This window comes from Mercenaria mercenaria, chromosome 16 (assembly GCF_021730395.1).
Source record: "Mercenaria mercenaria strain notata chromosome 16, MADL_Memer_1, whole genome shotgun sequence".
Lineage (NCBI taxonomy): Eukaryota > Metazoa > Mollusca > Bivalvia > Venerida > Veneridae > Mercenaria > Mercenaria mercenaria.
Window position 1 is genome coordinate 65,055,750 of NC_069376.1, and position 144,179 is coordinate 65,199,928.

The window sequence follows — 144,179 nt, forward strand, 5'->3', positions numbered from 1 at the left end:
TATTACAGTCGCTTAGTTAACATAGTGACTCGAGTCAAAGTTGTTGCGTCGTTCAAAACTAAATACGGTATTGCACTTGACGGATTGTATGGAATAAACTTTTAATAACGACGTGTATATTAATGTTAATAAGACCGTTTATGTCAGGCAAACGAGACAGCATTTCATCTAAATCCGGTGCCGAAGCAATACGACAGACCATGCATCTATTACAGGGGCATTACAAATACACATGTTTAATAAACCTCTCTTCGTGTAAAAGTTACTGTAAACTGATATCAATAAAACAGTAACAAAGCTCATACATTCATTTTTCTATACCAAAATATAACAAATAACAACTTCTGTTCATGTTACAGGAAAACGTGGTAATTCAGCAAATGAATATAAATACTCGTAGTATTGGATATGAATGAACCAATTACAGGGTGGCCCACCCACGTGACATTTCGGTATCATACACACGGAGAAATCGCTCGATTCAGGTAGTATTATTGCTTACAAATTCCAAACTAATTGACTAATTTTGATTTCATTAAAAAGACACCGAAAACAGGGAAACGAGTGCTTTCCACGTATTGATATTCTCAATACCGTTCTCAAACACTTTGCGCAAATTTGTTTTTTTCATGGACGAAATGCATGGGTAATTTACATACTGAAATCTTTGAGAAAAGTATTGAGAATGTGTGACAGACGCTTTTTGCAGAGGAAAGTACTCATTGTCTTTAACGGTTTTTATCTTATTAAAATTCGTCGAGTGATAATAATGATATAAGAAAAAATGTTACCTAAATCAAGTTATTTTTCCCGTGTGTGTGTGATACGGAAAAATCACGTGCGTTTGACACCCTGACTGGCGTTTACGGTGATTTTACCCATGCCGGCAAAACTCTTCTGATGGCTCTACTGATGTTAATGACAACTTATGACTCGTGCACTTTTATATATTGGTTATATAAAATACGATAAAAATCAAATACATTGATAGTTGCTGTCCGTTCCATATTGTAAATTTCTCGATTCAAAATAAGTTAGTTTAAGGAAAAATCATAACGTTACGCTACAAATGACAAAGCTGAACCGGAACTTTGTTGTTGTGCGTCGCTGAAACGTCTTGACGTCACATTTGTTTACGGACATTCATTTCTCATGCTTTGTTTAAATACGCTACTGTATGAAAAAGTGCTATGTACAAAGAAAGTATCTCGTTTTTTATTCTATAATTCGTTGAATAAGGTATGCAAGGAAAATAATCTGTCACTAATTGTAAATGCAGATGGGAATATCCTCCTCTCGGGTACCTATTTTGGCGGTAACTCGACAGAGCCTCGTTACCGCCAAAACTGTTACCCTCGAATCGGATATCCGTATCTTCATCTACAATCAGTGACAGATTATTATAATTTAGAACAAATAAGCATTCTATTGAATGACAGATTATTATAGGAAAGATAAATGTGTTCATCCCTATCAATGTTAAGTAATTAACGTGTTTAATATTTATCTACTCAGCTGCCGCGTTTTCTTCAATGACTAGCTGCTGTAAGATGCAATAATATTTGGTGTATTTACAGGAGAACAAAGTTGTTAAAGCTGCTATGTAAAGTAAGAGATAACCCTAAGAAATGTGATCATTTACTGACTGACGAAAAGTATGGAAAGAGTGATCGCAATCATAGACAGAAAGGAAAAAGCAACAAAAGTGATGGCCGGCAAAAACAATTAAAAGGTAATGCTGTGTATTACAGGCAAAATGATACAATTTTTTACGATTTTCACGAATGAGCAGTTGCGCGTTTTAATTATTTACATTTAACTATCTGGCTAATTATATATATACGTTGACGTCAATCGATCGGAAGTGGCGCCTCACGTAATGATAACGTCACAGCATATGACCACTGTGTGAAATTTCAGTATCAGCATAATTACCTTTGATGCTTACTACTTTCTTTGGAAACTCAAAGTAAGAAAGTTTCCTACCTTTGCTTTAGCCCTGGTTGGCCCTTACTTATATAGTCTACATAGCTTGTATCAACATGATGACGTAGCATGTATGACGCCACCTATATGTGAACCAATACATGTAAAATCGATCCTACAAAAATGGTCGTTTACCATGCATATTAGGACACGAAGACTTTGATGTTACCCCTACAGAATGCGAAAATATGCCCTGAGGGAATAATCACCTGAAGGTATACGGTCTACAGACGAGTGTTCACTCTTCGATTGCCTGGAAGCATCACAGTGTTAATCCTTTATTTATATCATGAATTTCGTCTTTTAATTTGTCTGGTAAAAACATACGCATCTGAGTGTCATTAAAAGGGATAAAGTACTAGGGCTGGGACGATTTCAAAATTTTGAAACCGGTTGTAATCAGTTGCATGAAATCGAATCGAACCGGCCGCCATATTTGAAAATGCTGTGTTCTTTCCTGACGACCGTATCAAGGTACTTCCAGCAGCTGACTTCATCAGGAACTTACGAACTTTATCGTTTGCAAGCAGTGTGGTAATTTATAAGTCATATTTTGGTGTGTTTTATTTTAGATATATAACGACAGGCAAATCCGAGACTATTGATTATGTTCAAGTTGATGTGTTTAAGCGGAAATATACTGCGGGTCTATTATATAGTATGTGCCGGTCAAAGAAATGTATAAAGATAAAGTACAATTCGTGATGCTTACTGTTTGAGAGCGATTAGCGGTTTTGCAAAATTGAAACCGGTTTCACTTAGTCATCGAATCGGATCCGATTAACCGAGTAATCGTCCCAGTCCTATAAAGTACCTTATCCGTATGGAAAGATTAACTTGAGTTGCATCGTAAGCTCATATAAACGTACATGCGGTTTTTAACGTTAAGCTTTTATCTCTGTGTACATGTACATGCAGAGGGCGTCATCTGTTATACCATATATTTCCTGGTTGGTAATATGGCGTCTTTTTTTGTGGCAACGCCGTAGTTTTCGCGAACACGCCAACTCCACACATTCAACGCCTATGCAAAAATCAGCGATCATATACAATATCCTTTCCGCAGCCTTAACGTAATAAAACGTATTAGCGTCTGATGGCCCTTTCACGCTTCCATAGAATCAACATCTATTACATGAAATTTACTTTGAAAATATTTCTGAAATGTCTAGGTCTGCAGCTCTTAAATACGGTTATATCTTACATCCGAGGCATATACTGACACTCTCAGACAACATCAAACACGACCTTTTGAGCGATTTGATGAAGTTCCAAAATTATCAATGTAGTCTACCCTTGGTCCGTTACGGACTCCTGTGGGATTTGTGTTTATCCCGAACTCAAATATATTTTCATAGATGAAAAGCTGACATGCCATACTAAAGCCCAGGTAATTTCAATTCGTTAGAAAGTGCTGAAAATTTACTCCCCAATAGCAAAAAACAAAAAAAAAGTCCACGCGCATACATTTAGACGGGGTGACCCATGCGCATGACCCCTGACTATCTACGAATCAAAATACGGCTTTCGTTTTCAAGTTTAGCATTTCTACTTTCATTTTCTTTACTTCCGGAAATAGCTGAAGGTCGAGTGACGTCATTTTCTGTGTTATCAGAAACATATAATTATATGCCTGGCGAGATTGCATAAATATGTGCTGGCCGTCCTAAGGATATATAGCATAATCATACTGTATATATTTACAGATGATGAAAACATGCGTGGAATAGAAGACCGAGATATAGCCAGAAGAGAACATATTGCGGATCATTTTGATGATGACGTCCTCAACGGCATGATATAAAACGACAAATGGACAACACAAACGATAGAAGGCATAATAAATTATATAGATATTTCCGTTGTCTTGAAAACTATATAGAAACATTTTAGAATTAGTATGACAACTGAATGTGAACCTATATTATAGTATTGTAGGCTATATTATATAATGAGCACATTTTTCAGTTTCTAGTGTTTGTGCTATATATATATTATATATATATAATTATAATTATAATTATAATTATAATTGTTTTAGATTTAGGTATGACTGAATCATTTCACATAAAAACAAGGACAGATATCAAATAAGTTACGTTTTAACTGTACGGCAGTACTGTATCAATGTCGACATGAATTTTAGAGCTACTCGCCCACATTTTAGGTTGAAGTTTTCAACATTCATTTTCACCAAGTTTGGCATAGAGTGTATATGTGACACTGAAAAATGATAAAGTGGGTAAAAATAAAAGTTAGATATTGGTAAAAATGCAAGGAGAATATAAATTTTTCGCATTATTTCAAAAGCGTGGCAACGGTTTACTACCTTCTTCACAATATTTTTGTTTATTTTTATAGGAATAACTTGCAAAAATCTTATCTCAATAAAAGTTTGTACCACTAGTCACTTTCAGAGTACTCACTTTTAAGGATTCTTGGGAGAAATTATTTTTCGCTTAAAATGCGTGGGTTAGTACTTTTATGTACAAAATAACACATCCACAGTGTAACACAAATAGACTACGAGAACAACGCACACAAGTAATCCAACAACCTTGGTACACTCTGTAACAGAAGTCTAAAACTAAGCTTATGCAAATATAACGTTGTATTTGAACATAATGACAATTTAAAGAACGCAGAGGCCTCAAAACTGAAACCCTGCAGTCGTGAATTTACTGGTGTGTACATACCAGATATGTAAACAAAACTCAAAAGATAAAATAAAAAGAATCGGGCAAACGAAGAAACAAAACAAACAACATAAGTGGGCACCGTGTTTAAGGCGGTTTATTGTGTATAAAGACTTAAGTACCTTAAATACACCACCATGGACCTGAACATGACCGATATGTACACAAAATGCACACCTGAACTTAAAATATTAGAAGAAATAACCCATAATGATTTTACTGGACATTTTAAATATGATTTATATGCGATGAGTGATTCTCTTGTTTGCGTAATGGTAATCTAAGATCACTGCATGTGTAAAAAGAAAACCAAAACAACCGTATACATGTACATGTGTTTGTGAGTATATATGACTTGGACAACAGGAATGTATAAATGTTGATAAGGTATTTAAACAAAAATAGGTCAAATTGTATTCCCTTATCTTGTTCTCCAGGGTTTCATTATAAAGAGACAAACATGGTGGTGTCCGTGTTGTTCGGTATCCTCACTTTCACAGCGATCCATACAACGAAAGGTATCTTATACATTTGATTTGCATACAGTATTTAAAAGTCATATCACATTTGCAACAATTGGCATCGGGAGCGAGCAAATTTGATGGACAAAATCTCGAAGAATGTCGACGAAAAATATTTTAAAACCATTCTGTAAGGGAGCTATAACATTTTATTCCATAACGGTGTACATTGTCTCATTTATTTGAATAATACGTTTGTTTTGTCATGCATCATACATTTTTATACGTGTTTTAGCGTCATCAACATGTTGCCCTGATAGCTGGTTACCATTTAAAGGTTCTTGCTACCAATTTTACGATGAGGATAAAGTCGACTGGGCTGAGGCAGTGGTAGGTGCTCAGTTTTTCTGTCTGTAAACTTATTCCCAGTGTTAGGATTCAACGTGACCTTTTCGAAAACAATATTATGATTCTGTTACATTAATTCAATAGCGAGATTTTTTTGTGTTTTAAGTGTATCATTTCTGGAAAACATCAGCCCGCAAGTAAAAGAGCAGATACAGTAATATCAGACTGCAAAACAAGGGATTCCCCACACCCACCTCCATTTCAAAATGCTAACGTTCGAATTAGAATATCGTGTTTGGTTGCTTCACAAATGCGCGCTAAAGAATCAGGGAAGCTTCTGGAATGGGAAGGGTTCCTGTATCATGCACTATTATCCAACAATCTTCTGGAGTAGTAGCTCGTTTGTTTTATAATCGGAGGCGATTTATAATAAGCTTAGACATACGCACGCATGCGCGTACATACCTATCATATGGGTAAATATATCAGTAATTTTAGTTTGAGAAAATTGCAAAGTACAGAAGACGCAGACATCCCAGACGCTTCTCTGGGTTTAACGTACCAGATGTAAAGCACCCATACACGGGGAACTCTTTTACTCAATGGAAGTTTTTAGTTGAATGAGCGGGGGCTTAAACTCACGACTGCAGATTTCGTAGTCAAGCGTTGTACCATTGGACCACTGTGTCTACATTGTAACAACATCCACTAAGCACACTGTCTGAATTTCCATTAATTTTCGCTTTGTTATGAATATGCTGGGAATCCAACTGCAAATTTAGGAAAATAAAGTCTTTTTTGTCAACATATGTATTTGTCTTTAGAGTGAATGATGTTGAACTAATTCAGACAACAAATATTTGGTTATATGCAAAGTGTATCGATGTATAAATAAGATGCCGTTATTGGTAGCGGTAACATAACTAATACACCAGTTCAACGTTATCATACTTTAAAATATTGATTTGTTTTCAATAAAATTTATTGTATATTTTCCTCAGTTGTTATTTTTTTGCAAGACTCATTTCTCAGTGTACTTTGCAGTCAATTTGCAGACTCAAGAACAGCGACCTGGTTACTGTTGAAACGGAGTATGAGAGCAAATTCTTGAAATTCTTCGCCAGGAAACTTTTCAAACGCGGTACTTTACATTTGATAATCCTTGGCTGTATTTTAAGAACATTAGGAGGACGATTTGTTTTTAATGCAATTGATGTCACTAAATATAACAACCTTTACTGTTACTCGATTATCTGCTCAAAATGTACACATTTCTACAAACCTTCGTCACAATAGGTAAAACAATTCAATTTATAATAGAATTGAACGGATATATCCGAAACAAATATCTAATAGGAAGGGAATCTCTCTCCTCCACCCCGCTCTCTTGACAGTGAAACCTTATAGCAGTGTGCATACGGATGTGTACACTATGAAAATATGCACACAATATTTAGGCAAATAAAACAGTAAAACAACAAAGCCAAAATAAAAACAAAACCAAAACACAGTGTGACGACAAACGATAACATGTTTGATAATTATGATTTTCTTCATTAAAGCGTTTCAATACAGAAAATACTTTTGTAAAACATTAAAGTATGCATTTAACTTCTATAATTAACAACCTTTTTGAGTTCAACGATGCATGACAACCATAGCAATCAAACAATAATATAAACATGCTGTTGTTTAACTTATCGTGCGGGGGTAGTATTGAAACAATTAGAAGCAAAACATCACGGTGGAGTTTAAACATATTAATAATGCATCTACAGCCACTTTAATTCCTGCCGTGTTCTTAAATTACAAGTCAATTTAAATAAAAGTTTTCCCCACCAGGTGAATTACCTACACGCGTTACAGTAACGGAAGGTACACAAATACTAGTATGAAATATGAAACGAACCATTTTCGCATGTACTCAAAGCCTTCGCAGAAGACACGGCATCAAGGCATGAAGAATTTGATATGCCAGAAGACAAGTATCAAAGGCAGACCAGTCCCGTTGGGCTTTAAGAACGCCTATACTGGAGTATTCCATCTGTTCTGTCCAAATGTAAACGGATTGAACACCAAACACGCGGTCTGTCACAAACAGGCGTGTCATAATATAATAATATATTTGAATAACATGTTTTTAACTTAAACAAACACATAACTGGAACATTTTCATGACTAAATATCTTACGTAGATTGTTAACAACGTCTCTGTAAAAATCTGGTCTTGATAGGCCGTGTCGCTGATATCTTAGATTCTAAGAACAAATTTGAATTACGATAGTAAAATGCGGCAACATTTTTATTTATTTTATGATAACGATGTCTCATCTAAATGACTTTATTAGTTACGTTCACTGAAATCCTCTATGACTAAACCAGATTGAGTTAGAAATTATATCCCGTATGATAAAGCACAGGGTACGCTTCTAAAAGATGGATTTTTAAAATTTTAAAATTTCAAAATTGAAATAATCTCTGATCACAAATTGTATGTGAACAATATTTTTGTATACAAGGGCTGTTCTAAATAAAGTAGACTTTTTTTTACAAGCTTTTATACTTTAATGAAAGAAACAAGAAATAACAATCATGATGCGCAGTCTTTCCTCTTACTTCACTGCAAATGTGACTGTCAAAAATTATGCCTTCCCGAAATCAGCCACTAGCATTAAGCCAATACATGATGATCACATTCAAAGAACGTAACCGGCGTCGTGACTTCAGTAGGATAATTTCATTAACTTGCATTAATTAATATTTTTCATTTACTTTTAGAAATTAGATAAACTATGCATGAGTTATAATTAATTGTTCATTTTGAATTATGCAAATAGTATTACAAATACCCGACATCTTAAACAGGAACTCGCAAGTAGTCTGTTTGTATCCGTGGCGTCATGGATTGACGTTAGCGTACACTATCACTCGACCCGATTTGTTTTCCTATTAACAAAGAAGAAAATTGGTGTTATTATACAACAGTTCACTACTTGATGTACGTTACAGTTATCATTACGTCATTGCGACAAATGTCAAATAGCGGTGTGCCGAAAAAGAAACCCATACAAAACAGGCAAATATTTGCTGAATGTCTTCAAGGGCGTCATGATAATAAATATTGATAACGTGTTAGAATCGAAATAATATATCTCAAACAGTGATTTGCTCTTGAATAAAAACATTGTCGTTTAGATGCGTATTATTATATCACGTGCCCTCTTGATATATAATCCTTCGTATCTGATCTCCAAACCATAATTTTATTTTTGATTCTTTTTTTTTTTTTTTTTTTTTTTTTTTTGGTGGGGGGTGTAGGATATAGTTGATACTTTGCTATTTGTTTGCAATTCATAGTCATCTGCAAATAGTTTGTGTCACTTCGGCGTAATTTCTAATAAACCAATAACATTAGGATGCATAGGATTTGACTGCGGAAGTCTACATTATTTTTTAACAAACCCTGGTATAAGGAGATGAAACTCAAAAACATCAAAGAGGCAGTGGTCTACAAATGTATGATTTATTGAACTGAAGCTCACTTTAAAACAGCCTAAGGTTTATACTATATATATGTAAAATAAAAATGTTGTGTGAATTTTACCTCTAATACATTCCTCAGTCTTACAGAAGTATGCGAAAAACGCTATGTACTTAAATTTTGAGGCGAATTTGTATATTATATATACATTGCTGTGTCATCATTTGTGATACTTTAATAAGTAAACTAGATCTATTAATTCATGCAATTGATTTTCTGACAGATTCTGGGAGCAGAAACGTAACCGCGTTTTGGTTAGGGGCCAGTGATACTGACATAGACGGAATCTGGAAATGGGTATCAACGGACGAGGAGCTTACTTATACAGAATGGGATGTTAGGTTTGGTATAAATAATAAATGGGGTGTTAGATTTGGTATGAATAATGAATGGAATATTAAGCTTTTTGTGAAATATAATGAGATATTTATTTTTGCGTAAATAATGAATGGGATTGGTTTGGTATAGTGAATTGGTTTTTAGCTTTGTTATCAATAATAAATGTGATTTTAGATTTGGTTTATTATAATAAGTAATGAATGAGATATAAGGTTTGTTATAAATAATACTGGGATATTAGTTTGTTGCAAATAATGTTGGAATAATAAATGGGATTTTAGGTTTGGTGTAAATAATACTGGGATATTAGTTTGTTGCAAATAATGTTGGAATAATAAATGGGATTTTAGGTTTGGTGTAAATAATACTGGGATATTAGTTTGTTGCAAATAATGTTGGAATAATAAATGAGATTTTAGGTTTGGTATAAATAATACTGGGATATTAGTTTGTTGCAAATAATGTTGGAATAATAAATGAGGTTTTAGGTTTGGTGTAAATAATACTGGGATATTAGTTTGTTGCAAATAATGTTGGAATAATAAATGGGATTTTAGGTTTGGTGTAAATAATACTGGGATATTAGTTTGTTGCAAATAATGTTGGAATAATAAATGGGATTTTAGGTTTGGTGTAAATAATACTGGGATATTAGTTTGTTGCAAATAATGTTGGAATAATTAATGGGATTTTAGGTTTGGTATAAATAATACTGGGATATTAGTTTGTTGCAAATAATGTTGGAATAATAAATGGGATTTTAGGTTTGGTGTAAATGATGAACTAGATATTAGTATGGTAGATCTATAAATAACAAGTCAGTTTTTAGGATTTCTATAAATAAAGGTTTGATACAAATTATGAATAGGTATTCGGGTTCTTGGATATTACATTTACTGTAAATAGTGAACAGTGATTACTACAGCAAGATGGACCTTATAAACGCATCACGGCTCAAAAAAAATATTATTTCCATTGCAGCCAACCCAATAATAAGCCGGACAACAAAGAAGATTGTATGGCGTTGAATGGTGCTTACGATTTCAACTGGCACGACGGAGTATGCAAGCAAAGAGTTGGCTACCCTTTATGTGAGAAAAAGTAAGTAATGCCAGGTTACCAAACAAATAAGAGTCATTGCCACCAAGGTATATGGTGGCTAATTTGTGCCATTTCGTTATTTCGTTCTGTCACAGCGACATTCGGCGGCGCGACATTTGGAGGGCGACGTTTGTCGGTGCGACATTTGGCGGGCGACGTTTCTCGAGCGCCATAACAACAGAACGAAATAACGAAATGGCATAAATAAACCACCATATACCATGATTTCAATTCCTCTTATTTGATAAAGATAAAAGTAACCAATTGCAACCATTTATTTGAGGGAAAGTTGGTAAATAAGTAAGGATTATAAGGATTATCATAACGTAAAATAGTGAAAGCAGAATCAGGCTACCAATTATTCAATCGAAGGTCAAGTCGTCATCTTGTAATATCACGAATCGCCTAACCAATACATCACAATCATGGACGTTTATTACCTTTAGCCTGCTGGTGGCAAGTGATTCTGCCTTTGCGGCCAGTGCAGACCAAAATCTGCCTGCACGTCTGTGCAGACAGATCATGGTCTGCACTGTTCGCTGTTCAGTTAGTAATTTTTCAGGTCATTCCCGGTTGGTGGTCCCAGGATGTGGAATGAACTCCCCTATTAATAAAATTCCATTTACATATTTTCTATACTTGTTGGTACAGGCTCCATGGGTACTGTACCCTCATGGGGTAGTGTATAATATTGTTTCCTTTTTTCTTTAACAAATTAGTGATGGCACCATTAACCAGGGGGTTTGAACTTCTTTATGCAGCCCGTCTGTGCGTACCATGTAAATCTTTAAGCACTAATATCCGTCAATAGGGGTAGGATAGCTTCAGTGGGGAGAGTACTGTTATGGCTGTTCGTTTCCTTATTTCCTGATTTGTGCATTCCATTTCTCGGACCACCACCATCCACAATATCATTCATAGGTGTAAACTATTCATTCTTCGCACTCATGGGTTCTCAGACATTGTAAGTATCACGAAAAATTACTGTTATATACATTTATAAAAAAATATATTCATTATTCTCTACACAGTTCTTGATTTTCCTAAGAATCAATTTGTTCATAATACATTATTTTAATTCATATCTTTCACTTCACTGTATATATTAGGATGATTAGGGTGTATTTGACATTTGAAGTGTATTGGGGAGAATATAAATCTTCTTTTGGACCTTATATCAAATAAGATAAAAGAAAAGACGGAAAGTAAGAAAATTAAGTGAGATATATCTCTTTTATTACAGGGGAACGAGCGACAATGGTGGCGTTGGCATGCAGGTTATTGGTTGATATTTGTTCATTTGATTAAAATGTATCTTGAAATGATTTAATGATTTTTTTTCGATATAAATATAAACTAGGGAGGAATCTTGTTATTTCTTTCATTAGTAGGTTGGACGTGTTTTAAGCGAGAAACATGTTTTCTGGTGCAAAATAGAGAAAATTTGTTAAACGGAAATACTTTTAGATTAATTAAACGTATTTTTCTTTATATCTAGAACGAATATGTTCATGTTGAGGCAAGATAAATTATCTATCGGTGTCAATGGGTAATAAGGTCACTGAAAGGACACTTGAGAAACATACTTACTACGAAGTTGACCTTTCAAAACTTGTATAGATATTGTAGTACGTTTATCAATAGTTGTTCATTTGAGTTGTTAACGCCGGTGACAACGCAAGGGTTTGAGTACAGGTCAATTTTGGTGTTTGACATGCGGCCTCAAGATAATTTTGTATTTACGCTGGTACATCTTGAAGTCCAATGGGTCAAAAATAAAGCAGGGTATACTAATAATACTAAAAGGTGGTAAATATGAAATAAGACTACTATTGTTCCTTGCCTGAGACAAGTGACAAAAGCAGTGAATTTCATATACTTAACTTTCGGAAGCTGATTCTACCTTCATGGGATTGTTGAACAAATATGTAGATAAAAACCATCTACAAGGATATTTCTTTGTATTTAGGCATAAAGAAGCTAGTATGTAACAAGCTGACATCTAGCAAGCTGATATCTGACAAGTTGACGTCTAAGAAGCTAGTACCTGATTAGCAGATATCTGACAAGTTGATATCCGACAAGTTGGTATCTTACTAGTGGATATCTAACAAGCTGGTATCTTACTAGTTGATATCTAACAAGTTGGTATCTGACCAACTGATATCTGAAAAGCTGATATCTACATAAAATTGACCATACAATCGAATCGAAGAATAACTTAAGATGGTAAATAGAATTTTTGACATTTGAATTTAAACTAAGAACTGTTTCCTATTGTTTGTTTTTATTATTTAAAACGTAGCAATGAGAGACTCGTTTATTCCAGTGCGCTGTCAGACTTATTATCCTAATGATGACAGATTTGTCAAAACATAATATTAGGTTTCTGAACCCAGTACTCGAACAAGCCTACTACTGACATCAAAATTGACGTGTAAGTTAACACACTGGCGATACGAGTTTTTGCACCAGTCTTTTTAGCAAATCAAACGAAGAGCAAATAATGCATTAGTCAGATACGTAATTGAGATCGATAACAAAAGCAAACAAAAGGTGAGTTTGAGTTTAGTCTTGGTGGTTTTGTTCCACCACCATCCATTAGCTAAGTTTTAACTTCGTTCATCACACTGGCACCAGACCAGAATAAAAATGCCTCTGTACATGTTATACACTACCCCTAGGTATACTACAAGAACCATGGTCATGAAGGGGGAAAATACTAACCCATTTCAATCGCGCATTTCATACCTAAAACACACATTTCGTTAAATGTGATATTATACATGTGGTAACTTATCTTCCATTGTGTACCGGTCACATTTCTTCAGTATCACTCCGGGAGAGGTACGTTCGGTGGCAGGGGAGTGCAGATTTGCGAATTCCACATTGACGTGTGGGTACCAGTGTTGAAATATCCATAGAAATCTTGGTTTTGCTTATTTCTCTTTGAAACTACTATGGACTATTGCAGATACTATAGACTACATAAAGACAACTCTCCGGTCCTATGCACCTGTCGCTTTCCGTGCCAGATGTAGTGCAAATTGGCCAAATCACCCAAATTTTATAGACCAAAATTAGCCTAACCGGGCCTCACTTTGAACTCTGCCATTCATCCATTTTGTATTTTTAAATCCAATTTCGTAGCATTTATGTATAGTGCGAACATAGATGCATACCCAGGTGGTGTGGAATGTGTCTCCCAACCACCACTTTATTTCCCTAATTTTCACTTTAAAAAAGTGGATGGATAACAGCCGAGCGTCTGGCCGACTTTTTGTTCTGATGTTTATGTTTTAGCCTCAACCGGAAGTACGGAGCTAGGAATTTTAAAACACCCGCCATGTAGAATCATTAACCGTTCCTCATTCCCCAGATATATTAAAGAATTAATAATGATAAATAACCAGTAAGATAGATATGCCTTTATATCTATCCTGTCCTGTTTATACAGAAAATCGACAGGGGCCAAACTGCGAAACCGCTCCCCTGCCACCTTTCCAACGTTCCAACGTAAGTCAAGTCTCAACTATGTCGTGTTGCAAACTATCACCTGCAATTTTATCATGTGACCTCACTCCACAGGAAAGTGTACTGAATTACGTGTTTCGTGAAGAAATGTATGTTTTACGGGAAATACAAATTTTATAATGCAATTTGCAGCAACTGTATGACTTGTAAGGGCTACATAGTGAAATATCTGCTCTATGTTTCCTACTAAAACTGAAACGAAAGTAAAATTTAGCTAGATATATTTATTTCCCATTGATGAGTAATTACATACATGTACCATCAGTTAAATGTTGTCATGTGCTTTGCTGGATCTACATTTGTATCTACAAAATCTTGTCATATTCACCCGTTTAGCATTTAAATGTACATATTTCATTTTGAGGCAAACTCTAAACGATTGTTGCAACGTTTCATCAAAAACTAAACCAATGTTACTGTTTCTCACCATGTTACTAAATATGGCTAAATAAAGGCTCGAACCCACATCGATGAGGGGCAAGTGATTTGAAGTCAGCAACCTTAACCACTCGGCCACGGAGGCCCATGGAGGTTTGAAAGTTCAACAACAGATTTACCCTGCAAAGATATGTTTGAGGGCATTTAAAAATACATAATTATGTGAAATAAGTGGACAACAGTTTTATGAAAAACTTATTTTTTAAGACACAAAAACAAACGCTTAGATTCAAGACCTTATGCGTGTAAAACATGTAGTAAAAGTAAAAGTAAAAACGCATATTGAAGCATTATACGGAGGATAAAAAACATTTAAGTGTGACAATTGCGAAACAAGGGGAGGCATTGTCAAAACACGTCGACATTCGATCGTAATTAAGCGAATATATGTCTAAAGTCTTTGTTCTGTCATAAGACATCATTGATAAAGTTTTACTGGGGAAGCTTGATTATTCGTATCAGCGTCTGTATTTAAAACCTTTAAATGCGCCCCCTCTGCTTAGTTCAGACTTTGCACGTTAGATGCTAAGTTTTGTAATAAATATTTGTTTGCATTAGCGTCATATATTTAAGCTTGCAATGTTTATATAACCTGACACTGCGCTGTCATCATCTATTTTTCTCCCCTTTGTCATTTTTACCTTGATTATTGTACTCAACCTTTCGTCGGCATCGGCATCGGGGTTCCCGTCTGTTCCGCCGTTGCACTAAAGTTTTATTGCACGCTTATCATTTTCACTATATCTTTTTAATCACTGTCCCTATCATCCTCAAACTTCACGTAAAGGTATAGGAAAGGGCTAGATATCTGGTTATTTAGGGTCAAATATCTTAGAGGTCAAGGTCATTGGGGCAAATATTTTAATAGTGTCGGCATAAGTGTTTTGGGAAGCTTCTCAATTTCACATAATATTTGGTCTTGTTATGGGGCATAGATTCGACAGTTTGGGTCAGGCACATCGCATGTTATGATCACTGTGGTCAAAAATTGTAACAGTGCTGGTTTAAGTTTAATAGCAAGCTTTTTAATTTAACTGTATCTACTACCCCTATAGTCATCATATCTCTCGAAGCGGTTGATTAATAGTTCAAAGTTTTATGGCGCACTGCTCAATTTAGCTTTTTTAATACAGGTATCGAACATATCCACAAGTCTAACACCTACCCCCGTTTCGAACGCTTACCAATCGTTCATCTACCTCGCGAAACCCCCTTTACATACCTCACATTCCCTAACACTTATTTATATTCTATATCTCATACATATATTTCAGTATCCTGCATCCGCCCCCCACCTCCATGTGCTACTCATCCCGCTACATGTACACTTTTCTGTTTATTTTTTTTACATTTCTCACATTTACTTATATCTTATCCGGATTGTAAGTATCTCTCATACTCCCTCAATCCCCGTCCCAACCACTCTCCTCCACACCCCTCCCCCACCCACATACACATATAAACACAACCTGCTATCCTTCTTCCCCTTCTTAATTTCTAACACTAACTTTTTACTGATTTTTTTTCTCATCCCATGCCTAAGTGGATTCCATCCCATTGTGGACTTGCAGGCAATGAAGAGGCAGACAAACTGGCTAAGCTAGGAGTTCAGTCAGAACAACCAATAAACTGCATGTGTACTTGCACGCAGACCAACAACATAATGTTTGTAATAACTTTCCAGGTCCCGACCTTACTTAGAAAATAATAATTAAGGAAGACAAATTTCCATAAATGCTTCATAACCTTAGGACGGCCAGCACATATTTATGCAATCTCGCCAGGCATATGTATGTTTTTGACAACACAGAAAATGACGTCACTCGACCTTCAGCTTTTTCCGGAAGTAAATAAAATGAAAGTAGAAAAGCTAAACTTGAAAACGAAAGCCGCATTTTGATTCGTAGATAGTCAGGGGTCACGCGCAGGGGTCACCCCGTCTAAATGTATGCGCGTGAACTTCTTTTATTTTTTTTTATTTTTCAGCACTTTATTACGAATTGAAATTACCTGGGCTTTAGTACAGCATGTCAGCTTTTAATCTGTGAAAAAATATTTGAGCTCTGGATAAACAGAAATCCCACAGGAGTCCGTAATGGACCAAGGGTACATTGATAATTTTGGAACTTCATCAAATCGCTCAAAATGTCATTTTTGATGTTGTCTGAGAGTGTCAGTATATGCCTCAGATGTAAGATATAACCGTATTTGAGAGCTGCAGACCTAGACATTTCAGAAATTTTTTCAAAATAAGTTTCGTGTAATAAATGTTGTTTCTACGGAAGCGTGAAAGGGCCATCAGACGCTAATACGTTTTAGTTCGTTAAGGCTGCGGAAAGGATATGAGCAAGTTAATCGGACATATTTTCACGCCTGCATAATCAAATTAAGCGTATTTTAGCTTAACAGCACAGAACATATTTTAAATGAGGCGAGTATGCACTACAAGGCATTTTAGTATTTATCATGTCTCTTTCCCATCTTAGGTAATCCTAATTCATTACATAAATTACATATGTTATGCAAATTTGCAAAAGAAAAATTATATCTTTCGTTTTGGTAGGGCCGAAATGAATGTTGTTTATATAAGCACTAATTCGTCCAACCTGTGTAAGGTTTTGTACTTTTGCATTTGTTTTGTGCTTTGTAATATAGCAATATGAAATACACGTGAAACAAATGACATTTCAATTTCCTAGCCTGTTCTTATATTATTAGTTGTTCATCGAACTGTGATGCGGTGTTGTCAACTTACGAATGCCCTGCACTTTTTATACATATATAGATAAACTGTTTCATTTTTTAATGTAGTTGCATATAATTGAACCTGAGAGTGTACAAGAAATAAAATGCAACCATTTTTATAAAGCTACCATTTTTGCTTAAGCAAGAGTCCCTTAAATATATGTTTTAAATTATACACTCTAATCCAAAACTAATCATGATAACATAGTACTTTTGCAAACGTATTTGTTTACGTACGGCACCGAATCCCTTTTCAATGGCAGTTCACACCATAATTTCATGGCAACGTTGGGGTTGCATCAACGGCACTTCCGTCCGTTCCTAGCATCATTAGTTCTGGCATAGAATTTTCAATCAAAGAAGTGAATGAAATTTTAAGGTATAGCAGAAAAATTTTGTACATGTATAAACTGAATTATTGGGTGTACTCGTTTACAGCGACAATGAAAACATCACTGATTATGCTAAGAATGGTTTTCGTTCACAGGGTTATCCATTGAGTTTTCTTATTTTTTTTTTTCTCGTTTTTTTTTCTTTCTTTTTTCCCTTGTACATTTAACATGTGTTAAGTTCTGCTCGACCCGGGGCTAGAGAGCGTGGACGGTAGCATGCGTTTCCACTACCGTCCATGAACAGGCCCTGCAACATTTTCGTTTTTGTTGTGTTTAGTTCCCTGTAGAGTTTCCACTTTTTCTATTTATTTTTTTTCTATTTCACTTATGATTTTGATGGTATACCACGTTAATATGAGGAATAAATAAGCGTTTTTAACAAAGTTGCTCGAGATGTTGGATGTAAAAATTCACTTCCCTTTTTATTGTTAAACATATGTTTGTATATCTCACGACATGTTCACTGCTATTAAGTAAAACTTTATATTGGCTATTGAGATTTATTCTTAGCTCTGACGTAGTTGGGGGTGTGAGGGGGAGGGGGGATGAGGGTGGGGAGGGTGCCTTATAGTCTAATGGTTTAAGTGCCGGCTGCTCAACCTGGGGTAGTCAGTAGTCAGTCCCACGTGTTACGACCACGCCTTCTTATATGGCACCAGTATTTGTTTTTCAAGGTAGCCGACCCGAAAGTGATTCAAATAAGCTTGAAACTTTATCCAAATCGAGCTAAAATAGAATTTCTATAAACTCGCCCTTACCATCTGTTTTAAAATGAGAATTATGCACTTGTATTTCAAAAGAATGATAAAAAGTTCAGTAAAATATCATATCTGAAACACGCGTTTTTATATATTTACATACTCCCAATTAGCAATTACTACTCAATTAATGCAACGTCGTGCTAATATTAGAAACGTCAACGTTCGAAAATATTACGGTTATATTTAGACGACGTCGTGAACGTCATTGGCAATTTTGAATTTATAGTGTGGCAGCGAAAGGGTTAATATACGCTGTCAAGGTCATAGGTTACATGTTACCTTAAAAATGGCATGTATTCATTATTATGGCATCTGATGCTGTGTCAAACAAAAAGACACATTTAAGATTTGAATTCTGTCAAGGTAACATAATGATAAATGTAATACTTTATTTATGAGTTTCGTTGCAGATCTGTATAAATACTCAAAACGATCGACGAGAGCTGGTAACATATGATTGTGCCATCGTTTAAAGTTTGCAACGTATTCTGTTAGACTTCGTAACATTATAAAGAATATCTAGGGCTTCATTTTAAACTACGTGTACAATAATGATTGTAGGATCACTACTGACCACAATCAAACATCTCATAATGTCTACACGTATAAATGTCGGAAAACATTGTGCCTTATGTTTAGTTTTAAAGAATATGTTCATTTCTTTAAATTGTGGTATAATTGATCTGACTGGATGAAATATAAACCAGCTGTTGATATACTATGAGATCAATGGGTGACAGGGAAAGTTATCTGACCATGTCAGTTGCTGATGTTCGTTTAAAATCAAGAAATTGATGTCATATTGTAGACGTATGAAGCGACACAGAAACATAATTGTTGAGACACCGTATAGTGTGTTGTTGATGTTTTGCAACACGTGTCGTTGAGACTTGACTTGCGTTGGAATGTACATCTCCCGGGTTGAATATTTCTTATCATAGAGAAATAAGGCGTAGTTTATAGTTTCATCAACGTTACAGAAAAAAAAAATTGCACGAACTTTCTTAATGAAGTTCCGATCTATGATTGGCTAATGAGAAAATTAAGTCGTCGTTTAACTATACTTATATGCTAAAATGTGTATAATATATATAATATAAATGTGCAATGTGAATTAAATAAAGAATAAAAATGTGTACCAACGTATGACTTCAAATTCAAAATCATTTCATAGATGAATTTCGTTCATCATATCTCAGTTGTCTGCTTCAGTTAGGCAGTCCTTGAAAGAAGGGACAAACGCTACGGCGCGGTGCCTAAATGTGATTACGATAACTCCATAAAACATCATTTTTTTGTGATTTTCAGTTATCTGATGTAAGATTAATTTTAGTTTATTCTCAATGGTAGACAGTCTACCGGGGTTCCCGAGGCGACGGCTTAAAGTGATTTTAGATACTTTAGTAGTATCTTTTTTAAAACTAATTTCGGGCCATAACGTATTTTTCCTATGTAAAATTCTGTCCCATAAACATTTAAAAAAAAAATTTTTATATTGAAATGCTGCTTTAATGCTTAGATATTCTGAAAGGTTTATAACATCGAAGAACTGTAATTTATAAAATGTTGGTGTCCGGCAACATAGCAGAAATGAAAAATATCATACTAATTAAGGTATTTTGAAATTAAGTCTTCTTGAAATAGTGTATAGAAATTGTTTCATCTTATATTTTAAGAAAAATCAAAGAAACACTCTTAGATTGTTACGGAATAGGTGGTCTTAACGGTAAACTTTCTACGCAAAGCTGAATCATTGACTGTCAACCAACTGTTTGGTAGAGAAATTGTAATAAGAGAGTTCATATTTGTATATGTATGCGTTCATGTAGACACTTTATTTGATTTGCTAAAAGTGGGTGTCAAATGACACCTCACAAAGGTTTTTTTTACATATATACTGGTATTTATAATATCGAACTATAAAGGCGGAATATTAACCATAATTGTTTTGATTTATGCTAACCTTGAAAAGCCGAAAGCACTCGGGTTTGTAATCAACTTTTGACACACCGAGTTTGACACACCGAGTTTGAACACACACACACACACACACACACACACACACACGCACACTCTCTCTCTCTCTCTCTCTCTCGCTCTCGCTCTCTCTTTCTCTCTCCTGACTGTATTATTAATTATTTTGTTGACAAAAATAGTTGGTATAGATATACCAAGAAGCATGCTTTTACAGCGTTGTAGGGCATATAAAACACTCCTTTTCTAAACATTTTTATTTATTATCTTACATGGCATATAGATAAAGGCTAAAAGCTACATTTGTAGATATATGCATAAAGCTAAACAATAGATGCATAAAGCTAAACAACAGAAAAAAAACACGACAGATATGTATATAATCAAGTACAAGGACTTTTCAAAGAAAAGAAATGTTTACTTTTTTATATAAAAATATATTTCCCACACATGTTCTTATACCTTCTAAGCTTAAAAGTAATAGACGTCTTTGAAAAATTCAAACATTTTACTCAGATTATATCTGTGAAGGAAACAGATTTAAGATTCTGTAAAATATCAAATATGTAAAATGCTATATATCCGAGATATGTGTAAACAAGAAAAGTATAAAAATGCAGAGAAAATTTATATCAAGTTCAGGAAATGATGACACGATGACGCATGTGACCAAAAGGGCACAGTATATTGATTCTTCGGTTTTCAAACATCGACTTGAAATCAATCATAATATAATTATGTATCTTCGTCTTTGAGCCAGTCTGTATTTAGTAATACCCTTTGTTTTGTATGCCGGTCATAGAATCAGTTGATGATTCTGGGGGAGATGTACTCAGTTTTACGGAAAGGAAGATAGCAGCAATGAGTACAGCTGTCAGCAGTGCCACCAATCCCTGAAATAAAATAGTGAAGAAATAATATACTCTCATATTAACATTTTAACAAGAAAATGGACATGTGTATAAATGGAACGTAAAGAGTGGGAATAAAGATCTCGCGTGATATAACTGTTCACTTCTGGTGTTGGCATTTTATCGGCATACTGATGTTTTGTTTTTTTTTTTCTTTCAACTTGTCCGTAATGCTATTTAGCTAAGTCATCGAACAATATGGAGATATGTAAGCAATTTCTGTTCATTATCAGTTTTAGAACAGTCTGCTGCATGTGTTACGTGCTTACATCACTCTTTTAATCAAAGGAAATATCACTTTACGCATGATCGTATCCAACTTTAAACATGGGAATATTTCACCTATGGTCGTGAGTGATACAAGTTTACACACAGAATTCTAGCTTTGGTCGTGAGTGTTACAGGTTTACGCATGAGAAATTCCTTCTACATTACACATGGAATATTCAGTATTTGGTCGTGAGTGATATAAGTTTACACATGGAATATTCCAGCTTTGGTCGTGAGTGATATAAGTATACACATGGAATATTCCAGCTTTAGTCTTGAATGATATAAGTTTACAAACAGAATATTCCTCCTTTGGTCATGAATAATATAAGTATGCCAACAGCGTGCTGAAGTAAACCAGTTATACTTACAGAGATATGCCAATAGTGTGTTCAAGAAAACCAGTTTAACCTACAGAGGTATGCAAATAAGGTCGCAATTACAGAGGTGTGGCTTATAACGGGCCTTATTTACAAAACAGAGACCAGCAAAGGTCGTACTTACAGATGTGAGGCCAATAAAAGTCTTCTTCTCGAAACAGCCGTCAAACTTATCTGTGCTGGTCCTGTTCGCTCCTAAAACAGTACAAATAGTACAAGTTAATGATCCTTGGTCAGGGAAGAGAAATTGGCGTCCTGTGTTGATTACTAACAGGCTTAAATATTTAATGGCTATAGGGCGTAGCCAGAGTGCTGGTTTTGGATTAAAGGTGCCAATACCGGCTGAAAACACGACGTTGCTGTTTTATATTTACAAAATTATTAAGGCAATCGAGGTTTTGTTATTCTGATTTATCACGGTTCAGCGTTCAGATACGTCAGTTGAACCATGAAAGCGTTGGCCTGGGTAGTTAAATATCCAGGTATCTGAACGATGATCGTGGTAAATTAGATGGTAAAACACAAGAAATCATTGATATTTTTCATTCTTACATATGCTCATTGAAACATTTTGATAAAGTATTGGGTTTCTTTCTTTTACCCGAATAGTAATGAACCGGACGTCATGCAGCAATTTGACTTCATAATTAACGTCATATTACTTTCTGTCAGTCCGTGCGCCATTCGTTGTTTGTCACAGAAAACACATAGCTTGACATTTTCTTTATCTAACTTGCAATCAAATCAAGCTATGTTAGAATGTATACCTAAACATACAGTTATACTAACATTCGGCGTGTTTGAATATTCATAGAAAAGGGTAGACTTACAAGCGATTTGTTTTTTTTTTCAAAAAGCACAGTTAAGAATTAATCGACGATAAATATGTGCGCTCTGTATGTCATCATGACGAGGTTAACATTTATTCTTATTTTATGAAAATCCTGCCAGTGGTGCATGGAAAGTTAAAGAAAAACATAATAGCTTTTTATATAAAAATTAAAGTTCTACATTTGGCAGAAGTGCGCTTGAAAGTTTCGATGCGCTTGATTGTGAAATAGGCATATCTGACGACACTATAACTATCACTGGATTGATAAATACTGGCTCTATGGATGATGATATAAACGTTTGATTCTAATCTTCTCAGTAATTTAAAAGCGGTACAGGGAACCTTCGTCAGAAATTAAATGGTAAAATTAGTCTGTTTAGAGGCTTTACGCAAACACAGATAAAGCCACACATCGCAAAGTAAGCCAACATTAAGAAGAAATTGTAGTGTAAAGATCTACAACAGTAGATGGATTGATTCAAATAGCCATTAAATATCCATCTACACGTACATTTTGATCGTTTAAATGGGAAGAGGGTGAAGGGGGATAAATACGAAATGGGGAAGGGGGGGGGGGGGGCATAAAGTGTGGGGAGGGGCATAAAAATGGGGATGATCATTAGAATGGGAGTTAAGACAAGACGATATAAACATACGAACAGAAACGAACAAAACAAAAACATACCTGGCATCATGACTTTCACGCGAACGGACACTTCTGAGGGTATCTCTGGACCAACTTTGATAGTTTCTCGCCTTTTTCTTCCTGAGGGTGGTGGGCAAGTCGGGTAGTTATTGCTTCCTCCAGCTTTATCAGCCTTTATATAGAAAAACAAACTGACTAAAGTATAGAGTAAAATAAATATTATCAATTCTTAGTCTCAAGAACAAAACTGGCAATTCTGGAGGTGATTGCGATTGAAGATTTATTCATTTACAACCGCTATGATTTTTGACATGTTCGAACATATGAATATACAATGTACTAGATGGTCGCTCAAAGAACATTATTTTAACATCGGACGAACAGTTAGGGGTGAGATGCCGTTGGAAGATTTTTTAAAAGTGATTAGAACAAATTTTGTAAAAGGTCACCAAAAGAAAATGTGTGTAAAATTATTGTAAAATCTGCCAGCATTTTATGACAAAAAGCTATTTACTATAAAAGAGAATGAACATGTGGTCTCCATGCTTTTTACGAATCAGAATAGTTCGGATAAACTTGGTAGAGTTTCGCCCAAGAAACTATTTTAAGATCTAACCAGCGTTTTAACAAAGATTTCTTTTAGTGACCATTTTGTTGTTTTCTTGTTTGCTTTTTTTTAAATTCTGAATAGTTAAAACACCCTTCGTATAGGGTCATTCAAAAAGACTTCTTTAAATTTGTCTTAAAATCTGGCAAGGTTTTTCTTTTTAATTTCTACAATATACACACAGGAAAAGTAACCACGCCCTCTGGTGACTATGCTTCTGACAAATAGAAATAGTCCGATCAGTCTTGATATATTTGCTTTTAGTATAAGGCAAGAACATACTGAAAGTTTATACTTATGTTATATTTTATATATATTATACACAGGGAAAAGTTACAATGCTCGAACAGCAATATTTTCAACAATTCTGGTAATGGGTCACTCTTAAACTAGCGGTTAAGGTGATGGCTATGTTCCAAGATGTTTATATTTTCTAATTTGATGGCCCCTATGTGCATAACTATCCAAAAACATCCAAGTTAAGTTTATCATCTCAAACTAACGGTTTCATGTCGTTGGAAGAAAATGTAAAAATCTTAGACGGACGAACTGAAGACGGTCTGTGAGTGATCATGAACATTGTGTGCTAAGATGAGCTTTAAATATATCGGCATCATACTGTTACTAATAATATTAAATATCGTTCTAGGTCTGAATGTCCAATTCCGTCCTCGTTTGAATGTCCAATTCGATTCCAGTTTGAATGTCTAATGTCGTTCTGGGTTTTAATGGCCACTGTAATTATCGATTTTAATGTCCAAAATCGTTCTCGATTCAGATGTCCAATGTCATTCTCGATTCGGAGATTTAATGTCGGACATCCAATTCGGACATTCAATTTTGTTCTCTATTCGCACATCCAATGTCACTTTCGATTCGGACATCCAATGTTTCTCGATTCGGACATCCAATGTCTTTCTCGATTCGGACATCATAGGTCGTTCTCTGTTCGACATCAAATGTCGCTCTCAATTCGGACATTTTGTTCTCGGTTCGGACACACAATGTCGTTCTCGATTAGAATGTCCAATGTAGTTCTCGGTTAGAATGCCCGATGCCGTTCTCGATTCGGACATCAAATGACGTTCTTTATTCGGACATCCAATGTCACTCTCGATTCGGACATCCAATGTTTCTCGATTCGGACATCACTGTCTTTCTCGATTAAAATGTCCGATGTCGCTTTCCTTTCGGGCGTCCAATGTCGTTCTCGATTCGGACATCAAATGGCGTTCTCTATTCGGACATCCAATGTCACCCACGATTCGGACATCCAATGTTTCTCGATTCGGACATCAATGTCTTTCTCGATTCGGACATCATATGTCGCTCTCTGTTCGGACATCAAATATCGCTCTCAATTCGGACATCCAATTTTATTCTCGATTCGGACATCCAATGTCGTTCACGATTAAAATGTCCGATGTCGTTTTCGATTAGAATGACCGATGTCGTTCTCGATTCGAACATCCAATGTCGTTCTCGATTAGAATGTCAGATGTCGCTTTCGATTCGGACGTCTTATAATGTCGCTCTCAATTCGGACATCCAATGTCGTTCTGGATTAGAATGTCCAATGTCGTTCTGGATTAGAATGTCCGATGTCGTTTTCGATTAGAATGACCGATGTCGTTCTCGATCCGGACATCCAATGTCGTTCTCGATTAGAATGCCCGATGTCGCTTTCCATTCGGACGTCTTATGTCGTTCTCGATTCGGATATCCAATGTTGTTCCTGATTCGGCAGTCAATGTCGATCTCTCATATTGGAATGTCCAATGTCGGTCTCAGTTTTTAATGTCAAAAATCTTTCTTATCGTTGAATGTTTATCTTTGCACTAACTTCATCTTTTGAAGACTTCAAGTACAACTACTTAGCTAATATAATAAATATAACATAGATAATATACTCACAAAACATTTATTGTCACCTCCTGATGTACAAGGGTCTAGTTTGCATGTGAAGATAGTATCTACAATATCCGCAGCTTTAAGTCTGGCATAGGACACTAGCGGAAATGTTATGGATCTGTAGATTCAGTGATAAAAATTATCAAGTCAAATTTTAAAAACAAAGTCGTCGAAATTGAACTCATTATACATAGTAAATTTGATACATATACAAAAAAAACACAATTGGAAGAGAAATAAAAAAAAACAGACACAAAAGGAAATGAAATTTTCAAAAAGTACCTTTTAAAGTATAAACTATATACAACACAAACAGAAATTCCTTAGGAAATTAAAATATACGGTAGTAAAACTAACACCTAATACAAATATCGAAACAGATATAAAATTAGAAATGAAACTACAATGTCTTCAAAGTCTAATTATTACTGGTTTAAGGTTTTGGAAGCATTGACTACTAGTTCTATTTCCAAAAGGGCAATTGCTGGCTTGATTTCCAGGATGCGATTAGAGCTGGGTTCGCTTCTTAGTTTCATTGATTACTGGCTTGATTTTCATGAATCAACAAATACCAGTTTAATTTCCAAGATGCAGTGATTATTTCATTGATTTCCAACATGCAATGTTGTCGGCTTGTCTCCTAGGAGATGGTAGATTTTGGTTTGTTTTATTTCTAGGACGCAGTGAGTATTGGTTTGATTTCCAGGACGCAGTAAGTACAGGTTTGATTTCGAAGATGCAGTGAGTGTTGGTTGAATTTGCAAAATGTAGTGCTTACTAGTTTGATTTCCAGTATGCAGTGAGTACTGCTTTAATTTAAAACATGCAGTGAGTACTAGTTAGATTTTGAAGACTCAGTATGTATTGGTTTGAATTCCAGGATGCAGTGAGTACAGATTTGATTTCCAGGATGCAGTTAGTATTGGTTTGATTTCAAGGATGCGGTTAGTATTGGTTTGATTTCGAGGATGCAGTTATTACTGGTTTGATTTCCAGGATGCAGTGAGTACGGTTTTGATTTCCAGGATGCAGTGAGTACGGTTTTGATTTCCAGAATACAGTGAGTAGTGGATTGATTTCCAGACGGCAGTGAGTACTGGTATGAATTCGAGAATGCAGTAAGTACTGGTTTGATTTCCAGGATGCCGTAAGTACTGGTTTTATTTCCAGGTTGAAGTAAGTACTGGTTTAATTTCCAGAATGAAGAGAGTACGGGTTTGATTTCAAGGAGTATTGGTTTGATTTCCATGATGCAGTAAGTACTGCTTGATTTTTAAGATGCTGTTATTCAGTCTTTAGTGACCACTGGTTTGTTTTCCAGATTGCAGTGAGTACTGGTCTGATTTCATGGATGGAGTAAGTACTGAATTGATTTTGAGGATGCAGTGAGTACTGATTTGATTTCTAGACTGCAGTGAGTACTTGTTTGATTTCCAGGATACAGTGAGAACTGGTTTGGTTTACAGAATGCAGTGAGTACTGGTTTGATTTCAAGAATGCAGTGGGTACTGGTTTGATTTCCAAAATTGCAGTGAGTACTGGTTTGATTTCCAGGATAGAGTGAGTACTGGTTTCATTTCCAGACTGCGTGAGTGCTGGTATGATTTCCAGGATGCATTGAGTACTAGTTTGATTTCCAGGATGCAGCGAGTACTGGTTTGATTTCAAGACTGCAGTGAGTACTGGTTTAATTTCCAGGATGCAGTTAATACTGGTTTGAGCTCAAGGATGCAGCGAGTACTGGTTTGGTTTCAAGAATGCTGCAAGTACTAGTGTTTTTGCAGGATACTGGTGTGATGTTTCAAGGATAGAGTAAGTACTGGTTTCATTTCCAGAATGCAGTGATACTAGTTTGATTTCTAGGACGCAGTAAACTCGAGATTGTAATCTAAGATGTATTGTGTACTGGTTTGATTTCCGGGGAGCAATGCAATTGGTTTGGTTTGTAGAGTGCACTGAGTATTGGATTGATTACTGTGATATTGTGTGTACAGATTTGATTTCCAGGATGCAGTGAGTACTGATTTTATATCCAGCATGTAGTGTGTAATTGACTGATTTTCAGGATATACTGTGCATTGGTCTAATTATTGAGATGCAGTGAGTACTGGTTTGATTTACAGGATGTAGTAAGTAATGGTTTGATTTACAGGATGGAGTGAGTACTAGTGAGATTTACAAGATGCAGTGAGTACTGGTTTGATCTATATGATGCAGTCAGTACTGGTGTGATTTACATGATGGAGCGAGTACTGGTTTAATTTACAGGATGCAGTGAATACTGGTGTGATTTACAGGATGTAATGAGAACTGGTGTGATAAACTGGATGCAGTGAGTACTGGTGTGATTTACATGATGCAGTTAGTACTGGTGTGATAAACATGATGCAGTGAGTACTGGTGTGATTTACAGGATGCAGTGAGTACTGATGTGATTTACATGTTGCTATGAGTACTGGCGTGATTTACATGATTCAGTGAGTGTTGGTGTGGTTTGAAGGATGCAGCGAGTACTGGTGTGTTTGCAGGATGCAGTGAGTACTGGTGTGTTTTACATGATGCAGTGAGACTGTGGTGATTTACAGGATGCAGTGAGTACTGGTGTGATTTACATGTTGCAGTGAGTACTGGCGTGATTTACAGGATGCAGTTAGTATTGGTGTGGTTTCCAGGATGCAGTAAGTATTGGTGTGATTTACAGGATGAAGTGAGGACTGGTGTGATTAACAGGATGCAGTCAGTACTGATGTGTCTTACATGAAGCAGTGAGTACTGGCGTGATTTACAGGATGCAGTTAGTATTGGTGTGGTTTCCAGGATGCAGTAAGTATTGATGTGATTTACAGGATGAAGTGAGGACTGGTGTGATTAACAGGATGCAGTCAGTACTGATGTGACTTACATGAAGCAGTGAGAACTGGCATGATTTACAAGACGCAGTGAGTACTGGTTTGATTTACAGGATGCAGTGAGTACTGGTGTGCTTTACAGGATGCCGTGAGTACTGATGTGATTTACATGATGCAGTGAGTACAGGCATGATTTCCATGATGCAGCGAGCACTGGTTTGATTAACAGGAGACAGTGAGTACTGGTGTGATTTGCATGATACAGTAAATATTGGTGTGATTTACAGGAAACAGTGAGTACTGGTGTGATTTGCAGGATGAAGTGAGTTCTGGTGTGATTTAAAGGATGCAATGAGTACTGGTGTGAATTGCAGGCTGCAGTAAGTACTGATGTGATTTACAGGAGACACTGAGTACTGGTGTGATTTACAGGATATATTAAGTACTGGTGTGATTAACAGGAAACAGTGAGTAGTGATTTTGTATCCAGCATATAGTGTGTAATTGACTGTGATTTTCAGGATATACATGTAGTGTGTATTGGTCTGGTTATTTAGATGCAGTGAGTACTGGTTTGATTTACAGGATACAGAAAGTACTTGTTTGATTTACAGGATGGAGTGAGCGCTGGTTTGATTTACACGATGCAGTGAGTACTGGTGTGATAAACAGGATGTAATAAGTACTGGTGCGATTTACATGATGCAGTGAGTATTGATGTGATTAATCAGTATGCAGTGAGTACTGATGTGATTTAAAGGATGCAGTGAGTACTGGTTTGATTTACAGGATGCAATGAGTCTTGGTGTGGTTTGCAGGATGCAGTGAGTACTGGTGTGGTTTGCAAGATGCAGTGAGTACTGATGTGATTTACATGATGCAGTGAATACTGGTGTGATTTACATGATGCAGTGAGTACTGGCGTGATTTACATGATGCAGTGAGTACTGGTTTTATTTCCAAGATGCAGTAAGTACTGGTGTGATAAACAGGATGCAAAAAGTACTGGTGTGATTTACATGATGCAGTGAGTACTGGTGTGTTTTGCAGGATGCAGTGAAAACTGATGTGATTTAAAGGATGGAGTGAGTACTGGCATGATTAACTTGATGCAGTGAGTACTGGCGTTATTTACATGATGCAGTGAGTACTTGTTTGATTTACAAGATGAAGTGAGTACTGGTCTGACTTGTAGGATACAGTAAATACTGGTGTGATTTACAGGAAACAGAGAGTATTGTTGTGATTTACAGGATGCAGTGAGTACTAGTGTGAATTGCAGAATGCAGTGAGTACTGGTGTGATTTACAAGAGACAGTGAGTGCTGGTGTGAATTACAGGATGCAGTAAGTACTGGTGTGATTTACAAGTGACAGTGAGTGCTGGTGTGAATTACAGGATACAGTGAGTACTGGTGTGATTTACAGGATGCAGTGAGTACTGTTGTGATTTCCAGGATCCAGTGAGTACTGGTGTAATTTGCAGGATGCAGTGAGATCTTGTGTGATTGACATGATGCAGTGAGTACTGGAGTGATATACAGGATACAGTGAGTACTGGTGTGATTTACAGGATGCAGTGAGTACTGGTGTGATTTCCAGGATGCAGAGAGTACTGATGTGATTTACAGGATGCAGTGAGTACTGGCATGATTTACATGATACAGTTGATTTAAAGGATGGATTGAGTACTGGTGTGAATTACAGGATGCAGTGAGCACTGGTGTGATTAACAAGAAACAGTGAGTACTGGTTTGATTTACAGGATACAGTGAGTACTGGTGTGATTTGCAGGATAAAGTGAGTACTGATTTTATATCCAGCATCTAGTGTGTAATTGACTGATTTTCAGGATATACTGTGTATTGGCCTGATTATTGAGAGTCAGTGAGTACTGGTAAGATCTACATGATGCAGTAAGTACTGGTTTGATTTACAGGATAGAGTGAGTACTGGTGTGATTAACAGGATGCAGTGAGTACTGGTTTGATTTATAAGATGCAGTGAGTACTGGTTTGATTTATAAGATGCAGTGAGTACTGGTGTGATTTACAGGATGCATTGAGTACTGGTGTGATTTACAGGATGCATTGAGGACTGGTGTGATAAACAGGATGCAATGAGTACTGGTGTGTTTTACATGATGCAGTGAGTACTGATGTGATAAAGAGGATGCAGTGTGTACTGATGTGATTTAAAGGATTGAGTGAGTACTGGTCTGGTTTACACGATGCAGTGAGTATTGGTGTGGTTTGCACCATGCAGTGAGTACTGGTGTGATCTGCATAATGCAGCGATTACTGATGTGATTTACATTATGCAGTGAGCACTGTTGTGATTAACAGGATGCAGTGAGTACTGGCGTGATTTACGTGATGCCGTGAGTACTGGTATGATTAACAGGATGCAGTGAGTACTGGTGTGATTAACAGGATGCAGTGAGTACTGGTTTGATTTACAGGATGCAGTAAGTACTGGAGTGATTTACAGGATGCAGTGAGTACTGGATTGATTTACAAGATGCACTGAGTACTGGTTTGATTTTCAGGATGCAGTGAGTACTGGAGTAATTTACATTATGCAGTGAGTACTGGTGTGATTAACAGGATGCAGTGAGTACTGGTTTGATTTACAGGATGCAGTGAGTACTGGTGTGATTTACAGGATGCAATGAGTACTGGTGTGAATTACAGGATGCAGTGAATACTGGTGTGATTTACAGGATGCAATGAGTACTGGTGTGAATTACAGGATGCAGTGAATACTGGTGTGATTTACAGCATACAGTGAGTACTGGAGTGATTTGCAGGATACAGTGAGTACTGGTTGATAAACAGGATATAGTGAGTACTTGTGTACTCTGCAGGAGACAGTGAGTACTCGTGTGATTTACAGGATACAGTGAGTACTTGTGTGACTTACAGGATTCAGTGAGTACTGGTGTGATTTGCAGGATGCAGTGAGTACTGGTGTGATTTACATGATGCAGTGAGTACTAGTGTGATTTACAGGATACCGTGAGAACTGGTCTGATTTGCAGAATGCAGAGAGTACTGGTGTGATTTGCAGGATGCAGTGAGTACTGGTTTGATTTACATGATGCATTGAGTACTGGTGTGATTTACAGGATACAGTGAGTACTGGTGTGATTTCAAGTATACAGTGAGTACTGTATAAAATAAGATCGTTTTTCTATAACTATGAGGGTGTTCTTTCACGATTCACATACTGGAAATGTACTAATCATGAACTTGTTTTCGAACAAGAACGGAGTTTAGTATTTCATCGCACTAGTACTCGCTGTATCCTATAAATCAAACCAGTACTCACTGTCTCCTGTAAATCAAACCAGTACTCGCTGCATCATGTAATTCATGCCAGTACTCACTGCATCATGTAAATCACAACACTACTCACTGCATCCTGTAAATCACATCAGTCCTCACTGCAACCTGTAAATCACACCAGTACTCACTGCATCCTGTAAATCAAACCAGTACTCACTCCATCCTGTAAAACACACTAGTACTCACTCCATCCTGTAAATCAAATCAATTCTTACTGCATCCTGTAAATCAAACCAGTACTCACTGCATCTCAATAATTAGACCAATACACAGTATATCCTGAAAATCAGTCAATTACATACTACATGCTGGATATAAAATCAGTACTCACTGCATCCTGGAAATCAAAGCTGTACACACAATATCATAGAAATCAATTAATTCTACAATTTTAAATTGTTGCAATATGTCGAATATGACTTGAACGGAGTAAAATGTGAAAATCTAGAGGAAAATGTGACAGGATTTCCAAATTCTTCCCAGAAAATCAGTTTTGGGAGAAGCGATATAATGATACGATTTCAACTGTATATAACAGGATTTAGATGTTTGTTTTCCCGTTCATTCTATTTATTTATCTTTCTATAATGTCAATAAGTTATATTTACGATCGGGATTTCTGGCACGTGGACGGATAGAAATCTTAACGCCCTGCTCCGCGGCTATTCAAATTGTGTGTATGCAACCCATGCTTACAAAACGTAACAGTTAACGGCCACGTGACACACTTTAGAACGCAAAACCACTGGTATTTCATATAGAATTTTATATAAAATAGACACTGTTTTGACAGGCGTCACGTACTGTTCATAGTCAGGATTTTCATGCTTTTTCAATAATTCAAGGTTAAAAGGTAGGACTGGAGCAGGTCGTTAACCACAGTATTTCTGAAACATAACTGTTTATACTATTAACTAATATTAACTTGTTTTAGGGTCCTCCGTGGTTGAGGGGCCTCCATGGCCGAGTGCTTAAGGTAATTGACTTTGAATCACACGTGATGAAACCATTTAGCTGACTACGTTGAGTCTGTTGTTCCACCCGGATACATGTTCTTACCTTATCTTCTTTTATCATCAAAATCTTGAAAGTCGCCGCATGACAAATCAAACAAACTTGCTATCTTACCTGACACAATTCGGAGACATAAGATGGCTGTTAGCAACAGCGGGTGTTGTTTCCGCATATTTGAATATGAACACATCTGAGGCAAAATACTCGGCTAGCCCTTTGTCTGCAGCAGCACCCGTCCCTGCAGCACCGCACCTGTAAACGTTTTAATACTTTTCTGATGTAATGAGAAATGTATTTTTACAAGATATGTTTTAAACAAACTAGTACATATTAACCGATTAAAATAAAATGCACTTTCTACAGAGCTCACACCGCTTGGAAGAATGTTTATTATACAGAGGTCGTTGCTGAGGAGAGGTTCATTAACTTAAGAGATTCACATTATTAAAAAGAAACCATCTGCCTTTCTATATAGGTATCCGTTCCTTACAAAGACTTGTCTGCCTGTATTACTTGTTTTTCATGCAACTAAACTTACATGTACACGAAGCCTTAAAATGAACAGCAGAAACGTCACCGGTACAGGGTGAAGTGAATACGCGATCAAACCGGCACTTGAACATGGGCACACGGCATACAACTTATTTGCTTTACTTGGTAAACTGCTTGTCCGCTCCTATATTGTGCATCAAGTTTCAAACCACGACACACTTGAAATTTAGTATGAGCAAACGAATGTGTTCAAAGCCCCGGAAAGTCTGACCTTGTTCCTGGACCTAGAGACCTGGTATGTACATTTTACCTGTCGTACTGATGAACACGTACTGTCTAACAACGAAACAAAGGGTCTTGAGTTAGAGCAACCGCTCCTCCGACTAAATATTACTAACATTTGGCTAAGAGTCCTGTGTATGGGTGATTTACACCTGGCATACTCAAGAACTAAAGAGGTTTTTTTGTAATTAGAGTTTTCTTCATTCGTATGGGCTATTGGTGGCGACTATAAACAAACTGACATACAAAAAAATTAAATGAATCGGCCAGAGCCAAAGCGGAACATGATCTAACATGTCTAATGTTCTGATTTACAAAGCTGTACATACGGACGAACAAATGAAAGGCCTTTGTCATTTAACATTTCTATAAACGACCGCTTAAACTGAGAGTCTGAAATATGTATGTAATAAGTAACAACGACTCTACTGAACAAAGCTTTTCACATGTTTTAAAATATGGGTCTTACTCTTTAGCGGAGTTCTATGAATTTTGTCGTACGATCCAAAATATGCAAGAGTGTGTTTAAATGCTACGTTTCACCTACATCCTTTTGTGCTTTGACTACGGGGTATTTTTCATGGATCCCCATTACTCAAAATTACCACATTCGTTAAAGATTCCCTAGGTGTGACTTCCACACGAAATTCAATATAACTGACATACCCAAATGCGTCATTTAGGTTAGCCCACACAGTCTTTGCTTCTATATTGGCTTGAAAGTCCTGGTTGGCAATATCAGCGGCCGCCGTGCAAGAGTGTGGCATAAAAGCCATCGGAGAAATTCCGTTCTCTGCAAAACATTATTCGACATTTGTCAGTCGTAACATAAAATCTTTCATCTAACAATACGACGTTTTCAAGAGAAACTCATTTATCAGGTAAATAAAGGTCAACTGACTTTTGCAGAACCTTAAAGTAATCATTCTTGCATAAAACTACTTTTTTCACTGGATCCGCCCATGTAGAAAATCAAGTGCAAACAAGGCAATTCACGTGGTGTTTATTCATGATTTTTATTTTTGAAATGCTTTCCCCGGGCTGTATATGTATTTCTGCGCAAATTGACATGTGGTATCTGCGTTTTGTTTTTTTCATATTGACCGCTTCTTGTAAGATAAAAGATGCAATCTAAACCACAGAATGTTTTGTTGCATCAGTTACCAACGCAACTGAATGCACCCCAACAACGTTCATGTTCTGTTCTCCCCTTATTCACTCCCCTTTAGAAGTCCATGTCGAGTCAGTTTTTGTAGATAACCGTGAATGTCTAAGAAGCGCGTGTAAAAATCTGTTTTTCGGAATCATATTAATGATTTTGGTAAGTATCAGCCGGTATGTTTTTATCTAATTTCTCCAATACTTTATAGCTTGTCACTACATTCGTAATCATTCTTACTCGAAATGTGTTCGTACTCAAAATAACTCCAATGTAAACTTATCATTCTTGAAAGTTTACTCCTGTTTACCAAATGTTTAAGTTATATGAAAAACTATAGGTAATGTCATGTTTGTAAATAATACAAAATCGTTTAGAAGCCTTCAGTAAGTGCTTTTGGTAAAATTGATTCCTGGGCCATGGTTATGGTTATTTAAAACATGTTTACCTTTTCCAAGAACAACAGAATGGTAATAAAGAATTGTAACTGAATCGTAAAGTCATCATATATGAAAACAATACATTTAGTCGTCGTGTAATGATTTTTATGCAAGAATAGCGGTCTCGGTCACAAACATTCCCGCGAGCTTCTGCAAACGTTAATACACAAAAAAAGTGTGTTGTCCCTAAATTGATACGCTTTTTGTACTTCTTTTTTCAAAAGTCTACAAACGATGTAAAACACTGCGGGACGTCACGGTGACCTTTCCTATTTCAGTGTAGGGATTACGCATGTTTTTTCGTGTTATAACATCTGCAGAATAACGGGCTCGGGCACCAACGTATCCCGAGGGATTCTGCAGATGTTATAACACGAAATAAACATAAGCTAATGCTATTCTAGCATAAAACGCATTAAAACTGATAATTGGATACAATGTTACTCAACGTCATTAAATTTTCACATGAACAGCGGTTTTATGCTAGAATGAAGGAATAACGCATGTTTTTTCGTGTTATAACAGCTGCAGAATCCCGAGGGATTGGTTGGTACCCGACCCCTTTAGGGCGAGGGTATCAACGACTCCCGAGGGATTCTGAAGATGTTATAACACGAAAAGAACATGCCCTAACGCTGTTCTAGCATAAAACACATAAAAACCAGATAAACGAATAAATTGTCGCTCAACGTCATGAAATTTCCACGTTGTTTTTTCACGTTGACATCATTTCCTTTTGTATTATCCGTTTTTGGGACGTAATACGTTTACGCTTTGCCACGAAACGCGCATATATAAATAGGTGTTATAACAGCACGTGAGCGCGAGAATCTCTGTTAACACACGTTTTCTCTCTTGTTAAAACACCCTCGAAAAGTGACAATAATAGCAGTTTTATGCTAGAAAAGACATTCTAGCATAAAAAACTACTTTTTTCACTTGATCCGCCCATGTATTTACGGGAGAAAATCGTGTGCAAACTAGGCAATTCACGTGCTGTTAATAGAGATTTTCAGCTTACCAGATGCGTACTGCGGACCACGGACTACGGACTTACTATAGTGGTTTTCTCAAACTGTATATGAGGAAGTTATGTATAAATGAACAGTTGCATATTTAGCATCCGGTTCTAATGCCGTAATACTGTTTTCATTTAAAATATCTGAGAAAAGACAGCTATAAGATTTATCAATATCCGTTTTATTGTATATGAATTACCAATATATTTTCTTAACAGTGTGGGGGCATTTTCAAAATTGTTCACCCTTTTACCTTTTATATCGCTTTTTGATTAATGTATATTCAAATCTTTCGACTACCGTATTTATGAACAAGAAGCTAGAGGATCTGTATCGCAAACTTCTTTTTTATTTGAAGTGCTGCAACTTATTTATATGCTTGCTGTCAATTTCGTGAGGTTCTAGCTAGTAATCGCTAGCAGTGAAAACGGCTGTTGATTCAACGATCAACATACCCTATAAACCAGAATTTGAACCAATGACCTTCTAGTGAGGAGAAAGACACTCTTCCTCTGCGCCGCAAGAGGTTCACCGGCCCTTACGGTAGGGGATCACAACAACATTTTTGGTATCAAATATGTATATAGTGTATATGGAGCATTGGCTCGTATTATAGCACGCGCGACGCTGAAATGCTATTGTACGACGCACAATTTTGAATATGCACAGTACGATACGTGACATTGTAATACATCGCGGTAAAATATGCCACGCGTGGTATTATTATATTCTTAACCATTTCAAACCCTACAAATTCAGCTTTATACGATACTGAATTCATTCAGTATTCCCGGTCACCCTACAATGATATACGTGATGGCTAATTTTTAAAACAATATAGACCTTGAGTTTTCATGAGTTTAAAACTTTGTTCAAGTTCCCTGAAGACAAGTATCTACACATACCCCTTTTTTGCATGTGTTCGACTAAAAAGGCTTTGTAAATAATGATAAAAGGCTAGCCTCGACTTCAAAGCTTGTTGTATTAAATGACCACACAGAATTGCTCAAATGTCGTCATAGGAGTTGACTAATTCAAAAATATAATCTCGTTGACAATTCTATGCATTTACTGGCCATGAAACATTTTTGGAATATGATCGGAATTTTGTCCTTGAACGCTTCTCAGGCCCTTTCTTTACAAAACAATTTTCGGTCTCAGTTGGGTTTTAGATTGAAAAGATGACAGCTAGTTTTGATGATACTTAAAGATTATATTCCAGTTGAGACTGACAATCCATACTGAATAGCCACTTAAAAATAGTCATGAATTTAAATCTTAAATTTTAACATGCAATATTGATATCAATGACAATGTTTCATTATCAAACTCAACTGAGACCCAAAATGTTTTGAAAACAGAAGCCTAGGAATTCAGTCTTGGCGTGATCTCAGTAATCAAGATCGAGCTTGTCTTGATCATTTTTCAAAATCTGATATCAGATTATGTTAATATGAAGTGGATATTCTTTCTTTTTAATTTTCAAACATGCTGATACATAACTAATTCAGGATGTTGCCGCTAAATTAAGGTAAAATATCGGATCTCGTTTCGACAGGGATAAAAGATGCATGTTTGAGAACTTCCCGTATGTTTTGACAAAGTGTTGAACTAAATCATTTAAGATATTTCATTAAACTTCTCATGGTTTTATGTAACATTCTACAGTTATCAAAATTAATGAAAAAACAATGACTTTTTCAGTACAGAAATTCTAAGAGAACACGGTATTTATACAACGTACTATGCAACAAAAATTAAACGGACATTTGTTTTATTCAAAATGTATCATTCTTTTTTACAATAATATTTTGTACTGCTTTTTTTTATGTTGTTGCTAGGAAATACAAGTCTAGGAAACGTATGGACGGACACAAATTAAACCCAAACTGGTGTTTTTTTTTTATAGGAATCGCCGTTATCTTCAAATCCACGTTTCAAGTTGACTTTTTTAATGCATGAACATATTAAGATGAAGTATTATCGTTGCACTGGGGGTTCGAAGTCGTTAGCGTCGCGCAGAAGAAATGTCTCAATATCAAAACAAAATGTTAAAGCATACGGATATTTGAAGAACATGCTAAAAGCAAGTAAAATGCGACAGAGTACCGGTATTAAGCTGAATTTAGAGGCATCCTACATGTAGACATGTATGTAGCCGACTCGTTTAAATGTGACATGTAATAGAGTATGACATCTAAAAATTGCGATTACGAGTGTTAAATGTAGCCTGTTTACTATCCATATATTTTCAAACGTATGTATTGTATTAGCAGATACTTATATCACAATACACTAATTGAGAAGGCAAAAGTAACTACACATATAGGTAAAAGAAACATATATACCATAGGTATCTAGGTTCTTGCGAACCTTTAAATATTTTGAGAAAACCCCTACTGTAAGTACGCAGTCCGCTGTCCGCAGTCCGCGTCGAAGTAAGTTGAAAATCTCTAATACCCGATTTTATTTTTGAAATGCTTTCCCAGGGACGTATATGTATTTCTGCGCAGATTGACATCTGGTATCTGCGTCTTGTTGCATTCATAAAAACCTCTTCTTGAAGAATAAAAAATGCAATCTAAACCATAGAATGTTTTGCTGTATCAGTAACTAACGCCAAATGCGCTGCCCCCAACAATGTTAGTACTCGTTTCTTCCCTTGTTTACTCCCCTTTTAGAACTCGGCGTCGATTCAGATTTTGTAGACAACCATGAATGTTAGAGTCGCGTGTAACCTGTGCGATCCTTTGTTTTTAGGAATCATATCTATGATTTTGGTAAGTATCAGTCGGTATGTTTTTATCTAATCTCTCGATGAATTTATATAAACAGGTTGGAAGCTTGACATATGTTCGTACTCGTCCGTACTCCAACTGTGTCCGTACTCAATATAACTCGAATGTAAAGTTATTTTTCTTGAAATTGTGCTCGAGTCCACCAAATTGTGAAGTGATATAAAAAATTATTCGTAATTTTACGTTTGTAATGACGAGAGATAAAAAATCGTTTATAACAGTTATAATCGTTTATATTCAGGATGTACTTTTGATAGTGTTGTTTATTTCTGGGCCCCGGGAACGGATATTTAAAACATGTTTACCGTTTCCAAGAACAACAGAATGGTAAATAAAAAATGTACCGGAATCGTTAAGTCATCACATATGAAAACAATACATAAAGTCGTCATGTAATGTTTTTTTATGCAAGAATAGCGACAATACACGTTTGTTTTGTGTATTAACGTCTGCAGAAGCCCTTGAGATATGTTTGTGACCTCGACCTTCGGTCTCGGTCACTAACAATCCGTGTATTATCCCTACAATAAAGGCAGATTAATGCCACTTAAAAAGTCTTGCGGACTTCTGAAAGTATTCCATCACTGGCTGTAAGGGGGATATGCAATTCACGAATGAACTGATTGTTGCTGTAAGGGAGACAACTCATCAATAAACACATTTTGAAAGGGAGACAACTTATTAAAAAAAAAGATTAAACAAAAAACTTACAATCTGATTTATAACTTAACGGAAAATTGGTTGATGAAGAAAAGATTATTACATGGGAAATAGCAAAGAACTGAATGTAAAGTAGTAAACAAAGAACTGGCTGTAAGAACCATGAAATATCTGTAAAAAAGAACTGGTTTTAGGACTCGTTGAAAGGAAAATGACAGTTGATGCTAAGAACAAAACTCTGACTGAAAAAGAAACAACAAAGAACCAGTTGTCAGAACAAAGAACTGATTGTAAGGAAAATAAGTAAGAAATGGTAAGGATATAACAAAGAACTTTCCTTAGGAAGAAAACAATGGGTATAGTAAATATTTTACTGTAATGGAGGTAAAAATATCTGATCTCAAGAGGTAAAATCAAATCACTGGTTTTAATAGAACAAAACCGAAGATCTGATATAAAAGTGGACAGAAGAATGCCTAAAAGGCAAGTAACTTTGCCAAGCAGACTGTTGAAGTAATCAACAGTTCTCCTTGCGGAACTTACAAGATCATTGGGAAAATAACTTACCAAAGAACTGGTTATTTATGTCGTTGGCAGTAGCTGTAGTAACTTGAGGGATCTTCGCGCAAACCTCCAAGTAGGTTGCCGTTCCTAGTGGCGTAGCAGCCGTTATTTCATTAGCGCTGGGACTTTCTGGGCCGTTGACTACAGTCCCGATATCAGTATGTTTGTACGCTTTCATTGTCACTTCTATATTATATTTCACGCTCACAGTATTTGGATCGCTGGAATTTGTAAAGTAATAAACGATGACAAAATAACTTGACCCAACACTTCAAGACTGGGTGTTTGAACATTAAAAATCGTCCATCAGAGTGAGACATTTTGTCCACATTTGGGTTGTTGGTGTAATGCTTGATTTCAGAGGATACATAATTACTGGAACAATAATCCAACCTCATTTTACTACATGTAAGAAAGCTTAGAATTACACTTTTGCTTGCTGATATTACTAGGAACTGATTTGAAAGCAGAATGAAAGATCCAGTACCTCAGGAAATAAAAGATCGCTAAGACACCCCGGCGATCCAACATTGCCTGAAACAAAACTAAAGTTCTCTAAGACACCTCGACGAGATCTTAAGATCCAGCATTTTCTAAAACAAAATAACTGAAAATCGGTTAGAACACCTGAAGAGAATTAAAGATTCAGTTATTTCTGAAAAAAAAAACAACTAAAGATCTCTAAGATACGCCGGCAAGAATAAAAGATCCAGCAATTGATTTCTGAAACATAGCTAAAGATCGCTAAGACACCCCAACAATAATTATAGGTCCGGCAATGTCTGAAACATAACTAGATATCCGCTAAAACACCCCGGCAAGAACTAAAGCTCAAGCAATTTCTGAAACATAGCTAAAGATTGCTAATACACCCCGACGAGAACTTAAGGTCCAGCAAGTTCTGAAACATAACTTATTATCGCTGAAACACACTGGCAAGAACTAAAAGGTCCAGCAATTTCTGAAACAAAGTAAAGATCACTTAAACACTCCGGCAAGAACTAAAGATTAGAACAATCAGTAGTTAACATCAAAATTTGTGTATTAAGAGATGTAACAAATACAATATAAAATCGTGTAAAAATCGCGGTAAAATTTTCTATTTATTACCCTATTATTATCATCTAAATCCACACACAAGTATGAAAATGCTAAAAATGTTTCACACATTTATGACTACATGGGCTTTTAACTTACGCAATTTTTGCTTTGTCCGGCGAAACTGATGTTGCCGTACAGCCATCTGTGCCATGTCTAGCAATAAAAACAATGTCGAAATCTTTATCATAGTCAACATCTCGTTTGCAGTAAACAGCAACCTCTATCTCATTGCCCTGAAAACAGAGAGAAAACATGAGGGGAACATGACCGACAGTTACCCCTGTCTCGTTATCCTAAAATAGAGGAAGAGATAATATGTCAGGAAAAGTGAATAACAACAATCTGCGTCTTATTGTCCAAAAATAGAAGTTGACATACCATGTGAGTAAAAGTGAACAAAAGCGGGAGATATAACATTTGATAGAGTGGACAAAAGCGGAGTGCGTATCATTGTCCTGAAATCAGAGGAAGAGATAACATTTGATAAAGAGTGAATGAAAGTGGCCTGAATCTCATTGTCCTAAATACAGAGGTAGAGATAACAAGTGATGAAGAGAGACTGAAAGCGGCCTGAACCGATGAAATGAAAAGTGAAAAACAGTGTTATTCTGTTTTATCTAAAACCTTCGAGAAAATAACGTAGAGTTAAGAGTGAACGACAGCAGCCTGTGTACATCGCTCTGGAAACAGAGTATGATACAGAATGCAACGAACAGTGAAAGGCAATGTCTCTATCTTGTTGCAATAAAAATGAAAGGAAGAACTTACGGGAGGATATATACTGAACAGCAAATGAAATTATCCTGATGTAATATAACTAGGGTATTTTTTTAATAAAAAACTTAAATTTGATGAATTAGACTTGTTTTCTTCATACCAAATTACACTTGAAGAACTTCACGTGTTGAATTTTAAAAATCGATCAACCTTGAAGTAAGCAGTCCCACAAAAGCACGAAATTCTAGCTATATCTTCTGCGCGTCAGTTACATTGTAACATCCCAATTGCGCTCTCGCGTTGGATTTGTTACATCCTTAAATAGTCATGTTTATATAACTGTTATAAATGTTTTCGTGAATATTCCAAAATTGATCATTTATTGTAACGATTTTAACATTTTTCATGACAGAAACTGTTGTTGTTGTTGTTGTGGTTGTTTTCGTTTACATTTACCAGTATCACAATGCTTTTAAACCATTTGAATATCGATAGTCAAATACTGTAGAATTTTTAAATGTCCTTTAAACTTACATATTACATTATAACATTATATGTAATCTTAGACTTATAACTTACTACTTTTCTTGCGCCACACTGGTATTGTACGGATTGTGCCGGATTTGGTACAGATAGTGTTGCCTTCTTCGTTCGCTTCTCATAATCAGTCGAACTACTTGTCGGTGTTTCCAACGGAGAGAAATCCACGCTGTTTCCGCAGTTTGCATGAGCATTCGCTGCCTTGACATTTTGCGTGGTATCAAAGAGCGCTGCGTCAATAAAATAACACTTCTCGTAGCTGCAAGACAAGAATCAGAGCAAATATTTCTTCAAAGGGTAAGACAAGTATCAGAACAAACATTTCTTCAAGGTATAAGATAAGTATCAGAACAAATATTTCTTCGAGATGTAAGACAAGTATCAGAACAAATATTTCTTCAAGGTGTAAGACAAGTATCGGAACAAATATTTCTTCAAGGTGTAAGACAAGTATCAGAACAAATATTTCTTCAAGGTGTAAGACAAGTATCAGAGCAAATATTTCTTCTCTTCGAGATGAAAGACAAGTATCGGAACAAATATTTCTTCAAGGTGTAAGACAAGTATCAGAACAAATATTTCTTTAGGGTGCAAGACAAGTATCAGAACAAATATTTCTTCAAGGTGTAAGACAAGTATCAGAACAAATATTTCTTCAAGGTGCAAGACAATTATCAGAACATCAGAACAAACATTTCTTCAATGTGCAAGACAAGTATCTAGAACAAATATTTCTTCAAGGTGGAAGACAAGTCTAAGAACAAATATTTCTACAAGGTGCTAGACAAGTATCATACTTCCGTACTTCCGAGAAATCTACTCTTACCTATTATCTTTTCTTATTTTACCTAGCCCTTACCCTAATCCTAAAATAATAGGTAAGGGTAGATTTCTGAGAAGTACGGAAGTACAGAGCACCACATGCACATTCTCGGAGCCACGCGTTTGAAAAGTAGACTCACAACAAAAAGAAACTGTAACGGAAAAATATTATCAACGGGTTGCTTCAGAAATCCAACAAGTACATTTTAATTTTATGCAAAATATAGAAAAAAGGGGTAGGGGGTAGAAGGGGGTTGTTGAAGGGGAAAGTGGAACAAGGATGAATATTCAGAAGGGAATGTTACGTTCCTTAATCACAGTTAAAGTACAACTTAAACCACAGCAGCGCAGACACTCACGAACAAAATATACATAAATATAATTGTATCTAACAGAAATAATACAACACAACTATGATAGATATATAAATAAAAACTTCTAATAGCCATTACATGCATGCAGACAATATGTTAGATGTAGCTTTACTGATTCTCATTACAGAACAACAATGTAGAGATGGTACCTACACAAATAAATCAAAGGGGGGCAACTCTGAATTGACCAATAAACTGAAGCCAACATTAAACAGTGATCAAATGTGAAAGAAAAATCAGATAGGTCCTTATTCAAACAACTTATCAGGCAGACAAAATATGACCTACATTTGTTTAAATCCCTTTGTATTCAATATACAATATGCATGCTTTTCTCATGACTTACACTGACAGTTATTTTGTAAGTTGTAGTGAGGCCCTGAAAGTTTAGTAATGCATGAAGATGATATAGAATAATGCATACATTCCTTTTAAGAAAATTAACGACATTAAGAAACGTTATTAAGTTTTGATCTTTTAGCCAAAGTTATTTATTTATTGTTCTCAATGGTGATACATTGGTTTACACAACATTTATGTATCAAAATGTAGAATGTATATATCTAACAATGAGAAATAACAAAAAAAGTTAAACTGGTAACGCAAAAATTAATTGTCATCAAATATTATCACAATGTTTTAAGGTAGTGGCTGTAATTACTACATGTTAAGGTAGCTAATAGGTAATGACTATATGTAATGTATTTTAAGCAATTCTCAATTTAAACATTCTCTGGAGGGAACTAGCACGATCATTTGCTTTCCTTGAAAAACGAATAAATGTTGAAAAATCATATGGAGATTACTCTATTTGATGATTTTCGTTACAGGTCAACTACCCTAAACAAACTATAAGGTGTCTTATTTATTGTTGAAAACAAGTAATCGGATAACTTCAGATATCAACATTAATTTGAAACCTAAACTGTTTACACAACTTGAAAAAAGGTTTTTGTCGGGGCCTCTCATTTACAAATATATCAACAATTATCACCTGAATTGAGTGCATTCATGAATGGAAAATATTGATAGTAAAATGGTGTAGGGGTTTGTTTACAATATAAAATCTTTAATAACTTCTTTAAGGTACATTTTTGGTATGTTTTTGGTAAGCTTATAATAAAGAGCATGTCATTCTCTTTCACTCAGAATTTTTTCAAGCGTTTTAGACTCTTGGCTAGTCTTGGAATTTGACTTTATTAAAAGACAAAAGGAAGTTCAGTATAGGCTCTTTCAAAATGTTGAAAGTAGAGTAAACTTTCATTATACCCTATTGAATTTATTTAGCTGTGGGAGCTTTTGATATAGACTATAATTGGGAAAGTCCTAAAATCCTTGAAAAACGGTCAATACAAGAGTTGTCCATTTTGCTTCAGATATTTTGAGAAAGTCATTTTATAGATATCAAATATTTCTATTTTTGACATGGAGAAGAGGAAAACCATAAATATATTTAGAAAATTGGTGCACTTAGCTATCATTTCACTCTGAAAAAAACCTGTAAAGATGAATTTGAATTTTTTAGGTACCATCTCTAAACAATGTACATTTGAAATGCATAAGGGAGGGAACTCGACATTAATCAGTTATATCGTCGAAAATTACAAGTTTATTTCCCTTGATAAATGGCCACGATAACTAACTTACGTCACAAGTTCGCTTTGTCTAACTGTGGTAGATGCCGGATTAAACTTAAAGGCGTCGTCACTTTGGTAAACATACATCTCGAACTTAACCTCTGTCGAATCTGTAGTGTCTTTGATACAGTTTAAGCCAACTGCGAAACAGACACACACAAAAAACAAACAATATATATAACCGTCATACTGGTAATTGCACATTGTAATTATAAATTATATATTGGCAAATACGCATTGTGCACATTTCCCAAACTGCGCGTTTTATGTTAGAAATATGCGTTTAAACGTTGGGTACATGGTTTTCATGGTATACTTAGGTATATGTTTAACATGTACAGTGGCATTTTCCTTCTGATTTTGAGAGGTCCAAACATACGTGCCATACAGTGAAATCAGAAAAAGTATCAATAGTAAAATTGTTTATCAATTGCTTAAAAAGTGTCAATGTAAATAGATGCACTATGTTTATCACAATCATGTCTAAATTACAATACGGTACTAAAAACAGATTAAGTGTTTAGTGATCACAGATGTTAACAAAGTTAAGAAGTGATTTACAGAGATGTATGTTAGACATATAGGTTAACCTTTACTTTTGCTCAGTTATCACATTTCTATATGACAACCGACTTGTACTTGAATTAATATATATCAAAATGACAATTCAAGTGTACCTTGATGATCATAATAATGTTGAAATAATCCATATAAAAGCGAAATAATTGTGCTGTAGAATGAATTTATACTTACGTATGATCTTCTCTGTCTGAAATAAAAAAGGTAAGATAAAGGATCATTCAGTGTTCTCACCGCGACTTGTAACCAGTTTTTATAAATGATAGCACTGTGTATGGTTTCGTTCGAATATAGCATTACATACTTCCATTAGAATCACAGGTGCCCGTCCACTCTTGGTGCCCATATGGGTGCTGCCCCCTCCAAAAAAATAAAAAAAAAAAAAAAAAAATAAAAACACCGTTTTAAGCGTAAAACGAATCCCCCCCCCCCCCCCCCCCCCCTATATAGTACTCTTACATGGAAGAGTATATAGGCCTATAGGGAAAAAAATCAAAAGAAAATAAATATTTTTTTTCGTTTTAGGATTAAAACAGTGGTGTTTAACTTTTTTTGATGGGGCGGAGGGGGGGGGGGGCAGCACCCATATGGGCACCACGACTGGACGGGCACCTGTGATTAGAATATAACATGAAATAGATCCATTCGAATAATTTCCACATGACTCCGTTCAAATAAAGCTCCATGTAGCACATAGCCCCAAGTAGCTCCATTCGAATATATGTCTACGTAGCTCCAGTAAATTATAGCCCCAAGTAGCTCCATTCGAATATTGCTGCACGTGAACCCTATTTATGCGATCATAATTCACGCAGGTTAGCTTTATATAACAGAACCGCGCAGCTCCATCCGAATATAGCTCTTCGTAGCTCCAGTTAATTACAACCCCACGTAGTTCCATTCGAATATAGCTCTACGTAGCTCCAGTTAATTATAGCCCCACGTAGCTCCATTCGACTATAGCTCTACGTAACTCCAGTAAATTATAGCCCCACGTAGCTCCATTCGAATATAGCTCTACGTAGCTTCAGTTAATTATAGCTCCACGTAGCTCCATTCGAATATAGCTCTACGTATCTCCATTTAATTATAGCTCCACGTAGCTCCATTCGAAATTAGCTATACGTAGCCTCAGTTAATTATAGCTCCACGTAGCTCCATTCGAATATTGCTGCACGTGAGCCCTATTTTTAGTATTTATGCGATCATAATTCACGCAGATTAGCTATATATAACAGAACGAATGTCAATCTGAATATGACAATCTTTTCAGAGATTAATTTTACCTTTTCCGCGTTACGTAGTATAGCGGAAAAGTTATGTCTGCAAGTTACGGTTCATTAAACCGCTTCAGTAAGAGGTATTGAAAGGGTAGCCAATGGTTCATTGTTTTGTCTAAAATTTGTCCAATAGAAATCATTTGTATCGGGTATGTGATATGTTGATGTAAAATTGGTCAGGTCTGTACTACACTAATGAAACACAAACAACACTATATGCATGATCAGACGTGAGTGTTATTTATTAAGGCAATGTAAGCAGCCGGATAATTACAATACATCACAAAATGAAACATTTTTTTTTTTGGTCACACAGATAATACCATACGTCTCTTGCCTTCAAAACTAGATGAAGAAACAAAACTAGTGCGTAAAAATCATAGCCCATATCTGATTTAATCCGAAGGCACGCTGTCGCGAACTGACTCGCCCAGGAAAAACACAGAGATCAAAACATTTTTTCTTTTTTTTTTTTTTTTTTTTTTTTTTTTTTTATGAAATTTCTCTGAGAAACCTGTGTCCTTTTGTCAAATGTCAGATCACTGAATGTTGGACCCCATTCATAATGCGTATGTAGACGTATGATATCATAATAATATTATAAATCAGTTAAAGTGAGATTTTACATCATTTGCTCAAATACTGAATTTATAGAATACTAGTAAAACAAAATAATAAATGTCAAGATGACTTCATGTATTAATATTTACTTCGTCATTAGATGACCTTGGAATAAGCAAACATGTCTTTGAAACGTATTTCATATTTGTAAAAATTTACACAATGCATTGAATATGAAAACTGAAACTAAATATAGATCAAAATGTTAAATATCAAGAAGACTTAATATACACATATTTTGACTTCGCCATTTAATAGATGACGTTGGAGTGTACAAAAATGTCTTTTGAAATGTACTTCGTATTTGAAAAGAAAGAAAAAATCACAATACATTGAATATGAAAACTGAAACTTAATATAGATCAAATCAAACAAAGTCATATTTTCTTTGCAAAGTACATAAGCCTTTATTCTACGGAAAATGATGTTTTAAAAAATATGCAAAAATTCTGCCGCCATGTATTTTAATAACTAACATTAGATCTTCCCCCTTAAATTTTTGAAACAAATTTAACTTGTTCGGAGTCGTCTGGTAGAATGACCAGTATCTGATTACACATCTATTTATATGTACATACATGTACGCTTCACTGAAAAACCCCGTGCAAAATCCATACTGACCAATATCAATTATCACCCTTTGTAAAGCGTTCCGCGTTCAGACAAATATTTCACGCTATACTTCGAAACGCGTGAAATAAAAAGTCTGTACTACACTAATAAAACACAAACAACACTATATGCATGACCAGACGTGAGTGTAGAATTCGAAAAGAGCGGGCTGATGTTGTTATAAAAATAACTGTTTAGAAACTGCGAGTCTACTCTCTAAAGAATCAGCGACATATCCGTCCTTACTGTTTTCGCTTTTCCACCTACCGTGTCTTTTCCAACAGCGTTCATTTACACCGGAATTTGCAGCTGCTGAAGCGCCACCTGCACGAAGTGAATGCAAACTTAAATTTAAATCTCCAGCAGCTTTGTTTTCTTTAAGTCTAGAAACTATAGTTTCCCTGGCCCTTGTATAACTCAGAGGTTTGTTTTTATATATGAGACGGCTTTTGCCATGCGACCTGAAACAAGGTCTAAACAAAAACTGTTCACTATCAGAAGTTTGACCAGACACATCTAAATAACGCTGAAGCATTGCAAACGGACATGCTGAGGTAGAACCTTTTGAAAGGACAACTTCGTTACCGAAACGATATTGGTCAGTTTTGCTTTTGCGAATAAATAAACTGAAATGATCTTCATGAAACTTTACATCATTACAATGAAGATTCCTGATTTCGTCGTACCTTAAAAAGGCTGAAAAACCTAAAAGAATCATGCACAAATCTCTGAGAACAAGAACATCTCTCGTATTTACATGTTTGCTACAAAGCTCTATCAACAACTGTGAAGAAACAGGATCCTTTTTATTTACAGTTCTGTGAGAAATACGTTTCGCAGAATCTAATAAATTCTTCACAAATAAATTGTCTGTTGGATCAGTAAGATTTCTCAATGAATGTGCCCACTTAATGCTATATACTGTCGATGAAATAACATTATCTGAAATTTTTTTATCCAAAAGATCTGTCAAATATAGACACACAATAATTGGAGAGGCAGGTATAGACTGACCTCCTTTTGAACTTGCGAAATGTTCCCATTTTTGAAAATAATGAAAGTACTTCTTAACTGTATTGTCACTCTTAGAGTTCACTAAAAATCCGGCCATTTTATGGGTAAGGTCATCAAAAGATCTGTCTGATAATCCAGTCTTCTCGACTTCACTGGCAATGCATTGCTGCAAGCTCAAACCTGAAGGATAAAAACAATTTCTGTTTCACAAGCTATTCAATTCTTACAGCAACAAAGCCAAACAATAATTGTCTGCCGTCAAAAATCCCGTTTCTACCTTTTCCTCTTTTTGTCAACTTTCCAGGCTGAAAATAAACACAGTCTTTAATAAATATAGCTTGACTTCCGCCCGGAAATAATTCTGGCCAGTATGGCGCAGACTTCCACTGAGGAACTACAATTGTACAGTGACATCTGTCGGCTAATATCTTACGAATACACTTCAAAATCAATCTAGGCGGAGGAACAATCCAGTTGTTCTCTTCAGACCAAATTTGCTTAAATGCATCAACGCCCGTTGTGCCAGGACACCAGTACCTAGAATTAAAATTACTGCATTTTGCGTTGTAATGACAAGCGAAACGATCTACAGAGTGTGGTCCCCATTTTTCGTCTAACGCCCTGAATATAGAATCTAAAATGGACCAGTCGTCACTGTCTGAACATCGACTAAGGTAATCTGCCTCAGAGTTATCTGCCCTTGGCAACCACCTAGGAAATAAAGAAATGTTATTTTCTGAACAGAATTCGTTCACTTTTAATGAAACATCTTGCAAATACGGCTTATTACTGCCGATTCGTAAAACTGAGGTTGCATTTTTGTTATCTGTATGTACAATTACTTTTTTATCCTGCAAATTTGTAACATGACTTTTCATCACGCGGTAAACAGACTCTAATTCTCTCCATGTGGAACTCAAAATACTTTCGGAACCTAACCAACTTCCGGTTACTTCGCTATTCTCGCTTTCTTCGATAAAACCACCAAATCCAGCTCCACTGGCGTCAACAAAGACGTTAGCATATTCTACATATCTAGCTTCACTGGCGTCAACAGTGACGTATGCCCGATTAACAGATTTTGTTTCTAAATCATTCATGTTCAGTTTTCTCAAATTATCTTTCCAAAACATTATTTCACATAAGGCGGTAGAACTAACCTGAACTGGGGCGTTCCAGCCTGATCTGGAAGCTACACAAGCATACAGTGACCTTGAACGTAACCTAACCGTATCACCGATAGCACTCTGCATAGAAATGAGCTGGCCTATCAAACAAGCTATTTTTCTCACGGGCACAAGAACTGAACCGTTACCAATTTGGTTAATCAAGTCATCAAGCAACTTTTCAGTACGACAGATTCTACCTTCGGTCACTTTTAGGATACCATCCGACATGTACCATTCATTGCCCAACCAAACCGCATATAAACACGGTAACCAGTGACATTTGTCTTTTGCTAATAAAAACCCGAAATTAAGTAAATCTTGGCTTATGAATTTTGCAGTAGTGAAGGCTGTTTCAAAAGTACTTGCTCCTCCCAAACCATCGTCTAGGAATAATACGATTTTGAACCCAATTTCCCTCCATTTTTTAACACAGATTCTTAAAATTTTTGTAAATATAAATCCGGCAGTAGAAATTCCAAATGGTAAAACTTGAAAAACGTAATAACGTTTCACACCGTTTTCCAGCCAAGCAAATCCGAGATACGTCGTATGCTCGGGGAAAATCATTATATGATGATAAGCCCCCTTTATGTCAAAACTGAATAAATAGTCTCCTTTTGAAAATATGTCTCTGGCTACCGAATGATTTTCAAAACAACATTTATACTTAAACAAATCTAAATTCAAGTGCCTACAGTCCAAAACGAGCCTTTTCTTGCCTGAACGATTGATTGCTACAGTAAGTGGATTTATCACCTTCGGCGGTGCTGATACTTCTCGAATACAGCCTTTTGATAATAAACTTTGAATTTCTTTTGAAACGAATGATGCATTATCACGGGCTGATTTATTATTGTTTAATTCTACAGAACTGGACACCTTCTGGAAAGGTAACTTGTAACCGTTCTGAATTATGTCTAAAATATACTCCCCTGCACCGGCATCTTGCCAGTGTCTGAAAGAAGACTTCAGTCTACCAACAGGAGATTCTGCATTTTTCGTCTGCGCTAACTCAGACTTACAATTTTTGTTTAATATTTTGGTATTTTCAGACAATTTTGAACTTAGCAGAAAATCATTTTCTCTCTCCCCGGAGTTCAAATCTTTACAGCTAAAAGAACTAACAAAAGTACTTATCTGTACATTCTTGTCCGACTGAGACTCAGTCTGCGCCACACGACAATCAACCCTCCAGTGGCCTGGCTTGCCGCACCGGAAACAAGAACCTGGTTTCCTGTTTGCCGACTGCGTCTGTGGTCTTGTTGATATGGACGCTGTACCGCTGGACTGGTTACCGGGGTTTGTGTAGGGAACGTAACGTCTGCTCCTCGTACGTCTCTCCCGCTGAACTTTACGTTCTGCCTGCATTTGGGCTCTGTATATCTTTTTCTCGTCATCGGAATCGTCTGCCAGTGGGTGAGCTTCGTATTCGTGTACTACTTTCCAACCGTGTTCCGATGAATCAGCGAGCTTAATACATTTTTGACGATGCTGAAGAATATCAATACCTTCGGTAATTTTGCTGATGGCATTATCTGCGGCCTCGTTTGAAGAATCTCTGCTCGCCTCTTTTACAAAACCCTCTGCTCTACGCAATTTGTCTATAACTTGCGAATTAACTTTGTACTGTTGTTCATGTCCCTTTTTCTTAAATACGTAATTATCATGAAGATTTTCTTGAATCACTGAAATCTGTGACTGTGATAATTCCTTCTGGTTATCACTAATCCTTTTCTCAAAAGCCTCAAATTTGCTGTTTATCATTGTCTCTAAGCGCGAAAGCATGGCATTTTCCTCCTCCATTTTATCCGGCTACCACGTGTTATCTAACAAATTTAACTTGTTCGGAGTCGTCTGGTAGAATGACCAGTATCTGATTACACATCTATTTATATGTACATACATGTACGCTTCACTGAAAAACCCCGTGCAAAATCCATACTGACCAATATCAATTATCACCCTTTGTAAAGCGTTCCGCGTTCAGACAAATATTTCACGCTATACTTCGAAACGCGTGAAATAAAAATTCTAGCGTGCACCTCAGTAGTACGTTTAATACGGACATTAAGTTTTCAAACGTTAGAAATTTTAAGATTAAAATTTCATCTGTGATTTACATACATGAAAAAAGCTTTAGATTTCAATATGCTCATGTTAGCAATTGTTTAAAAACTGTATAACATTTTTAAATACTGTTGTATTGTATTATTTAGTTGTCCTGTCGGGGCATGTTTCTGGCGTTCATGTTATTCTTATACAGGCATGAACAGAATTTGGTGGGGGCCGGGAGCAGTTTTTGACAGGTCAAATTAATTTTACAATATATGTGTGAAGTCCACACGCACCACTGAGGAAGGCACTGAACTTGTTGTTTTTTTGGACACAGGTTTTCGGAGCTAAATTCTCTGTTTTTTCCTGGACGTCGTGTTTTCCGGTGAGGTGGAAAATTGAGAGAGCCACAATGAGTTATAGTATCATTTGTATAACACTGTATATTTGTATAATGTGTATCGGAATAAACGGCCTCTCGTAGCCAGGGTGCATCGCTACAAGGCGAAATGTATATATTTGTTGAGTTTATTTGTAGTAAAGAGAAGACACAGTAATGGTGTGAAATAACTGTAGTTTACTGTTGAAAAGTGACATTTAACAGTGTACGGAAACCACGGGCTTCCATTAGCACGCTTACTACCTATATTATTCGCAAGTATTTGCAAGCAACATCGTTTTTTACTCTCGCACATAGGATTTCTGCAGATTTGAAATGAAATCGGAGAATATTTCCTAGAACCTCTCAAAAGGCTTTTTATTCATGGTCTACCAGGAGACAGACAATAATGTTTGATGTCATTAAAAATTTTACAACGGTTTATCAAACTAAAACAAGTGCTAAATAGGATGTTTAGAGTTGTGATGCAAGCAAGAGAAGCTAAAGACGCTAGTTTGGACTAAGGTGACTATACGCCACATAAAAAGACTCAAGTGCTGAGTTGACATGGAAACGGACTGGAGACCCAGTAATTAAGCGTTTTGTCTTCTTTACAATCGGGCTGAATAAAAGTTGAAAGACACCAATGTACAACCACTTATAATATTTTACATTAGTTTTTACTTCCAATAGATATATCTGATCATTTGCTATCTACTACACAACGTTTTGACTTTGAAAGAGTTTTAAGTGGGAGAGTAACCCATTTCACTGTCGGAATTTAGTTCATTGTAATAAGACAAAACATGTAGACCGGTATAAACAACTTACGTTAGGGCTTCCGGTGAGAAATTGATTACCATTAACACCGTCTGCACCTCCATCAACGTTATCCGGTACTTGACCTTTACACAGTTGTACACAAAGTAACATGAAGCTGGTAAGCCCCTTAGCAAAACCAAACCTTTTAGCAGCCATCTGAAATTTGATATATTAGACCTATTACAGAATATCGGGGGAAAACCTTCCCCACTTCTCCACAACGTTCCTCTTGCTCAAACCACAAAAAAAAGTATTTTCATTTTAGCTTAACATGTTTATTAACATTGCTCTATTAAACATTAAGATGAAGATTGTGCTGAACTAAAATCATTCATCCGAATAGTAATGAATCGAGCGTCTTGTGGCTCTTTCATGTCGTAACTGGCGTCATAATGTTCATTCACCGGTCCGTGCGGCAACTGTTTGTCGAAGAATAAGAATTGGTCGATTTATTTGGCAGTTAAACAAAGGTAAGCGTTGTATATTTAAAAAACAATAATGTATTTGATAGATAGACAATGTTTGACAACTGACACGAAACATCCATGTTAGAAAAGTCGTTTGATCACGAAGTTAGAAAGGATGTTTTAACACGATGTAAACTATCACAACAGCAGTGTCTTAGTGACATGTCCCCATACTTGACCTCAGTGTTGTTATATTTCCGGTCCTTTGAAATCTAGGAGTCGAATATGTTATTTTAATAAAATTTCGCTTCAACCTGTGCTAAGGAACAAAAGGGATGCACATTTTATACCCCTCTCATGAATAAATTCGGCCATACCGAGTCTGCTACTATTTTGCTCGGTTGTGTTCTTTGCTTCCATGAGATCGTATAGACTTTATGAACAAAGAGGTCATGTGCTTATAACACACCTTTTCATATATGTGCGTTCCATGGCAAGACGTAAATGCACAACGGACCTATAAATCACAAGCAAATTCGATGAATTGGTATTTAATTAAAGAGTGCATATAATAAATGTATGATACTTTGATCCTGACTAAAGAATTTATTTTGAATGGAATGTGCTTACTGTAACAAGCTTAGCTTTTAAAATTAAATGCAGTTAATTGAAATGTGAGCTTGAAGTTTGACTGGAACAAAATATTGTCTTTGAGTGGTTTGGCACCAGGTTTTGCTGTTTAACATGTACATTTGAACTTAAAAGAACAGATGTCCTTAAGAGAACACAATCAAGTAAGATATCTTGAAAATGGCTGGGGGCAAGGTTGGTGCAGATACAACATAACATGTTGAAGGTTTGTACATTTTTTTTTAAAAAAAGGAATGGAAATATGTATATATATAAATATATATTTTCTATATTTTGTTTTGAGGGGGCGGGCTGTGTGAACGGGTGAGGAAACTTCACATGTTGATTATAAATATTGATGGAACTGAAAAAAAAATAAAAAAAATAATGGGGGAAGGAGGGTGGAGGCAGAGGATGCATGATCGGTGGTGGGCATGACTGGGTGGAGGATTGAGGTGGGGGGAATGGTACAACTTGCATGTTGATAAATATTCATGGAAGGTTTGAAAATAATCTAAAATAAGAAAAATAAGAAATGAAAAATATATATCTTTTTTTTGGGGGGGGGGGGGGGGGGGGGGGACCAAGGCAAGGGGGTGACTAGGTGTGGGTACACAACTTCACATGTTTATAATAAATATTCATGGAAAAGAATGAAAGAAATTTAATGAAATTCTACCAAATGGTAAGTTTGTTATGTACAAATATGTGGATTTTTATACAATTAAAGGACAATAACTCTGAAGTTACCAAATAAATCCAAACGAAACTGTGTGTGCACAACCACATTATTGTGATCTAAATTCTGTTTAAGTTTCATAGCTCAAGGTCAACTATATATCAAAAGTTACAATGCAGAAATTGCCATATTTATAGTACCCTATATAGTTAAAACTAGAAACTTTTATGGGCCATAATTCTGGTGTTACTTGGTAAATCTGACTGAAACTTGACGGGTCCCATAACCTCATTGTGGTGGACATGTATATAAAGTTTGTTTGAAAAAGTCTAAAATAAGAAATATTTTTTTTTTATTATTTTATATATTTTTTTTTGGGGCGGGGGAGGGGGGGGATCGGGAGGGGAGGGGTGTGACCAAGGTAAGGGGGTGACCAGGTGTGGGTACACAACTTCACATGTTTATAATAAATGTTCATGGAAAAGAATGAAAGAAATTTAATGAAATTCTACCAAATGGTATGGTTGTTATGTACAAGTATGTGGATTTTTATACATAAAAGGGCAATAACTCTGAAGTTACAGAATAAATCCAAACGAAATTGCGTGTGCACAACCACATTATGGTGATCTAAATTCTGAATAAGTTTCATGGTTCTAGGTCAAATATATCAAAAGTTATGATGCAGAAATTGCCATTTTTATAGTACCCTATATAGTTAACACTAGAAACTTCTAAGGACCATAACTGGTGTTACTTGGGCAATCTGACTGAAACTTGACGGGCCGCATAAACTCATAGTGGTGAACATGTATATGAAGTTTTATTTAAATATTCCCAACCACTTCCTAGATATGGCTCCGGGCGGACGGATGGACGGAAAGACGGACGGAAGGACGGACGGACGGATGGACAACGCCAAAACTATATCCCTCCGACTTTCGTCGGGGGATAATAATTATAACAAAAAGGAATTGAACGCTTATCTGTTTTTAGGATTTTTTATACGTGTTATAGAATAACGTTAATCGCACATTTGTCCGTGGTATAACATCTTCAGAATCCCTCGGACTCCAACAAATCACTTAGGGTTCTGCTGATGTTATAGAATGAAACAGCATGCGTTATCGCAACAGGCGCAGATGTTCAAAAAGGTCCTAAAATGTAACCAGCATCTTTAAGCAAATTCTTAATAACGCAGAAATGACAGTTTTCTCATGTAAAAAGGTAAAATAACTTGTTTTCATCCATTCATAGATACTCCGTCAAGATAAAAATAATATGTCCAAATACTCAATCTGACTAAAGTACATATCCTATTACGCTACGCATAGGATCTGAAAACGACCTATTCATGGCCTCGTTCTGACGATCCTTCCGCTAGCCAATCAGAGCTTGGCTTACAACATTTTGCAAATCTACCTGTAGACTTGATTTTTGATATTTACAATTATTATGTCGTATTGTGTCAGATGGTCGGTTAGCTCAGTCGGTAGGCCACTTGCTTTGTAAGCGAGGGGTCCCGGGTTCGAGCCTTGAAATATCAGCATATTTTTCTTACTCTTTGGCATTCGAACAAGTCGTTTGATTGGTTAAAATAAAAATAGCGATACTGGAAATCCAAAATATACAGAAGACGTATGTGAATGGGTCGTTCTCAGATCTTCGTTTAGAAGATCAAGTAATTTAGTCAGATTGTCCAAATACTAAGCTCCAGTTTTTGTAACCATTGAACCAAGCTAAGCTCTGAATTCCATACTCATCGGTTTTGCAGAACAGCCAAACTTGCGATTTCACTAATCTGTACCTTATTGTAAAAAATCTCGAAATTAGATAAATTAATAACATTTGCAATATGAAACAAGAAAAAGATATATATTTACGTTTCTTGTTTTGTAAGATCCACTGCTTTATGGTAACTTCGTTCAGCTCTAAACCCTGTTTTTTATTTCATTAAGTTATTTAGATGTAATTGAAGCATTCAATCACTCGTAAAATGTCGTGCGTAAGGAAATCACCAGCCGTGTATTTTGTAATTGGATGCAGGGGCAGACTCAGCGTCATCGAACGCAGTAATTCGTGCCGTCAATAATTTTGCAGCTTGGGACCACTGCGTGTAAGTGGTCATGAATTACATCGTTCTCATTGCTGTGAGTTCCAGTTGGCTTTGAGTTTTCGAGAAAAGCTGTTCACAGGTCGTTGATTGGCAGATTTCATGCGTTCCTGCGGGAAAAAAAACTCAGGATTTCAAGCATACCATGATTTGCATCCGCGGACAAAATTTCTACTTTTGTCTACAAATGTACTTTAAAAAATGATTTCATGAAGTTCAACACAACGTACTGTGTTTGATGCCAGAAGTGATGGCCTTACAATCAAGACAAATCCATGACATTGTGTAACTAACACCTGAAAAAGGAGTGTGTCTTAAACAATTTAAAAAGATTTACCGAGAAAAAAAGCAAGAGTAAGATTTATGAAACAAGATGCGGAAAGAACGTATTTTCCAAGAGTTTTCCGCAAGCTGTACATTTTAACAAGCTACTCGTATTCTATGTTTTACAACATTTTGTGACAAAAAAAGCAAATCTAAATCTTTTGAATTATACAAAGGCTAGATATTACGATCCCTTTTCCATTCCTGTATAATCAAAGTCAGATTATAGAGTATCTTATGACTCAATTTCAGCGGCATGATATCATAATGTTTTTAATTTTCACTTTCTTGAGCAGCTGATTTATAGCCTTGAAACAACTTCGTTTCCGTAGAGCCGTTCAGTTTAAATATACGCGATCTCAAAATACCTCGCACCCTTCTACGTCCCTGCATACCAAGCAAGGTGTGTCGCTGCAGTTAAGTGAAGTGTGCAAAACTTGACATCGCCTCAGTAAGCATAATATGGGTGGAACTGGGTAGCCTATTTCACGTCTGGCTGCATTTTTGGCGTTAACTTGTTTCGTATATATTAAATAGCTGCGTTTCTCACCATTAGGCGTTAAAAATTTACTTACACGATAAAGTTTTTTTTTTCCTATCGTATGCAAATTTTATATATTTCTGTCATCTATGTGTAGCTGTGAGGGGGGATGCGGATTCGATTTTATATATGTTCGATATACACACAACGTTAGCAATAAAGCATTGAGTTCTTTGTCGATTCTTTTGAAATTTATTTTTAATATTTGATAATATAACATATTCCTGCCTTACATAAAACTCTATCGTGATTATCGGCTTTTTTGTTATGAATAACTCTGTTTCATTTATAATTGGTTTGCAGATGTAAATTTATACCAAAACGTATTCAGAATTTGTTTCCGACTGTCATCCGGAAATGTTAAAGAACTTCGTCAAAAGTGGAATAACATCAAACGACCGGAATTCAAAATAATTGAGCCGCACAATGAGAAAACCAACATAGTGCGTTTGCGACCAGCTTGGATCCAGACCAACCTACGCATCCGCGTAGTCTGGTCAGGATCCATGCTGTTCACTTTCAAAACCTATTGCAATTAGAGAAACTGTAAGCCAGCAACATGGATCCTGACCAGACTGCGCGGATGCGCAGGCTTGTCAAGATCCATGCTGGTCGCAAACGCACTGTGTTGGTTTTCTCATGGCGCGGCTCAAATGTTTTCCATTTAATGAGAAGCCTCAGGAGTGAAAATGATATTAACTTTGTATAATTCGAACAGGGATTGTATTTTTTAGATTGATAAAAGGATTAATGATAGCTGTAATATATTCTAATGATAATTTCTAGGAGTAATAGGCAGATATTTATATGAACAAACAGTACAAAAGTATTAAAACAGTCGATTTAGAAATGTTAATTATTTAATTGCTGTTTATTTAATGTTTTGCGTTTTAAAAGTGTATACCGCGATTATAAAAAGGTTTGGACTGACTCGGGCATTGTTTAATTATATGAGCTGCGGATGAATTTACAATAATTATTTTCATGACATGAAAACGCCCAAACAATTGAGCAATCATTTTATTTTGCAAAGCGATTGAAAATACCATTTAGGTAAGAAATGACTATGTCATATACCAAAATTGAGAGGTGTGTATTCAGATGTTAAGATGTGATTCTTTCTATACGATAACATATCATACATCAAAATATATAGCAGCTTTATACCGGCTAGTTTAGCTCAATTTCATTTTACAATTTTTCTTCAAACACATCTACCCTATTTGGCCTATAGAAGCAGAATGTCAGCTGACACCTGTTGTTTAAAAGTGACAATTAAAATGCATTCATTTAGCCAGACACTTGTAAAATAGTCCAATTCACAGAAAACATTATATTGTATGTGATTATGACATAAATTTTATGGTTGTAAACATTACCTTCTAACCCAGTCAGCTTATGTCTCATTGACTCTTGCTTAATATGTAGTTTATATTAATTTGTTTTAGCTCGATTGTGATGAAAGCTTTAAGCTTATTGGAACCACTCTCGAGTCCGCTCCCAGTACTGGTGTCATATGAGAAGTCATAGTCATGACCCCAATGAAGCTCGAACCCACGATCCCTGGATTGAGCGGCCGTCACCTTATCTGTCTCTTCAAACATGCAAACCTTTAAATACTTCTTTTCCAAATATAATGACAAACATACTTTAAACCTTGGCAGATTTTTAGATATTAGAATTTCTTAACGAGTTGTACGTCACCTTGAAGCTCTAGATTAACTTCTTTCATGCAATATTAAATATATAAGATTTTACGAAAAGCGAAATAAAACAGTATTTGTTAAAATATACGACATAAACGGTGTCTTGTAACCTACAACGGAATAACGAGGAATGTCTTTTCTTATTGCTTATTAGCCCGCAATATCATCTTGCAATAAAATTAGATACGAAATATTTATTTCACAAGTCATAGAGTTCACAACTTTTTGCTTGGCTAAGCATGCATTTTTGTTACATATTTTCGGGCTGCATGCACCAGTGAAGCAAAAATAGGGTACCTCCCTAAAGTGTAAATCTTTACATAGTATGTATAGATTACAGTTGTTTTCATTAAGTATATAAATTATTGGCAGTTTGAATATTGATATTATCGATAATTTTTAAGATCAAAGAGGCCTGAACACTGATGTAAAATTAAAAAGTAATAAAAGCGTTTTCTATCCCTAAACCCTTTAGAACTTCTTCTAAAAGTATTGGTCTGAATCCAATATTCATATAACATTTGCCTGTTATAATTACCAAACTTTGAACAAACAAAAAAAGTATGTTAGCTCTTCTCTGACAGGAAATAATGTCATTTCTGAAAAAAAAAACTTTGGGGAAGGTAAATAGATTCTTGTTGTGATGTCAAATATCTTAATTTTACATTGAACTCATACACAACGATGATAATGAAGATGGTGGTGGTGGTGACGATGGTAATGATGATGATGATGGCGATGATTACGAAGAAGATGATAACGATAATGATAGAAAGCTGCTGCTTGTGCTGCTTGTGCTGCTAGTGCTGCTGTAACTGCTGCTGGTGGTTCTGCTAGAACTGCTGCTCCTTGTGCTGTGCTGCTTCTGATGCTGCTGCTGCTGCTAATACTGCTGCTGGTACTACTGCTCCTGCTACTGCTGCTGCCAGTGCTGCTGCCAATGATGCTGGTGCTGCTGGTGCTGCTACTACTGTTTGTGCTGCTGATGCTGCTGATTGTGCTGCTAGTGATGCTGCTGCTTGTGCTTGACTAGTTTGTTCTTTCGCTACTAATATACGCATCTACATCCGTGATGAATAGTAGATGATGAAAAGGGATGCTTCTGACTAGTTGGTTCCCAAGTCACTCGCCGATCGGCCTTGTATGCATGTATGTACATACCAAAATAATAGACCAGGAAAGTGGGGAACTAGAAATTTCAATACCTCATGTATATAGTAAAGAGAGAAGAAACTGACTGGTTTGTCCTTCAACTCATAGTATCTACATACCTGAATACATGTTAAAAGAAAAAAAACAAAGCTGAATAGCAGAGGGAGAAAGAAAAAGAAGGTGACTAGTTGGCCCTTTTTCCTGTAATTTGTATGTGTATATATTATTGTTTAGTTCTTTACTCCTTAGTATGTATTGAAGCAGGAAGGACGTATCAGTTGTATCAGTTGTTCCAGATTGAAGGGAGAAATAGAAACACTGATATACATGTTTTAGTTTAGTTTAAACATATTTTATTGCCAATACATACATACATAAACAGATAACTACGATAACTGTACATAAGATAGGCAAAAGGGTCGACCCACAATTTCTCGCAACATTAGTAACGGGTCTTCCCTTATGCAAATATTTACATATTTAATTTATAGCAATGACAGCGAATCAAGTATATGTGTGGTAAATAATAAGTTTACAATGTCATAGCTACAAAAAAGGACAGAAAAAAAAAGTTGAAATATGTATAAGGTACAAGTACATGTGTACTTATATAAACAAACACATTTGTGACTAGTGGCAATGTATAGATAGATGTAAGAGTAAAAATGATGCAATTAATTTGCATTAACATGTACTACATTTGGGAAAAAATAACTTAAAAAAAGGAGAAACGAGTACATGTGTACTTATATAGACAAACATATGTGACTATAGTCAGTTTACAGTCAGATGTAAGAGTAAAAAAAGAAAAGATGCAATTAAATTGCATTAACATGTACTACATTTGGGAAATAGAACATAAAAAGAGAAACAACTGGGGTCTTGTCCATAATAAACTTATATATATATAAATAAATTTAATAATATTGCCTGCTAAATATGGTGAGTCCCAAAAGCGTTTGGTTGATTTTATGTTATGTTGGACTGAACAGAATATTTTGCAGTTGTCTTCATATGACAATTCGGAATTACCAACTAAAAGAAGTTGGGTATTTAAAGGATGAAATTGCCTTAGATCGCGGAAGAGTTTAATCCTTTGATTTGCATATTTCGTACAAATGAAAAGAAAATGTATAACGTCTTCAATATCTTCTCCACAAGAACAGCTTGAATCCTGAGACAGATGGTTGCAAAATAAATGAAAATTCAAATTACTACCCGCGTTTCTAAGCCCTTGCATGAATTATAGAAAATTTTCTCTCTCCTACAAGATACCATTCTGGAGTTTCTGTAGTTGGAAAAACGGTTGTTTTTAACAATCTTTTAATACTTGACAAGGTGTTTGTGGCTCTTATTTCAGGACTCATATTCTTCCATATATCAATAGCAGAAGACACAAAGGAATTAGAAAATATATGAGTTCTTCGACTGAGGATTATATAATTTTCAGCGTTTCTTAAGTTGTAATGTGTAAATTTTTTTCTAGTGTTTGTTTTTCGTAATGAGTACAGCCATCCCACACTACAGAAGCATATTCTAAAACAGGTCTTAAGAAAGATATATATATTTGATAAAGAGTCTGTCTATTAAGAGTGTACTTTAATTTTCTCATCATGCCTAACAATTTGGAAGCTGATGTAGTTATTTGGTCAATGTGATCATGCCATTTTCCATTTGAACTTAGTGTTAAACCTAAGTGTTTATGTCGTTCAACAAATTTAACAGGTACGTTATCAAATGTCAAATATGGTTTATTGGTATTTTGTTGTAAAGTAAAAAACATTGCTTCTGTTTTATTCGAATTAAAATCTACAAGCCATTTTTTAGACCAAACATTTATCATGGCAAGATCATGGTTAACAATTCTTTCAAGAGCAGTCAAAGAAGATGTAGTACATGCTTAAGAAGTGTCCGCAAAAAAGACGTGCAGTATATAAAAAATTCTCAATGATATCATTTGCATATACTAGAAAGAAAAGGGGCCAAAGGACTGAGCCTTGGGGCACCCCGGCATTGATGCTGAGAGGATCAGATAAAGAAGAGCCAACAAAAACTTTCTGGTGTGTGTTTGCAAGATAACTCTTAGTCCATTTTAACAAATTTCCTTTGATATCATTTAGTTGTAGCTTATAAAGGAGACCTTTGTGCCAAACTCTGTCAAAGGCCTCAGAGATGTCACAAAATACAATACAAGTATAAGTTTTGGTATCTAGATATTGAACAATGTGATGGTACATATCTAATAATTGATAAACTGTAGAATGTCCTTTCAAAAAGCCGGATTGTTTAGAGTAAATAAGTTGATTAGTTACCAAATGGTTATACATATGTTTGTGTAGAATGATTTCCATAAGTTTTCCTAAACAACTTAAAAGTGAAATAGGACGATAATTAGAAGTCAACTTATTATCTCCTTTCTTAAAAAGTGTCATTACAATTGCTGATTTCCAAATTTCTGGAAAAACACATTCTGGCAAAGACCTATAGAATAATGTACAAAGAGGTTTGGAAATTGTTTTGCAATATTTTTCAATACTTTATGACTAATTAGGTCTTCACCGGCCGCTTTGTTAATACCCTATCTAAGATTTTAATTATGTCCTGAATTTCTGATTCTTGTATTTCTATAGTAGATAAACTAGCATCTGTATAATCGGGCATATGCGATGGCGCTTCATCAATGTCGTCAAGGTGTGATATTGATGCAAAGTATTCATTTAGACAATTAGCTTTTTCAAAGTCAGAGAAGTGGTACGTTTCTGTGCCGTCAGAATTACAAGTTTTCAAAGGGGGGATAATTTCTGGAAAAAAAATAGTTTTAAGAAAACTACGCAGAAGCTTCCAATATTGTTTTTGATTGTTTGTATTCAAATCGACCAGGCTGTCCTCCAAATTAACATAAAACTTTTCTCTGGCATGTTTTTTTTTTTAATTGTTTACTTTGTTTCTTAATTTTTTTATAAATATTCCAATGATTTGTATTAGATTTTTTAATCAACATACCCGATAGGGAGGAAGTTGACTAGCTTGTTCTCAACCTCATATACCTAGTATGTATGTAAATACATACCTGAATGTACATACCTGATCAATAGTACGCGAAGAAGACTGTTTTCTAATCGCTTCTGTCATGACTCGGTATGTATTCCACCAAAGGTATTCGTATATATCTTCGTATCTTAATAATTATAGATAGACCGTGACGGGGAACGTTCCTTCTCTCCCCTTTCGTATACCTTCTGTCCTCCGAAGCGTGTAAAGTCTTATCAACAAAAAATTATATAAAATTTATATACAACTTTATATGAAGGTCAACCCCGATACTGTCCCCACTTTTAAGTTTAAAAATGAAAGCAAACATTCATATTAAAGTTTCACTTTACTAAACATAAGCTTGATATTCCCCTATTACGGGAAAGATTGAAGGTCAGCAATTCAAATCCTTCTTTGTTTCATATAAAGAAACGACAACTTCAGGTCGTATTTACGTATCTAAGATCACTTTTTTCCTACACCGATTTTTCATGAAAGTTCTGTCATAAATAAACGAAAAAGAAAATAGGGGTTGAATAGAGAAATTCCACTTAGTGGTGGTCTGCTGCCTTAAAAATTGCGACTTCTTTCGACTACACCACGGGAGCACAGTCTGTCTGTCTGCCCGTCCGCATGAAGTTTGTCGCTGGCCGGATTTCGACCGTTGGAAGTTTCACAGGAGTGATCAGGCACTTTCAGCTGCACATAATGGCCGCAAGAGCAAAAATATAGAAAAATCTTGTCCGCCTTTCACAGGTAAAACTGCAGGCCGGATTTCGACGAAACTGCACAAGACTGATCAGTACCAAGCCTAGTTGTGCATATAGCCGACATGTTCCGCTTCGCTGTACAAAATGGCCGCCAGAGCTAAAGATAGAAAATCTTGTCCGGCTATCACAGGTCAAACTGCAGGCTGCATTTCGACGAAACTTCACAGGAGTGATCAACACCAATCCTAGTTGTGCATATCGCTGGCACGTTCCACTTCGCTGCACAAAATGGCCACCAGAGCTAAATAAAAATTTTGTCCGGTTTTTACAGGTCAAACTGCCAGACAGATGGACAGATTTCGACGAAACTTCACAGGAGTGATCAGTACTTAGCCTTGTTGTGCGTATTACTGACACGTTCTGCTTCGCTGCACAAAATGACCGCAAAAGCATGAAAAAGTCGCTTTTAGCAACATACTGAAAATGCAAATTGAGTATAGATGGAACACATTAATTTTATATTCAAATAATGTTGATTACATGAATACAAGAAAATCAATTTCCAATTGGAAAAATATTGTTTGTCAGCACAAAGAACTCATGAAGTTTTCACTAACTTGTGTTTTGTTATCATTATTATTTTCAATATTATTACTGTATATTTTATCATACTATATGTAATATAAATTAAATAATAATAATAATAATAATTATTATTATTATTATTATTATTATTATTATTATTATTATTATTATTATTATTATTATCATTATTATAACATTAAAGTAATAGTTATTGTATCATACAATATCAAAATAATAACTTTTATTATTATCATTCCACATTCACTGAAGAAAAATTAATTTCTTTCAACTCCACTGCACACATCTTCATGGTCTAGTTAGGGTCCCTGCTGTGCTAATTGCCCTCAGTTACTGTTACATAATCGCTGATAAGCAGCAGATAAGATGGGAGTTGTATATTGGATTTGGGGGGTGGGGGGGGGGGGGGGGACACTTATATAGTAGTGAATCTAGGCCTTTAAGTAATACATAGGGGAGCCATATGATTTTGTGACCGTAACAAAATCACGTTCTAGTTGCTACTGTTTCTGGCAGTATCGGCTTAGACTGAATGCTGGCCACTGTTGATGGGTGATTTGTTTATAGCTGTATCAGCTTAGATTGAATGATGGGGGAGGTAAACATGACTCTGATGGCTCGGTTAGAAATACAGTAAACCTCGGTTATAAAGAACAGCTTGGGACCTCTAAAATTGTTCCTTATAACCGAGGTTCCTTATATCCGTATAGCGAACTAGTTCCCTGTAACCGAGGTTTGTATAACGAACACAATTTGTATAGCGAACACTATTTGACTGACGTTTGATAATGGCTATGTGTTCACACTCCGGGCCGACTTTGAATAGTTGAGTTTCTAGCACCAGTTCTTTTCTGGAGAAATGGTAAGGTGAACTTCTTGCATGTATATGACTGAAGTAGTGTTGAAACGCGACGTTAAACCTAAACCAAGCCAAAATGTTCGTCGGTAAGAATGACTGTAATTTGTGTATATTTTTATCGGTTATTTCTATCTTCTTTTTAGAGAGCGCTACATGATGACTATAAGATATGTTGCAGTTACTCCCTTTATCTTGCTTGGCTACATGTTAGCTAAATTGACATCAATACTAATATAAAACAAATGTTAATTTTTTTTTCTTACAAACGTGTTAAATTAGACTACCCATTAAAATTTAAAAGTGGGGTGTTTATGACATACAGTGTATTACGAATAGACAACGGCGCCATACATACGGATTAAAGTATAAATTATACCTATGCTTTTGCTATTGTCCATTTTAGCACCTGCTATAATTTTTACAATTTGAAATTTTGTAAACTGGACTGTTTGCCATTGTTAATCACGTGTAATTAGCACATTTATTTAGGATAGTATAACCGTGACTGATTTTCGTTCACTATTGTTAACATGAAATACCTAATACATGTAGCTCTCGAACATAATTTGGAGTAAATATAAGTTTACTATCGTCTAGTATTTGGTAATTTGATGAAATTATATGTTTTCTTTTTATCGAATAAATGAACAAACTTAAGATCAAAGAAATGAATTAATTTGCGTTTATTTATGTGCATGAAAGCGCTTGAAAGTGCCGACGTTACTCTGACGTCATCAGCGATTCTCCTGTTTATTTCCGGTTTTCAATAATTTTTATTCGTAATGTCTGTTCGCTATAACCGAGGAGTTTTCAATTAAATTTCGTACTTTGGGACTGGAAAAACTGTTCCTTATAACCGAGTGTTCCTTATAACCGAGTTCTCTATAACCGAGGATTTTTACATTGAATAAAGAAGGAATTAGATCGGGGAATTGAAAACTGTTCCTTATAACCGAGTGTTCCTTATATCCGAGTTCCTTATAAGTGAGGTTTACTGTAAGTTGTTCCATCAGTCTCATTTGGAGCAGGTATACACGTGTGCATCCATTTGACAGCAGCTAAACATTCACAAAAAGGCATACAACCTGATATTTCAGGAAAATAACGACTTCTCAGCTTTGACGGTAGGGTAGGAAGACACTAATTTCACCTCATGGCTTTATTCAGGCATGAACCTGCACCTGGTTAAAATTCCAATCTTCCGCAAGTAAACTGATTGATTTGCCAAGATGGTGATCCGGTCGGGCAGAGCTCGATCCTACGAAGGAGATGTGTGTGTGTGTGTGTGTGTGTGTGTGCGTGTGCGTGTGCGTGTGCGTGTGCGTGTGCGTGTGTGTGTGCGTGCGCGTGCGCGTGCGTGTGCGTGCGTGCGTGCGTGCGTGTGTGGCGGGCCGGGGGAGTCTGTGGCGTTATGATCCGAAATAAGATATCTTAAACTAGAAAACGTTTTCTTTAAACGAATCACTATCAAAACACAACAACTCGGCACTCCAGTGAGTGTACATATAATCTTACACAGCTGAAAATGTTATTCCGGATCTCAGATATATACACTTAAGAGTCCTATGCTCGATGCTGAAAGTCTAACCTATGCTCCACACCAAAACAATCCTGAGATTGTGTTGATCGGAGTAAAATTCTGACACAAGCCCACGTCAATGTAAGTAATTGCGGAGATCAAAGTAAAATTCAAACCAAGGCATCGTGCCAAAGCAATGAACGTGGATTAGTCGCGCCAATAACCACTTGCGGCATCCATGTTTATACTCAGTGAAATTAGCAAACACAATTGTAGTGAAAGTGGGTTCGCCTACGGATCACAAGATCCGGGTTCGATCCCCGGTCGGGACCTGGAAACATTTTCTGTCCCTGGTTTACTTAAATGGTGTCAGAAGTGTTTGAAGGACTCATATGCGTTGGGCATGGAGGGTGATTCTGGAGAGTTAGTTTGCTCTGAAAAGTAATGGGGTAGAAGTGTAGTGAAAGTAGGTTTATAGGCTACTTTCAACAGACTTGCTGATGGCCTAACCCTTTAGCAACGTATTTAAAAGAAATTGTCCCCATCGTCTCTCAATTATTCAGAAAGTCACTGCAGAGCTATAGCCCACAATTCCAGATATTTGGAAAATGGCAAATGTAGCTCCTGTTTTTAGAAAAGGCTCCAGGTCAGATCCAGCCAATTGCCGCACAATCTCTCTTACCTGTATCTTGTGTAAAACCCTGGAACACATTATCTCATCCAGTATAGCATAACATTTTACTCAATCAAATAATTATGTTCTATATGATTTGCAGCATGGTTTCCGTCCGAGAAAAGGGGTCATGTAAAACCCAGCTTCTACTTCTACTTATACGGGGTTACTCCCAACAAACATTTACTGATTATAACTGGGAGGTCGGGGACAATCTGTTAAAATAACCTATGTTACAGGATGAAAACACAAAATGTAAGACTACTACATACAATGTTAAAAATAAAAACGACATGATTGATTAGTACATGAAATTATTTAGACTGACAGTGTGGCTTGCTAGGCTTTCACTGGCCTTGATGTTGTAAGGCAAGTTGTTCCAGTAACGAATAGTCCTAGGAAAAAAAGAATTCATATGGTATTGTGTTCGTGAAAAAGGAATAAGGTAGCCTAGTTGTGATTTCTTGCCTGAGTAAGATGGTTATGGTCTACAAATACGAGATTATTACCGATTTTATAAAACATGATTAACGAAGCCTGTTTTCTTCTTTGTTCTAGTGTTTGCCATTTGAAAGTTTCAAGCATAGATGTGATAGTAATCATTTAAAACATATCTAGCTGCAGCCCTTTGCACCCGTTCAATTTCATATGTTAAGGTTCTTATGTTAGTAGATGATATCCTGCAGTCTGTGAACCAGAGGAGCTAAGTCGACCTCATATTACTTGACTTCTCCAAGGCGTTCAATACATGGTCAACCATGAAAAGCTACTCTATAGGTATAAGGTTTTCGTCATACGGTACGAAACGGTAGTCAGAATTTAAACAATTGGTTCAGACCTAATTACCTCCCTTATATGTAAAAGCACCATTTGCACGATGCAATTTGTAAGGGAAGGTTATAGGCTAATTTGTTGACTGTGTAGGTGGATATATCTTTATAATGATTATTTCATTAAGAATCTAGAGATATTGTTAGTATACTACGTCGGATTTCTAAAACAGCCATCTTCTTCTTTATAATCTTCCATCAAGTAATGGAGAACCGGTGTATGCTTGCACCTTATTTTAAATCCAGTTGAATTGAAAATATTACACAGCTCTTGACACTATTGAGTTGTAATAGGAGCGGAAAAATGTGGAGCCCGATACAGGACTCGAACCTGCGACCTTCTGCTTGCTAGTCAGTAGTCCAAATAACTGTACTCGAGAATTGAATATTGTTATATTTTTTTGACTTGTCGATATCCGCCTCCGAGTACAAACAAGAAAAGGTTAAAAATGTGTTGGCACTGTCCTCTTCTTTGCGTATATAACACCCAGTGGAATCCATTGGGCGGGAGTTATGTTATAATTATGCAACGGATAAAAAAAAGAAATACATACATAGAAAGCCTGTAATTTTTCCTTTTCAATGATGTATATATTACCGAGATTTCTTGAGAAAAATTCAAACTATGGCAGTTAAAAAATGCCAAAGTTTTACCACGAGTGTACAACATATTGGAAAATGGCCGATCACTGGTAAACACATTACTACACGAAGCGTTTTCATTGGTCACGCCTCCGACCGCCATTACATGAAGACGATTGAAATGTTAGAGGTTTAAATTTTTTACAACAGAAAGTCAACTTCAGCTTCAACTATCTACTGCCGAACAATCGTCTAGCGATTATGACTGGCAGGCGCTGTCAGGAAACAGTGTTTTAGTAAAAATGTTGTGTGCAAAATTAAAAAGATAAAAGACCCAAAGTATACAGTTTAAAATCAGCGGATTATAGTATTTAGAGAGACTGCGAGTCCAGCCTGCTGACAAATGTCTGCAAATTGGGACTGGACTGGATATATATTGGTTAACTGTTCCATAGTCTGATAGTCCTGGGGAAAAAGGAATTTGCATGGTACGACGTTTTGGACTGTGGAATTAAGTAATTTAAATTTCGTGTCTGTGTGAGATGATGATGGTCCACAGCCACTAATTCATTTCTTATCTTACAGAAAATAACCAGGGAGGAATGATTTCTTCTTTGTTCTAGGGTCTTCCAATTAAGTTCAGATAACATGAAGTCTTGATAAATATGTCCTGTTCTTATGTTTTTTATTTACTTTTTATGATTTAAAACAACAGGTAAGCTGTTAGGGCTAAAGAAAAGTCGTGACTACTGATAAATCTTGATTTCAATTGACCACAGTTTCCACCACAGTTTGCAGTTTGATTGTTTCTGGTTGAGACCTCTAGGTAGACAACGTAAAATATCAAAATGTAAAATCGGTCTACCCCAGGTCTCATTATTTAGACTAGCTAGTCAGATGCTCTACCAACTGAGCTAATCGAACAATCAATACCATAGACTAATTATATCCTCGAGTATCCATCATTCGTTACCGTAAGCATTTGCACATGCATAAAAAATAATTATCGAACTTCAAGGTAAACTAAGCACTTACCAGTAGTTAATAGCCTTTAATCCATAGACTTAGCAAGTTTTAACTGCAAACCATCGAAAATAAATTGTCCCCATGCCGTTTAAAAAAACAACACACTGCAAAAAATATCCGTCACATTTTGGTCCCAAGGTCGTTACCCCACTACTTCCTGCGACGTCACAACACGAGAGATGGAAATTTTCGGTCACATGGCCTTCATTCATATTGTAAACAAAAGCAGACGAACAGTCATATTTATTTTGAGGATAAAACTTCTATAAAAATTGGATTTAAATAGAAAAAGATGTTGGCAGACACACACATGCCATATCTCCTGCCGGGAGACTTTTTCTCCCGTATTTTCAGTATATCTCCCGGTCTCCCGCCGGGACATGAAAACCTCCTGTAAAAAAATAAATTCAGAAAAAAAGTCCTCTGTCGAAAAATCGTATCTCGGACCACATGTAGACCTTTAGAAAATACTTGAAATTCAATATGGAGTAGCCCGCAAATACTCTTCAAACATAATTCGCATAGTTGTCTATAATCCCTAGCTTGTTTATCGAGAGATACACGCCTGAGGCATTAATTATCTTACCACCTACTGTCACCATCTGCAAACAATTAACCATTTAATCTTACCCATAGGCAATTGTAAACATGGGCATGCTGATTCAATAACATCAAAGCCACAGATCCGTAGTTTTTCAAAACAATATGTAAACCAGTCCTAAAATTACGTCATTTTACCGCCACCTGCCAAAGTGTACTTTCGTTTTCGCTGACCTCAATATTTATCGGGAAACACTCTTTTTTCCATATTTATCGAGCCATCAGAGGATGAGACAGGTTAGTACTAACACCGAGTTTATGTTTCTCAATTTAAATACTTGCACAACATGCAAAAAATCAACAACGACTTAACAAAATTGGCGAGTTAATGTCAGACTACACAGAATTTCGGACAAACATGAATTCGGATAAGTGAATTTTATGAAATAAATTGCAATTCATACTGCCCGAATAATTGACTGCCATTCCTTTGTGATATTGTCATGTTGCAATAATTAACGGGAGAAGAATTCCCAGGTTAAATACATGTAGTTTTAATCTAAATATGGACAATCCAGCAAAAGAACGACTTTCATTTTTAGCTCGACTATTCAAAGAATAGTAGAGCTATTGGACTCACCCATGCGTCGGCATCTGCGTCCGCGTCGGCGTCCCGATTTGGTTAAGGTTTTGTATGTAAGCTGGTATCTCAGTAACCACTTGTGGGAATGGATTGAAACTTCACACACTTATTCGCTGTGATAAACTGACCTACAATGCACAGGTTTCATAACTCTGTTTTGCTTTTTTACAAAATTATGCCCCTTTTTCGACTTAGAAATTCTTGGTTTAGGTTTTGTATGTAAGCTGGTATCTCAGTAACCACTTGTGGGAATGGATTGAAACTTCACACACTTGTTCACTGTGATAAACTGACCTATATTGCACAGGTTCCATAACTCTGTTTTGCTTTTTGACAAAATTATGCCCCCTTTTCTACTTAGAAATTCTTGGTTAAGGTTTTGTATGTAAGCTGGTATCTCAGTACCCACTAACGGGAATGGATTGAAACTTCACACACTTGTTCACTGTGATAAACTGACCTACATTGCACAGGTTCCATAACTCTATTTTGCTTTTTTACAAAATTATGCCCCTTTTTCGACTTAGAAATTCTTGGTTAAGGTTTTGTATGTAAGCTGGTATCTCAGTACCCACTAATGGGAATGGATTGAAACTTCACACACTTCTTTACTGTCATGATCTGACATGCACTGTATAGGTACCATAACTCTACTTTGATTTTTTTCAAAATTATGCCCCTTTTTCGACTTAGCAGTTTTTGGTTAAGTTTTTGTATATATGCTGGTATTTCAGTATCCACTTATGGGAATGGATTGAAACTTCACACACTTGTTCACTTTATGAGCTGATAACCACTATGAAGGTTCCATAACCCTTTCTCCCATTTTTACAAAATTATGCCCCTTTTTCCACTTCTGTATTCATTCAATTGACAAGGCTGTTGAATAGTCGAGCGTTGCTGTCCTCCGACAGCTCTTGTTGTTTTAACAACTTCATTTACGAAAAGAAATGACTGCCCTTAAAAGACTGTTTTGACATGATATCTCCGCAATCTTTTGAGTATTGTATGCTTAAACATGTCAAAAAGATCACTCTCTCCAGATGCAGAAGCATCAACACATAAAGCAAAAACAAAGTTCCTGGTTCAGTCTTTCATGGAATTCTGAATTTCCTTGGATTAAGTTAAGTGCTATAAGTAATAATCATGCATTCTGTACACAACTGTTGGCTCCACTCATCAATTAACTTGATGATTTTTTCATGAAAACAGCTATTTAGCGCGTAAAAAATGAGCGAATAAAGTTCTCCCTTATTTTTACCCAAATCTCCCTTAAAAAAAGCCCTGCTGAGGCAAATCTCCCTTATTGACTGTCTGAAAATATGGCATGTATGCAGACAGGTAAAATAATACCTTTTTACATTTTCTTAGAAGGTAGAGAAAAATTACCTATTATTTGCGCATTATGATGCTGTTATTTAATTTTACATTTACTACTACGGTTGTAAAATATTTTCTCATGAATGGTCACGTGCACCTGTAAAATCTCGCGAGACTACATAAAAAACAATATGGTGTCGAATGAAGGCCAGTGATGAATGATGGACACTTGACGATATACATTATATGGAAGTGTCTAGGGGTACAGATCCGTACCTCTAGAATTTGATTCTAGAGGTATGGATCTAGACAAGCCTGTTAGGGGTTTTCAGGGGGTACAGACCTCCTTTTTCTAGAGCTTTAGGGTTATTTACATCCTTAATTTTGTTAGAAAGAAAATAAAAAAAAAGACTTAACCAGTGTTCAATTAAAACATGGATCTGAATTGTTAAAACACACCAGCATTCAACCGATTGTTTACCTGTGTCTAGGGGTACGGATCCATACCTCTAGACACGCCTGTTAGGGGTTTTCTTGGAGTACGGACCTCCTTTTTCTAGAGCTTTAGGGTTATTTACATCCTAAATTTTGTTGAAAAATAAATAAAAAATAAGACTTAACCAGTGTTCAATTAAAACTTGGATCTAAATTGTTAAAATACACCAGCATTCAACCGATTGTTTACCTTTTCTTTGAAAACCTAAATGACCGAGGAACTCCAAATGAATACACGGTTCCGTGCCAATTAGGTTATTGTAAAATACGCAGAATACGTTTGGACGTGATGGAGACAGTGACAGTCAAAAGTTATAACGCTGTCCCGACACATCCTAGTATATGGACTGGTAAACCAGTAGCTGGACAAGTATTTTGACAATGGTTTACTGTTATTTTGATAGTGAAATAAATAATATTAAACTATTTTTACACATCTCCAATAATGCATGTGTGTATGAAAGATAACCTGACTTTCAATAGCAGTTACGAAAGCAAAGAGAGGCTAACTCGCAAAAACACAAATTTCATCTTACACAAATTCTTGATAATTCAAATAGATAATAATTATAGAATAAAATTAGTGCAAAAATAGACAGCCCTGCATTTTATGTAAATATTAGCGTGTAATTTAAAGGAACACATGCTCTCAGCACAAAATCAATATGCAGTATAATTATTTCTTCCCCACTTGATACTCTGACAAGTTAAAACTTAGTCTACTGTGCATGTGCAATTGCTTTTTCATGCCCTGTTGAGGTGAAGTATCATTCATCATAACACCTAAGATTATACAGCCTTGTGAAACGGTGGTTAGTCTTAGACATAAAGAACAAACATCTAAATGATCCAGATTAACAATTGCTTGAATAATGCCTAAATTGTTTAAAGCTTTTTTTTTTACATGTGTCCGGAAACTGGTCCTGTCTGGGTACTGTATTATTTTTCACGTGACTTGTCATCATAAGAAAATCAGAGCTATCCGTTACTGACTAAATCAGTGTGTATATCAAAAACGTCAGTGAATGAAAGTATTTGATAGAAATTTAAAATGTTGATGGTTTTGAAAAGAGTACAGATTATTATTCTGAGTTAGAGTAAAAAAATCTTATGTAGTGTAAATATTTAGATGCATTTTAATAATTTTAAAATAACTGAAAAATGACCAAAGCTATCCTGTACACACTTAATCAGTGCATATATATGTAAATAATACCAAGGAGAGAAGGAACTCATAATTTTTTATTAAAAGCTGAATGTTTTGAAAATAATACATTTTCCTTCAGGAAAAATTATTAAATTTATTTTCTTTGAACTGGAATGCAGGAAAAGTTTGTAAGCTATCTGCTATTCCCTAAAGCACTGTATATTTTTATATGCCTGTATTTTAAAAAAGGGGATACAATTTAATGGAATTATATGTTGCCCACCCATCTGTCAGGATTTTCTGATTAGTCAAAAAGTATAATAGCTACAGATTTTAAACTATACAGGATGAAGATGATCTGTATTGTTTTTGGGGTCAGTAGGTCACAGTGACCTGGGTACTGAAAGTGGTTTCTAGATTCTAATTCGTAAAGTAAAGGCTTTAAAACATTACACAATGGCAAAGTACAACTACAGTTAGATCCCTGTCAAATTTGTGATCTGACAGTGGCAAACAGGTTAAGGTCACAGGGATAAGACCCCATCCCATCTTTTATTTACTTTCAGCTCAGTTTCTTGATATTGTATATTAGTATTCTTCATCCAGATCCTGTACCTTCCCGACCTGTTCCCCACATGCTTCACTCTCTGCCCATCATGTATTATTTTTAGCTCGACTATTCAAAGAATAGTCTAGCTATTCTACTCACCCTGGCGTCGGCGTCGGCGTCGGCGTCACACCTTGGTTAAGTTTTTGCATGCAAGTACATACAGCCATCAGTGAAAGGCATATAGCTTTGAAACTTATTTCTTCTTTTTCTAGGTCAATTACCAACCTCTCTGGGTCAAGTCCCATAACTCTGACATGTATTTTGAGCAAATTATGCCCCCTTTTGGACTTAGAAAATTTTGGTTAAAGTTTTACATGCAAGTTACTATCTCCAAAACTAATGCAGATATTGATTTGAAACTTCACATGTGTCTTCGGGGTTATAAAACTAGTTGATAGCAGCAAGTCCCATAACTCTGACTTTCATTTTGGCCAAATTATGCCCCCTTTTGGACTTAGAAAATTCTGGTTAAAGTTTTGCGTGCAAGTACATACAACTATTTCTAAAAGGCATATAGATTTAAAACTTATTTTTTCTTTTTCTAGATCAATTACCAACCTCACTGGGTCAAGTCCCATAACTCTGACATGTTATTTGAGCAAATTATGCCCCCTTTTAGACTTAGAAAATTTTGGTTAAAGTTTTACATGCAAGTTACTATCTCCAAAACTAATGCAGATATTGATTTGAAACTTCACATGTGTCTTCGGGGTTATAAAACTAGTTGATAGCAGCAAGTCCCATAACTCTGACTTTCATTTTGGCCAAATTATGCCCCCTTTTGGACTTAGAAAATTCTGGTTAAAGTTTTGCGTGCAAGTACATACAACTATTTCTAAAAGGCATATAGATTTAAAACTTATTTTTTCTTTTTCTAGATCAATTACCAACCTCACTGGGTCAAGTCCCATAACTCTGACATGTTTTTTGAGCAAATTATGCCCCCTTTTAGACTTAGAAAATTTTGGTTAAAGTTTTACATGCAAGTTATTATCTCCAAAAATAATGCAGATATTGATTTGAAACTTCACATGTGTCTTCGGGGTTATAAAACTAGTTGATAGGATCAAGTCCCATAACTCTGACTTTCATTTTGGCCAAATTATGCCCCTTTTGGACTTAGAAAATTCTGGTTGAAGTTTTGCGTGCAAGTACATACAGCTATTACTAAAAGGCATATAGATTTGAAACTTATTTTTTCTTTTTCTAGATCAATTACTAACCTCACTGGATCAAGTCCCAAAACTCTGGCATGTATTTTGGGCAAATTATGCCCCCTTTTGGACTTTGAAAATTCTGGTTAAAGTTTTACATGCAAGTTACTATCTCCAAAACTAATGCAGATATTGAATTGAAACTTCTCATGTGCCTTCGGGGTTATAAAACTAGTTGATAGCAGCAAGTCTCATAACTGATATGCATTTTGGTCAAATTATTCCCCCTTTTGAACTTAAAACTCTTTTGATATTTAACTTTTTTGGGTAATATTTTCCTGCTTCTGGGTCAATATTTCGAATAGTCGAGCTTGGCTGTCTTACGGACAGCTCTTGTTATTTTCAGATCTGTTTCTTGAAATTTATCTTTAGCATTCCACATCAACACCTCCCAATTCCCCACATACACATAGAATTTCTTCATAAAGATGAGCCGCTCATGAGCGCACTCTTGTTAGACTGCTAACTTTCTTTGTGTTGTATCGTAGTATCCCTGATCAAACCTCCCTTAACTTATCTCTGTTCTCCACCCCAACCATGTATTTTTTCTTAATTTAATTATCAGTTCAGTTTCTTTATACTGTGTCTTAGTAAACCTCATACATCTACATCCTGCACCACCACACTTTGCTGCTGTAATTCTTTATTATTTTCAGTTCAGTTTCTTATTGTATTGTAGTATCTCTCATGTTTAGTATGTCCACTTCCCTGAAAAAATCCTCAATCCTCTTGGACCCTGTATTTTTTTTTACTTTTTAGTCAGTTATTTGGTTATGATACTTGCTTTAAAATGTCCACGTCCCCCGACCCCACATTTCTTTACTCGCAGTTTCTTGTGTTTCTCAGTATTTTTCAGAGGCCCTGGCCCTCCTTCCTTTCCACCATGCAAAAATAATTGTTATTTTTTATGACAAATTGTTTACTGCCCTAAGCTCATTCTGCTTACAATTGAACTGGTATAATATGCCCCATTAGGCAGACCTCTTCTTGTTGACTTGTTATGTGTTTTACTTTTAATGAATGTATTACAAACATTAAAATGTTACACATTTCTTAGCTTAAGTCATTTTGCTAAAATGAGGTAACATTTATTCATTCATCCTTCCATTTTAATGAACCAGTTTGAGGAGACACATGCTTTTACCAGAATCAGATTGTAATGTCCACGAAAGAGCACTCTTCTGTGATTTATGGATCTTTGTCATTTATTTGTAAGAATGGCATGTGATCTTGACACGGGCAGAACACTACATCCTTTAATTAACTGTATTTCTTGAGATACTGTTCTAAAATTTAGTAAGTTATGATTCCTTAACAACAGGTTTGAAATCATTAGAACCCAGTAAAATGCTTTTGGGTTTGAACTCTCTTTTTGCTACAACAAAAAAAAGATTATGGCTTTTTATGACTGTTATAATACAAACAAGACTGACCTAATTACTTACATTCCATTGTATATTTGTAGGGCTAGGAATACAAAAAATGGATGATTTGAGAAAACGGTCAACAACCAGAATTAGGAAGCCCTCTGCGAAGTTAAAAGCTAGTCTGTCTGTCAGTTTCCGACCTTTTGTTTCACAACAGAAAAAGAATCAGGTAGACTCTGATCAGAATGCTTCCAATGAGACTTCAGCTCAGAATGCTACAGAAAAGCGAAAAGGGAGGACAAGGTCAAATAGGCAAGCTGATGCCAGAATAAAATCAAACTTTTATTGTTTAAAAACGAGTAAGGAGACTGTCAAGAAAACGAGAACAGAATCATCATCAATTGTATTGAAATCATCTAAATCAGATGATCATATTAACGAGGCGGATGTAAAAAAATCAGACAAAGTTGAGTCTAAGTCAGGGCGAAATGTTGGCTCAAGCCATGAAACTAAGTCTGGCATGGAAGTTAACTCAGAACAAGAAACTGTGGCTGGCAGTAGCACAGAAGATGTGCTGAAATCGGAGAAGAATCACACTGTTCAAGAAATTATGGTAGACAATATGACCACAGACGCTTTGAAACCAGTGAAGAAACGCACTGTCCAGGTTTGTGTTAGGTTAAAAGATATGATACTGATACCAGAGGAAAAGAAAGTAAATAAAAAAGTATTTGAACAATCAACACTAGGTCCTAAAAACATTAAGAATGAGTTAAAAAGTGATGATGACAAAAGGAAAAGGAGGAAACTTGATGATTGGGATAATTCAGCTAAACAAAGTTTAGATCATGAAAAGTGTGATGATTTAAGTTGTGATGGAAAGGACTTTTTGAAAGAAGGCTATGATTTTGGCAGTGTACAAACAAGTTCAGTTTTCAAGGAAGATGGGAGTTTTGCTGAAACGTATGATTCAAAGACAAACTGTAAAGAGATTGGTTATCTATCTGAAACAAGTTTCGAAAATAACAGAACTATTAAAATTGAGGAATGTAAGGGCATAATTGAAGAGATTGATACAGGTAAAAACGAAGGGGATAAATGTAGAGGTGGAATAATAACTAAGGATGTAAATTTACAGGCAGAGATTGACTTTGACGACTTGGATGCTTCAGATGAAGAGGTATCTGATGTTGATGAGGCTAGTACAGAAAAGTCACATCAGTGTCCAGTATGTTCGAAAGTTTTTGGCAGCAAATGTAACCTGAGAAAACATCAGGCACTTCATACAGGTTTGTAGTTGACTGTCAGTCTACTAAATATGCAGGTCATGTTGAAACGTCCATCTTACTTAATTTTAAATTGGCAATAATTTAATTGAATTCATATACATGTATTTGAACATATTTTTTTTTCAGAAAGATGGAAGTTTTTTGATTTCATGAAGAGTAGACACATTCCATATTTCATATTTACTCAATAAAAGACCTTTCTGCAAAAGTGTATTTTTTTAATGAGGGCTCTTACAAATTGTTGTTTGATCCAGTATACATTCATGTCATATCAGGTCCTTCCATTCATAATTTGTTAAATATGCATATACAATCAATATTTGCTGGCTTGGTACATTTCTGTGAAATGAAATATTTCATCCATGGAAGTTATCTTATGTTTCCAGATGACAAGCCTTTTCAGTGTGAGATCTGTGGAATGTCATTTGCTTTGAAAAGTTACCTTAGAGTTCATAGTGTTGTGCATTCTGGGTATCGTAAACATAAATGTGACATCTGTAATAAAGCTTTCCTGCGGCGGTGCAACCTCAACGCTCATAAGCGTTCGCATACAGGTGATATATTTTTTCTAAGCAGTTAGCTCATTCAAAGAAAACTACAGTAACTGTAACAACACTGTAATACTGTAGAAAAATGAGGTAATCATCAGCAAGAAAAGCTATAGATGTGATTATCTATCACTGGTTGTAGATGCAGATGGAAATATCACTACCAAAACCGTAACCCAAAACCCTCATATTCACATCTACATTGACAATTTCTGATGGATTCTTTTTCTTGCACATTATATTTTACAAATAACAGAATAAATAAAGCAGAATAAACAGTCAGGGGTGTAACTGTTTCAAGTTATCGCAGTTTATAACCCATTTGAGTTATTGCTTAAACTTTCATAACTTGTTTCAGTTATCATGAAATATTATAAAGCCCTCCTGTGCCAATGCCTCATTTTGAATGAGACTAATGCAATTATTTCCAGAATCCTTGACCTTTTATCTTTCCAGCTATGCAGTAAAAATTTTTATGCAAGGCTGATAAAGTTTTACACAAAAGTTTTATAGCTATAAAACTCTTAATATCCCATTAATATCCCATTATGCTTATCAGGTCATGCTCAGACTTAAAGAGAATTTGATTAACCACAGTTCCCTACTAATTTCACATTAAAGGTCACTTTGTGAAAACAGCAAAAAGACTTTTTTTGAATAACTTACCTGAGTTAACTATATTTTATAACTGATACAGGTTATAAAATGCTTGAAAAAGTAACTGAAATAGGTTACATAACTTAAAACAGTTACACCCCTGACTGATAAAATACTTTATTTTTTAAGCAATCTTTTTTGACAAAACCCATAATTATTGTTTCTAATCAGAAATGACATCATGTTTCAAAGACAAACAATGACAGGAGTTCTAGTTTAGTTCTCTCAATTGTAGTGCAACATTGTATTTTTTTTTTCTGTGAAATAACTTTATTTAATTGAGAAATCTATAATTATTATAAGGAACAAAGGCCAACTATCAAAGTACTTGATTTTATCAAATTTTACATAAGCAGTATAATTATAATAAATGCATAAACTGTAAATTTTCATAAACAGCAGCGTCTTCTGACATGGAGGCATCAGGTAGGTTTTGCCGGTATGGTTTAGATTACTAGAAACATGGTTCCCTTGTGCAAAACAATTTCTTTTTCAGATGTTAAAGCTTATTCCTGTGATACTTGTGGAAAGAAGTTCAAGTCAAAACTTGGAAGGGATGCACACTTGAAAGAACATGATCCTAAGTCTGGCTACCAGTGTCACAAGTGTGGCAAGTCATATAGTCAGAAGGCCTACCTCAGTAAACACATCAGCATTCATGCAGGTACCTATCTGTCTGTATTGATTGAAGAAACTAAAGGCAGTGGTTTTCAGATAAGCAAGTTTGATCCACACCTATAAGGACTGAATCTCCTTTAGTAGTAACTGAACTGTTCTAGGGATTCAAGTGTTGTAAATTTCAAAACCCTTTTCTTCACTAATGTGTTACATGCATAGTAAGTTGAAATATCTTTTTTATCCCCCCGCCAAAGGCGAAGGGGATATTAGAAATGCTCTCCGTCCGTCTGTGCGTGCGTGCGTCCGCAACGATCTTTGTCCGGAGCATAACTCCAAAAGTACTGGAGGGATTTTCTTCAAACTTCATACACTGATAGAACACATTGGGAGGAAGTGCAGTGTGCAAGAACAATAACTCCACCTTGCCTATTTTTTGAGTTATTCCCCTTTATCATATTTTCTTAAACAATTTTGTCCGGAGCATAACTCCAAAAGTACTGGAGGGATTTTCTTCAGACTTCATACACTGATAGAACACATTGGGAGGAAGTGCAGTGTGCAAGAACAATAACTCTACCTTGCCTATTTTTTGAGTTATTCCCCTTTATCATATTTTCTTAAAAAATTTTGTCCGGAGCATAACTCTAAAAGTACTGGAGGGATTTTTTTCAAACTTCGTACACTGATAGAACACATTGGGAGGAAGTGCAGTGTGCAAGAACAATAACTCTACCCTGCCTATTTTTTGAGTTATTCCCCTTTATCATATTTTCTTTAAAAATTTGTCCAAAGCATAACTCCAAAAGTACTGGAGGGATTTTCTTCAAACTTCATACACTGATAGAACACATTAGGAGGAAGTGCAGTGTGCAAGAACAATAACTCTACCTTGCCTACTTTTTGAGTTATTCCCCTTTATCATATTTTCTTTAAAAAAAATGTCTGCAGCATATCTTTTTCCTGCATGTAGGGATTTTGATATATCTTGGCACAAATGTTCACCACCACAAGATGGAGTGTCGTGCACAAGATCCAGGTCCCTAGGTCTAAGGTCAGGGTCACACTTAGAGGTCAAAGGATACAAGAATGAAAACCTTGTCCGGAGCACTTCTTCATGCATAGAGGGATTTTGATATAACTTGGCACAAATGTTCACCACCGCAAGACAGAGTGTCGTGCGCAAGATCCAGGTCCCTAGGTCTAAGGTCAAGGTCACACTTAGAGGCCAAAGGTCAGATACAAGAATGACTTTGTCCGAAGCATTTCTTCTTCATGCATGGAGGGATTTTGATGTAACTTGGCACAATTATACACCATCATGAGACGAAGTGTCATGCGCAGTTCCCTTCTTTAGAATTACTTACCTTTGTTCTTACTTTAAATAGCTTTTATTGTAACTTTTTCATTACTAGTCGTAGGGAAAAATCGAGACCACTTTTCAGTAGTACAACATGCATGCTACATCCAATTTTGAGGTGTATTTTGACCAATCTCTACCTAGTAAAGATTTTTGTGTGGACTTAAAATTTTTCTTTTTTTAAAGATTAACTTCCATTAGTTGTTACTATAAATAACTTACGTTGTAACATTTTTATAATTGACCACAGGGAAAAAACAAGACCACTTTTCTGTGGTACAACCTGGATGTTACTTTCCAATTTTAGGTGTATTTTAAGACATCTCTACCTGGTAAGGAGTTTTTTTGTGGACTTAGAAAAACAAAAGACTTACAATGATTACTAAACAACCACAAAATTAAAATTCCATTTGCAAATACAGCTGCTAGAGTAAAGAAATTTGCTGTGACGGGCATATATTGTGACATTCTGGCTCTCTTTTTCCCTGTTAGCTTTCCATTCCTTCTTTTTACAGTAGCCATATAGAAAAACATCATAGAGCTATACTGTTCATGAAAATTAATAAAATTTAGCAGTAAACCACTTCACCACTGAATAATTCTTTCCTCCACATCTTTAAAACCCGTGATGTGGACCACAACTAAACGGTTTTTCAAAGCTTCTCCCAAAAAGAAAATACTTTCAGACACAAACTTACCAGGAACTTTAGCCTTCAATTATAATATGCCCGGCGGGGGGATTTGCCATGTCTAACATGGCTCTTGTTGTAAAATGTTGGATCACACAGTCCACCTATATTAATTCAGTAGTGCCTTTCACTTTGTGTACAGTGAGGTGAAGGAGGCATTGCTGTATCCAAGTTACAGGAAGAAAATGTTAAAAATGAAAGGACCTACATACAGTTACATACGAAATCTGCCTGAGTTATGGATGTCTGTTAAATCTCTCACATTCATCAGAAATATATACTTTAAAGATGGATGACTTAGGAATGCAAGTCAGTAGGACAAACTTGTGGGAACATTCTGTTCATTTTTAGCTCACCTGAGCACAAAGTGCTCAAGTTGCTATAATTGTGATCACTCTGTGTCTGTCATACATCATCAACAGTTTGACTGTTAACACTCTAGATGTCACATTTTTGCCCAATCTTAATAAAACTTGGTCAGAATATTATCCTCAGTAAAACCTTGAATGAGTTCCATGCTCGGTCATCTGTGGTCAAAAACTAGGTCACTGAGTCAATTATTAGGTAAAACGCTTGAGGCCATATTTTGTACCCCATCTTTATGAAAATTTGTCAATTTTTTTTTGTCTCTGTGAAATCTAGGATAAGTTTAAAACTGGGTTACTTGAGGTTAAAAAGTAGGTCACTAGATTTTTGCCTCTACAAAATCTAGGTCAAGTTCTAAACTGGATAACATGAGTTCAAAAGCTAGGTCACCAGGTCAAATCATAGAGAAATCTTGTTAACACTCTAGAGGCCACATTTTCTGTTTGATCTTCTTACAATTTTGTCTCTATGAAGTCTAGATAAAGAATAAACTGGATATCATGAGGTAAGAAACTAGGTCAGTAGGTCAAACTATGGAAATACCTTGTTAACTCTCTGGAGGCTGTATCTTCTACCTGATCATTATAAATCTTTATCAGAATCTTTTCCTCCATAAAATATACTATTAGGTTACCCAAGCTTTAGTTAGGTCACTAGGTTCAATCTTTGAAAAAATATTGTTCACACTGTTTAGGCAACATTTACTTCTTGATCTTCGTAAGACTATTCCTGAATGTTTGTCTTTTTGAAATCTAAATCGGGTTTAAAACTGGGTTTCCTGGGGTCTTAGACTAGGTTACAATGTCACATCTTAGAAAGCCTTGGTAACACTCTATAGAGTTCACATTTTCTGTTCAATTTTCTTCCATAAAAATCTAGGTCAAGTTCGATACTGTATTATCTAGGTCAGAAACTAGGTCAAATCACAGATGATTGTGAACACTTTAGAGGCCACTTTTTCAACTTGATCATCAAAAATCTTTGTCAGAATGTTTCTCTGTATGAAATCTAGGTTATTAGGTTAAATCATGGAAAAACTTGGTTAATGATATACCAGATTTAGTTCCTAATTAATACATGTTACCTGCCTGCTTAGCTTAATAGGGGAAGCCCAGATCTACGTATCGCGGAATCACGAGTTTGATCCTCGGGGGAGGCATATTTTCTCCGTGAGGGTTTGATAAAAGACATGAATGTCTGAAATCATTCGGCTCCACCTCTGATTCATATTGTGAAGTTGGCAGTTTCTTGCAGAGAACAGGTTAGTACTGGTACAGAATCCAGAAACACTGGTTAGGTTAACTGCCTGCTGATATACTGTTGAAAAACAGCACTAAACCCAAAACAAACAAATGTCAGATTTTCACCAGAAATATTTTTTAAATTTGATTTCCTATCTGTGTTGCCCAAACAAGACAACATTATTTTAGCATAAGTACATATTCAACAAATACAATGTATATACCTTAGGAATGATATGGGTATAAGGACTTCATTATTAAATTTGTCAAAGATTTACTTTAACAAGTGTATATTTTTGCAGAAGTTCACTAGAAATGATCTGTTTTAAAATGATCAGTACATCCCTTTGCCTTTCTCCATTCTGCAGCCAAGATAGATCGCGAAGAGAAGAATCCTGAAGCTACATTCTGTGTTAAACCTTGATTTTGTTTCAGATAGCTGAATTGTCCCAAGATGTTTATGTCAAATACAAATGTAAAACTAGAACTAATCTTGAAATCAAAAGAGAAAAAAGTCCGCTATTTAAGTACTTTATTTATTAAAGGGAGATAATGACAAAAAATTCATAAAAGGTAATAAAACATACCAACCTAATAGGGGTCTAACTTTATCAAATGTTTTACACTGCAGGAGTGTAATAAAGCCATTTCATGAAAATGAGAATACACTAAGTGTAATAAAGCTTTGATGTCAATGTCATTTATAGTATATGAGACATTTGTCAAATTGACTTGTTTATTTGGTAAAAGAAAGTAGAATTTTTTATGTTTCGACAGGAAAATCTAACATGTGATAAAAAGAATATTACATTTGTGACTTTTCATATTGAATTTATTAAACATGTTGAATGAAATTGATAAAATGCTCGGCAGAGTCTTGCATTTTATTATTTTATTCAACTTGTTTAATAAATTCAATATGAAAAGACACTTTTATAATATCCTCTATATAAATAATTCAACTTTTTGTTTCATAAATAAATCTCTATCAGACTATGTAAAAACTTATAATTGTCAGAAACTATTGCCCAAAAGTGATTGAACACTTTCAATGTTTGTTATTATATATTACAGGAGTGAAACCATTTAAGTGTACTATTTGTGGGAAATCTTTTCCCTACAATCAAAGTCTGCAGGAACATATGAGAAGACATACTGGAGAGAATCCTGAAACTTGTGATATATGTGGAAAAAGGTATACAATGTCATATATTTTGATTGTTTGAAAGATCTTTTTTTGTTAGTTAACTTGCTCTTAAAGGCCTAGATTTTGGCAGTGGGCCAAGGGATTTCTGTCTTCACCAGCACAGTTGGGGGCTAATGACCATCACAGTATGGTTCCAATAAACAAGGGTCAATGTTTATTGGAGAGTCAGTCTACCTTACAAGTGTATCAATTAGTGAGAAGGGGAAACAATGTAATTTATTTTAAATTGATATATAACTGATAACTTTTAAAGTTATACTATTTTTTTTTTTGGCATTTCTATGTAAAGAAAAATATTTGTTGATCAAACACAATAATAAGATAATCAGAAACTTATTTTCACAATAATGAAATAATGACAAACTTACTTAAAGAAATATGCAAGTTTTTATTTTTTCAAAGTCTGTCTGGAGAATTATGATATTTCAGAAAAATGTGACTTTCACTCATCTAAAGCTGTAAATAACATTTGTCTAAAAATTGAAAACAGTATGTGCATTTCAAAGTTACAAAGCAAAGCATGTAAAAAGTCACTTTTGGCAATATTCTGAAAATGAAAATTCAGTATAGATGGAACACAATAATTTTAAGTTCAAATAATGTTGATTACATGAATACAAGAAACCCAGTTTCCAATTATAAAAACATTGTTTGTCAGCACAAAATACTCATGAAGTTTTCACTATACTTGTGTTTTATTATCATTATTATTTTCAATATTATTACTGTATCTTTAATCATCCTTTATGTGATATAATAATAATAATAATAATAATAATAATAATAATGATAATAATAATAATAATAACAATAACAATAATAATAATAATTATGATTATTTTTATTATTATTATTATTATAACATCAAAGTAATAGTTTTTATCATCTATATAATATCAAAATAATAATTAATATTATTATCATTCCACATTCACTGAAGAAAAATTAATTTCTTTCAACTCCACTGCACACATCTTCATGGTCTAGTTGGGGTCCCTGCTGTGCTAATTGCCCTCTAATCAGTTACTGTTACATAATCGTTGATAAGCAGCAGATAAGATGGGAGTTGTATATTGGATTTGAGGGGGGGGGGGGACACTTATATAGTAGTGAATCTAGGCCTTTAATCTGTCCATGTGTGGACATTTTTCTTTAAACAACTTCTGCTCTTGAACTAACCCAGCTCAGTTAATGTGCTGCATGATGCAAGGCAAGGTTCAACAGAAGACAGTACTTCTGAAATCAATCATTTATCAGCTTTGATAAGGGTAAGTTGTCATTTACTAAATATTTTGGAAAATGTGTTGGCTGTGGTACAGAACCTAGTGACACCTCGCACCCAAGTAGGTAAACAGACCCCTTTGCATAAACTTTTATTGAAAAATAGTGACACACAATTTATTATTAATACTAGACTTTGTAACATCCTTGCATAGGATTTTTATTTCTGAAAACTACCGGTACACAAAATTGCTCTGCTTTGTGGCACAAATTGTTTGAGTCACCTGTCAATAGAGGTAGGTTATAAGGATCGTACATGTCTGCCCATGTAAGACAGGGTTTGCCCTTTCTGAGGGTTAGGAAAAACAGCTGTCACTCAAATATAAAATTATCCCCTTGATCATAACAGATACAGTGAGTAGTTCTTAATAGAATGTAATAAGTGTTATTTATTAGCATCAGAACCTTTTCAAACCAGAGTTTTAGTGGGAGTATGAATCACATTTGAGCCGCACCATGAGAAAACCAAGATAGTGTGTTTGCGGCCAGCATGGATCAAGACCAGCCTGCGCATCCGCGCAGTCTGGTCAGGATCCATGCTGTTCACTAACAGTTTCTCTAATTGCAATAGGCTTTGAAAGCGAACAGCATGGATCCTGACCAGACTGCGCAGATGTGCAGTCTGGTCTGGATCCATGCTGGTTGCAAACGCACTGTGGTGGTTTTCTCGTGGCGCGGCTCAAATGTGATTCATACTCCCATAGCTCTTGTTTTATTTGGGTAATGTCAAATATCACTTTCCAATTTTACAGCATTCAGATAAACTCCTTTTTGCTTTTGGTTTTGATGCAAAACCTAACTTGTTTTCAACATCATAACTATTGTAATCTGTGAACATTTATATATTTATGCTGCGTCCTCATAGTTTCTATAACTTTTGTTTCAGTTTCAACAACAAACGGCAGCTTAGAAAACACATGCAGTATCACAACACAGTCTCTCAATTTGCTTGTGATGAGTGTAACATGTTTTATGACTCACAGCAGTCACTAAACAAACACTTCACTAAAACGCATAACAGAAGACATGAATGTGATTTCTGTATTCAGACTTTTGTTAACAAAAAGCACCTTAAATCTCACCAAGCTCATGAACATAAAGAACATCTAGCAGCAGTTCGTAAAATGCCTGCAGAGAAGCTTGCCAAGGCCAAGAAAGTTGCATGCTCACTATGTCATAGGGTATTTTTCAATCGTTATGTTTTAAGTAAACATTTGATGTCGAAGCATCAGTTGGGGGAACAAGATATGAAGACTTTGCTTAATATAAGAAAGAAAGCAATAAGCAAGAAACAGATGGATCAGCATCGGTCAGGTGATATGGTTGAAGACTTCGACAAGGTGCTTGAAAATGACAAGAGCTTTAGAGTGTATTATAAAGATGATGAGATGGCTGTTTATGTGAAAGGGACAGAAAACTTCGATTCTAGGTTAAAAGCAATGGCTAAGGGTACTCATACCGCATTAGATGACAATGTAAGTGATCAAGAGGTGAGATATATAGTGTTAGAGGATAATGAACTAGTTAATGCTAATGAATATGTTAAGATAGGTTATGCAGAGGATGCAAGTGAAACAATAAATCTGAAAGACAATGTGATTGAGAGAGTTTACACTGAATTAGATGAAAAAGGTACTGCTGCATCAAACATGGCAGAAACTCGAGTACAAAATGTAGATGCAAGTGATCAGAACTATTACATGGTTTTTACTGAGGCAAATGAAACTTCTGAGAAAATTGTAGAAGAAATAGAGTCTGACAGTAAATTTGTTAGTGAAGCTGAAATACAAACTTTAAGTGAAGATGGAGCGGAAAGAATAGTTTTAATTTTGAATGAAGGAGAAGATGGGAAAAGTTTCATGCTAGAAAATGGTGAACATTATGAAATATTAGCTGATGGTGCAGACTTTCTTCATGAAGGGAAACAGGCAGGTGAGTATGAAACTGGTGCAACAGGTCCAATGGAAATGACTGATGGTAGAGTTCAAAAGTCTTTTGAAACAAATGGAGGAAGTATTATTGGATCCAGTGATGATGCTGAAACAGTTATAAATCATACAAGTGTAGAAGTTAATGCCCATAATCTACCATTGTTGGAACAGCTCCAAACACATGAAAGAGTAAGTGAATTAAAAAGTGAAAGAAATAGTTCTGAAGACACAGACAACAGAGAAACAAAGGAAGAATGTCAGAATAAAATTTTACACCAGTTAATTAACAGTACTACTAGTACACAAAATAAGGAAAGTCCACGTATGCAGTATCAACGAATATCTAAATCTAGAAATATAAATATAGTAGAAGGAAAAAATATTTTAATACCAGATTTAGACAACATAAAAACGGAGTGTCCAGTGTCTTCTGATACAAACCAGGACACAGCTTCCAGTGAAAAAGAAGCAACTGACTTAGAAGAACTTCTGCCAAAGAATAGTTCTGCTCAAGAATTTGCTAATTTTGAAAATGCTTTGAAATCAAAATCAGAGGATTTTCAGAATGCTGAGGATTACAATGAGTTTTTAGACAAAATGATTCAGACTTTGCAGAAAGCGAAGCAAACACATCCAAAGTAATACAGTGCAAGAAGTATCGTAGTTTCAGTGATATTTACAGTGGTTTTATTTTTGATATTTATTTAACCTTTAGCCTGCTGATGGCAAGTGATTCTGTCTTTGCGACAGTGCAGACCAAGATCAGCCTGTACATCCATGCAGGCTGATCATGGTCTGCACTGTTCGCTATTCAGTCAGTAAATTTTCAATGAACACCCCTTTGAATTATAAATGATATTGCTTAAAATGAATGATGGACTAGCCCATTATAGAAATTTAGCAGGGAAAGGGTTAAAGAACATTCCAAATGTTATATGCCGACTTTAATTTTGAAATTTTCATGTTTTATGTGTGCACCAGTAGTAGAAAGTAAACAGTGAATCATACCATGTATTCAGCTTAACAAATGGAAGGTGGTCAAAGACATAGTACTGCTTTACAAGTTCTAATGCATTTTCTTGAAGGAAGCAAGTACATAACATTTAAACAATTGAAATTCTATTGAAACTCTTCTCATATAATGTTGATCAACTTTATCATTCGGCAGCTTCTAAAAATGCAGAGCTAGTTTTGTTCTACTGGCAGTGCAATCAGTAAGCTCACACTCTTTAACCCTTATCCTGCTAAATTTCTATAATGAACTTGTCCATCTTTCAAATTGGACAGAACCATTAACAGCTTAAAGGGGTACATACCAAAAAGATACTGACTGAATGGCGAACAGTGCAGATCATGCTCTGTCTGCACGAATATGCAAGCTGATCATAATCTGCACTGGTCGCAATGGCAGAATTAATTGTGTCCAGCATGATAAAAGTTAAGAAAATATAAGAGAAAATTTGGCAAATGAAAAGCTGGAGGTGAAATATATTTCACTAAGAGAGCACCGGATGAAATATATTTCATTAAGAGAGTACCGCATGAAATATTTTTCACTATGAGAGCACTGTATGAAATATCTCACTAAGAGAGCACCAGATGAAATATCTCATTAAGAGAGCACCGGATGAAATATCTTTCACTAAGAGAGCACCGCATGAAAATTTTTTCACTACGAGAGCACTGGATGAAATATTTTAACTAGTGTCATGGGGGAAATTGTCTTAAAGATACTTTATATGTAAAACAGTCAATTTTTCATTTTATTTCACGTTTTTCAGTGGTTTAAACCAAAGTTTGTACATATATATATGTTTGTCAATGAAATTATCATGTTTATTTATTATTTATTTCAAGAGTTCAGTGAAAAACATTAAATTTTAATAAAACAAAATTTTGCAAATAATCATGGTGAAAATTAAAGTGACAAATTGTCCTAAGAATTTATGTACTGCTCCACTATTGATGTATGCAATATATTTTGTGTATTTCTGTTTGCCTAAGAGATGTTATTTATTATTTATAATGTCATGTTGAAAAAGTTTGCAGATAATATAGTTATCATGTCATGAAGTTGTCTTTTTTAAGATATGTTTCTAATCCCAGTCCAGGCACTGGAAATTTCTGAGATGCTCTTGAGTGTCTCCCACCTAACTAAAAGGCCATTACTGGTTCTTCCCAGAAAAGACGGCTTTGTGTGTATCGGTACTATACACCTGGCACATTAAAGAACCAGGCTGTCTATTCGCAGAAAGCTAGACTGTTAGCCAGACAGGCCTTTATCTGAAGGGTTTCTCTTTACTAGGGGCTTTGTCTTGCTCTGCCCCTCTTGTCAGATTGCTCTGTGTCTGTACTAGTAGTTGATGAATTTGGCGTCTTGAATGGCTGCCTATAGGCTATGTAAAGCGCCTTTTGAACATGTTTATCATGAAAATTGCACTTTATAAATCTGGTATAATATAATAATGCATGCAAGCATATGAAAAATTACTTTGGATTATGTAGCCCACCTGCTTAGCTGAACAGGGAGAGCGCAGGTCAACGGATCGTGGGGTAGCAAGTTGGATCCCCGGGTGAGGCACATGTTCTCCGTGACAATTTGAATAAAGACATTGTGTCTGAAATCATTCTCCTCCACCTCTGATTCATGTGGGAAACTTGGCAGATACTTGTTGAGAACAGGATTGTACTAGTACTAAATCCAGGCAGCTCCCTGCCATAACATAACTGAAATACTGTTGAAAAATAGCGCTAAACCCCACACAAAAACAAACTTTGGACTATGTTTTTAGCTCACCTGAGCAATGCTCAGGTGAGTTTTTCTGATCGCTCGATGTCCGGCGTCCGTCGTCCGTCGTCTGGCGTCTGTCGTCCGTCGTCTGTCAACATTTAGCTTGTGTATGCGATAGAGGCTGTATTTTTCAATTAATCTTCATGAATTTTGGTCAGAATGATAACCTTGATGAAATCTAGGCCGAGTTCGAAAATGGGTCATCTGGGGTCAAAAACTAGGTCACTAGGTCAAATCAAAGAAAAACCTTGTGTATGCGATAGAGGCTGTATTTTTCATTTAATCTTCATGAATATTGGTCAGAATGATAACTTTGATGAAATCTAGGCCGAGTTCGAAAATGGGTCATCTCGGGTCAAAAACTAGGTCACTAGGTCAAATCAAAGAAAAACCTTGTGTATGCGATAGAGGTGGTTTTTTTCAATTAATCTTCATGAATATTGGTCAGAATGATAACCTTGATGAAATCTAGGCAGAGTTTGAAAATGGGTCATCTCGGGTCAAAAACTAGGTCACTAGGTCAAATCAAAGAAAAACCTTGTGTATGCGATAGAGGCTGTATTTTTCAATTGATCTTCATGAATTTTGGTCAGAATGATTGCCTTGATGAAATTTAGGCCGAGTTCGAAAATGGGTCATCTCGGGTCAAAAACTAGGTCACTAGGTCAAATCAAAGAAAAACCTTGTGTATGCGATAGAGGCAGTATTTTTCAATTGATCTTCATGAATTTTGGTCAGAATGATTACCTTGATGAAATCTAGGCCGAGTTCGAAAATGGGTCATCTCGGGTCAAAAACTAGGTCACTAGGTCATATCACGTAAAAACCTTGTGTATGCGATAGAGGCTGCATTTTTCAATTGATTTTCATGAATTTTGGTCAGAATGATTGCCTTGATGAAATTTAGACCAAGTTCGAAAATGGGTCATCTGGGGTCAAAAACTAGGTCACTAGGTCAAATCAAAGAAAAACCTTGTGTATGCAATAGAGGCTGTATTTTTCAACTGATCTTCATGAAATTTAGCCAGAATAATTACCTTGATAAAATCTAGGCTGATTTCGAAAATGGGTCATCTGGGGTCAAAAACTAGGTCACTAGGTCAAATCGAAGAAAAACATTTTGTATGCAATAGAGGATTTATCTTTCAATTGATCTTCATGAAATTTGGTCAGAGTGATTGCCTTGATGAAAACTAGGTCGGTTTTGAATATGGGTTATCTGAGTTTAAAAACTAGGTCACTAGGTCAAATTAAAGAAAAATCTTGTGTATGCGATAGAGACTGTTTTTTTCAGTTGATATTTATGAAATTTGGTCAGGTTGATTGCCTTAATGAAATCTAGGTCGAATTTGAATATGGGTCATCTGAGGTCAAAAACTAGGTCACTTGGTCAAATCAAAGAAAAAACTTCTGTATGTGATAGAGGCTGTATTTTTAAGTTGATCTTCATGAATTTTGGTCAGAATGATTGCCTTGATAAAATCTAGGTTGAGTTTGAATATGGGTCATCTAGGGTCAAAAACTAGGTCATATCTAAGAAAATGCTTGTTTTATTGCAAGAGACCAATTTTTTGGTCCAATCTTAATGAAAATTGGTCAGAATATTTGTTTCCATGAAATCACTTGGTCAAACATGTTTTACACTGTTATGGAGTGTTTCTTAGGTGAGCGACCTAGGGCCATCTTGGCCCTCTTGTTAATAGTATAGATGGATGATTTGGCATCCATTGCCTCTCATCAGTTCTTTAACTTTGTAAAGATGATAATTTTGGCCAAATCTTTATGAAATTAAACTTTATCCACATTTTGACTTTACGCAGCATCATTGAACAGAACAAGTTTTTCAAGTATTTTCATTAGGGTCACGGTTAAACAAGAACATTCCTTTCTTTAGAGTTTGAGCATCTTATTATCGCATTTATTTCTTTTAGAAACTTTTTAGACGATCTGATTAAAAGGTTCAAGGTGAGCTGTTTGTATGGTGTGTGATCTTGCACTTAACTTTCACCATCTGCAATTTTAATGTTAAAACTCTAAAGGCCACAATTCTGACAAATTGATAAAACTTTGTCAGAATATTAAATGTCTTGATAACATCTCAAGCATTGGACACTTGGTCATCTGAGGGTCAAAACCTACATAAAAATATTGATACTCTAGAGACCACATTTTTTGTTCGATATATATGACAGCTGGTCAGGATGTTTGCGTTTATGAATTATAGGTAAAATTTGAACTGAGTCATTTACGGTAAAAAAACAACAACAGGTAACTAGGCTGAATTGTGCAATAAATTCGTTAACTCTTTAAAAGCCACATTTCTACCAGATCTACATAAAACTGGTCAGAAGTTTTGCCTTTACATTATCTTGATGATGTAAACTGGGCCATTTGTGGTCAGAAATTGAATCGTTAACAATTGTGTTTAAACATTTCCTCCCAAACCACAGAATGGATTTTGATGGAACTTGGCCTGGATGTCCTTAAGGGTGGTCCTGTACCAAAAGAGCTAAAAATAGAAAAATCTTCAAACAACATCTCCTAAATCAATGGTCCAATTTTGAAATAATTTTACATAAATGGTCCTTATGTCACCCTTTTCCAAGATTGTTTAAATTATACCAATTCATCAAAAAATATGGCCGCCAGGGGGCTCGGTCACATTTCCATATATGTATAGAGTGGAAATTTCAAAAAATCTGGTATGAAACTACTGGCCCAATTTTAGAATAATTTCACATAAATGGTCCTTGTGTGACATCCTACCAAGAATGTTCAAATTATTTTGATTCATCAAAAAATATGGCTGTTAAGAGGGCATGGTCACTTTTCCCTATATAGTGAAAACTTTCAAAATCTTCTTGTGCTGAACTGTTGGCCTGATTTTAAAATAATTTCACATAAATGGTCCTTGTGTGACCAGGCGAGGCTCTACCAAGATTATTCAAATTATTTTGATTCGTCAAAAAATATGGCCGCCAGAGGGTGTGGTCACTTTTCCCTATATGGATATAGTGGAAAATTAAAAAATCTTTTTGTGCCAAACTGCTGGCCTGATTCTAAAATAATTTCATATAAATGGTCCTTGTGTGACCCTCTACCAAGAATGTTCAAATTATTTCGATTTGTCAAAAAAACATGGCTGCCAGGGGGCGTGGTCACTTTCTGAGTGGTGGGGGCATATAGATTTGCTCTTGTCCGTGCGTCCGTCTGAAGTTCGTGACACGCCTAGCTCAAAAAGTATTTGATATAAATTAATGAAACCTTGTATGAGTCTTTATCACGATCTGAACTTGCGCACCTATTTTTCGTCTGGCTCTGCCCCCTAATTTTAGAGTTATGGCCCCTGAAATAGTCAAAAATGCACATTTTCACATAATTTGTGACACGCCTAGCTCCAAAAGTATTTGATACAGATTCATGAAACCTTGTGTGAGTCTTAATCATGATATGAACTTGCGCACCTCCTATTTTTCATCTGGGTCCGCCCCCTATTTCTAGAGTTATGGCCCCTGAAATAGTCAAAAATGCACATTTTCACCTTGTGACACGCCTAGCTCCAAAAGTATTTGATATAAATTGATGAAACCTTGCATAAGTCTTTATCATGGTATGAACTTGCGCACCTCCTATTTTTCGTCTGGCTCCACCCCCTAGTTTTAGAGTTATGGCCCCTGAAATAGTCAAAAACGCACATTTTCACCTTGCGACATGCCTTAGTGAGCTCCAAAGGTATTTGATATAGATTCATGAAACCTTGCATGAGTCTTAATCATGATATGAACTTGCACACCTCCTATTTTTCATCTGGGTCCGCCCCCTATTTCTAGAGTTATGGCCCCTGAAATAATCAAAAATGCACATTTTCACCTTGTGACACGCCTAGCTCAAAAAGTATTTGATATAGATTGATGAAACCTTGCATGAATCTTTATCATGATATGAACTTGCGCACCTCCTATTTTTCATCTGGGTCCGCCCCCTATTTCTAGAGTTATGGCCCCTGAAATAGTCAAAAAATGCACATTTTCACCTAATTATGTGCCTCACTCAAAAAGTATTTAATGTAAATTCATGAAACTTTGCTGGAGTAATGTGACCTTGCACACTTGGCATTCTTCTTGAGAATTTTAGCATTTATTACAGAGTTATGGCCCTTGAAATAGCCAAAATAGTGGATTTTTTTGTTTGTGATGCTCATAGCTCAAAAAGTATATATGCAGAGCTATAAAAACAAGTGCATGAAGTATTGCCATGCAATACAAAGTCCCCTACTGGAAGGCACCTAATTTTCTCTACTGCAGTATAACATAATGAACTGATATCTGTCAATGATGTATAAACAATATTGTACTACATATACAATATGCGATAACAACACACCTGGATTAAAATGTGCATATATAAAAACCCACAGTTGTTTTCATATTGATTTTTTTTGGCTGATTATAAAAATGTTATCATGTAAGTTATTTATAGTAACAACAAAGGGAAATTAATCTTTAAAAAAAAAAAATCTATAAAATATTAGTCCACAAGAAACTCTTTACCAGGTAGAGATAGGTCAAAATACACCTAAAAATTGGATGTAACATGCATGCTGTACCACAGAAAAGTGGTCTCGATTTTTCTCTACCACCAGTAATAAAAAAGTTACAATAAAATCTATTTATAGTAACAACAAAGGGACGTAATTCTAAAAACAAGGGTGCCTCATGGTGATGAACATTTGGTCCAAGTTACATCAAAATCCCTCCATGCATGAAGAAGAAATGTTCCTTACAAAGTCATTCTTGAATTTGACCTTTGACCTCTAAATATGACCTTGACCTTAGACCTAGGGACCTGGTTCTTGTGCATGACATGTTGTCTCATCCAGGGGAATATTTGTGCCAACTGATATCTAAATCCTGCTTTGCATGACAAAGTTATAGACCAGACAGGAAAAAAATCCTCTTGACCTTTGATCTCAAAATGTGACCTTGACCTTAAAGCTAGGGTACTGGGTGTTGCGCATGACACGTCGTCTCACCATGGGAAACATTTATGCCAAGTAATATTGTAATCCCTTAAAGGATTGTTGAGTTATAGACTGGACAGGAAAAAATCCTATTGACCTTTGACTTCAAAGTGTGACCTTTGACCTCCAAGTATGACCTTGACCTTTAAGCTAGGATTCTAGGTGTTGCGCATGACATGTCTCATTATGGGGAACATTTATGTCAAGTAATATTAAAATCCCTTGATGGATGACAGAGTTCTAGACCGGACAGGGAAAAACTCTATTGACCTGTTAACTCAATCTGACTAAAGTACTTGATCTTCTAAACGAAGATCTGAGAACGACCCATTCACATTCGCCTTCTGTATATTTTGGATTTCCAATATTGCTTTTTTTATTTTCGCAAATCTATTTTTGTTTGAACCAATCAGACAACTTGTTCGAATGTCAAAGAGTAAGAAAATTTTGCAGTTAATCCAGGGCTCGAACCCGGGACCTCTCGTTTACAGAGCAAGTGCCCTACCGACTGAGCTAACCAGCTATCTGACATCTTTCGACATAAAAATTGTAGATATCAAAAACCAAGGCTTTTTAAAGCTTGCAGAATGTTGTAAGTTAGCTTTTGATTGGCTAGCGGAAGGGTCGTCAGAACGAGGCTATCAATAGCTCGTTGTCAGATCCTATGCGTAGCGTAATAGGAGATGTACTTTAGTCAGATTGCCTGTTAACTATAATTGTGACCTTGACCTTTGAGCTAGTGGTCCAGGTTTTGCGCATGACACGTTGTCTCATCATTGGGAACATTTGTGCTAAGTAATATTGTAATCCCTTGATGGTTGACAGAGTTCTGGATCGGACAGGGAAAACACCTTATTAACCTTTGATCTCCAATTGTGACCTTGACCTTTGAGCTAAGGGTCTGCACATTGCGCATGACATGTTGTCTCATCATGGGGAACATTTGTGCCAAGTAATATTAAAATCCCTTCATGGATGGCAGAGTTATGGACGGGACAGGAAAAAAACTCTGCTGACCTTTGACCCCCAACTGTGACCTTGACCTCTGAGCTAGGGGTCCGGGATTTGCGCATGACACGTCGTCTCATCATGGGGAACACTTGTGCTAAGTGATATTAAAATCCCTTAATGAATGTCAGAGTTATGGACCGGACACGAAACAGACCCTGTTCATGCTATGTTAACATTTGACTGCTAAGTGTGACCTTGACCTTTGAACTAGGGGTCTGAAAGTTGTGCATGACACATCGTCTTATTATGAGGTACATTTGTGCCAAGTAATATTAAAATCCCTTCATAGATGGGAGAGTTATGGACCGGACAGGAAAAAAGCCTTGTTGACCTTTGACCTCCAATTGTGACCTTGACCTTTAAGCTAGGGGTCCAGGTTTTGTGCATGACACATCGTCTCCTCATGGGGAACATTTGTGCCAAGTAATATTAAAATCTCTTCATGGATGGGAGAGTTATGGACCGGACAGGAAAAAAGCCCTGTTGACCTTTGACCTCCAATTGTGACCTTGACCTTTGAGCTAGGGGTCCGGGTTTTGCGCATGACACGTCGTCTCATCATGGGGAACATTTGTGCCAAGTAATATTAAAATCCCTTCATGGATGACAGAGTTATGGACCGGACACGAAATTGCGGACGGACAGACAGAGGGACGGAATGACGGAAAAGTGCATTCTTATAGTCCCCGAAACTGGTTTTCAACCAGTAGGGGACTAATAAATAGATCAGCAACTTGAAAGGCATATAGAGCAAATCTCGCCAACATCCCGTGAAAACTGAATGAGATCTCGTTTACCGGAAGCGAAGCGTTCTCCACGCGCCATTTTGTATGCGTAAGCAATTATTCATCGGTAAATTAATTATCACCATATGACCACGCTTTTTTTGATGGTAAGAAACGTGTAATTGTGTCTTAAGACTATTTCACATTAAACTAATATTGTTTTAGAAGCTAACATGTATTTTAAATGTAGTTTTAAAGGTACCAATTGTAACTCTATGCTCGCCGATGTTTGTTTTTACTAAGATAACGCCGATTCACGCTCTGACACGAGATCACGCGTGATTACAGCCAGTTGCCATTCTGTGTATTTTATACTTCTTTGGTATATGGTATAGAATAATGAATCCATTTCATAATTTTTTTTTTGAGGCTATACCCCATAAGACTGCAAACATTTGAATGATTTCCCCTTATCTGTGACAAATGTACCAGTGGGGAGGCACACCCTGTGTCCTACAGACACATTCTAGTTCCTATACGTATATAGTCAAAACTTTAAAAATCTTGTATGAAACTGCTAGCCTGATTTTAAAATAATTTCACACAAATGGTTCATGTGTGACCCTGTACCAAGATTGTTCAACTTTTGATTCGTCCAAAAATATGGCCACCAGAGGGCGTGGTCACTTTTCCCTATACCTATATAGTGGAAACTTTAAAAATCTTTTTGTGTGAAACTACTGGCCTGATTTTAAAATAATTTTACACAAACTGTCCATGTGTGACCCTCTACCAAGATTGTTCAAATTATTCAGATATGTCAAAAAGCATGGCTGCCAGGGGCATGGTCACTGTTCCCTATATGTATATAGTAGAAACTTAGAAAATCTTCTTGTATAAAACTGTTACCCGGTAGCTTGATTTTAAAATAATTTCACACAAATTGTCCCCTTGTGTGACCTTCTACAAATAGTGTTCAAATTTTTTTAATTCGTCGAAAAACATTGCCGCCAGAGGGCATGGTGACATTTCATCAACAGTTTCTTTCCTCCAAAACCACTGAATGGATTTTGATGAAACTTTACACAAATTATCTCTGGGTAGCCCTTTTTCAAAGCTGTTCCAATTGTTCCAGTTAATTGAACATATGGCCTTGATATTTGGCGTACTGTCTATTGTAAATGTTCAAATTATTGCCCTATGTTAAAAAATGTGTGTGACATTTATATAATATTGGCTAACATAGAAGAAACCTAACCTAACCCTGTACTTGTATCCTACTATTTTGTTGCTGTTTAAAAAAAAATGAGGTTGCCATGGCAACAAATACTTCAAAAATAGGAGAAAAAGATCATGTGATAACTTCAAAAGTACAAGAAATTCTTTCACAAGACCTGACCTGTATATGGTAGGTTATCTAAAGAATATGCAGGTTCTGCAATTAAATTTCAAAATAAAAAATGTGGTTTTTATGGCACCAATTATAACAAATGGCCCTTCTGATTGGGGGCCTTTTTTTGCTGGGCAATAGTCTCGTTCCAGCAGGCTAAAGGTTAAAATCGATTAGGTCAAACAAATAGCAAGCTTCTGGTAATTTTATTTTCTTAGTGAGCCTTATAAGCTACATATAACATTTTCAGGTTCTGATCATAAAAGTTTTTGTATTCTATTCTTTGTATGTTTTAATTGTTCTGTTTTGATCAATTTAAATCCATGTACTAGTAGAAATCACTGAGGGAATGATGCATTAAATTTTAGAAAAAATTGTGATATCATTACTCTGAAAATTGGTATTTCTTTTTAGAGGAAAAAAAAAACCAACTCAATTATGGTTACATATTTACTAATTTCATACAAAGGTTGTCATGTACAAAAAGTGCTCTTGTCTGCTCTAGTCTACTAACCTAACAAGAGGACCATGATGGTCCTGAATCGCTCACCTGCCCCCACATGAACTGAGTATGACGTCGTTTTTTCTATTATTTGACACAGTGACCTAGTTTTTGAGCTCATGTGACCTACTTCTGAACTTGACCTAGATATCATCAAGATAAAAATTCTGACCAATTTTCATGAAGATCCATTGAAAAATATGGCCTCTAGAGAGGTCACAAGGTTTTTTTATTATTTGACATAATAACCTAGTTTTTGAAGGCATGTGACCCAGTTTTGTACTTGACCTAGATATCATCAAGGTGAACATTCTCACCAATTTTCATATAGACCTCATGAAAAATATGGCCTCCAGAGATGTCACAAGGTTTTTCTATTTTTAGACGTACTGACCTAGTTTTGATCGCATGTAACCCAGTTTCAAACTTGACCTAGACATCATCAAGATGAACATTCAGACTAACTTTCATACAGATCCCATGAAAACTATGGCCTCTAGAGTGGTCACAAGGTTTTTTCTATTATTTGACCTACTGACCTAATTTTTGTCCGCATGTGACCCAGTTTCAAACCTGACCTAGATATTATCAAGATGAACATTCTGACCAATTTTCATGCAGATCCCATGAACAATATGGCCTCTACAGAGGTCACAGGGTTTTTCTATTATTTGACTTACTGACCTAGTTTTTGACTGCACGTGACCCAGTTTCGAACTTGACCTAGATATCATCAAGATGAACATTCTGACCAATTTTCATGCAGATCCCATGAAAAATATGACCTCCAGAGAGGTCACAAGGATTTTCTATTATTTGACCTACTGACCTAGTTTTTGATGGCACGTGACCCAGTTTCGAACTTGACCTAGATATCATCAAGATGAACATTCTGACCAATTTTTATGAAGATCCCATGAAAAATATGGCCTCTAGGGAGGTCACAAGAATTTTCTATTTTTAGACGTACTGACCTAGTTTTGGACCGCAGTTGACCCAATTCGAACTTGAGCTAGAAATCATCAAGATGAACATTCTGACCAATTTTCATGCAGATCCCATGAAAAATATGACCTCCAGAGAGGTCACAAGGATTTTCTATTATTTGACCTACTGACCTAGTTTTTGATGGCACGTGACCCAGTTTCGAACTGACCTAGATATCATCAAGATGAACATTCTGACCAATTTTTCATGAAGATCCCATGAAAAATATGCCTCTAGGAGGTCACAAGATTTTCTATTTTTAGACCTACTGACCTAGTTTTGGACCGCAGTTGACCCAATTCAACTTGACTAGAAATCATCAAGATGAACATTCTGACCAATTTTCATGCAGATCCCATGAAAAATAGGCCTCTACAGAGGTCACAAGTTTTTCTATTATTTGACCTACTGACCTAGTTTTGGATCAGACGTACCCAGTTTCGAACTGACCTAGATATCATCAAGATGAACATTCTGACCAATTTTCATGCAAATCCCATGAAAAATATGCCTCTAGAGAAGTCACAAGGTTTTCTATTATTTGACCTACTGACCTAGTTTTTGACCGCAGTTGACCTGTTTCTAACTTGACCTAGAATCATCAAGATGAACATTCTGACCAATTTTCATACAGATCCATGAAAATATGGCCTCTACAGAGGTCACAAGGTTTTTCTATTATTTGACCTACTGACCTAGTTTTTGATCCGACGTGACCAGTTTGAACTTGACCTAGATATCATCAAGGTGAACATTCTACCAATTTTCATGAAGACCTCATGAAAAATATGGCCTCCAAGAGGTCACAAGGGTTTTTCTATTTTTGACGTTTCTGACCTAGTTTTTGATCGCATGTACCCAGTTTCAACTTGACCTAGAATCACAAGATGAACATTCTGACCAACTTTTCATCAGATCCCATGAAAACTATGGCCTCTAGAGGTCACAAGGTTTTTTCTATTATTTGACCTACTGACCTATTTTTGTACCGCATGTGACCCAGTTTCGAACTTGACCTAGATATCACAAGATGAACATTCTGACCAATTTCATGCAGATCCCATGAAAAATTGGCCTCTACAGAGGTCACAAGGGTTTTTCTATTATTTGACTACTGACCTAGTTTTTGACTGCACGTGACCCAGTTTCGAACTTGACCTAGATATCACAAGATGAACATTCTGACCAATTTTCATGCAGATCCCATGAAAAATATGGGCTCCAGAGAGGTCACAAGGATTTTTTATTATTTGACCTACTGACCTAGTTTTGACCTGCATGTGACCCAGTTTCGAACTTGACCTAGATATCATCCCAAGATGAACATTCTGACCAATTTTCATGCAGATCCCATGAAAAATTATGCCTCTACAGAGGTCACAAGGATTTTCTATTATTTGACCTACTGACCTAGTTTTTGATGCACGTGACCCAGTTTCGAACTTGACCTAGATATCATCAAGATGAACATTCTGACCAATTTTTATGAAGATCCCATGAAAAATATGGCCTCTAGGGAGGTCACAAGAATTTTCTATTTTTAAACGTACTGACCTAGTTTTGGACCGCAGTTGACCCAATTCGAACTTGAGCTAGAAATCATCAAGATGAACATTCTGATCAATTTTCATGCAGATCCCATGAAAAATATGGCCTCTACAGAGGTCACAAGGTTTTTCTATTATTTGACCTACTGACCTAGTTTTGGATCAGACGTCACCCAGTTTCGAACCTGACCTAAATATCATCAAGATGAACATTCTGACCAATTTTCATGCAGATCCCATGAAAAATATGACCTCTAGAGAACTCACAAGGATTTTCTATTATTTGACCCACTGACCTAGTTTTTGACCGCAGTTGACCCGGTTTCTAACTTGACCTAGATATCATCAAGATGAACATTCTGATCAATTTTCATACAGATCCAATGAAAAATACGGCCTCTACAGAGGTCACAAGGTTTTTCTATTATTTGACCTACTGACCTAGTTTTGGACCGGACGTGACCCAGTTTTGTACTTGACCTAGATATCATCAAGGTGAACATTCTCACTAATTTTCATATAGACCTCATGAAAAATATGGCCTCCAGAGAGGTCACAAGGTTTTTCTATTTTTAGACGTACTGACCTAGTTTTGATCGCATGTAACCCAGTTTCAAACTTGACCTAGACATCATCAAGATGAACATTCAGACCAACTTTCATACAGATCCCATGAAAACTATGGCCTCTAGAGTGGTCACAAGGTTTTTTCTATTATTTGACCTACTGACCTAATTTTTGTCTGCATGTGACCCAGTTTCAAACTTGACCTAGATATCATCAAGATGAACATTCTGACCAAATTTCATGCAGATCCCATGAAAAATATGGCCTCTACAGAGGTCACAGGGTTTTTCTATTATTTGACTTTCTGACCTAGTTTTTGACTGCATGTGACCCAGTTTCGAACTTGACCTAGATATCACCAAGATGAACATTCTGACCAATTTTCATGCAGATCCCATGAAAAATATGACATCCAGAGAGGTCACAAGGATTTTTTATTATTTGACCTACTGACCTAGTTTTTGACTGCATGTGACCCAGTTTCGAACTTGACCTAGATATCACCAAGATGAACATTCTGACCAATTTTCATGCAGATCCCATGAAAAATATGACCTCCAGAGAGGTCACAAGGATTTTCTATTATTTGACCTACTGACCTAGTTTTTGATGGCACGTGACCCAGTTTCGAACCTGACCTAGATATCATCAAGATGAACATTCTGACCAATTTTTATGAAGATCCCATGAAAAATATGGCCTCTAGGGAGGTCACAAGAATTTTCTATTTTTAGACGTACTGACCTAGTTTTGGACCGCAGTTGACCCAATTCGAACTTGAGCTAGAAATCATCAAGATGAACATTCTGACCAATTTTCATGCAGATCCCATGAAAAATATGGCCTCTACAGAGGTCACAAGGTTTTTCTATTATTTGACCTACTGACCTAGTTTTGGATCAGACGTCACCCAGTTTCGAACCTGACTTAAATATCATCAAGATGAACATTCTGACCAATTTTCATGCAGATCCCATGAAAAATATGACCTCTAGAGAACTCACAAGGATTTTCTATTATTTGACCCACTGACCTAGTTTTTGACCGCAGTTGACCCGGTTTCTAACTTGACCTAGATATTATCAAGATGAACATTCTGATCAATTTTCATACAGATCCAATGAAAAATACGGCCTCTACAGAGGTCACAAGGTTTTTCTATTATTTGACCTACTGACCTAGTTTTGGACCGGACGTGACCCAGTTTCGAACTTGACCTAGATTTCATCAAGATGAACATTCTGACAAATTTTCATGCAGATCCCATGAAAAATATGACCACCAGAGAGGTCACAAGGATTTTCTATTATTTGACCTACTGACCTAGTTTTTGATGGTATGTAACCCAGTTTCAAGATGAACATTCTGACCAATTTTTATGAAGATCCATTGAAAAATATGGCCTCTAGGGAGGTCACAAGGATTTTCTATTTTTAGACCTACTGACCTAGTTTTGGACTGCACATGACCCAGTTTCGAACTTGACCTAGATATCATCAAGATGAACATTCTGACCAATATTCATAAAGATCCCATGAAAAATGTGACCTCTAGAGTGGTCACAAGCAAAAGTTTACGCACGCACGCACGCACGGACTGACGACGGACGCTGCGTGATCACAAAAGCTCACCTTGTCACTTTGTCACAGGTGAGCTAATAAAGCCAGTTACGGGCCATATATTCTTATTCAAAATCTACTTGCAGCATAACTGAGATCAAAAACATCTTGCTATGGTAAAATTACCATGTTTCATGACAAAATATTTTCTTTTTAAAGTTATTACCATATCCATTTTTGTGACAAACAAATGAACAGAAGCAGAAAGTTAATAAATAACTTTTACTTTAAATCATAAATATTTATTCTATAACATTTTTACTTTAAATCATAAATATTTATTCTATAACATCAAATTGCACATTACATAGAATCAAAGAACAAACAGAATTGTATTGCAAAAAAAATAATCCTATGCCTCATAATCTATTTCTTAATCAACACATTTATTTCCCCTTCTTTCTTTCTCTGTTTGCAGTAATTTAATAATTTCATCCAGAAAATCTGGGTAGTCCCCAGAATGTTGAATTCTGTTCAATTTATTCTTTATGGAATCTTTCACAATTTCTAATTCATTTGATTCTTTCAGATCTGCTATATGTTTGGTGTTTTCTTCACGACTAATATTTTCTCTACTTTCAACTGTTTGATCACTAGATGATTCTGAAGGCCAAGAGACACCAACAGACTTTGCACTTTCATCTGCAAATTGATCATATACTTTGTTAACATTTTCTTTCCTGTACAGAGTATTTTTTTGATGAAATGTTTGCTCTGAAGCTTCTTGCAAACCAGCTTTATTGCCGCTTTCTCCATCTTTCATAGACCAATTTGAACCTCTATGATCAACTGTCCTTCTGTCTTTGTTTAAGCAGTTGTCAAGGTAATCTGTTCGTAAAGGAACTGCCACAAGCTTCTCCCCACTTCTGATTTGTAAACTCTGATCAAAGTTTGGTGGTTCATCTATAAATGCCTTCTTTTTATTTGAAATTTCACCCCCGGGGGTATTTATTAGTTTTGACAGATTCTGTCCTAACTTACACATTTCATCATTTTGCTTAGGACTTGTCCCTTCCTTTTTGTTATGAGTCAAGGTAGACATGCTAACACATGCATCATCGTCAGGAGCCCTATTAAGATCAGGACCGCTTTGACAAGATGACAGAGCTCTTGCTATAGTTGGAAAGTTTTCTGATATCTCTGTTTTCCTTACATACCCAGAACTAAGTAGAGAAGGAATAACGGTTGGGACATCTTTAAAACCTCTGATACTTGTTGGTGAGCTGCTTGAAATATTTTCATCATTTGAAAGTCTGTGTGTTCTGAAAATTAATGGGACTGGCTTACGCACATTAATACTTTGACTTGAATTATTTTGAAGATTCGTACAGCTGCTATTCTCAGCCCTTCTATCAAACAAAGGTATTTCTGTTACTCTATTTATTGCACAAGCAGGTCTTTCATTTGGTTCTGACAGAGATTTTGAAGTCTGCACATGTGTTTGTTTCTGAGACAAAGGCATATTTTTATATTTAACCCAGTATATTCTTGGTCGTTTCTTGTCTGTAACAGGGCAAGGATTTTCTGGACATTTAAAACATGTCTCACTTTCAGTCTTATAACTGGTTTCACCTACATTCTTAAGTACGGTGTCTGTTGTTTTTGTGTTATTCTTAGACATATTCATATCTTGATTAGTTACAGCTGTGTTTCTTAGCTCAATATTAGGCATGGCTTCTTGCTTACTAGCACATTTTTCAAAATTCACTCTGGCTTCTGTTCCTTTTTTACAATAAATCTGATCTCTGTAACTCATATCATTGTTTCTGCTGTCATCAGCAACAAAATAAGAACTTGAATGTTGTGAACGAGAGCTTTTCTTTAACTCTTCTTCATTGTTAGACCGAGTCATATCACTTATTCTTTGAAAGGCAGGTAAGCTTTTGCCAAAACTGGTTGTTATTTTAGTTCCAAGATCAATGGTACTGCGCTTTCCTGCATCTAACGTTTTAATATTTGAATTTCTGATATCTGTTTCTTTCCATACATTTGTCAAATCCTTATTTCTTTCCACAATCTTCATATTATATCTTGCAAAGTATTCTTGTAAAGCTTCAGAGCTTGGACGAACATGGCAGTCAGCAATATTTGTCTTATTCTGAACACTGTCATTGTTCTCATCAGTATCAACAATTTCATCAAACTCGTGTTGTAGTTCTTCATTGGAGTCTGTTACATCACATTCGACCAATCTCCTTGTCTCAGTTAGATCTACACTGCAAGTACTACCTGAATCACTATCATCATTTGCAAAACTGGCATGATGCTGTGGACTTAATGTTCCACTGTTTTCTAAATTATCTTCATGATGTTTTGAAGTTTTATCAACAGTTTTAATTACATTATTCAAAGCTTTATCTCCACAAAAGCTTTTGGACTGGGAGTTTTTATTACAATTCTCTTGTACATTCTCTAAAGTAAAGGTATTTCTAGCCGAATCATAATTTACCTTCTTTACAATATTATCCTTAGTTTTGTAAGTACCATCATTATGTGCACTATCACTAACAATGGTAACATCATACTGTATGTTTGAATGCCCGTTACTTGCATCAATGTTGAAATTGGATTTACATTTAGCATCAAAAACATTTAAATCAGTGCCTTCAAAACAATCTTTATATTTTATATTTTGTAATTTTCTATGATTGACTGTTGTTATAGGTATTGCTAGTTCAGCTATTGAAATAGAACCTTTACAGACAAGTTCTCCTCCTGCAGTTATAGTTGTGACATTTCTAACACTTTCATGTCTCGAACAATTACCTTCATTACCATTTTCTGAAATGTTTTTCATGCCTTTTCTTCGTCTGAACTGTAATAACCCTTTTTCAATTATAGTATGCTTTTCCATCTTGTGTTGCATTATAAGATGGGATTCTAGGCGCCATTTGTTACATAAAGTCTTGTTACAAAACTGACACACCATTTTCTTGGTTTTTACAAATTCTTTTTCTGATTTTCTTTTGTCTTTATGCTGTCTAAATGCATGTGTTTTCATTTCTTTCTTATTTGGGAATTTCTCTGAACAGTATGTACAACTATAAGACACATGTAACCTGTTATGATGAGCTTGCAGTGAACCTTCTTCTACAAAGTAGAGATCACACACTTGACAATGAAATTCCCCTTTAACTGCATGCTTTTTCTTGTGACATTTCAGCTCCCGTTGGTTGTAGAACCTAAAATACAAAAATTTGTTGGTTTTACAGTCGCATTGACACATTCAAAGACAAATGACTACTTTATCAGCTTTTGATTGTGGAAGAACTACGATGTGTCCTTTTGGGTATTGTTTCAGGCATATTTGTTTGTTTTGGATTTAACGCCGTTTTTCAACAGTATTTTAGTCATGTGTTACGGCGGGCAGTTAACCTAACCAGTGTTCTTCGATTCTGTACCAGTACAAACCTGTTCACCGCAAGTAACTGCCAACTTCCCCACATAAATCGGAGGTGGAGGACTGTTTCAGGCATAAGTAGGTGTCTAGGTAGAACCATTCGCTTTCAGTAAAAGCTAATCTGCGGCTGCCTCACATGAAGAATTCTACACCCGAGGCATGTTTTCTGACAGGGACAAGTGATTCAATGTAAACTTTAACCATTACGTCACAGTGGTCTTATATTAAAAGTTTGCCTATGTTTCCCCAGTAAAAATAGTTATAAATAACGTAATATTTATATAATCTACCATCACAGAGACCAGGCCCCAATTTCACGAAAAAACTTAAGTAAATACTTAGTTAAGTCTGTTATTTTAAAATCGTGCTACTGCTTAAGCTATTGTTATTAAATGTTGATTTTTTTCTATACCAATGTATTTATAGCTAAATTAAACTATAGTTAGAAGTATTTATCTGCAGTCCTTATTTAAGTTACCCAAATATGATATTTCTACTTAAGCACGATATAACGAACTTAAGTATTTGCTCAAGTATATTTCTTATTTTTATACTTCATTTTCTGTAAAATTCAGAACTGTTGTGCTTTGATCTATAAAATAGTCATGTACGGGTCTGATATAGATGAAAAAGTCAACACTCAAGACGCATAAAGGGCAAAAACAAGCATTTGAAATAACAGACTTAGCTAAGCAATTACTTAAGTTTTTTTCGTGAAATTGGGGCCTGAACTTGCCTAGACAGAACAATATGGAGGACACACATTTGTACAAATCAGGAGGTCCACTAGTTTGATCCAATATTAAGGCAATAGTTTTTTTTAAAGATTTGAGAGAAAATCATGCACCTGGAATAATTAATTTTGTTTTCAATTTCCGATTTTTGTGGTTCTGGGACCGGAGCATTGAACACCTTTTCTAAAGTTTGCAGATACTGTACACAAAATAATATGTGTTACCATACATTCATAATTATGTTCTCACCTTTTCCCACAAAGTTCACATTGCACTTTCTTGTTTCTAGCGTGTCTCTCTAAATGTTCTTCATATGTCTGTTTGTATAGGAATTTCTTGAAACACACTGAGCAGCTGTAGGGTTTCTTATCTTAAAACAGAAAAGTTAAAAGTTAGAATCAAGACAAACATTCTAACAAATATGTATGAATATCAAAATACAGTCGAATACTGTTACCTCGATATTCAAGGGACTGTAAAAATTGCATCGACACATACCGAAGTTTGACGTAACGATATCGACTATCTGGGACTTTTATGTACTTGTGTTGGACGTCTATATTCATAATATTGTCATTATATCCAATGCTTTTTTTTCAGAGGGTTTGAAAGGGGGAAGAAATAATATAAAACGTAAATACGATTTTAATTTTATTTAAAAATAAAATATCTTTATTAGCATTAGCATTTTTATTCCTTCCCTAAACAAGTCTGAATGCAGCGGTAATTATTGGGAATTAAATGCAAACTTCCTGACATTTAAATTGAATTAAAGATTAAATAACAAACAAAACAAAGACACAAACTAACTTGAATATGATTAATACATCGACGGACCACAATAGGTTGATTTTCACAGCATACAAATAACATGGACATTTTTTGACAAGCTGTGATATCGACAAAACCAGGTGTAAAACAGTACAGGTAAGTTCAACAGACGGGACTGAAAAATCTCATCGAGCTAAACAAAATATCGAGCTAATCATATCGAGGTAATGATATATAATTACATTAAGATAAATAGGGAAAATTCGGGACCGACTCAAACACATCGTGCTAACCGGAGTATCGAGCTAACCGATATCGAGGTATCGATATTCAACTGTATGTGACCTCTAGGATGTTAACTAAGTGTTCCTATCAATTGACCTAATGACCTACATTTTTAACCTCAGATGACCCCATTTCAAAGCCATCCATTATTTTGTCATGTTGTTTGTTGTGTGTAATACTCTGACCACATTTCATGAAGACTGAGCCAATATTGTGTTGATGGCACATGACAACAGATGATTGACACTGGGTGATCACAATAGCTGACATTTACAGTTGTTCAGATTTGGACGAAATGCTACAGATACAATGTCATGCAGAATGCAGCTAAAAAGTGAAAAAAAACAAGAGGGCCATGAAGGCCCTGTATCGCTCACCTGACCTATTGACCTAAAGATCAACAAGATTAACATTCTGACCAAGTTTCATTAAGATATGGACATAAATGTGGCCTCTAAAGTGTTAACTAGTTTTTCCTTTGATTTGACCTGGTGATCTAGTTTTTGACCCCACATGACTCAGATTCGAACTTGACCTAAAGATCAACAAGATTAACATTCTGACTAAGATTCATGAAGATACATGTATAGCCATAAATGTGGCCTCTAGAGTGTTAACAAGCTTTTCCTTTGATTTGACCTAGTGACCTAGTTTTTTACCCCACCTGACCCAGATTTGATTGTGACCTATAGATCATCAAGATTAACATTCTGACCAAGTTTCATTAAGATATGGTCAAAAATGTGGCCTCTAAAGTGTTAACTAGCTTTTCCTTTGATTTGACCTTGTGACCTAGTTTCTGATCCTACATGAACCAGATTCAAAATGGACCTTAAGATCATCAAGATTAACATTCTGACCAAGTTTCATGAAGATACAGTGATAAATGTGGTCTCTGCAGTGTTAAGAAGCTTTTCCTTTGATTTGACCTGGTGACCTTGTTTTTGACCTTAGATGACCCAATATCAAACTCGTCCAAGACTTTTATTGAGGTAACATTTTGACCAAGTTTCAGTAAGATTAGCCAAAACTGTAACGTCTAGAGTGTTTACAAACTTTTCCTTTGATTTGACCTGGTGACCTAGTTTTTGACCCCAGAGGACCCAATATTGAACTTGTCCAAGATTTTATTGAGGGTAACATTCTGACCAAGTTTCATTAAGATTGGGCCAAAATTGTGACCTCCAGAGTGTTAACAATTTTTTTCCTTTGATTTGACCTGGTGACCTAGTTTTTGACCCCAGCTGACCCAATATTGAACTCATCCAAGATTTTATTGAGGGTAACATTCTGACCAAGTTTCATTAAGATTGGGCCAAAATTGTGACCTCTAGAGTGTTAACAAGCTTTTCCTTTGATTTGACCTGGTGACCTAATTTTTGATCCCAGATGACCCAATATAGAACTTGTCCAAGATTTTATTGAGAGTAACATTCTGAACAAGTTTCATTAACATTGGGCCAAAATTGTGACCTCTAGAGTGTTAACAGTCAAATTGTTGATGACGCCGACGCCAACGGACGACGGATAAACAGGGCGATCGCAAAAGCTCACCTTTGAGCACTTTGTGCTCAGGGGAGCTAACAAAAAAACAACAACAGAATGCTTATATAATAATTGAGAAAAGGCATGAGGAAAGGATGAATAGGTAGAAATTCATATCTGGCCTACTTAATACTACTGACTGGACCTGCATAATGCTTGCATGTCATTCAGTAGTAACTAACCTACCGTATAGCGGGTTAATTCTGCTGGTTTTTATTTCTGCTAAATCTGCGGGTCGACGCTGTCACGCAGAAAAAAATTCCGCACATTTAAACTATCAGCAGAATTTTTTGACGCAGAAATAAACTTTGATATTTCGCTTAATATAATGACCCATTATCTTTATCTTTAATTTTTTGTCTGCTGTCAAGTTATTCACACCATATCGATTGTGGTTGATTGCTTGTTATTGTCTCAGTCTATTATCCACGAATGAATGGTTACAGTTTTGGGTGTGTAATCGTTACAAGTGTAAAAAACACTCTAGGTTTATGAAAAGTTAAACAAACTAATTAATGTGTGTTGTAACTGTTGTAAATGAATGGATGAATGGACTATGTACTAGATTTTACATTTGTATATACTTGTAAATAAATCGTAATTTTTTTTACCAGCAGTGTTACATTTCATGAAAATATCTTTCAAAATGAATTACCGGTACTAGACCTACAGTATTTATTTTTAACTCTGATTTTTCATCATGCATGGTAATGAAAAGAAATTAGATTTAAACATAAAGCAGCTGCGCCAATTTAACTGTCCTAGATTCTGACCTAGATAATGCCACCAAGACACAATTGACGCGAACTATATGCATTTGAGTTGTTAATTTTGACATAGTAAATATGGTAGCTATTTCCCATGTACATAATTTACTTCCAGTTTAGGCAAACCGAAAAAAAAAAAATTCCTGCTTTTCTCGAAGGTCACAGAAATAAACAAGAGGACCATGATGGTCCTGAATCGCTCACCTCTTCCCACATGACCCAGTTTTGAGTATGACGTCGTTTTTTCTATTATTTGACATAGTGACCTGGATTTTGAGCTCATGTGACCCAGTTTTGAACTTGACCTAGATATTATCAAGATAAAAATTCTGACCAATTTTCATGAAGATCCATTGAAAAATATGGTCTCTAGAGAGGTCACAAGGTTTTTCTATTATTTGACCTATTGACCTAGTTTTCGAAGGTACGTGACCCTGTTTTGAACTTTACCTAGATATCATCAAGGTGAACATTCTCACTAATTTTCATGAAGATCTCATGAAAAATATGGCCTCTAGAGAGGTCACAAGGTTTTTCTATTTTTATACCTACTGGCCTAGTTTTTGACCGTACGTGACCCAGTTTCAAAACTGACCTAGATATCATCAAGATGAACATTCAGATCAATTTTCATGAAGATCCATTGAAAAATATGGCCTCTACAGAGGTCAAAAGATTTTTCTAATTTTAGACCTACTGACCTAGTTTTTGACCACAGTTGACCCAGTTTCAAACCTGACCTAGATATCATCAAGATGAACATTCAGACCAACTTTCATACAGATCCCATGAAAAGTATGGCCTCTAGAGAGGTCACAAGGTTTTTTTTATTATTTGACCTACTGACCTAGCTTTTTAAGGCATGTGACCCGATTTCAAACTTGATCTAGATATCATCAAGATGAACATTCTGACCAATTTTCATGAAGATCCATTCAAGGGTATGGCCTCTAAAGAGGTCACAAGGTTTTTCTATTTCAAGACCTACTGACCTAGTTTTTGATCGCAGTTGACCCAGTTTCAAACTTGACCTATATATCATCAAGATAAACATTCAGACCAACTTTCATGCAGATCCCATGAAAAATATGGCCTCTAGAGAGGTCATAACGTTTTTTCATTATTTGACCTACTGACCTACTTTTTGATGGCACGTGACCCACTTTCGAAACTGACTTAGATATCATCAAGATGAACATTCTGACCAATTTTTATGGAGATCCATTCACAAGTATGGAGAGGTCACAAGGTTTTTCTATTTTTAGACCTACTGACCTAGTTTTTGACCACAAATGACCCTGTTTCGAACTTGACCTAGATATCATCAAGATGAACATTCAGACCAACTTTCATACAGATCCCATGAAAAGTATGGCCTTTAGAGAGGTCACAAGGTTTTTCTATTATTTGACCTACTGACCTAGTTTTTGATGGCACGTGACCCACTTTCGAACCTGATCTAGATATCATCAAGATGAACATTCAGACCAACTTTCATACAGATCCCATGAAAAATATGGCCTCTAGAGAGGTCACAAAATTTTTCTATTATTTGACCTACTGACCTAGTTTTTGACGGCACGTGACCCACTTTCGAACTTGACCTAGAAATCATGAAGGTGAACATTCTGACCAATTTTCATGAAGATCTCATGAAATATATGGCCTCTAGAGAGGTTACAAGGTTTTTCTATTTTTAGATCTACTGACCTAGTTTTTGACCGCACATGACCCAGTTTTGAACTTGACCTAGATATCATCAAGATGAACATTAAGACCAACTTTCATACAGATCCCATGAAAAATGTGACCTCTAGAGAGGTCACAAGGTTTTTCTATTATTTGACCTACTGACCTTGTTTTTGATGGCACGTGACCCAGTTTCGAACTTGACCTAGATATCATCAAGGTGAACGTTCTGACCAATTTTCATGAAGATCTTGTGAAATATATGGCCTCTAGAGAGGTCACAAGGTTTTTCTATTTTTAGACCTACTGACCTAGTTTTTGACGGCACGTGACCCAGTTTCGAACTTGACCTAGATATCATCAAGATGAACATTCTGACCAACTTTCATAAAGATCCCACAAAAAATGTGACCTCTAGAGTGGTCACAAGCAAAAGTTTACGGACGCACGGACGGACGACGGACACCATGCGATCACAAAAGCTCACCTTGTCACTTTGTGACAGGTGAGCTAAAAACGCAGAAATAAACTAGGCCCGTTTTAGGACAAAGCCGCAGAATTAACCCACTATACAGTATTTATTTCTCACAAAACACTTGTAGACTGGAATAAAATATTATTTCAAATTCAAATACTATTAAGATCTAACATCAGCACTACTTGACTAAGACAAGATAAGTTTTATTTGAAGCCGGCAAGACATTTAACAATACAACATAAGCTCTGACTGAGCTTTTTAACTGACTACTGAAAACAAGTGCAAACAAAAAGTAACAAATATATAGGAGCTGTAAATAAAATACTTTCAGTAAGTGCATGGTTTTAAACAAATACAACATAATAATCTGCATAAAATTCATAACATCTAAGGTTTTTCCAATACCACAAATTTAAACAATTAAAATAATTAAAATAATAACTTTGTTAAGATTACATACTATTCTAACTATACTACTTACATAGACGAAAAGCTAAGAGACAAGGCAAAATATAAAAGATGGTTTTAAATGAGCAAGTATCACATGACAGCTTATTAACTAGGCCTTGTTATCAACTCTGCTATTGGATATATTCAGCCATACTGCCATAAGAGCGTAGCCATTTTATAACAAAGTATATATTTTAAAGTGCAAGAAGGTTACAGTATAAATCACAAGTTCACATTATATGTTTTCAAAACAGAAGCTAAATTAGTAATCGGGCAATCATATATCATATATGACTGAATGCAATTTATTTAAACAAACCCATGACAGAAACAATTAAGTTTCAAACATAGAGCTATCGCTATATGTATCTTACTAATCCAGGATACCACTTTTCAAAGGAAAGAAGATATAATATACAGCTCCAGTCAAAAAATCTGATTTTTTAAGTATGGAAAGAGAGGTAGGAGAAAGGATGTTAGAAAACAAAATGAAAAATATGGGTATTTAGTGGCAGAAACAAGAGCTGTCACTATTGGTGACAAATGCTCCCAAAGTAGGCCCAAGAATGCCACAGCTGTATTCGCAAAAAATCACATATTTTTGGCAGAGTTACAGCCCAGTCAAGAATACCAGACACACGGACGCACAGACAGTGCGATTTTAATATGCCCACCTTCAGGGGCATAAAAATGAATTAAGATGCCATTAAATTCTTTTAACATATTTAATAATTCTTATCTAACTCTTATCATACAAGATCTTGCAAAAATATGAAACCAGTTGAGTTATCTTATTTTACAAAACTTAACATGTAAAAAAAATATGAAAGGCACTTTAATTAATCTTTTTAATTTATTTACCAAGGAACTGAACTGTATTACCACTTTTCATGTGTTTTTTTAGAGGACTACTGTACCATTAGCATTATCTGCACTAACCTGCATGTATACTAAGGTGCTGATTTAAATAGTTCCTTCTACTGAAACTCTTGCCACATACATCACATATCAACATGCTATCATATCTGTCAACATTCATGGTGCCACTGGCAAATCCACTGCGACCAAGAAATATCTTCTAGTATCTGAAAACAAATGCATGTTGGTCAGAATTTTTGTCTCTGGTTAAGCTTTAGTATGTACCAGCAAATTCACGGTGATCATGTTTTTGTCAGTGATAAATATTCTTCAGTATCTAAAAGCACATTTGAACCTCGCCATGAGAAAACCAGCATAGTGGCTTTGCGACCAGCATGGATCCAGACCAGCCTGCGCATTCAAATATCAAAGCTCAACAGAAAAAGATTTTTAAAGGTGGTCAATCAGACTTTGGCCATGTAACGGATTTGTTTGAAACTTTAGCATCTGATCATTTACACTCATTTATGTTCACTTAACTCTTAATACAAATTAGATTTTCACTGGAGGTATTTTTAAAATTTCATTTTCCTATCCTGGTTGCCCAACCAAGATAGAAGTATTTTATCATAAGTATAAATTTGATAAACATACTTTGCCTAAGGAAATGTATAAATATTAGACATATTGTAATATATTTGTAAAATATTTGCATTAAAAATTATGTATTTAGATGGAATTCATTAGAAACGCAAGTTAAAAAAATTGTTATTACCTCCCTTTGCCTATCTTGGTTGCGCAACCAAGATAGATTGGAAATAAATGAATTCAGAAGCTACACACAGCTTTTAAACTTGCATTTTGGTTCAGATTGTTCAATAGTTGATATGTCTATCAAATGCAAATGTAAAACTAGACATTGTATCGAAATAAAAAGAAATACCCAGCTTTTTATATACTTTCATATTAAAGGGGAGTAATTACAAAATTTTATAAAAATATACATTTCAAATAGGAATCTAACTCTATGTAATCGGTCTTTTTGTTCCTTAAATAATTCTCTACCAGAATAAACAAAAAGTAAAAAATGTCATTAAATGTTGTTTAAATGTGACTGACCACCTTTAAAGTATCGTAGCTAAAAACTTATTTTTAACCAAAAAGACAAATATGTTAAATGAACCAGAACCATTTGAACCACTTTGATAGAGGGGTAAACAGAAGTAATTTGTGTAAAGTTTCATCAAGATCCATTCAATGGTTTTGGAGGAGATGTTGTTTAAAGACATTATTGATGAAAAGTGACCACGCTCTCTGGCGGCCATATTTTTTAACAAATGGGATAATTTGAACAATATTGGTAGAGGGTCACACTAGGACCATTTGAGCAAAATTATTTTTAGATCGTGCCAGAAGTTTCACACAAGAAGATTTTTAAAGTTTCCACTATATACATATAGGGAAAAGTGACCAAGCCCTCTGGTGACCACGTTTTTTTGACAAATCAAAATAATTCGAACAGTCTTGGTAGAGAGTCACACTTGTAAGGACTATTTGTGTAAAATTATTTTAAAATCGGGATAGCAGTTTCACACAGGAAGATTTTTAAAGTTTCCACTATAAACATATAAGGAAAAGTGACCACACCCTCTGGCGGCCATGTTTTATGACATATTGGTATAATTTGAACAATCTTGGTAGAAGGTGACACACGGACCATTTGTGTTAAATTAATCTAAAATCAGGCCAGCAGTTTCACACAAGAAGATCTTTTAAATTTTCACTATATAGTAAAATTATACATATAATGAAAAGTGACCATGCCCTCTGGCAGCCATATTTTTTGATGAATCAAAATAAATTTGAATAATCTTTGTAGAGAGTCACAAAAGGACTATTTGTGTGAAATTATTTTAAAATCGGGCCAGCAGTTTTACACAAGAAGATTTTTTTAATTTCCACTACAGGTATGACGGTATTAAAAACATTTCTTCTTTGAGTCATATTAAATTGTCAAAATCTACTTGTTTTATTTTTTTTTCTCCATTTTTACACCTGTTGCCAGACCATGTTCCTTGTATAAAATAATCCAAATGCTATTGAAAACACAGAAAAAAACAATATGGCGACCATAATGCAAGAGCACTTGCTAACTTCAAATGACATCACAATGTATTCTTCAGCAAACCTTCCCAGCATCCTCAGCTGTCACTAAGCAAGGTCACAAAACTGTATATTACCACTTCCATATATCTGAACTCTTCTAAAATACTCTGGAAGGATATGGTTACTGATTAAATTGAAAACAAAAAGCAATACCTAGCATGAAAATGCCTTTTTTACCCCCGGCCACCCACCCCCCAAAAAAATATTTGAACTATATTGTGTCAGGGACTACATTCGAGTGGACCACGGAGGAATACCGGCGCATTACTACTGTCATGCCTATGAAAAAAATTATTAACCAAGATTTCCTAAATATGCCCATTTTTAGGTATTACAATGTATAATGAATAAATGTGTGAAGTTTCTGAGCCTTATCTGCACAATAGAGACTTCAAAAATGACGTTTCTGTACAGCTACCCAAACCGGTTTAAAACATCATTTGGGCTATTTTTTCCACCACACAGTATGCATAGATTTTAAGTGATATTTCAAGAAATGCGTCAAAACTTAAAATAAAACTGGTCTTGAGGAATGCCGAATAGTAGAATAAGTACCAAAAAAAGAACGATTTGTTTACACTTTTCCAAAACTGCCGATATTAAGCCAGTTACACCTAAAAACAAGAGGGCCCTGAAGGTCCTGTATCGCTCACCTGACCTATGGACCTAAAGATCAGATCATCAAGATTAACATTCTGACCAAGTTTCATTAAAATATGGTCATAAATGTGGCCTCTAAAGTGTTAACAAGCTTTTCTTTTGATTTGACCTAGTGATCTAGATTTTGTCCCCACATGACCCAGACTCAAACCTGACCTAAAGATCATAAAGATTAAGATTCTGACCAAGTTTCATGAAGACATAATCATAAATGTGGCCTCTAGATTGTTAACAAGCTTTACCTTTTATTTGACCTGGTGACCTAGTTTTTGACCTAACATGACCCAGATTCGAACTTGACCTAAAGATCAACAAAGTAAACATTCTGACAAAGATTCATGAAGATAAAGTCATAAATGTGGCCTCTAAAGAGTTAACAAGCTTTTCCTTAGATTTGACCTGGTGACCTAGTTTTTGACCTCAGATGATCAAATATCAAACTCGTCCAAGATTTTATTTAGGGTAACTATGGTTTGCAAAGCCTTGAAAAGGACTGGAATTTTGGATGTTGCGCTAAAAAGTCCCTAATTTGCATTAAAAGCTCTAAAGATCCCTAATTCTGTGGATCTTTGGCCCTAAATTTCTTTAGAATGGCCCTAAATTTAGCAGCCGAGCATGCAGATTGCTTCATATCCGTTAAGTTGTAGTATATTGTTCTTTTTTAAGATCGTTATATTTTAAGAACAGTAACATTGATATCAGCGATAAAATCTGAAGACATCCAATTTTTGAATGATGGGCATATTTGTTTTAAAAGCAAAGTATGAGTGGTGTATGCCAGTAATGCGATCAGTGAGGGACAGAGTATCTAATTTGGTAGTCGGGTATGTGCGCATTCCTTGCATACATTGTCTGCGGCCTGTTTTTCTGGGATAGGCTGAGTGGTGAATAATAGTAGAATGTCAAGGTAAAATGAGTTCATCGGTAATTTTTATTATATGAAACCGTGCATAAAACAATAAAATATCTTGAGGAAGGGATCCTTAGAGAACACCAAAACTTTAAGGATAGAAAAGTGTATTTATTAGTCCTAAACAAAATATACAGCAGAGCTGAAGCAGTATTTAAATAAAATTATCGGTAGTATGGGATACTGATGTAGTTTTGTTACACCGGTAAATCTGTTCGGAGTAAATATCGGTGTACCCCATTTATTAGCAGCTGCGTTACAAACAAATCCGCCCTTATTAATGCTGTTGAATTATCACAGAGTTTGCATGGCTGTTTAGAAATAGCAGAATTGCCTTGTTGAGTAAACCTGCATCATTGGCAAGTGTGTATATAATCCAAACTGGTCATCGACTTACAGCTGGGTGATGAAATCAGAAGATAAGTACAAAGCCGACTGTATTTGCAAAAAGTTGATCGATTAAGGGAAGATGAGGGAATGCGCGCTAAAATCGCATGACAAAAAGCGAAAAACATAAACTGCATCATTGATCAGATTCGGTGCAATTCCCGATCGAAAGAAATTGCAAAGTGCTCTAACACATTTTCTGAAGAAGTTGACAAACTGAGAAGCCCTAAGTATTGTTATAACTGTCCCTGAAATGTCCCTAAACAGTCCCTGAATATTTCCATGAAAAGTCTGTATGAATCATGGTAACATTCTGACCAAGTTTTATTAAGATTGGGCCAAAATTTTGACCTTTAGAGTGTTAACTAGCTTTTCCTTTTATTTGATCTGGTGACCTAGCTTTTGACCCCACCTGACCCAAAATTGATCTTCACCTATAGATCATCAAGATTAAGATTCTGACCAAGTTTCATTAAGACATGGTCGTAAATGTGGCCTCTAGAGTGTTAATTACCTTTTCCTTTGATTTGACCTAGTGACCTAGTTTTTCACCCTACCTGACCTAGATATAAATTCAACCTAAAGATCATCAAGATTGATATTCTGAAGAAGTTTCATTAAGATTTGATCATAAATGTGGCCACTAGAGTGTGAACTAACCTTTCCTTTGATTTGACCTGGTGACCTAGTTTTTGAGCCCTGAAAACCCAGATTTAAACATACCCTAAAGATCATCAAGATTAACATTCTGACCAAGTGTCATCGAGATACAGTCATAAATGTGGCCTCTACATTGTTTTCAAGCTTTTCCTTTGATTTGACCTGGTGACCTAGCTTTTGACCTCAAATGACCCAATATCGAATTTGTCATAGATTTTATTGAAAGTAACATTCTGACCAAGTTTCATTAAGACTGGGCCAAAATTTTGACCTCTAGAATGTTAACAAGCTTTTCCTTTGATTTGACCTGGTGACCTAGTTTTTGACTCTACATGACCCAATATGGAATTCGTCCAAGATTTTATTGATGGTAACATTCTGACCAAGTTTCATTAAGATTGGGCTAAAATTTTCACCTGTAAAGTGTTAACAAGTTTGTAGGCTTATAAGTTGTAATTATAGGGAAAAGTGACCACGCCCCCAGGCGGCCATGTTTTTTGATGATTCAGTATAACTTGAACAATCTTGGTAGAGGGTGACATAAGGACCATTTGTGCAAAATTATTTTCAAAATCGGACTGTCACTTTAGGAGAGATGTAGTTTGAAGATTTTTCTATATTAAGCTCTGGCAGCCCCAACTTATATAAGCAACCAAGCAGAATCATTTGAACAACTTTGGTAGAGAACCACACACAACATCCAGGCAAAGTTTCATCAAAATCTATTCAGTGGTTTTGGAGGAGATGTCGTTTAAACATAATTGTTGACGACAGACGACTTGATGCACGGACTGCAGACACAGCGTGATCACAATACCTCACCTTCAGGTAAGCTAAAAAACAAGAAAGTAGGTCAGTAGATCAAGGACACAGTCAGGTGACCCCTAATCACTTGGGGTCATCAGGTTATGATAATCAAACAATCTACAGTCAGGGGTGTAACTCTGTTATCGCAGTTTATAACCCATTTGAGTTATTGCTTATATTTTCATAACTTGTTTCAGTTATCATTAAATATTACAAAGTCCTCCTGTGCCAATTCCTCATTTTGAATGTGACTAATGCAATTATTTCCTGAATCCTTGAACTCTTATCTTTCCAGCTATGCAGAATTTTTTTTACGCAAGGCTGATAAAGTTTTATGCAAAAGGTTTAAAGCTATAAAACTCTTAGCATCCCATTATGTTTATCAGGTCATGATCAGACTTAAAAGAGAATTTGATTAACCACAGATTGCTACTTAATTTCACTGTATAGTCACTTTGTGAGAACAGCAAAAAGACTTTTTTTGAATAACTTACCTGAGTTAACTTATATTTTAATTTTGATAACTAATACAGGTTATAAAATGCTTGAAAAAAATAACTGAAATAGGTTACATAACTTAAAACAGTTACATCCCTGACTGATCTAGGAACTATAAAGAGCTAATAAATTTTAAGTACTTTTTCCTTTTGACTCATATAACAACTGACCCCTAGGGCTGCCGGGGGCCTTTTGTCACCCTAGACATATAATTTATCAATCTTGTAAGAGATCCACTAGGCAATGCTTAGTATACACAATATGAAAGGCCTAGGCCTTGAACTTTTAGCATAAGAAGATTTTTATTCCCTATATAAGTCTATGTTAAACTTGGGACCCCCAGGGCAGGGCCTCTTTTCACCCTATAGACTCTTCCACGTGTTAGATACTACATATTAACGACTGTTACAACCCAAGAACTATGACGCACCAGGTATAAAATTAGTGAAAGATAGCAATCGCTGATTGGCTGAGTGTATATATCGATGTAAACGTCACGCAGAGCTCCCTTTTATTTTAGATCTCTTTTTTTGTCGGCTGCTAGATGGAATTTACAAAAACATTAGATATTTCTTTAAAAAATTAAAAAATAATTAAAAATAAAGAAAGTAACACACAATTCAGTATCCTTAAACCCAAAAAGTTGAATGTGTTAGAAAAAATAAATGATGGAGATACATTAGTAATTTGACCACTGGATATGGAAAGTCATTAATTTATGAAGTTTTGCAGCAGAAGATTTCAATTAGTTATACCTAATTACAATTCTATTATCAATACTAGATACCTGCGTACAAAGAGAATGATTTATAGTAAGTTACCAGTAGATCTAGATTTCTATACCTATTCTACAATATGGACAATATAGCTGACTGGAAGTGCTTATTGCAATGTGTATTGTTTAAACCTTCATAGTTGTAGGTTTAACTTTTTGTGTTATGTGATTGAACAATCCTTTCAACATTGATAAGACAATGTACATGTACTATATGCATTCAATACCAAGGTTTAACCCGAGCTAAACATTTCTCTTTGGGAAAGCCTGACTATTTTTAAATTAGCATTCGCGCGGTGAATTATGGTATTCGTACAGAAATCTGTACGTTTTTAATCGGCTTGTAACTGACTCTGTATTCGATAAGACAGATCAGTGTAACAGACTATTCACCCTATAGGCATAATCTGAACCCTTTTGGTAGAGGAACACTGCAACATACCAAGTATCAAAAGCCTATGTCTTGCAGTTTCAAGCAAAGAAGATTTTTAAAGTTTATTATGTAAAACTAAGTTACTTGAGACCACAGGTGCCCGTCCAGTCTTGGTGCCCATATGGGTGCCGCCCCCTCAAAAAAAAAAAAAAAAAAAATTAAAAACACTGTTTTAAGCCTAAAACGAAAAAAAAAGTTTTTTGAAAAAAATTTTTTTCCCTAAATATACTCATATGGAAAAGGTGCATGTGTTGCCGTAACGCTATGGAGGTTTACTAGGACACGCTGTGGAACAACAAAAATGTCCAGTTCAGTACCAATGCAAGCTACCCTGCTGCAATTTACACATCATTCATTTATAACATAGTAAACAATCCTATTCTACCTAGTAAACAGCCTTAAATAACTTACATTTAAATTCTAAGACGTAAACAACGGAAAAGGTTTTCTACTTTCGTTTTGGAACAAAATGGCCGGTCGTCACTGTTATTTTGCAAGTGTCTAGACAATTTGGCTTGTCTGAATTTAAATGTAAGTTTTTTAAGAAAGACTGGACGGGCACCTGTGCTTGAGACCCGCCTAGTCCAACTAATTTGATGTGATCCTAGGAAATATTGAGATATTTATTCATAATATCTAAAAATTACGAATTTTCTGGTGATTTAAATCTTTATATGTACTGTACACAATCAACGTTTACAGTGTGTTTACACGCCATATAAAACCAATATCTTTACATGACTGTGTATTGAGATTTTACTTCCATTATTTTGGTCCATCAAAGTTTTAAGGGGAGATTTTTATAAAGGGAAGTAACTATGCAAATAAGTTGTTCCTAATCCACGTACCGTACCCGTACCGTACATCCATCTTCGGGAACATTCGACCATGCCTATTTTAGACTGGTCCCCTGCGAACTTCGAAAAAGTACGACAGGTAACCTCCAACGACTTCTGTAGCCTGATTGGCTGATGGGATTTTGGTAAACAAATATGGCGGCGGCTGCGAGGTAAGCTACCGAGAGATTTTATTTTCTGACGAAATGTAGATTTGTTTCAAATCAATACAGGCAGTTACAAATCCCATTTCATTTAAATGTTATAGATTTACTGTTCTTCATTGTTTGTTTAATGTTAAGTAGACGAAGGTCTTAAAAATACGCGTAAATGATGGCATACTGCAGATTCGCCCCCAGTCAACTCGCTCTTGTTTTGACAGTTCGTCCCCAAATAATTGATTTAATCATTTTTTTAATAATCTAAGTGGCTGCCATCTAAGTTCAAGTCTAACGCTTTTCCCAATAGCAATTACCAGTAAATTATAACATACCCAGACCGGTAGACATAGGGTCAAGCGATCCGGTTACCGCATCCGTTTGTTTATAAATATGAAACATATTTTTAATTTTGACACTTAAAGATTCAACAACAACAAAATTCACTTTCATTTGAGCTGCACCATGAGATTGAGAAGACCAAAATATATTCATAGCTTCTGTGCCATCTAAACAGCTGATCACATGTATTTTATCTGACCGAGGCCCGACAGGGGTAGCCGAATTCAGAGATCTATGTATAGATCTAACCAAAATAGTGATTTTGCAACCAGCATGAATCCATGCTGTTCACTAACGGTTTCTCTAATTGCAAGAGGCGTTGAAAGCGAACAGCATGGATTCTGACCAGACTGCACGGATGCTGGTCGCAAACACACTATGTTGGTTTTCTCATGGCGCGGTTCATTTTGCTATTTTTACATGTACATACTACCAAGTGTTGCAAATTTATCAGCACATATCACAACAGTTCATGATGTATTTAATTTTGTTTCGTTGAAATATTTACAAGTATCACCCGTCACATATATAATATAGGTTGCCGTTTTGTATATGTCTTTTCAGTTATCATCTGTTATTGCAGATTTGGGAACTAATTGCACTTTTATATTATATATAAATGAAAGTGTTAGGATGCTCTACAATGTCTGTGTTGCTATGGGGTTACTTCTTGTAGTGTAAGGAAACACACTTACTTCTGTAAGAATTCTAGGTTCAAATCCTAGCAGGAAGCCCTGGCATACAGAAAAAATTGTATTAACTGTTTACTTATTTCTGTAGAATGTAATAATTTATTCATTATTAACCTAAATATTGAAAGCTCGAATTTTCTTTGTCTGTATTTTTGTCATGTCTGTGTTGGCAGAAATGGGGGAAAAGCATCTATATCAGATCACTGCAAACAAACAATATTTTTTATAATTTTTATTATTAAAAAAAAACAACAACAATTTATTTTCCCTTTATAAGTCATTTTGGTTTTAATTTATATGCACTGCAGGCAAAGTAATTTTTGAAGATTCATATTTGAGGAAACTTAGGAATGCATAAGAGAATGTAGTATATGGAAAATAGTGGAATAGGTTTTTTTCTTCTTTTTTTTTTGCAGCTGAGACATAAAAATTATTTTTGATTTTCTATGATTTCTTGGAACTGATGCCAGTTTAAAGGTTATTGTGCCAAAATGTTTTCAAAAATTATATATTTTCCAGTTTGAAAAAATGCCTGCTACACTCCACACTCCATAATTATAGAATGTAGGAAGAGGCCTTGTTTCACAGAAATCCAGTTTTCCCCATTTTTTATTGAATAGGTATAAAAGACTTTTTACAATTACTCAGAAAATTATACTACTTTAAGCCCATACTTTGCTGTTTGTCCTTTCCTGACATGTCCTTTTTTCTTGTATATCATGGTTCAGCACAGCAACATAAAAGTAAATTTTACCCAAAAGTGCTATTTATTCATACAGAAAAATCTCAAACAGATAGTTTTAGTTAATTTTGATAAAAACATTTTTTCCAGAGTAAATAGCATTAAAAATTCCTGATTTGAAATAACACTGAGTCTTCAAATTTCACAAAAAGGAAATCAACTTATATGTGAGGTCTAAGCCTTTGTTTATGAGAAATATTTATTTGGACTTCCAATTTACGAAACATTGTGGGTTTTTTTGTCATTAATTGTGTATTTTTGTACAATTTTGTTTTGGTATACACTTTGAGAAATAATATAGATAACCATAAAACATAACAGGCTTTCTCTAAATTTCCCACACAATAATTTGTTGGTACAAGGACAATATGAAAGACTAATATACAGTACATGATAAATTCAAGATCATATACTTGCATACTAATCACCAAAATGTACATTATTGTCTCAATACATTTTTATAACAATTAAGGGATCTCACACCATGAAATGTGACTGTCCTCGTTGCATTATGTACCTTAATAAAATTATTGTTGCTTTCCTTTATCTTAAAAATGTACAAGTACCAAATATTTGTGATTTATAGTTTAAAAGTACCTATATAGATGTATTATAGGTAACTGAAATGAAAATAACTGTAAATATACAAAAACATTTTTTTTTACTTTGACATATTGACTTACATTCTGTCTAGAGACAGTTTTGTTAAATCTTTTAGATATGGCCAAGTCATAATTATTAAATGAATAAAAAAATATAAAAGAAAAATACTCTTTGAAGTGATAGTCAAGACTGCAAAATTTGTTCAGTAGTTATAGCTGTGCTGTAAGTGCACATCTCACTGTGATGTTTATTGGGGGAAGCATGGGCTGATCTGAAAGGGGCCAAAATACAAAAAGCATTGATTTTTGACAGCCTAAAATTAATACATCAATCATTTTAGACAAAAGTTCAGCTGGCTTCATTGAATCACTCACAGAACTTTATTTACATTACTCTTTATTATTGCTGACTGTCAAAGCCATCACCTTAGTCAAGTTGCTTATATAGAAGATTTACTTGTGACATTTTGTAAAAAAAAACAACTCATGCTCAAACTGCCTCAAATATAAGTCAGTTTGCACCATTTCAGGTTTGCTTACACAATGTTCCAAGCGGTCATATGCTTGGAATCCTCAAGAAACTTTGCAACTTCATAAACCAAAATACTGAATGTGGCCCTTATAGCAGGTATCACATTATGATAAACTGCATTCCATTGAAAATTGTCAGTCTTCAGCCTTCATGTGACATGCACATTCCTGTAGTGGAGATGCATGACACACATAAATTAAGCTATGGATGTATTTGATCATGACTAGTGATCCTAGTTGAGAGTGATTTAATAGTACATGAACATTTAATTGGCATTTTATGCAAAATATGCATTTTCAAGTGAATGGTCATTCAGTATTGAAGACAAGTTATAACTGCAAGTCCCTGGTTTTGTTTTGAAGGAGACTGGGGAGGGGATTTATTGCAGGTGTAAATGAAAATAAATAAGGGTTTTGTCACATTTTGGCAAATATAATTTATGATGATTATAAATGTTGGGAGACTGTTTTATGCATGAACAACCTGACAAGCTTTGACTTTGCACATTTATCAATGAACTTATTTTGAAAAGACAAGACTTGTATATATCTAATATCTAATATAATAAATTTTATTGGGCAAAATTCAAGACTGACAAGAGTCAACATGTGTCACTGGCATGCCTATTTTTTTTTTTTTGGTGTGTATGTGGGGGGGGGGGGGGGGGGGGGAAAGCTAGAATGCACTTACTGCTAGGATTTTAAAAGGCAGGACGTGCTCGTTACAATTGACATTTAAATAAATTGTAACAATAATTTATTCATTAAAGAAAAACGGGGCTGTGGGGGCAGTAGGAAAAAATGGGGTGTATTTATTAAATGTGCGTACCGGTAAAGTGCAGGTGTCCCATTTTTGGCAGCATTTTCTGGTAGTTTCAGCTTTTCTTCATTTGTTGAACAAAGACATTATTACTTGAGGCATAAGTTGTGTTTTTCTCTGATGATCATGCATAAAATACAACGAAATGAAGTACTTTCGTCATAGAAATTCAAATTTTTCCGAATGAATCGAGGGAAAAAGTTTTCATGTTGTTGTTGTCGATATGTCATTCCTTATTTACCTTGGAAACAAGGACACGATTTCATTGGTTAGTAAAATCTAGGACACTATCTCATTGGCCGAGCTATTCAGGTGCTCGACTGGTATATATTTAGATTACGGAATCAGCTTTGTTCAAATATTATTATAGGACGCAGTCTGTTAGCCACAATTTTGGCTATTTTGCTTAGTGGTTACCTGATCCAATAATTGGAAGCCATTTTGAATGGGAACCAATATTGGACAGGGAACCAGATTAATTGGAAGCCATTTTGAATGGGAACCAATATTGGACAGGGAACCAGATTATGCCTATTTAGGTTATAACACACTAAATAGTTTTTATTCTTTAGGTCACAATAGCCTAAATAGTTTTCCCTATATATTCTATATAAAACTGACCTTTTTCAAAGAGCTACCAAACATAGCTAGACCCATTTCAGAGAACAAATCCTTACCTCATTTTAAGGAGTTATGATAAAACTGATATAAAATGAAGAGAAAAGTAGGGGTCACGTATCTTCTAAGAGAGATTTCTCTGGTCACATTTACTTACTGTAAACTGACATCAAAATCACACTGAGCACTGTGACCGGGAAGTACTACTCATACTAAAATTTAGTTTGACTTCACCAAATACATACAACCTGCTCTCCCATTTTTCCTACCAAAATGTCAACAATACATCCACAATGAAATTTAAACAAAAACTAGCCTCAATTTAGACCTCTGTTGCCATGCCAAGTGAAAAATTAGTGTTCAAATACCTGGCAGCCATTACGCGACTAGACCAGATGGCTCCCACGCTGGTTCCTTTAGTTTAGTTAGGCCTTTATTCTATATAAAACTGACCTATCTCCAATGGCCGCAGCACACACCAGGACCCATTTTAAATGTCTGTAACCTACATTTTCTTGAAGAATATTGTTAGTGCTAAAGAAAAATCAAAAGAAAAGTGGGGGTCATGTTTGATGCAAGAAAAATAATTTCAGTCAAACACACAAACTGTAAAATCAGCTAAAAAATGAGACCCCAAATTGTACTAGTGGTGTATGATCTAAGTTTCCATGAAAAATTTTGTCATGTTGTTATTTCATTATGAAAATGCTACCTTCATGTCAATCATAGACCTGTCATGTGATTTTAGCCAAAAAATTGCAAAGAAAATAAGGAAAATAGCTCTACAGAGCAAAAAAACTGAGGACTATTTGTGTCCGCCATTATGCGAATACCATTTTTTTTATCGCCATTTTTCTATTTAGTATCTGTATGCCTTTAACGGCTAATATATTTTTTTCAGAAAGAACGTAGAACCCGGACACTTCACACAGGTGTTCCGAAAGGACACATCTGTTAAATCAGATGATAAAAATTTTCACAGGTTGTTCATAAACAAAACAATTTGCGCAAAACTTCGGATTGTTGCTCGTTTTTTCAAACTGAAGAAATTGTTAGGAAATTTCTTAAAACATAACGATCGTTTTCGGCCCAGAAATTGTAAATGTAAGCCATGTCCATTCCTTGACAAAACTGTCCAGTTTATTTGCAAGAATTGTCTTCGTTTCTATAGATATAAATGAAAAACTTTACCTACCGATTTACAGCTGGATTACATTTCCAGCGTTTTTTTTTTTTGTCCAGCGGGCGTCAGGATAGCCGGTTATCCAGTGTGTGAACAGTACCGACAAAGTAGTATTAATAAACCTTTCAATCTTTTGTAAACATATCATGTCCATATGCAAATGCAAATAACTGCCGTAAAATCTCTCATTATCCGTTTATATTACACATATATATAAAAAGGATATTTGTTTGTTTCGGTGTAGGACTGGGTTGTCTTTCGCGAGCGAGCACCAGGGGGCCGTTTTATCAACGTTCTACGACATGTCGCAGGCATGTTTTTGTCTTAGAGGTGTCGCAGACAGTTCGGTACCGTTTTATCAACGTTTGTCGTGGTCTACGACGTCGTAGAAAATGTCGCAGACTTACGACAACATACGTGCCGTCGTAGACGTCTTAGCGACGTCAGTCTATTGTATTCAATATGGCCGCATTGTTGCATTTGTACAATTGCCAAGGAAGGAGAAATGATAGACTGTTCCGTGAAAGGATAGGATTGGATCAGTTAAGAGATTTTGAGGTGATGTCTAGATACCGGTTAGACAGAGTGTCGATCGAAGCTTTGATAGGGCTACTCGCTGACGACTTGATGAAACCTACACGGAGATCGTGTTCAATAAGTGCAGAAATTCAGGTGAGCCCTCCTTTTAATTTTGATTACTGCGGTTCCGCTCACTTTACCAAATTATTATCCTTTGCGCTTCTTACATTTTCTTTGCGCCTGTAACCATCTACCTGTAACCCTACTGTATAAATCATGGCCTTGACCTTGAAAAATATAACAAACTTGAAAGCACAGAGTAATGTTTTCAATGTTTGTTTAGGATCTATAATGGACCCTACATCTATATCAATGTACCTGAGCTAATGAATAAAATGTTAACTCCTTAAAAAGCACAGGTTTTTTGTTACTTTCGCTGTAACCACATAGATCTACTGAGAAGACAGTCACTTTTATGGAAATAATTTAGCAGACAGGCAGAGGAATTGTCTATCAACCTGCAAGGCAGACCGATTTCACACAGGCTGGCATTTGCCATAAGATAAGATAAGATATAAGTCTGATTTATGTCGTCAAGACAATTAATAAATTAATACAGTATAAGTATAACATACTGTAAGCTCTAACTGAGCCTTTTTAATTGACTACTGAGAGCACTAAAATATGAGCCGTGCCATGAGAAAACCAGCTAAGTGCTTTTGTGACTGTAATGGATCTGCACAGTCTGGTCATGATCCATGCTGTTAGTGTTCAACTTGAGACAGTCAGCGAACAGCATTGCATCTGACCACAGGAGCCTGAAATTCTATCTATATAGGAGGGGTCATTTTTATATTTAGCCATTTTGGAGCATTATAGATAGAATTTCAGGCTCCTGTGATCTGACAAGACTGCGCGCATTCATCTTGTGGTGTGTGTCTACCAACTGAGCTAATCGGATATCATAGACATGTAATAGGAGCGGAAAAATGTGCAGCCCGATACAGGACTCGAACCTGCGACCTTCTGCTTGCAAGTCAGATGCTCTACCAACTGAGCTAATCGGACAACCGATATCATAGACAAATTATATACATTATATACACACTGCTGCAGGCTTTTTTATCATCCCATACAGTAGAATGCAACACAAGCTACAAAGCTCTTGTGCAACAAACCTGGTATCCAGTAACAGGTACTTATCTGTGCTTATTTTACCTCCTGTAGTAACCCTTTCATTGCTGAGTGCCGAGCAAGGTAGCTACCAGTACCTTTTTCACGCCTTTGGTATGCCGGGGATCGAACCCCAGACCTCCAACATTCAAGGCATACACTTTACCACTATGCTCTAGAGGCAGTATATACATATGCAGCTCTGTAAATTATGTTGTAATGCCGTTATTTACTCTTGCCAGTGTCATATACATGATTGCAAAATAATTTATATTTCAGGTTCTTGTTACACTGAGATACCTGGCTAAAGGTAGCTTCTACTCAGAGGTAGCAGACCTTCATGGTGTAAGCAGGAGTAGTGTCTGCCATGCAGTCGAGTCAGTTGTCACAGCTATTAATGACAAATTAGACACCATAAGGTATTAAACCTTCTCATCTTTCAATTTAGGCAGCAGCATTTACAATTCATAGGGAGTTTCATGTTGCAGATCATGATCAGACTGTACAGATGTGTTTTGCTTGTGTCTGCCCATTTACTTGGACATTTAGATGCTGAGCAGTTTATCAGTGGCTGTCTAAATTTGTGTTACAACACAACCTTTTCTAAACCTTGTGACTGATTTCAACTGAATTTTACATGAAATTATGTCAACATAATTAGATATTTCAGCAAGCACAGTTCAAGGTTATACTAGTTTTGGTAAAGAGCTAGGCTTTTGTATAACAATAACAAACAATTGTTTGTAGAAATTAACATGACAACATTTTGAAGCTGATAAACTTGTATAGGTAATTGTACGTTTTTTTTTGGTTTTGTAGATTTCCCTTGGAAAGCCTGAATTGTACAAAGTACAGTTTCTACAACAAATGCGGGTTGCCAAATGTCATAGGAGCAATTGACGGAACACTTATTCCTATACAGGTATCATTCAGTCAATTTTATTGAACAATTTTTTCAGCACTTAATTTTTAATTTTATTTGATTGACAGTATGAATTGGTTTTCGTATATTTTATTGAAAAAATGTCCTAATTATGCGTGTGTTTGTGCGTGTGTGTGTGTGTGTGTGTGTGAATTTATACTTGCGCTAGCATTTTAGAACCAACTCCACCTGACCCTGCTGAATTTTTACAATGAACTTATCAATTTCAGGGCAGTGGCAATTAAAAGTTTTGAATCATATTTTTAGCAATCAGTTAAGATCTTGATCTGATTGCATAGTGGACATGTATATCAGTTACTAGTATCAGTTCATTTGACAGACTGTCTGGAAGAATTTTCACAAAAAAGTAAGGACTTTTCTTGTCCTTTGTGAGTCCCACAAAATAGGAATAATATTCTGTAAATTAATGATTATTTATTAATAAAAATTGTGAAATATTCAAAAGTATTAACATACTTTTGAAATGTAACTGCATGGATTTACAGCTGATATTCATATGCAATGGTATCAAAACTGGAAATATTTGTCTCCATCATCAAGAGGATTGAATTATAATATTTAATATTGTACCACATTATGTATATTAAAGGCATTTCTTTTTCTTGCCAACACAGGCCCCAGCAGAAAATGAGGCAGCATATGTTTGTAGGAAGGGGTTTCATGCCATAAATATGCAAGCTGTTGTTGACAGTAATATGAGGTATGTGTATTATATTTGTTTCATTTACATTTCATTAAATTTCATTTCGAGTAATCAAATGTTTAAAACTATCCTGTGTTGATTGTTAGTTACACTTTTCCCACTTTTTACAATGTATTGTTAAGTTAAAGATGCTTTAATTTATTAATACTGTCTTTTAAGTTTAAACAATTTCTCTTTATTAAATGCTCTAGTTGATTGGTTGACTAGTCTATATTTATTTGTTAGACATATTACTACCATTTCATGGTATATTAAGTTAAATGTGCTTGATTACCAACCCAGTTACATGTATAATTTTCAGATTTCTGGATATTGTTGCAAGGTGGCCTGGATCTCAACATGATTCTTTCATCTTCAACAATTGTGGATTGAAGGTATTTTCAAAGGCATTCATTGCAAATCATACCTTTTTGTATGGTTATAATAAGCAGTATTTCAATTCTGCACAAGATTGTTGTACCCAGGCAGACATTTCCACAAACAGATAAGTTGGTCCATTTGTGTAACAGTCTGCTTTTTGCCTGGTGTGTCAATTATACTTTCATTTTTAAAATATACATAACACATCAATATATTTAGTATTTCATTTTTGTTATATAACAGAGGCATTAAGTCAGATGTAGAACTTTCTCTGGCGCGCTTATAAGAGGAAGGATTATTAATTTCATGTGTGTACTTTTTCCAGGATGTTTTGGAGTCTGCTGATTTAGGATATCTCCTTGGAGACAGTGGTTATCCACTCAGGAGTTATCTTATGACACCAATCTTAAATCCTTCATCAGTCGCTGAAGTAAACTTTAACAATCATCACAGTTCTGGTCGTTCTGTTGTAGAAAAGGCTTTTGGGGTTCTTAAATCCAGATTCAGGTAAATATATTACATGTAAATACCTAGTAAGTTCATAGCATATAAATGGTTGAAACATAAGTAATTTCAGCAGCTTCTTGTTTATATTCTTAACCTTGTCAGCATAGTGCAATAACATCATGATAAGTGTTAAAGAAAGAAACCTTGAACCCTTTTCTGCTAAGATTTGAGCTTTAATGTAATATTACTGTAGTAAGATATGACTTCCTTAAATAATTGTATATTAATTTTCAGAAAAAAAAAGCTTATGTTATTTTGTACATATGAGTAATTGTACCCCCGCTCCCGACAACAAAGTTGTAAGGGGGTGTATACTGGTTTCAGGTTGTCTGTCTGTCCGTAGACACAATCTTGTGAGCACCATCTCTCCTCATCCCCTTGACACAATTTAATGAAACTTCATACAAGTGACAAATAACAACAGTATTTGTGCATGGAGTATGATTGGTTCTTTCAAAAAAAAAATGCAGAGTTATGGGACTTTGGTTTTTGTTACTATACTATATACATAGACACAGTCTTGTGCACACCGTCTCTCCTCATCCCCATTAACACAATTTAATGAAACTTCACACAAGTGATCAGTAACAACAGTAGTTGTGCATGGGGCATGTTAGGTTCTTCCAGAAAAAAATGCAGAGTTATGGGACTCTGGTTTTTGTTACTATACTATATACTATATACATAGACACTGTCTTGTGCGCACCATCTCTCCTCATCCCCATTAACATAATTTAATGAAACTTCACACAAGTGATAAGTAACAACAGTAGGTGTGCATGGGGCATGTTAGGTTCTTTCAAGAACAAAAATTGCAGTGTTATGGCACTTTGTTTTTGTTAACATACTATGTACATACAGTCTGCATATGCAATCTTATGCGCGCCTAATCTTTCGAACCCTCACAGGGCATGTTTTGTTCTTTTAGATAAATATTCTGCATAGTTATGGCACTTGCTTTTTGTTACTATACTGTATACATACAGTCCACATAATTATGCAGGGGGGGGGGCTGGGGGTACATTCTCATCTCCTTTAGTGATAGCTCTAGTTTTGTTTGACATACAAGTGCTTTCCTACTATTCTGTTCCAGTAAGCATAAGTCTCTAATATAGTAATAGTGATCTCTGATATTATCATGTTTCCAGGACTCGATCTCTAACCTGTGAATCGATTATATTCAAACTTGACAACTATGTTGGTTTCATTAATTCACAGAAGTAAAACAAATATATCTATAGCCCATTGATTAACACTACTGTGAGTTAGTGTTGAGAGTGATAACTTTACATTGTAAGTTAGCTATCTCTAGGTGAGAACTTGTTTTGCCACAGAGATTGAAAAAAATCAGTAAAACTATAGCTTAGTACTGTATAACATTTGAATGACTTTCTCCAAAATTTTCTACCTCCCTATTCCATGAATAAATCATTGTTAACTTTTTCAGGTGTTTACACAAGTCCGGGGGATGTCTGATGTTGAAACCAAGCAAGTGCTGCAAAGTCGCAGAAGCTTGTGTGAGGCTTCACAACTTCTGTATTGATAGACAGATACCACTGAATGAAGATTTGGCAGAACGTGACACCAATGATGATATTTCTGTATGCCAGCTGCCACCATCAAGGTCTGGCTCGGAGAAAAGGTCACGGCTGGTCCGATTATTTCAATGAAATCATTTATTTGGATTTGCTGTAAATGTGTTTTTTACAACATCATTTTTGGCATTTACCGAAATAATAATGTAGACCAAGGAATTTATTGTTGCTTTTTTATGACATTTTTTCCTGAAGAAGAACAGCTGACTTTTGTGCCCCCCCATCGAAGGAGTGGTATATTTTTTACAGATGGCTGTCAGTCTGTCTGTTGGTATGTAGACCAATCAGTTTCCGGATGATAAATCAAGAACGCTTGGGCCTATGATCATGAAAGTTGATAGTGAAGTTGATCATGACCAGCAGAGGTCAAAAGGTCAAGGTCACATTGAGCCAGAACAGTAAAGCTTTTGTTTTGCTTACAGTGAGCATATAATTTCTGTTCCAAGGGGGGCATTTCCTGTTAGACGAGTTCTTGTATTTAAAAGCCAGCCATACTTATAAAGAGGTACATTTTGTACTGTATATGGTTTATACCTGTCATCTGTAGAATCTCTATGACTTGACTTCCCCTAGTTATCAATGAAGCAAACGTTTTAACTTCCAACAATGATTCATAAAAGCCAAGTTAGAACTTATTGTCAATACAGACTCAGTTTTCCTATATGACCAAATACCGTTTGTTCTCGGATAATTCTGAATAATTGAACAAATAGAGGATATTACACAAGTGTCTTTTCATAATGGTTTGATTGATAATAAACTAACATTTGACAGCAGTTAGGATAAGTTAACAAATTTATTGAAGCTAAATCATTATGAAATTATACAATAAATTATTCATATTACTACAACAACAAAGAAAATAAAACTCTGGAAAATTACAGTGAAATGTGTAAAAGTCCTGATATTTCAAATGTAAATAATACACATTAATGTGTATTTGACAAATAACAGCTTGTAAGACAATATACTCCACTGAAATTAATATTAGATTTGTGTAATGCACTAAATCATATAAAAATTAATATAGAATATTACACGAGTGTCTTTTCATATTGAATTTATTAAACGAGTTGAATAAAATGATAAAATGCGAGGCTATGCCAAGCATTTTATCAATTTTATTCAACGAGTTTAATATATTCAATGTGGAAAGTCACAAATGTAATATTCTTTTTATCACATGTAAGCCTTTCTTGTCGAAACATCAAAAAATCGACTTTCTTTTACTATATAAACAAGACAATTTGACCGACATAGCCTATACTATAAATGACGTCGACGTCAAAGCTTTATTACACTAGTGTATTATCATTTTTATTTAATGGCTTTATTACACTCCAGTTATAAATGTGGTCTCTATAGTGTTAAAAAGCTTTTACTTTGATTTGACCCCGAGACCTAGTTTTTGACCCCACATGACAAAGATTCTAACTTGACCTAAAGATCATCAAGATTAACATTCTGACTAAGTTTCAAGAAGATACAGTCATAAATGTGGCCTCTAAAGTGTTAAAAAGCTTTTCCTTTGATTTGACCCTGTGACCTAGTTTTAGACCCCACATGACTAAGATTCAAACCTGACCCAAAGGTCATCAAGATTAACATTCTCACTAAGTTTCACGAAGATACATCATAAATGTGGCCTCTAGTGTTAACAGGCTTTTCCCTTGAATGACCTAGTGACCTAGTTTTTGACCCCACCTGACCCAGATTTGAACCTGACCTATAGATAAGGAAGATTAACATTCTGACCAAGTTTCATAATGATACAGTCGCAAATGTGGCCTCTACAGTGTAAACAAGTTTTTCCTTTGATCTGACCTGGTGACCTAGTTTTTTAACCCGGATAACCCAATATCAAACTCGTCCTAGACTTTATTGACGGTAACATTCTGACCAAGTTTTATTAAGATTTGGCCCAAATTGTGACATCTAGAGTGTTAACAAGCCTTTCCTTTGATTTGATTTAGTGACCTAGTTTCTGAGTCCAGATAACCCAATATAAAACTCATCCAAGATTTTAATGAGGGTAACATTGTGACCAAGTTTCATTAAAATTGGGCCAAAATTGTGACCTTTAGGGTGTTAACAAACTTTTCCTTTGATTTGACCAGGTGACCTAGTTTTTGACCCCAGATGACCCAATATCGAATTTGTCCAAGATTATTTGAGGGCAACATTCTATCCAAGTTTAATTTAGATTGGGCCAAAACTGTGACCTCTAGAGTGTTAACAGTCCAATTGTTGATGACGACAGACAACAGACACAGGGTGATCACATTACAAAAGCTCATCTTGAGCACTTTGTGCTCAGGTGAGCTAAAAAATGAAAAAGGTCTACCACTAACAATTTTTTATAAACAAGAGCTGTCTGTTAGACAGCGAATGCTTGACTGTTTGAATTACTGTCCAAGAAGCAGGAAAATATTACTCTAAATGTTAAAATATCTCTAGAGTTTCACTACAGTATCTGCATTAGTTTTGTAGATAGTGACCTGCATGTTAAACTTTATTTTCAAAACTTTAACCACAAATTTCAAATTTAAAAGGGGACACAATTTGATGAAGATGCATGTCAGATTTATGGTACTTGATGCTGGCAAATACTTTTAAAACATGTGAAGTTTCAATATAATATCACCATTTGTTCTGCAGGTAGTAACTGGCATGTAAAATCTAAACCAGAATTTTCTAAGTCCAAATGGGGACATAATATGCCCAAAATACATGTTAGACTAAGGGGCTCGACCCAGTGAGGTTGGCAAGAAAAAATGAATTTCTAATCTGCATGCCTCAAGGTTATAGCTGTATGCACTTGCATGCAAAACTTTAACCAGGATTTTCTATTCCAAAAAGGGGCATGATTTATACAAAATGCTTGACAAAGCTATTGAACTTCATGCTGCCGACTAGTTTTATGATCCTGAAAACACATGCAAAGTTTCAGTATCTGCATTAGTTCTGGAGACAGTAACTTGCAAGTGAAAAATCAAGAAGGCCACAATTTGCTCAAAATACATGTCAGAGTTATGGAACTTGACCCAGTCAGTTTTATAATAGACCTAGAAAAATAAAAGAAAGTTTAAAAGCTATATGCCAATGATAGCCAACTGAACTTGCATGCAAAACATTCACCTATCAGTGACACTGACGCCAGGATGGGAATGAAATGGGTAATAAGAGGGCCAAGATGGCTCTAGATGGCTCATCTGGGAAACCCACCATAACAGTGTAAACATGTTTGACCTAGTGATTTCATGTAAAAATATTCTGGGCAATTATCATTACAGTTCGAACAAAAATCTTGAGTATAGACAAGTATTTTCTTTAATTTGACCTAATGACCTAGTTTTTGACCCCAGTTGACCCATAATCGAACTTGACTTAGAATTCATTAAGGCCATCATTCTGACTAAATTACATGAAAATCAATTTAACAAGAGGACCATGATGGTCCTGAATTGCTCACCTCTTCCCACATGACCCAGTTTTGAGTATGACGTCGTTTTTTCTAATATTTGACATAGTGACCTAGTTTTTGAGCTCATGTGACCCAGTTTTGAACTTGACCTAGATATTATCAAGATAAAAATTCTGACCAATTTTCATGAAGATCCATTGAAAAATATGGTCTCTACAGAGGTCACAAGGTTTTTCTATTATTTTACCTGTTGACCTAGTTTTCGAAGGTACGTGACCCTGTTTTGAACTTTACCTAGATATCATCAAGGTGAACATTCTCACTAATTTTCATGAAGATCTCATGAAAAATATGGCCTCTAGAGAGGTCACAAGGTTTTTCTATTTTTATATCTACTGGCCTTTTTTGACCGCACGTGGTCCAGTTTCGAAACTGATTTAGATATCATCAAGGTGAACATTCAGATCAGTTTTCATGAAGATCCATTGAAAAATATGGCCTCTAGAGAGGTCAAAAGATTTTAATAATTTTAGACCTACTGACCTAGTTTTTGTCCCCAGTTGACCCAGTTTCAAACTTGAACTAGATATCATCAAGTTAAACATTCTGACCAATTTTCATGAAGATCCATTCAAGGGTATGGCCTCTAGAGAGGTCACAAGGTTTTTCTATTTCAAGACCTACTGACCTAGTTTTTGATCTCAGTCGACCCAGTTAAAAAATTGACCTATATATCATCAAGATAAACATTCAGACCAAAGTTCATACAGATCCCATGAAAAATATGGCCTCTAGAGAGGTCACAACGTTTTTTCATTATTTGACCTACTAACCTACTTTTGAAGGCACATGACCCACTTTTGAACTTGACCTAGATATCATCAAGATGAACATTCTGACAAACTTTCATAAAGATCCCACAAAAAATGTGACCTCTAGAGTGGTCACAAGCAAAAGTTTACGCACGGATGGATGGACGACGGACGCTGCGTGATCACAAAAGCTCACCTTGTCACTATGTGACAGGTGAGCTAAAAATACAGCCTCTATCACATACAAAAGGTTCCTGTTTGATTTGACCTAGCTTTTGATCCCAGACTACCATATTTATTAAATACTACCTACATAGCATCACGGCAATCATTCTGACCTAATTTCAGGAAGATCAAGTTAAAAATACAGCCTCTATCACATACAGAAGCTAAATGTTTACAGCCCTGTATTGCTCAACTGGCCTATTGACCTAAAGATCAAGATTAACATTCTGACCAAGTTTCATTAAGATATGGTCATAAATGTGGCCTCTAAAGTGTTAACTAGCTTCTCCTTTGATTTGACCCAATGACCTAATTTTTTACCCAACATGACTCAGATTCAAACTTGACCTAAAGATCATCAAGATTAACATTCTGACTTAGTTTCATGAAGATACAGTCATAAATGTGACCTCTACAGTGTTTTAAGATGCTTTTCCTTTGATTTGACCTGGTGACCTAGTTTTTGACCCCAAATAACCCAATATCGAACCCATCCAAGATTTTATTGAGGGTAACATTCTGACCAAGTTTCATTAAGATTGGGCCAAAAGTGTGACCTCTTGATTGTTAACAAGCTTTCATTTTGATTTGACCTGGTGACCTAGTTTCTGAGTCAAGATAACCCAATATAATACTCGTCCAAGATGTTATTAAGGGTAAAATTCTAAGCAAGTTTCATTAAGATTGGGCCAAAATTGTGATACCTAGTGTTAACAAGCTTTTCCTTTGATTTGAAAGTATTAAAGATTTATCAATGTTTAAAATTCAAACTGGTGCAAAAAGTTGCTCTCAATCTCAGTTTCTAATTTCTTTTTTTTTATTGCAACAAGTTCTTTCAAACTGCTGTCAATGCTGGAGAGCGTTTTGTTAATTAACTGCAACTCCGCCACTTTCTTCTCCTCCATCTTGTAAATAAATTCCTCAGTTCCACCTAAAAAGCAATAAAAGAAATGCAAAGAACAATTACACAGGACCATGGGCATGTCACTGGTGTTGATAAGTAATTCTTTGTGAATACTTCAGCACTATAACAAAATGTTCTGCAGTCAGAAATGCCACCTCGGTGGCAGTGACCAGAATGCTGAGCAAGATACATTACAAGGATATAGATTACACTGTTCTTACAGCTTACCGCACTAGTTACAGAACTGACGTGAAATTATCGATAGACTTGTAAAAAGGAATGCAAAAAGTATCTTCCATGTCTATGACTGGTAACTTAAAATTACTTGATCAGATGTTAAAGTTAGAGTTGATAGTCTATTGTTTTTAGCATTATCGCTCAAGTTTAAGCTCTAAAATATCAAATATTATTTAAAAGAGAATTTACTTATTGCTCTCTTCTGTAAACTCTTCCCAGTTACTGTAGCCGTACTCTTCGAAAATGCTAAATCAGGTTGACGTGATGAATCTGAAATGCATATAAAACAGGAACATGATGTATGTATCCAGTTCAATTTCAGTTTACAGAACAAAATATAACTGCTATGTAATTCTGTATCAGGCATATAAATCTACATAAAACGGCAACACCATTTATCCCATAAACTGTATCAAATTGTGGTTAAATTGATTCTGCCTTTGCGATCAGCATACCTGCACAACTGTGTAGTTTGTGCTTTAAAATCACACCTTCTAACATCAAATGGAACTGTCCAAATTGATATATGGACAAGTTCATTGTAAGAATTTAGCTGGGTAAGGGTTTTACATTGAGTTATTGACTTTTATGCATTCTCTTTCTTAATTATCCAACATGACTGTTTCATGTCCCTGAAGACTGTAATGAAGTTTCAGAGCAATTGCATTTTTAAATATCTAGATATCCCTGTATTTAAGCATAAACAAGAGGGCCATGATGGCCCTATATCGCTCACCTGTTATCATTGCACTTGAGGACAAGAAGGTCCTCAGAAAAAGGACAGGAACAACAAAGGGAAGAAATTTAACAAAAAAAAAAAAATCTTACAAGGTACAGATATGTCAAAATACACCTAAAAATTGGAGGTACCATCCATGCTGTACCACAGAAAAGTGGTCTCGGTTTTTCCCTATGGCCAATAATAAAAAAGTTACTAAATATAAGCTATTTATAGTAACGTAAAAGGAAAGTAATTAAAAACAAAAAAAATTATTGTAAGTGAACAAAAGAAGGATCTGCCAAATAAATCTGTTGACATAAATGAAATTTCAGATCAGTATCTTCATTAGTTATGGAGATTTACCCATTTTAATTTGAAATAAAGGGAGGTAATTTGACATAAAATCAGTCCATAGTTATCAACCCTGATTGGCTCAGTCCAACTAATGACAATAATGAAATTTCAAATAAGTCCTATAAGTACGTACTGATATAAATCCATTTTGATTACAATCAGGGGAGGTAATCAGATATAAGATAACTCTGAACCTACGCTTGGATCTGATGTGTCATGAAATCCAAGAATTATTGTTGTTGAAGTTGTTTTGGAAGTTTGTATCAAATAAAACCATAAATGAAGTCTCTATATGGCTGCAAAAGCCAAAATAGCCAATTTTGGACCTTTAAGGGGCCATAACTCTGGAACCCATGAAGAAATCTGGCCAGTTCAATAAAGGAACCAAAATCTTGTGGTGATATAAGTTGTGTGCAACTTTGGTTAAAATCGAATCATAAATGAAGCTGCTATTTTGCAGACAAGGTCAAAATAGCTAATTTTGGCCCTTTCAGGGGCCATAACTCTGGAACCCATTATGGGATCTGGCCAGTTCAAGAAAGGAACCAAGATCTTATGGTGACACAAGTCTTGTGCAAGTTTGATTAAATTCAAATCATAAATGAAGCTGCTATTGTGCAGACA

General features: G+C 35.6%; 5 protein-coding genes across 7 annotated transcripts; 3 read left to right on the forward strand and 2 right to left on the reverse strand.

The window, feature by feature from the left end:
* The first annotated feature begins 5,072 nt into the window (after positions 1-5,072).
* LOC123540980 (perlucin-like protein) lies at positions 5,073-11,833 on the forward strand. The gene is made up of 6 exons (XM_045326323.2): positions 5,073-5,200; positions 5,439-5,533; positions 6,536-6,632; positions 9,256-9,373; positions 10,353-10,472; positions 11,716-11,833. Exons 1-6 carry the CDS (start codon positions 5,143-5,145, stop codon positions 11,759-11,761), a joined length of 534 nt encoding a protein of 177 aa, XP_045182258.2. The 5' UTR covers positions 5,073-5,142; the 3' UTR covers positions 11,762-11,833.
* An 8,729-nt stretch (positions 11,834-20,562) lies between these two features.
* Positions 20,563-57,949, reverse strand: LOC123540679 (uncharacterized). The gene is made up of 13 exons (XM_045325900.2): positions 57,815-57,949; positions 54,225-54,371; positions 46,441-46,456; positions 45,698-45,827; positions 42,894-43,113; positions 41,694-41,830; positions 40,500-40,717; positions 34,523-34,649; positions 33,197-33,334; positions 25,877-25,991; positions 23,395-23,527; positions 22,002-22,072; positions 20,563-21,209 (listed from the first exon to the last, which is right to left on the reverse strand). Exons 2-13 carry the CDS (start codon positions 54,369-54,371, stop codon positions 21,084-21,086), a joined length of 1,578 nt encoding a protein of 525 aa, XP_045181835.2. The 5' UTR covers positions 57,815-57,949; the 3' UTR covers positions 20,563-21,083.
* A 12,065-nt stretch (positions 57,950-70,014) lies between these two features.
* On the forward strand, positions 70,015-92,195 carry LOC123540404 (uncharacterized). Its single transcript, XM_045325397.2, has 6 exons — positions 70,015-70,084; positions 79,037-80,227; positions 80,614-80,781; positions 81,929-82,096; positions 86,778-86,898; positions 89,078-92,195. The coding sequence occupies exons 2-6, from the start codon at positions 79,054-79,056 to the stop codon at positions 90,762-90,764; spliced, it is 3,318 nt and encodes a 1,105-aa protein (XP_045181332.2). The 5' UTR covers positions 70,015-70,084; positions 79,037-79,053; the 3' UTR covers positions 90,765-92,195.
* A 14,289-nt stretch (positions 92,196-106,484) lies between these two features.
* LOC123540514 (uncharacterized) lies at positions 106,485-125,356 on the reverse strand. Of its 3 annotated transcripts, none has more exons than XM_053527279.1 (4): positions 125,292-125,356; positions 117,340-117,485; positions 110,665-110,785; positions 106,485-109,463 (listed from the first exon to the last, which is right to left on the reverse strand). In XM_053527279.1, the coding sequence occupies exons 2-4, from the start codon at positions 117,437-117,439 to the stop codon at positions 106,655-106,657; spliced, it is 3,030 nt and encodes a 1,009-aa protein (XP_053383254.1). In that variant the 5' UTR covers positions 117,440-117,485; positions 125,292-125,356; the 3' UTR covers positions 106,485-106,654. The 3 variants fall into 3 exon arrangements, with proteins under 3 accessions (XP_053383254.1, XP_053383256.1, XP_053383255.1); XM_053527281.1 differs by having other exon boundaries at positions 125,315-125,338; XM_053527280.1 differs by having other exon boundaries at positions 125,255-125,338.
* A 6,009-nt stretch (positions 125,357-131,365) lies between these two features.
* On the forward strand, positions 131,366-137,037 carry LOC123531070 (putative nuclease HARBI1). Its single transcript, XM_045311855.2, has 7 exons — positions 131,366-131,750; positions 133,050-133,189; positions 133,590-133,692; positions 134,328-134,413; positions 134,718-134,790; positions 135,102-135,283; positions 136,731-137,037. The coding sequence occupies exons 1-7, from the start codon at positions 131,541-131,543 to the stop codon at positions 136,951-136,953; spliced, it is 1,017 nt and encodes a 338-aa protein (XP_045167790.2). The 5' UTR covers positions 131,366-131,540; the 3' UTR covers positions 136,954-137,037.
* The last annotated feature ends 7,142 nt before the right edge of the window (positions 137,038-144,179 follow it).

What these genes read in the sequence shown, in the direction of transcription:
- LOC123540980 (XM_045326323.2), top strand. Translation starts at nt 5,143, where the DNA reads ATGGTGGTGTCCGTGTTGTTCGGTATCCTCACTTTCACAGCGATCCAT. An exon ending in AGCGATCCATACAACGAAAG is followed by an intron (nt 5,201 to 5,438) that starts GTATCTTATACA and finishes TACGTGTTTTAG; the next exon opens with CGTCATCAACATGTTGCCCT. An exon ending in TCGACTGGGCTGAGGCAGTG is followed by an intron (nt 5,534 to 6,535) that starts GTAGGTGCTCAG and finishes TGTACTTTGCAG; the next exon opens with TCAATTTGCAGACTCAAGAA.
- LOC123540679 (XM_045325900.2), bottom strand. Translation starts at nt 54,371, where the DNA reads ATGGCTGCTAAAAGGTTTGGTTTTGCTAAGGGGCTTACCAGCTTCATG. An exon ending in AGTGTGGCGCAAGAAAAGTA is followed by an intron (nt 41,831 to 42,893) that starts GTAAGTTATAAG and finishes CTCTGTTTTCAG; the next exon opens with GGCAATGAGATAGAGGTTGC. An exon ending in CTTTTATTGGCCTCACATCT is followed by an intron (nt 21,210 to 22,001) that starts GTAAGTACGACC and finishes ATTTTATTTCAG; the next exon opens with GGATTGGTGGCACTGCTGAC.
- LOC123540404 (XM_045325397.2), top strand. Translation starts at nt 79,054, where the DNA reads ATGGATGATTTGAGAAAACGGTCAACAACCAGAATTAGGAAGCCCTCT. An exon ending in ACACATCAGCATTCATGCAG is followed by an intron (nt 82,097 to 86,777) that starts GTACCTATCTGT and finishes TATATATTACAG; the next exon opens with GAGTGAAACCATTTAAGTGT. An exon ending in TGTGATATATGTGGAAAAAG is followed by an intron (nt 86,899 to 89,077) that starts GTATACAATGTC and finishes CTTTTGTTTCAG; the next exon opens with TTTCAACAACAAACGGCAGC.
- LOC123540514 (XM_053527279.1), bottom strand. Translation starts at nt 117,439, where the DNA reads ATGAATGTTGACAGATATGATAGCATGTTGATATGTGATGTATGTGGC. An exon ending in GCACCTTAGTATACATGCAG is followed by an intron (nt 110,786 to 117,339) that starts GTTAGTGCAGAT and finishes TTCTGTTTTAAG; the next exon opens with ATAAGAAACCCTACAGCTGC. An exon ending in TGTGAACTTTGTGGGAAAAG is followed by an intron (nt 109,464 to 110,664) that starts GTGAGAACATAA and finishes TTTGTATTTTAG; the next exon opens with GTTCTACAACCAACGGGAGC.
- LOC123531070 (XM_045311855.2), top strand. Translation starts at nt 131,541, where the DNA reads ATGGCCGCATTGTTGCATTTGTACAATTGCCAAGGAAGGAGAAATGAT. An exon ending in GAACACTTATTCCTATACAG is followed by an intron (nt 133,693 to 134,327) that starts GTATCATTCAGT and finishes TTGCCAACACAG; the next exon opens with GCCCCAGCAGAAAATGAGGC. An exon ending in TCAACAATTGTGGATTGAAG is followed by an intron (nt 134,791 to 135,101) that starts GTATTTTCAAAG and finishes TACTTTTTCCAG; the next exon opens with GATGTTTTGGAGTCTGCTGA.